This window comes from Piliocolobus tephrosceles, chromosome X (genome assembly GCF_002776525.5).
Source record: "Piliocolobus tephrosceles isolate RC106 chromosome X, ASM277652v3, whole genome shotgun sequence".
NCBI lineage: Eukaryota > Metazoa > Chordata > Mammalia > Primates > Cercopithecidae > Piliocolobus > Piliocolobus tephrosceles.
Window position 1 is genome coordinate 71,182,334 of NC_045455.1, and position 144,179 is coordinate 71,326,512.

Here is a 144,179-nt window from a genome sequence, read left to right on the forward strand (position 1 = left end):
GGGTGGCTTAAACAACAGAAATGTCTTTCTCACAGTTCTGGAGGCTGGAAGTCCAAATCAAGATGGTGGCAGGGTTGGTTTCTCCTGAGGCCTCTTCTCAGCTTGCAGATGGCTGCCTTCTCCCTGCGTCTTCACATGGCCTGTTTTCTGGTTTCTCTTCCCATTACCCCACCCTCTCACCTCATTTAACCTTCTTCACCTCTTTAAAAGCCCTGTCTAGGCCAGACACAGTGGCTCACGCCTGTAATCCCAGCACTTTGGGAGGCCAAGGCAGGCAGATCATGAGATCTGGAGTTCGAGACCAGCCTGGCCAATATGGTGAAACCCTGTCTCTACTAAAAATACAAAAATTAGCCAGGTGTGGTGGTGCACACCTGTAGTCCCAGCTACTTGGAAGGCTGAGGTAGGAGAATCTCTTGAATCCAGGAAGTGGAGGTTGCAGTGAGCCGAGACTGCAGCACCGCACTCCAGCCTCCGCGACAGAGCAAGACTCTGTCTCCAAAAAAAAAAGCCCTGTCTCCAAATGTAGTCATTTCGGGGATGAGGGCTTTAATACACGAATTTTGGGAAGACATATTTCAGTCCATAGCAGCCTCATCCAATAAACTGAAGGCCTTAAGAGCAAAAGCAGGTTTCCTAAGGAAGGAATTCTGCCTCAAGACTGAAACATGGAAACCCTGCCGGAGTTCCCAGCCTGTCTTACAAAGTTTAGACTTGCCAGCCTCCACTATCATGTGAACCTCACTCTTTTTGTTTGTTTGTTTTTTGAGATGGAGTCTTGCTCTGTCACCCAGGCTAGAGTGCAGTGGCACGATCTTGGCTCACCGATCTTGGCTCAACCTCAGCCTCTCAGGTTTAAGCAATTCCCCTGCTTCAGCCTCCCGAAGAGCTGGGATCACAGGCACCCACCACCACACCCAGCTAATTTTTGTATTTCTAGTAAAGACAGGGTTTCGCCATGTTGGCCAGGCTGGTCTCAAACTTCTGACCTTGTGATCCACCTGCCTCGGCCTCCCAAAGTGCAGGGATTACAAGCGTGAGCCACCATGCCCAGCCAGAACCTCACTCTTTAAATCAAATCTCTTTATGTCTATCATATGTATATTTTATATGTGATATATATTTTATAGGTGTATTTTAAATACATATGGTATATATCTAATAGAATACATATATCTATATCATATTGGTTGTGTACTTGAACATATATAGCTGGATTTTCTCTAGAGAACCCGGACTGATACACTTGGCAATTATCTTAGTTTCTCTTTGAAGAACCCTGTGAGGGAGGAAGGGGGAAAGTATTAACCCTTATTTTCAGTTGAGGAAACAGGTTCAGCATGTCAGAATGACTTGGTAACTCTCAGAGGTTACAGAGCCAGAGAGGGCAGCGCCATGCACACCTCTTTTCCAGCCTCTTGCCTGGGACTCTGCAGGTCGTGCTCCCCAGAGGCTGCGGGCACCACAGCTGGGGAGTCAGGGCGTGCTCTGTGAGCGGAGCCAGGTTGGAGAGAAAGTGGTGGGAATGTCAGTGAGAGTAGCTCACTGAATATACATTTTATTCAGTAGGGACTGGCCTTTTGAAAGTGAGCCCCTTTTGGTAAAATGGAAACTCATTTTATTTCACTAGATAACACATTTTCTCAGGCTTTGGTGGTCAGTGCTCCTTGCCACTTGATCTTGTCCATTGGCCTTATAAATGATCTCAACTGTGACTCCGGGCTACTAATTAAGTCTGCTGAACACTGAGGATTTTTTGCCTCTAGCAGTGCTAAAGAAATCAAGTGTTACGCTGGCAAGTGACTAATCTGTCTGAATATATTAATTATTGCATGAACTGCTAAAGCTTTTAGAACACTCTAAGACCATTTTAAGAATACCTTGGTAAAGAAACATCTTCCCCGTGACTGTTCTTTTCATGGCCAGGAGAATGTCTCACACCAAAGGAAACCTCTTTCTGTGTTAGACACATCGAAATAAGAACTCAAATAATTAGAATTAGGTTAGGTGACCATTAAATGTTTGACGAATGAATAAATGAATGTTATTTCACTGTGTTAGATATGAGTTCTAAATTTCTTTTCAAAGAATCAGTGTCAGGATGTTCAATTCTTTGCCTTCTACTTTTAAACTTAACTTCCTCGTAAAGCAACCTTTTTCGATTACCTGCTACACCCTGACTCATTTCAATCACCTGCTCCACCCTGACTCATTTCAATCACCTGCTCCACCCTGACTCATTCTGATCACCTGCCCCATCCTGACTCATTCCTATTACCTGCTACCTGCTCCACCCTGACTCATTCTCCACCCGGCAGAACCATTTCTTTCCCGCCAAACCACTCACGCCGTCACTCTCTTTAAATTAGCCCATCGGAATTAGTTTAGCCTGTGTGATCTAACCCTAGCCAGTAGGGTCCACGTGTCAGGGATAAGAACACAGCAGCAGGGCCCACGTGTCAGGGATAAGAACCCCTTTCCCTCCCTTGTCCAGGTGTGTGCTCACCATTGCTCCATCTCACCCTTCTATCGAAGTAACTTGCCTTGCTGAGAATTAAAAAGAAAATCTTATATTCGAGTGCTATTTCTTTTGCAGCAGTGAAACTTTATAACAACTGGCTTCCACTCCATCTTGGATTTTGTTTTCAATGAAGGGAAATAGTACCTTGGCTACATGTAGCCACCTTAGATCTTTCAGAGAAGTTAGATACATAAAAATAAGGACTCAAAACATTTCTCTCTTCTGATATAAGTACTTGTCATTGTCTGTTGTCCTTGTTGACAGAACATTCCATCCAATAGCTTCAGAATACACATTCTTCTCAACAGCGCACAGAACAGTCTCCAGAATAGGTAACAGGTGAGGCCACAAACCAAGTCTTAATAAATTTAAAAAACTAAAAATCGTATCAAGTATCTTTTCTGACCACACTAGAATAAAACTAGAAATCAATAACAGGAGGAACTTTGTATATGTATAAATACATGGAAATTAAGCAACCCAATGATGAATCAGAGAGTTACAAGTGTGGATGGTATATGTCCACAAACCCAACATGTGTCTCATGTGTAACCAGAGAAACTCCTTCAAAGGCATGCCAAGGAAATGAGGGAGAAGGTTCAGAGCAGCACTGTTTGTAAACCCCCAATCTGGAGCACGCTCCATGTCCATCACCCATGGAGTGACACATACATTGTGGTGCAATCATGGGAAGGAATGCTGTACCGCAGTGAAAATGAATAAACTCCAGCTGCACACATCAACAGAGATAGATCTCACAAACTACCACAAGCAGAGGAAGCAAATCTCAGAAGAACAAGTTACACAGACCTCAAAGACAGGCCAGACAAAACTCTCTTTTTCCTGATGTATACATGGGTGGTAAAATCATAAAGAAAAGCAGGGAATTATAAAAGTTAGGATGATGCCTGCCTCTGAGGGGATGGAGGCAAGGGAGGGAAGGAGAGTCCAGAGATGGCTTCTAAGGCACCAGCTCGGTTCTTGTTCTCAGTCATAGCAGTAGGAGTTCAGGTTCCTGCTTCCTTAGACTCTAAAATAGATACATCGTATATATGCTGCTGGATGTTTATTTCACAGTAAACATGAAGGTTAGGCTGGGTGCAGTGGCTCGTGCCTGTAATCCCAGCACTTTGGGAGGCTGAGGCGGGAGGATCACTTAAGGTCAAGAGTTTGAGACCAGCCTGGTCAATAAGGTGAAACCCTGTCTCTACTAAAAATACAAAAATTAACTGGGTGTGGTGGTGAACTACTGTAATCCCAGCTACTCAGGAAGCTGAGGCATGAGAATCACTTGAACCCAGGAGTGGGAGGTTGCAGGGAGCCGAGATTGCACCACTGCACTCCAGCCTGGGTGACAGAACAAGTTCTGTCTCAAAAAAAAAAAAAAAAAAAGAAGGTTAAAAAATAAACAGAAATACATAGTATGTCTTACTCTAATACACACATTCATATATCTGTGTGTATGTGGGTACACTAAAATGAAAATTTCACAAAGAAAAGTACCTTTATTATAAGAAGTACACTCATATTTTAATCCTATTCTATTTGTTCCCCTTTTAAAATGCTAGTTGTAAACTACTAAGCTGATTTCAGAATCCACTAATGGATTACAAAGTATAATTTAAGAACACTGCTTTAGACTAATGATAAATACCACTATTCCTCCTTGCTTAGCTCAGAAAGGCAATTTGAAATACTTGGTAAAGCCCAGTGTACCATGGGCAGCCCTTATTCTCAGAAGGGATTCACCTGTTTTGATCTGGCATTTGCATTTCAACAGCAGAGCTTTTCCCCTGGGAAGCTCATCCAATAAGTGGCTGCTGGTTATTGTATTGCAGATTCAGATGCCCTTATCATCTTTTTCAAACAGTTGAAGAAGAAGAAAAAAAGACCCTATACAATGGTTTAGGTGCTGTGTTTCTGGGGTGGAATGACAGTATTGCCAAGAGACAAAGTATATCATCAGGAAATAAGCAACAGAAACTATTTGCAGAGGCAGCAGGAGTGAGAACTGTAGCAGGCGCACCCAAAAGACAAGGAATGTTGAGATGAAAATGGAGCTGGGAGAGTGCATCCGGTGAAGAGCACTTTGTTCAGTGCTGTCCTGTTGTGGTTGGCAAAGTATGTCCAAGGTACGGCTTGTGGATGGAAGGGCTGCTCGCTGGCCAGATAACAGGGTGGCAATAGAAACAATCAATAGACAACGGGCGAACAATAGACAATCCTTCAGTGCCTAGATTACTCAGAACGTTCCTCTCCAGTGATTCAGCTTTAGCATTTTTTAAAAAGCGATGTCTTGCTCTGTTGCCCAGGCTGGAGGGCAGTGGCATTATCTTGGTTCACAATGGCCTCAACCTCCTGGGATCAAGAATCTTCCTGCCTCAACCTTCCAAGCAGTTGGGACTACAGGCATGTACCACCATGCTTGGCTTATTGGCTTATGTTTTTTTTTTGGCAGTGATGGGATCTCAATTTGTTGCCCAGGCTGGTCTTGAACTCTTAGCCTCAAGAGATTCTCCTGCCTCAGTCTCCCAAAGTGTTAAGATTACAGGCATGAGCCACTGAGCCTGGCCTAGCATTGTTTTTAAGGTTGAGAATGATCCAAGGTAGAACAAGCCAGCCACAACAGAAAGACCAGGTACCTGCTTGGATTGTCTCATGCCTTTCGGGATCCCTGGAGTAAAAGCCTTGCTGCTCTCTGGTTTTCCTGGACACTCCCAAGTTCAGAACTGAATATACGTCCTATTCAATAGGACAATACAAGCAAAGAGGCATTAACAGTTTTCTGCGGTGAAGGGGCAAGTTCGGCAAATGATGACTTCTACACAGCCTCCAGAACCCAGCTAGGCCAGGCGAGAGCCTGTGGGGTGCTATTTCCAGGCCCCCTGGCTCATCTAGCAAAGCCCCATATGGGCTATATCAGATGGCCTCACCCTGGGTTGGTCTCAAACCCTTCTTCAGGGTGTGGCTGGAGGAGGGGAGGCTCTGGCTGCTGCTGAGTACTTTGGGACAGACTCTATTCAAGCTTTGAGAAGGTAAGCGGATGGAGCATCCAGGTGTTACCCTCCAGGAAGGGTCAGAGTTAACTGCTACCCAGTTCCCACGCTCAACGGGAAGGAGGTAGAGTACCACGTGTCATTCTGACAAATCCCGGCTGGTGGAGAGGGTCAGAACCTTTGGTGTGAGCTGCCAGGAGGCAAGGAGATCTGCCAGAGTCCGGCCTCATTGTATGAGTGGGTTTTGGTAGGACAAGGGCAGCAATGGGAGAAAATGAGGAAGAAGAAATGACAGCACTCTCACACTCCCCTGTTTTCTCCATAGTCGCCAGAGCCATAAAATCTGGGTTCTCAAATTCCTTTCACTGCAGTATTTCTCTTCCTAAGTAGGAAGGAGCCGTTCTGCAGCATTATTGGCTCTCTACAAATCTTTTTAAAGCAAAAAAAAAAAAAAAAAAAAAAAAAATTCTTACAGGGGTAACCAAGTCAAAACTACAAATCTTTTGTCACCTTTTATGTAGAGGAGAAGACAGTCCCCAGGGGCAGTTGCCCTGAATATACTCAGAGCCTTAGTTTTGCATCAGGGTACAAGTAATGCAGAAAATTAGGAGCATTCTGTCCTCCAAAAGTGTTCACGAAGGAGGATCTGCTGAGATGACACGAGACGCATTCCCTTCACCCTGGAAAACCGTTTAATGCTTTCTTTGTGTTGTGGATAGGACTGCAATGTTGCAGGGGTGTGTGTGTGTGTGTGTGTGTGTGTGTGTGTGTGTGTGTGCGCGCGCGCGCGCGCGCGCACACGCGCATGTTTTTTCGTAAATTAGAGAAAGGACAAGTTTCAAAGAGAAAGACCAGAAACTAAAGGAAACACAAATGTTGGCATAATCAGGAACCAGATATTCCTTTTCAGGGTGGGGCTTTTAGCTCTCGGGGCCTTCTCCCCAACAGCCATGGCTGTTGGCTCTTAGCCCAGTCTCCTGAATAGTAATGCCTGTTTCTAACCTACTGGATAGAAAGGGCTGAAATATACATTTTAGGTAGCCCCCTAAAAGGAAAACCCAAGTCTGAGAAGTACACCATCAAAGCTTTATTAAACAAAGACAATGTTTCACCATAGGAGCACACATCTTGATAAACGTGGAGATGAAGCTGCTGTGGCTTTCTCCTGTCCTACCTGTAAATGTACCTGGAGGGTAATAAGCCCTGAGCACATCCAATAACTCTAATAATCGAATAATAAATAAGCATGCAATCAGGGCACACTGTGAGAGTGATGCCAACAGGCTGAGGCAGCACCTCCCTGGGGCAGAGCAAAGGCAGGTTGCGACAGATCAAAGAGGAAATATCAGGATAACCCATTATAGATTTCCTGACCTTGGCATTTGTCCAGGATGTGCAGCCACAAGAAAACTCCTAAATACAGAACTAGCACATAACCACCAGCCTCCTTGGAGCCCTGATAGAGTCTACTGAAACCATGGTGGTTGTTTTCACGTGGGCTTAAGATAGTCCCTGGCAGCTTCAGGCCAATCGCCTTGAGTACTTAGATCATGGCAAAATTAGATGGATTCTGACTTCAGCATTAATCAGCTTCTTCACCAGGAAGAAAAGAAAATGTGTGTGGTGCGTGGGGAAGAAAATTTGGTTATTGAGTTGGAAGAATTAACATAGCGGAAGGGAACTAGGAGCTACTTAAGCGTATGAATGCATTGCCATGTATAACTCATTTTTTGAAGCATTTTTTTTTCCCTTACGACTCCTGGAGGGTTTGGCCCAGTGATTTGTACAATGTGTGAGGCTGCATTTAAATCTGAAGCAGGGAGGATGGAGTTCCTTTACTGGAGAAAGAACTATGGCGCAAGGGCGAGTAGAGAGGAACGGCGGATGCATGTGAGGACTTGCAGAGCTCACATTTCTTGAAGGAATGCAAGGAGGAGGCACTATATAGTTAGAGGAGTAGTCCCTCTCCCAGGAGCCTCTACCAGGAATGCCATGGCCACTTTTAATAGAAACACTCAGAGCTGGCCTTTGGCCATGTTCCTTTGGGTCCTGGGAGAGGAAAACGGGCTTGGGGCCGGTCAATTGTGGTGCATTCTATTACTATTGTTAGCTTGACCTTCAGAGTAGCAACAAGGTACTAGAGTGTCATTTAGACATGGAAGACACAGTCTCTATTTCAGTCCACAGTGTAAAACAGTTCCAAGGTCACACATAAATTAATCTAACAGTTCTCTGTATTCATTTTATATACTTAGCATAGTACCCTGTACACAGGGCCTCTGGCAAAGGTTGTGGCTGATGATTGAAGGAGAAAGGGAGGGGGAGAAAAGGAGGGGGAGGAGGGAGGAGGAGAAGGAGAAGAAGAAAGAAAAGGAGAAAAGGATCAAGAAGAACTGAGGGAGAGAAGGAGGTAGAGGAGGAGAAGGAAGAGAAGCACAGGGAGGAGGAGAGGTTGGTGATGAGGCCTTGGAATGGTTGGTGTAGTCTTTTCTGCAGAAAGGGGTAAATTAAATGATCTATACTATTCCTTGTAGCCTATGACAAACTACTTTACTTTCATGCTGGTCCCAAATTCTGTAAATACTAGTATTTTACCTCTCGGTGTTGAGCCTATAATCATTGAATAATAAATACCTATTAACTGATTTTATCAATCTATTTAATGGAATGTGAGTGGAAAAACTAAGCCTGCTCCACCTCCAGGCAGCTTGTTAGCAGTGGTGTGCAAAGAGAAATTGATTAGGCAGGATCCCAGATGGAGAACCGGTCCTTGAATACTGAGCTTTTTCGATTCCATTGCTAAGTCTACCTTTTCTGCTGTGAGGGGAAGAGTAAGAAAGCATCAAAGCTATGATGTCGGAGGCAACGCCTTCCTTAACAAGGGAGAATCACACACTACCGCCAAACCATTAGGAGCGTGAAAAGTTAGCTTTTGTTTCTCTTAGAGAGGTCCAACTTCTTGTTCTCTCTGTTGATGGAAGTGAGTGGATTTTGAGCGCCTGCTCATTCCGCTCATAAATAAGCACTCATGAATGAATGAATGCTCATTCATTCATGCAATGATTCTCTGTGTAACTAGATATCTGCTAGGTGCTGTATATCATTCATGCCAAGCCAATTTAGAAATTGTTGGTGCCCTCAGAGAACTTTCAATCTAGTAAGAGTCTTAAAAGAATTTATACATCACTTCAGCACAAGACAGGATAAGGTCAATGCCCTGAGAGAGTTACATGGGGAAGCTAGCAGGTGCTCCACGGTGATAAGAGATGTGGCGGGAGAAGAAACCTACCATCTCCAGTGTTGTGTGAGGATGGGAGAAGGAAGGGGCCCATGAGAATGCTGACCACCAGGTCCTGAAGCTGATCTGACACTGCAGGTGTACGGCCAATGTGTTGCCCCCCACCTCAACCCCCTCCTGCCCCCACCTGAATTCACTCTTTAAGAAACAGTGACTTTTGGTCCTCTGCTTTGTGTTTCAGTTTCTAAAAGTCTGACACTACTTCAAGTACTCTTAACATTTGTGCAGTCAGGAGACTAAATCTCTGATTACAAGTTGGCAGTCCAAGAAAGGAACAGGGTAACGCGATTATATGCTGACATTTCTGCAGTGTCTGATCTGAAAAAGTGCTGGCTCTTTTCTAGCTTATCTGTTCTATGAGCACTCAAGGTGAAATGTCCTAGCATTATCAAGAAATAGCATCATTTCAAGCCCTGCCATTACATACACTAAAAATATCAGGTCTCAGGGTCTGCAAAGAGGAGGAAAAGAAATCAACTGTCCTCACTGAAACATGGACACAGGCCACGGTTTCTCAGTACTACCTTTGTTTATATTACTGACTTTTTTTTTTCTTTTGTCATTAGCCCCAGAACCTTCTTGATGAATTTAGGTTAACAAATCTCAAAGAGATGCTGTTTTTATGACAACATGGTGGCAGGGCCTCTCCTAGAATTAACTGGCTGCCTTCACTCACTATAGTATGTGATCCAGACTCTTTACAAGGAGCTGCTGGTATCCGTGAGCAATTTCTTTTTTACAAAAGACAAGGAAAACCAATCTGAGAGGTTCCCATCAACGTTTGATGCTAAAATGCCAGCGGGAGGTGAAAAATAACAGATAATGCTGAGAACAGTTTTCCTCCCTGGATGCCCTCATGGAACTCAAGGAAACCTAGCATCTGCCCTTCTAACCAGAGAAAGGAGGTCATAGGACAGCAAGCAATTAATACCTAAGAAAAGCACTTTCACTTTGGGAGGCCGAGGTAGCCGGATCGCGAGGTCAGGAGTTTGAGACCAGCCTGACCAACACGGTGAAACTCCGTCTCTACTAAAAACACAAAAATTAGCTTGGTGTGGTGGCACGCACCTGTAGTCCCAGCTACTCAGGAGACTGAGGCAGGAGAATTGCTTGAACCCGGGAAGCGGAGGTTGCAGTGAGCCGAGATCACGCCACCGTACTCTAGCCTGGGTGACAGAGTGAGACTCTGTCTCAAAAAAAAAAAAAAGAAAGAAAGAAAAAAGAAAAAAAGAAAAGAAAAGAAAAGAAAAGAAAAGAAATGCACTTTCCCCTATTTTTTAAAACATACATGTAAGAATAAATTCAATGGAGAAAAATTAAAAATACAGATAAGTAAAAAGATAAAAACAACCAGCCAAATTTCTACTAGCCAGAGAAAGTCGTTCTAAATATTTTGGTGTATATCAATCAAAACTTGTGTGTGGGTTTTAATGAAATTGTTTTTATATATAGTATTTTTAGACCTAATTTCCTCTTTAATATGTCATAAATATCTTTGCATATAAATGTTAACAGAAAAACCTTAGCCAAATTAAATTCAACAGAGTTTAATTGAGCACAGAACAGTTCATGAATTGGGCAGCCTCCTGAGCCAAAGTGAGCTCAGGGAGACTCCAGTGCAGCCCCACGGTGGAAGATTTATGGATGGAAAAAGAAAAGTGACAGAAAATTGAAGTGATGTACAGAAACAGCCAGACTGCTTACGGCTTGGTGTTTGCCTTATTTGAACATGGTTTGAATAGTTGACCCTCTTTTTTGATTGGCTAAAAGTTGGTGATTGACACAAAAGTAAGTTGCAGTCTGTTTACAACTCCATATAGGTTATAGTTCACTATGTAGAGAAAAACCTTTAGGCTGAATTTAAAATATGTAAGGAGGCAGATTTAGGCTAAACTTGATTTAATGTATATATACATACATTCATTATATTCCTGTCTGCAGGAATTCTGCCTGCAAGCAGATACACACTTGTATATCATCATTTTATCATTTTTAATGGTTACATAGTATTCTATTCTCAAGATGAATTGTCATTCATTTATTCAATCCTGCATATTGTTGGGCATTTAGGTTGCTTGAAGCTTTTCACAATTAAAAGAATACTCTGATGAGTATCCTTGTATATATATTTTGCTTTCTTGTCCATCATTTTTTTTTAGGATAGATTTCTTAGAGTAGAATTGCTAGGTACATATACATTTTTGAAGCACTTGCTATATATTTTCAAAGTGTATTCCAGGAATATTGTTCTCATTTATACTTTTAGCAACAGAATCTAAGAGAACCTCTTTCCCTAGACCCACGAGAGGCACCTTTTAAAATGCTGGGTATCATCTTTGCCCTTGGACTTCCAACCAGGACACGTGGCTTTTCTGACAGCAGGTTACAGAAAGTGCTCTGCACCTCTCATGTGCACCAAACAAAGAAAGATGGGCAAGCAGCCATAAACTGGGGGAATAACTGAGATGGGCTGTCAGGAGCTGGTGAAATTTTGCTCCAGAGAAACAAAGAGAGAAAAGAGCAAGGTGTCATCCTCAGAGATACAGGGCTCAGTTCTCTTTCCTTTTTTTCTGTTTTAAAAGGAAGCAATACCTTGAGTTTACAGAGTATCACACTTCTAAGAAAATTAAATCACCCCAGCAAGGTCTCGGCTTTCAATCCTTTTCCAGATTCAAGTACAAGAAAAACTCATGCACTTTTATGTAGATGACTGAAGCAAATCTTCCTGCTACTGTATTCAGCGTAGGTCTGATGATCTACTTCACTACGGCTGGCCTAATGGCAGAATGGAGGAGGAGACTCTGGTCCCGAGTCCAGTGGTCCCTTTAGATATTTTCCTTTTTCATTTAATTGTAAGATATTGGCATAAATATCTATGAACTCCCAAATCTGTGGAAGAAGTTGCCTTTTTGACATTATTCTCAGTATCAAACTTTTGTTGTCCTTTGTTTTATTTTCTCCTAAGGAAGCACAAATAAAGAAAATCTAAGGTCTGGTCCCAACTACTGTGTGCCATTAATGCCATCAATAGGACCCTATCCATTGTGTGAGTGACTTATTAGGGTCATGGTTACTGACTCACAGAGGGTTTATGTGAGATGAGAATTATTGATGTTTAGACAGTGCTCTGTGGGGCCCTGTGATGGTTTTTTTAAGTGTCAACCTGCCCATTACCCAGATATTTGGTCAAACACCAGTCTAGATGCTTCTGTGAAAGTATTTTTCTTTATGAGATTAACATCAGTAGACTTTGAGTAAAGCAGATTATCCTCTTTAATGTGGATGGGTCTTATCCAGTTGGTTGAAGGCCCTAGTAGAAAAAGACTAATCTCCCTTGAAGAAGAGGGAATTCGGCCTGCAGACAGCCTTCGGACTTGAACCACATAATTGGCTGTTCCCTAGGTCTCCAGCCTGCCAGTCCCATCTGCAGATTTTGCACTTGCCAGCCTCCACAATGGCATGAGCCAATTCCTTAACTCTCTCTCTCTTTCTCCCCACAAACCCCTCTCTATCCATCTATCTGCTGGTTCTGTTTCTCTGGAGATCCCTAACCCAGGCCCAGTGCCAATTTGTAACAGAGCTTCCTGGTCAGGGTTTCTACCTCACCTAAACTTACTTTTAAGTCCAGGAAGCAAGCACAGGTGAATTCCATTCCTTCCCCCACTCCAGTGAGAATGATAATCCTAGCAATGTCCCAGACACCGCACCTAAGTCACTGCCCGACACCAGGAGGACGGCCTCAGCTCCCCTGTCTGTAGAAGAGGAAAGATCCCAGAGGGTGGGCTCCCTGCCTCTAGCCTCATATGTGTGACTATGAACAGCTCTGAGCCCAGGGTTCAGATTCAGGTTCCCTTGACTTGCCCGATTCCCAAGTTCAGGTTTTGTTCTCTATGCCATCCTGCCTTGCTGTAAAGTGGTTTGGCATTTGAAAACATATTCAGTCCCAACTGGGCACCAGCAGGACTCTAAATGCTCTTACTTGTGAGTGAGTGAAAACCACCCAAAGACTCTTTCAGGTTCTGAACACACTAAAGGAGTTTCCCAGGGAGACTCAGAACAATATTCCTGGAATACACTTTGAAAATATATAGCAAGTGCTTCAAAAATGTGTATGTACCTAGCAATCCTACTCTAAGAAATTTATCTTAAAAAATTACAGACAAGAAAGCAAAATATATATACAAGGATTCTCATTAGGGTATTCTTTTAATTGTGAAAAGCTGCATGCAACCTCAATATCTGTGTTAGGACTCTGTTTCTCCAGTGTAGGAATATTTAGATGCTCAGCCTCTCCACACTGATTGTTTCCATGTCTCTCTCTTCTTGCCCAGCTCTGATCCTTCTCTAGGGCCTGTTACAGGTAGAACTGGCCACTGCCCTGCCTAGACAGCCCCTGACCCAGCTTCACAGGTTCCCAGTGGCCGTCTCAGGGCTGCCTTCTGCAGGGGATATTGTTGGCCACTCTCTCCTTTGGGTGAAATTTCTTTAGCACCGTCTCATAATCTCTCACTCCCTCCTTGCTGCTGCATTCTTCTGACTTCATCCTCTTCCTTTGCAGATAGAAAGATTTGTAGGCAAGAGCCAAGGGGAGGAGAGAAGGAGGAGGAGGAAGAGGAGGAGGAAGACCAATGCTATTTCTTTCCTCTCTTCTTCCCTCTCAAGTCCAGGCAAAGTAAAAGCATAATAAGCATCTTTCAACCATGTGAATAGATGCCGCGGCAACTGTCACAGGAAAACATCAATGTGTTTTAGCACTCAAGGGGATAACGCTGTAAGAAAGCCTGTCCACCACTGTTTGGAGACGTGGAAGGGAAAATGACAACATGACAAGAGCCCCTAGGCACCCATTGGGTTCTAGGAGGATTATAATATGAAAAACACCATTTGCCTTTCATTGTTGACACATCAAGCGCTGGGGAGTAGGCTTACCCAGAAAGTGTTTGCTGTTTTATCATATTCTTTCCCATTTCCCTAGGAAAAATTTACAGAATCATCTGCCTCTTTATTCCCACAGTTTCCCCCTCCCACCGCCTTCCTTGTTGCCAGAAGCAGCTGCTGTTGCCTTGGCAACGTTACAGAATAAACTTGTTGCTCGTGGACCATCTGTACCTAGCCGGGCTGTGTGGAGGCTGTTTGCCTCCTTTGCTTGTTATCTACCAAAAATCAGACTTCCTAGTTCAGCTGCTGACCATCCTGAACAGTTCTGTGAGAGCTAACTGAACTTCTCATTCCCATCTCAGAGCCGGAAGGTGATCCCTGATTCATTCCCTCGGATTCAGATCTTTCCCACAAGACCCCTGGTAAAATACATGCCTGTTACCAGGGAGACGGGACCCATCGACACATGACAATCCAATGGGATTAGTCAATTTTCTTGTAGAAAATGGAATCTCAATGGATGAAAGCATAGATGGGGCCATCATGTGAAAAAAAGAGTGTTTTAAAATTGTATGATTCTTACTGATTTTTAAAACCGAGTTATCTATTTCTCCCTTTTCCAAAAGGGATATAATACAGTGATTACAAAAATAATATTTGCTTCTTAAAACAGATTTTAAAAATAATTTTTTTAAATTGCCAATAATCCTGCTACCTGAAGACAGTGACTGTTACTACATTTGCATTTTTTCTTTCATACTGTACAGCATACTTCTTTTTTTAAAAAAGATGAACTTTTTTATAAATACAATTTTATATCCTAATTTTCCTAACTTAATATATGTTGGACTTTTTTGCACATTATAAAGATCATGTAAACATGATTTCTTTCTCTTTCTCTTCCCTCCCCATCTCTTTCTCTTTGCAATGTGTTCCTTATTTGTTAAAAAAGTGGGTCAGTTTTCCCGTAGGGTTCCTTACAATCTGGATTTTGCTAGTTGGATTTTCATGCTGTCATTGCTAATGTTCCTCTGTCCCCTGTACTTGCTAAAAAATGGTAGCTAAATCTAAAGGTTTGATCAGATTCACACTGGGTACTTTGGCAAGCATACTTCATAAGTGGGATGATAAGCTTCCCGGGAGAGACACAGTACCTGGTTGTCTGTCTCTGTGTGGTCGGCAGCCATTGAGGGTCACTGCCCAGAACCATTATTTCATTAGGAATCTCAAAAAGGTAATATTCTCATCTGACCATTATTTCTTCATTTATTAACTGGAATACTGCTGCAAGAAAAAACTTCTCACTGATGATTTGATTATACTAAGGTGCAGTTCATACAAGAAAGGCGGGATAAATGCTCAATTTATTCCTTTGTTTGCCAGTTATCAAAACGATGAATGAATGAAGTGCCAAACATAATCCAAAGCAAGCTAGGTTTTAAGTATCATTATGAGTGCAAGGACTTAAACATGTTTGATGTGTTTTAATCCATTGCAGCTGTCATTTTAATGCTGCTCCAAAATTGTCCCATCTTCAGCAAGTAAGAACCTCTTCATGATCACTTCTGAGTCTTTAACAAGACCCTAGTATCTTTTTCCTTGTCTTTTTAAATTGCTTCCTTACTTTCTGTGGTGATGGGATCCTCCAGGCTCATCTAATACATGTTCTGCTCCAGACACCTAGAACTAGCCACTTCTTCAAAGATAACTAGTTTGTTTGTTATTGGGAAAATTTACATGGAAACCACAATCTGTGTTCTTTTTTTTTTTTGAGACAGGGTCTCACTCTGTTAGCCAGGTATGAGTGCAGTGTGCAATGACATGGTCTCCACTCACTGCAACCTCTGCCTTCCAGGCTCAAGCGATCCTCCTACCTCAGCCTCCTGAGTACCTGGGACTACAGTCATACACCACTACGCCCATCTAATTTTCTTTATTTTTGGTAGAGATGGGGTTTTGCCGTGCTGCCCAGGCTGATCTCAAACTCCTGAGCTCAAGGATCCACCCCATCTCAGCCTCCCAGATTACAGGTGTGAGCTGGGATTACAGGTGTGAGACACCACACCTGGCCCTACCGTACTCATTTTTAAAGGTCTTTTCAGTAGACAGAACTAAGTAACATACCTTCTTCTCCCTCTCCTCCTTCCATTTTTCCTTCCCCTTTCCCTCCCTCTTTCTCTTCTCCTTCTGCTCCATCTCCTTTACCTCTGCTCCACCTCCTCCACCTCCTTAACGTAAAATACATCACTGCAATCATTGCAATTCAAATTCAAGACTACAATGTATGTATTTTTCACTTCATGCATCTTATACCTGTAACTTCTTTCTTTCAGTGACACCAACGTAATTACTCATTTGCTTCATCAACAATACACACACATCAAATTACTCCAAAACTTGATGACTTGCCACAAGGACAAACACTAATTATATTACAGCTTCCATACATCCCTAAGTCATAAGGCTGCATGACTCTGGAACAAGGTCTCTCATAAGACTGCAGATAAAATATTGGCCAGAGCTGCAGTCATCTGAAAGCTTGACTGGTGCTGGGAGATCTGCTCCCACCGGGGCATATTCACATGGCTGGTGAGTTGATGCTGAGTTGATGCTGGCATTGACAGAAGACCTTGGCTGCCCTTCAGATGGCCTCTTACACAGCTGCAAAAGCTGGCTTCCCCCAGAGTGAGTGATCCTAGGGAGCAAGATGTAAGTGGCAGTGCCTTTGATTGTCTAGCTTCAGAAATCACACATTTTTGTGTCTATCACTTTCTGTTGTTATAAGTGAATCATTATGTCTGGCTTACTTTCAAAGGGAAGGAATTCATCTCTTCCTGTTGAAAGGGGAATGTTAAAGAATTTGCAGACCTATTTCTTCCTACCCTCTGGCTGCAACTTACTTACATTTCTCCCACATGCAATATACACACACCACTTCCAAAGATCCCAAAAATCTTATTCCTTTACAGCACCAACTCACAGTCTAGGCTCTTGTTATCTAAGTCAGATCCAAACATGGCAGAGACTCCTCAACTTCCTTGAGTTCAGCTCCTTGAGTACAGTTTCTCACAATCTGAGGACCTGTGATCTAAACAGAAAAGTTATCTGCCACCTGCTCTCCATCATACACTTAATACAATGGTAGCACAATCACAGGATGACTGCTATAGACTCACCCCTTTCAAAACAGGAGAGGCCAGGAGACACAGGAGGCAGGAGAATCACTTGAACCCAGGAGGCAGAGGCTGCAGGAGTCCCTGACCCACAGCAATTCTGAAATCCATCAGGGCAAATGTTGGAAGTTCCTTGATTAGAACACAAGACCTGAGAATGAGTTTCCATAGCTCCCAGCTCCCATATCTGAGCCCTTGGTTCTACCCATTAGGTCATTCATTTTTTTCCATGAAAGGTAGCCTATGTTCTCTGCTGAATAGTTTTCTGATTTTGCTTCTTGCCGGTAGAAACTTGAGGGTTCAAAGGCCTCTTTCATTTTTATATGGATTATGCAAGCTTTCAGTCCAAGCTCCTGACATTTCTGCCAATTTACTTCTCTTAAAAACTTCATGGATCTCCTGTTATTCTTTTTTTTTTTTTTTTTTTTTGAAGTCTTTATTTTCCTTTTTAAAAATTTTTTTAATTTTACTTTAAGTTCTGGGATACACGTGTAGAACGTGCAGATTTGTTACATAGGTATACATGTGCCATGGTGGTTTGCTGCACCCATCCACCTGTCATCTAGGTTTTAAACCACACATGCATTAGGTATTTGCCCTAATGCTCTCCCTCCCCTTGCCCCCCACCCCTTGACAGGCCCCAGTGTGTAATGTTCCCCTCCCTGTGTCCATGTGTTCTCATTGCTCGACTCCCACTTATGAGTGAGAACATGTGGTGTTGGTTTTTTTGTTCCTGTGTTAGTTTGCTGAGAAGGATAGTTTCCAGCTTCATCCATCTCCCTGCAAGAACATGAACTCATTCTTTTTTATGGCTGCAGATCTCCTATGATTCTTATTGTAGCCTACTCAGATTAAACACAACCACAAACCTCTCCAGAATAAACTCCTCTCAACCTTGGGCTTCCACTAAAAGCCTTTTCAAGGTCCTTTATGTTTTCATTAATATTCCCAACTCCTACCCACTACCCAATTCCAAAGCCACTACTAAATCTTAGGTTTAGTTATGGAAACACTCTATTTCTGGTGCAAACTCTTTATTAGTTATCTATTGATGCATGACAAATTACCCTTGGAGAAAAGTTACCCTGAAACTTAGTGGTTTAAAGCAACACTAAACATTTATTCTGTCACAGTTTCTGTAGGTTAGAAATTTGAGAGCAGCTCAGCTGGGCAGCTCTCATAAAGTTGCACTAAAAGATTTGGCCAGGACTACAATTATGTAAGGCTTGACCAAGACTTTGGGGTCTGTTTCCAAGGTGTCTCATTATGTGGCTGGCAAGTTGGTACTGGCTGTTGGTAGGGAGATATTAGTTCCTTTCCAAATAGGCCTCTCCAGAGGGTTAATGGAATGTCCTCATGGCACGAGGGCTGGTCTCAGAGTAAGCCATCCTGGAGAACAAGAGGGAAACTGCAATTCCTTTGGCAATCTAGCCTCAGAAGTCAAGCATCATTTTCATACTTTTCATTAGAAGGAAGTCCCTATGTCTGCCTCAGTTTCAGGGAAAGGGGAATTTGGTTTTACCTTTTGAAGGTGAAGATGTATTTTTAAACTACCCAAACACTACTACCAACAATATAATTGCTGAAAGTAGTTAAAATTTTTGCATTTGTTTTTGTCCCTAGACAGTATCTTACTAAGGACTTCTAGTCAAATTGCTATGTCTAAATTCAGTTAAAATTGTTGTCTCTATGTGCATATGCCACCAACCTGAAAAACAGTTGATTTATTTTGCTTTTGACGAGGTTTTGTCAAGAGCAATTTTGAGGAATTTCTTGTTTTGAAATTTTGTAAAATAATTTCAAGGTTTCAAAGCAAAACTATAGAACAAGGTATATTCAGAGAAGTCTGGCTTCATTTCTGCACCCTCTGCCCTCTTCCTTTCCCTCCTGTATATTAACTTTGTTTCCAGTTTTTTCTTTATTCTTCTTTTCTAAATACATAAATAGCTATTCAAATAAACATGTATCCCTCATTCGAAGATAAACATTTGCATATTATCCACACTATTCTTCATATTTCTTTCTTTATCTACCAGTATAACCTGAATTCATTCCATAGTAGTATTTGGAGATAATTGTTTCTTCTATGGCTAATGGTCACCATTGTGGAGATGTATATAGTTATTCAACCAGTCCCCTATGGAGGGATATTCTGGAGGTTCCTAGTCTTTTATCATTACAAATAGTGTTTCAGTGAATAGTGTTATGTATATGTCTTTCTACATTTTTTACAGAAACATAGTTTTATAGCTATCATTTTTTCTGTATTGTGGATAGATACACCTTAAATACTCTAAGTCTACTTCTATTGTGGACATATAGTCTCTTTCTGTTTTTTTTTTTTTTCCCCAGTAGTATAAATGATACAACAGCAAACACCCTTGTACTTTGTTGAAATTTCTGATTATATCATAAGAACAGATTTCTAGAAATTTAGTTAGTAGGTCAAAGTTTATGAACCAGCCAGGCACAGTGACTCAAGTCTGTAATCCCAGCACTTTGGGAGACTGAGGTGGGCAGATAACTTGAGGTCAGGAATTTTAAACAAACCTGACCAACATGGTGAAATCCCATCTCTCAAAAAAAAAAATACAAAATTTAGCCAGCCATGGTGGCACACACCTATAGTCCCAGCTACTCAGGAGGCTGAGGCAGGAAAATCACTTGAACCCAGGAGGCAGAAGCTGCAGTGAGCCAAGATCATGCTGCTGCACCCCAGCCTGGGCACCAGAGTCAGACTCTGTCTCAAAAAAAAAAAAAAAAAAAAAAATTAGGAACCATTTTAGGCTGTTTGTGCATATTGTCAAATTGTTTTAAAGGAAAAGGTGCAATAAGTTTATAGTCTCAGAGGTAGTACCACTCGGTATCTGTCATCAGCAAGGTCTAGGCTCAAATCCTACGTTTACAAATTACTAATTGAGTGACCCTGGGCAAGTTACTTAATTTTCCTGAGCCATAGCTTCCTCGTCTGGAAATGAGACAAATATTACTTATGGTATTGTGTAAATAAAAAAATAAGATATTTGACTACCTATGTACTTGAATACATAGGCCAAGTATTCAGTATAGGTCTTGACATATGACAAGTATTTAAATGTTTGTTTTTATTATTCTTGCCACTAGCAGAAGAGAATGTCAGCCTCATAGCAGATTCATCAGCACTGGATATATACATGCTCCTCCAACATATACTTAATACAATGTTAGTATGATCATAGGATAACCACTATAGACCTGCCCTTGGATATATAACATAATGTATACCACATATATATTATATATAATATAATATTTTAATAATTATATCATTTTAATAATTTTAATATTAAAATATGCTTTCATATATTTAATAATAGTAAAAATATAAAGTGCTGACTTAAAAGGTAGAATGTTGTCTTGTTTTAATTTTCATTTCTTTGATTTCTTGTTCTAGTGAACTTTTTTATTTTCATATTAATTTTTATTTCTAAGACCACTTTATTGAGATATGATTGAGATACAAAAATCTGTACATATTTAATGTGTACAGCTGGATTCTGGATTAATTTTTATTTTTAAGGCCACTTTATTGAGGTATGATTGAGATACAAAAGTCTGTACATACTTAACATATACACCTGGATTCTGGAGCTCTCCTATAGCTGTTTTTATCTGTGGATGGTGGTTCGGTTGGAAGCGGATGGAGGGCGGGGACCTCCTATTTTACCATCTTGTTGACCTCATCACTCCCTACTTACTCATCTTTTTATTACTTCTTCTCTGTACTCTGTTTATTTTATTTTTTATTTATTTATTTTTTTCTTTGAGACGGAGTCTCGCTCTGTCGCCCAGGCTGGAGTGCAGTGGCCGGATCTCAGCTCACTGCAAGCTCCGCCTCCCGGGTTCATGCCAATCTCCTGCCTCAGCCTCCCCAGTAGCTGTGACTACAGGCACCCGCCACCTCGCCCGGCTAGTTTTTTTGTATTTTTTAGTAGAGACGGGGTTTCACCGGGTTAGCCAGGATGGTCTTGATCTCCTGACCTCATGATCTGCCCGTCTCGGCCTCCCAATCTCTACACTGTTTATATTTTGTCTATGCATGTACAAGAGTTCTTCACGAGAAATGTAAATCTTTTCTCATACTTGTTGCATCTATATCCTCAATATGTTACTTTTCCATTTTATTTGTTAGACATTATTTTGACATACAGAGTTTAATATTTTATGTAATCAAGTATTTCCCTTTGTGATTACTTCAATAGATTTTTTAAAACCTTTATGAAATCATTCACTATTTCAATATTCAATTATTTGCTCATTCACTGGTTATTTTAGTGTTATCGAGGCCATTGATCTTATGTACAGAAAAGTGCACTGATCATTCGTTCACAGCCTGATGAACTTCCATGAAATGGACATACTCATTGTATCCATTTGCTAAGGCTTCCATAACAAAGTGCCACAAACTGTATGGCTTGGGTAACAGAAATTTACTGTTTCACAGTCCTGGAGGCCAGAAGTCCAAGATCAAGGTGTCAGGAGGGTTAGTTTCTTCTGAGGGTTTCAAGGGTCCTTTTCATGCCTCTCTCCCACCTGCTAGTAGTTTGCTGGTCATCACTGGCCCTCTTTGGCTTGTGGATGTGTTGCCCCAGTCTGTGCCTTCATGTTCACAGGTCGTGCTCTCTTATATGCATGCCTCTGCCCACATTTTTCCTTTATATAAAGACACCAGTCATATTGGATTATGTCCCACCCTAATTACCTCATCTCAATTTGATTATCTCTGTAAAGACCCTATTTCCAAATAAAGTCACATTCCGAGGTACTGGGGGTTAGGGCTTCAGCATGAATTTTGGGGGAGAAACAATACAATCCATAACATTCATGAAACTAGGACATAGATCAAGACAGAATAGTGCCAGCTGTCTACAAGCCCCTCTCACATGCCCTTCAGCTGTCCCTCCTTGCCTAGGTTACCACTCTCCTGATTTCTCACACTATAGGTCACCTTGTCCTTGAACTTCCCATAAATGGAATCACATATACATATTCTTTTGTGTCTGACTTTCCTACCTGAAACTTATTTCTATGAGATCCATTTGTGTTGTTACATTGTTGCATGTAGCAATAGTTCATTCTTTTTCATTTCGATGTAGTATTTAACAGAGGAAAAATAATGTAATGTATTCGTGTTATTGCTGATAGACATTCAGGTTATTTCCAGTTTTTAACTCTTATGAATATGTTGCTATGAAAATCCTAGTGCATATCTTTTGGTGAGGACATGCTCACATCTCTGTTGTTTGTGTATGGAGAGTAGAATTTCTGGGTCATAGAATATATATATGTATGTTTAATGTTAGTAGATGATACCTAATGGTTTTCCAAAGTGGCTTCTAACAATATATGAGAGTTTTGGTGTTCCACAACCCCACTGGTACTTTGTGTTATTTACACAAATATGTTTTTGATAAGAAGAAGGTGATGATGATGATGATGATGATGATGATGATGATGATGATGATGATAGCTTCTCATTGCTACTTTTATCATAAAAACTAGGCATTTGGCTCATCATTTTATCTCTAGTTACTCATTTAATCTTTTAAACTACACTTTAATGAAACTAATAGCTTTATTTTACAGACAACAAAACTAAACATAAATGAGGTTAACTAATTTGCCCAAAGTAACAGTAAGTAACAATTCAGGGTTTGAATCCAGATTTGTCTGATTATTAATCCCAGACACTTTCTAGTACAGATAAAATGTAAATTTGGTTGCCATAAAAAAGAAGGGGACATTCTAGCCTTCACGGGTAGCATGAGAGGATTGGTGTGTCTCTTGCAAAGGAGCCAGCTTGGTAGTAAGAAGTGAACATAGCTCCAAATCTCCACCTCAAGGCTAGTTTGTGCCACCCTATTTTGAGACATTAATCATGAACATTTGTTATTAGGGTAAGTTCTAAACATTGCCCAATGAATGATTATTTTTAAGACTATCTCTAGGAACAGATTGATGTAGTTCATATTCTAAAATAGAGTGACAGAAGCCAGTTTTGGGGTATAGAGTTAGAGCTAGGGCTCAAGTCTGAAGCCAGGGAAAGAATTAGTAGTAGCAGGTGTGTGCTGCTAGTCTCATGACTGATATGGATCGGCACTCTGTAGCCCTTCAGGCTTCACCTTCCCAGTCCTGGTCTCTGGGTAATATCAGGAACGTTTGCCCTTAGTATGTTGTAGTTAGAAAAAGTTTATTTCTGTTATAATAGAAATAAATGTCAATTATTCCCATATCATAGTTGTGGGAATTGAGCCTTGGTGAGGTTAAGATAACTGGGTGAGGATACAGTAAAGGAAAAAGGCAGTATAATAATGGGTTTCCTCCAGGTACCCAAGGCTGGTTCAACATTTAAAAGCCAATTAATGTAATTAATTACATCAACAGGCTAAAGAAATAAAATCACATGATCATATTAATAGATGTAGAAAAAGTATTTGACCAAATGTTTTTATCATGCCCTCTGCTTGCTTGACTCTGGGTGGTAGGGTAGATATCAGTAGGGAAAGAATATTTCAGGGTACAGGAAAAAAAAAACATATTGCCAAATAATCACCCATCTGCCAAAGATACTCAGTAGAAGCAAGTATTGGGAGGCTGCTTCAAATCAGGCAGTATGCTGGTACTTCCAAATATATCATCTTAGTCTTCACAATGACCCTGAAAAAGAAAGAAATGTCTGTTATTCCTATGTCATAGTTGTGGGAATTGAGCCTTGGTGAGGTTAAGATAACTGGCTGAGGTTATAATAAAGGAAGAAAGCAATATAATAATGGGTTTGCTCCAGGTACACAAGGCTAGTTCAACATTTAAAAGTCAATTATTGTAATTCATTACATCAACAGGCTAAAGAATTAAAATCACATGATCATATTAATAGATGTAGAAAAAGCATTTGACAAAATCCAACACCCATTCATAATACAAACTCTCAGTAAACTAGGAGCAGAAGGAAACTTCTTCAACTTGATAAATAATAACTACAATAAACCTACAGCCAACATCATATTTAATGGTGAGAAAATAGAAGCTTTCCCACTAAGATCAAGAACAAGGCAAGGATGTCCTCTCTCACCATCTCTTTTCAATATTGTACTGGAAGTTCTAGCTAACGCAATCAGACAAGAAAAGGAAATAAAAGGTATACAGATTGAGAAAAAAGAAATAAAACTACCTTTCTTTACAGATGACATGATTATTTATGTAGAAAACTCAAAAGAATCAACAAAATCTTCAAACTAATAAATGATCATAACAAAGGTGTAGAATACAAGATTAATACATAAAAGTCAATTTATTTCCTATAAGTAAATAATGACCAAGTAGAATTTGAAATTAAAAACACAATACTATTTACATTAGCACCCAAGAAGACACAGTTGTAAATCTAACAATTTTTCAACAAATGGTGCTGAAACTGGACATCTGTATGCAGATTTAAAAAAGGAATCTAGACACAGATCTTACACAACTCACAAAAATTAACTTAAAACTTGAACGTAACCAAGATATCCTTCAGTAGATGAACAGATAAACAAACTGTGGTCACCCAATGGGACATTACTCAGTGTTAAAAACATATGCGCTATTCTATTCAAGTCATGAATAGACATGGATATTAAATGTATGTTACTAAGTGAAAGAAGCCAATTGAAAAAGACTACATACTATATGGTTCCAATTACATGACATTTTGAAAAAGGCAAAACCATGGCATAGACAGCATAAAGATCAGTGGTTGCCAAGAGCTGGAGGAGGTGGGTGGGAAGGGATGAATAAACAGAGCACAGAGGATATTTAGAGCAGTGAAAATACTCTCTATGATACTCTAACAATGGATATGGGTCATTTTGCATTTGTTCAAACCTTTAGAATGTACAACACCAAGAGTGAATCCTAGTATAAGCTATGAACTCTGGATGGTGGTGATGAGTCAGTGTGGGTTCATTAATTGTAACAAATGCACCCCTGTAGTGGGGGGTGTTGATAATAGGGGAGGCGTTGCAGGTGTGGGGGTGGGGGGAAATGAGGTACTTCTGTACTTTTCTCTCAATTTTGCTGTGAACCTAAAACTACTCTAAAAACATTAGGTCTTTAATTTCTTAAAACTCAAGATAAAATTAAAGGAGCATTGATTTTTATATTTTAAGCACAAGCATGAGATTATCAACACAAAGTTTTAGATCTTTGACCTATTGGATGGCATCCTCATTTTGTGTACAATTGTTTTATTTTAAAAATACCTTTTCAAGGCCTTTGACAAAATTCAACAGCCTTTCATGCTAAAAACTCTCAATAAATTAGGTATTGATAGGACGTATCTCAGAATAATAAGAGCTACTTATGACAAACGCACAGCCAGTATCATACTGAATGGGCAAAAACTGGAAGCATTCCCTTTGAAAACTGGCACAAGATAGGGATGCCCTCTCTCACCACTCCTATTCAACATAGTGTTGGAAGTTCTGGCCAGGACAATCAGGTAGGAGAAAGAAATAAAGGATATTCGATTAGGAAAAGAAGAAGTCAAACTGTCCCTGTTTGCAGATGACATGACTGTATATTTAGAAAACTCCATTGTCTCAGCCCAAAATCTCCTTAAGCTGATAAGCAACTTCAGCAAAGTCTCAGGATACAAAATCAATGTGCAAAAATCACAGGCATTCTTATACATCAATAACAGACAAACAGAGAGCCAAATCATGAGTGAACTCCCATTCACAATTGCTTCAAAGAGAATAAAATACCTAGGAATCCAACTTACAAGGGATGTGAAGGACCTCTTCAAGAAGAACTACAAACCACTGCTCAACGAAATAAAAGAGGACACAAATAAATGGAAGAACATTCCATGCTCATGGATAGGAAGAACTGATATTGTGAAAATGGCCATACTGCCCAAGGTAATTTACAGATTTAAGGCCATCCCCATCAAGCTACCAATGACTTTCTTCACAGAATTGGAAAAAACTACTTTAACGTTCGTGTGGAACCAAAAAAGAACCCACATTGCCAAGACAATCCTAAGCCAAAAGAACAAATCTGGAGGCATCATGCTACCTGACTTCAAACTATACTGCAAGGCTACAGTAACCAAAACAGCATGGTACTGGTACCAAAACAGAGATATAGACAAATGGAACAGAATAGATCCCTCAGAAATAATACCACACATCTACAACCATCTGATCTTTGACCAACCTGACAAAAACAAGAAATGGGAAAAGGATTGCCTATTTCATAAATGGTGCTGGGAAAACTGGCTAGCCGTATGTAGAAAGCTGAAACTGGATCCCTTCCTTACATCTTATACAAAAATTAATTCAAGACAGATTAAAGACTTAAATGTTAGACCTAAAACCATAAAAACCCTAGAAGAAAACCTAGGCAATACCATTCAGGACATAGGCATGGGCAAGGACTTCATATCTAAAACACCAAAAGCAATGGCAACAAAAGTGAAAATTGATAAATGGGATCTAAAAAAAAAAAAGAGCTTCGACACAAAAAAAAAAAAAAAAAAAAAAAACTACCATCAGAGTGAACAGGCAACCTACAGAATGGGAGAAAAGTTTTGCAGTCTACTCATATACAAAGGGCTAATATCCAGAATCTACAAAGAACTCAAACAAATTTACAAGAAAAAAACAACCCCATCAAAAAGTGGGCAAAGGATATGAACAGACACTTCTCAAAAGAAGACATTCATACAGCCAACAGACACATGAAAAAATGCTCATCATCACTGGCCATCAGAGAAATGCAAATCAAAACCACAATGAGATACCATCTCACACCAGTTAGAATGGCAATCATTAAAAAGTCAGGAAACAACAGGTGCTGGAGAGGACGTGGAGAAATAGGAACACTTTTTATACCTTTGGTGGGACTATAAACTGGTTCAGCCATTGTGGAAGACAGTGTGGCAACTCCTCAAGGATCTAGAACTAGAAATACCATTTGACCCAGCCATCCCATTACTGGGTATATACCCAAAAGATTATAAATCATGCTGCTATAAAGACACATGCACATGTATGTTTATTGCAGCACTATTCACAATAGCAAAGACTTGGAACCAACCCAAATGTTCATCAGTGATAGACTGGATTAAGAAAATGTGACACATATACACCATGGAATACTATGCAGCCATAAAAAAGGATGAGTTCATGTCCTTTGTAGGGACAGAGATAAAGCTGGAAATCATTCTGAGCAAACTATTGCAGGGACAGAAAACCAAACACCACATGTTCTCACTCATAGGTGGGAATTGAACAATGAGAACACTTGGACACAGGAAGGGGAACATCACACACCAGGGCCTATCATGGGGTGGGGGGAGGGGAGAGAAATAGCATTAGGAGATATACCTAATGTAAATGACGAGTTAATGGGTGCAGCACACCAACATGGCACATGTATACATATGTAACAAACCTGCACATTGTGCACATGTACCCTAGAACTTAAAGTATAATAATAATAATAAAAAGAAATAGGAAGAAGATTACATTAAAAAAATACCTTTTCAAAAAAAAAAAAAAATCAGAAATTCCCATTCTCATGGAACTTACTTCTAGCAGGATGGATGACAGAAACGATACATTTTTAAAAAGTAAAGAAAAACAAAACAAATAAATCAACACAATGGTTCCAGTACAGCCAAAGATGTAAAAATAATTTGAACGTTTCTGAATTATGAATATATCTTTAAGGAATCTATGAGAGTACCTGCACACTTTTAGTTTTTAAAACAAGTAAGCCAATGAAAGGATATTAAATATTTTCCCAGTGAACTACTGAAAGCTTATTTGCTGGACAATACAAACTTTAGAAAGCTTCTGGTTTTGTGGGTCAGCAGCCCTTATTAGGTGCCATGTAACAGGTGGCTCCAGGGACTCATGTCCTATAAAAAGATCACATTGATGAGGTTCTAATCAGTTCAAATGTTGTCATCTTCTAGTTTGGTGCCAGTGTAGTTATTTTAAAAGCGCAAAGTTTCCATTTTTAATTGGTGTTCAGTTTGTCTCTTAAAACATTGGTTTGGTTTTAAGTTAAATGCAAGTTAAAATGAACAACCTGGGCTCTGTCCTGGCATCAATAAACTTGTGCATTTTATTTTTATCCTGTATGTTATTCTGTTGTTAGTTTAATTGCCTGACCAAGTCACAGACCTAGGTGTTCCATGTGTGCATATGTTTTGCATACAATACAACCCAAGCATTGTAGCCAGAGCAGAACAAGAGCCATGCAGGAGGGGGCAATGGACTCACACTCACAGGGTGCAATTCACAGTGGGGGGCTGATCCTGCTCCAGGCAGCACTGGATCTGGCCTGACTTCTCAACAGAGAAACAGCCAGTGAAGAGGGAAAACACAATACACTCAACTCCCCTGCTTCAGCTGCAAAGACTAAACCATCAGAGCTAGTCCCGAAAAACCCAAAGTCCTTCAAGTACTGCTTAGGAATCTTTCTTCAAGAACCAGCAGCCTCCTGTCCCCCCACCAGCCCTGTTCTGGGGAGCAAGGACAGGTTTGCAGTCTGAGGACTGGAATCCCCTCTCCCTGTGCCAGCACAGAAATGTGCTGCTAGCATTTGCAGAAACAAGTAAATGATGTGGTATGTGCATCCTTAATCTCTATTTTAATGTCTCCAACAATCTAGTGGTTAATTAGCAATTTGCTGCTCACCAATATGCAAATGATGACAAGCAAAGGTTTTCTGCATCTGTAATTATTTTGTTGATTTACAAGCCTCTTTCCTCTCAGTGTAGGTTTTTCTGTGTGTGTGCATTCATGCATCAGGGATTTCATTATTTTTTGAAGCACAGTCTGTGCATTTTTATCCTTTAATACTTTCAGACTTCAGTAATCACAGTATTTTGAAAAAAAGAATATATATATATATATAGTAATACATATATATGTGCTTCCCTCCACCCCTCAACTCCAAATGCATTTGTCAGGGATTCTTTTCTTTGATAAAGAGTGGAGAGTAAGATTTATCAAGGGGCTGTAATCCAAATTGCAGAAAGTCAGAACGCAAGATTGAAAGATACACATTTTTGCCGCTGCCAAGTCCTTATCTGGAATCAGAGTCTAGTAATATTTTATTTTCTCCCAAGCAGCTCTGGTGAGTCGAGCCACGATCTGCGTTATCCATCTGCCTACTTTGGAGCGGGGTGTTGTACTATTTGGCTGCTTAAACGCTTTACGTTCTTGCCAGGGCATTAAGAAAGACTCTCATGTTAAATTAAGTCAATTAATAAATGGAGACACATTAAGCAATCAATTTTGTCAGCATATCTCCCCAGCATTAGGTATGGTTGGCTGTAATCACAAGATAAATGCAATGTGCTGATCTATGGTAATGTTCAATAATACGTTCTCCGCCAGGTTCAATTCATCAGGGAGTTTCGGTAGGGAAGGCATTTGTTATTGGCTGTCTCTGCACCTCAAGGATAACATTTCCGTCCTTTTGATTGGCCGCCTCGCTGCTGCAAGATTCTAACCGTCTTATTTTGATGATGAATATGAAGGCGCGCTAAGCCGGGCTGGAGCGGAGTGTCTCAGAGGCTGCGCTCCTTCCAGAGCCCAAGGACTCACAGCTTCCTCCGCTGCCTTCCCGGGCCAACAACCCCCCAAAAGTTGTGATGCTTTTCTTTACCCAGTGCTTTGGGGCTGTATTAGATCTCATTCATCTCCGATTTCAGCACTACAAAGCTAAACGGGTTTTCTCCGCTGCCGGGCAACTTGTCTGTGTCGTCAACCCCACTCACAACCTGAAGGTGAGTCTCTGTGTCATTTTATCTTCACTGGGCTCAGGTTCAAGTCCTTTCTCGGAGGCGGCAGCGACCCTCCGGCGAGCGCGTGCAGCCCTTTGCAAAGCCGGGTCGCGGGGGCTGGGACTGTGTCTGGAACCCGGCGTGTTTGCCTCGGCTCACTCTCGCTCTCTAGGTGGCTGGGTGCTGTTAGTGACCGAGCGTTGTTTCCCTAACTGGCAGGAAAAATTGGATTGATGGTCTGGTGTCTTTCCCCGACGCTGTCAACCTGAGAGTGGCGTGGGGGGCAGAAGTGAGGGTGGTGGAGGGAACCGGGGGGCGTCCCCATCGCTCCCCCTAATATTTGTGGGCAAGTGCTCGGGAGACAGGATTTGAAGTTAGCCAAATTGCTCTCTGTCCCATGTGTTGGGAGAGGTGGTCAAACACGAGGATTTTAGAAGCCGCTGCGGGGTTAGGAATCCTGAAACAGGGCCCGGGGGGTGGGGGGGGGGGGGGGGGGGTTCTTTCTGCAAAGTATTTGTCCTTGTCCTCGGACTCGTGTGTGTGTGTGTGTGTGTGTGGTGTCGGGAGGATTTTGGCTTATTTCCTTCCTGCTGGTTAGATGCGCTCCTTGTACTGGAGCAGGATTTGCCTGGATTGTGTAATAATGAAACCAGCTCCGAGCTGCTGCCGCGGCTGCCTGGAGCTCCCTAGGCAGCTGGGTGCTGGGTTGCTCGTGGCTGCCTAGCTGCCCCGCGGCCTCTGCATTTGTACCCTCAGGTCAGTGCCCTTTTAGAGACCAGACAAAATTTGGGGTCCGGCAGAGCCGCTAAACATCACAGCCAAGACTGACCGGGAAAGGAACCATGGGCCACTGGCTAGGGGTGGTAGGGAGGAGGGGAAGTCAGGGGAGTGGGGGCTGGGGAGACGGTGAAGCTGAACTCCCCGGATGGGAAACTCAGCACCTTGCCTCTCTCCTAACATAAAAGGTGGACTCGTTGGAAGTTCCTTTCCTGTCCTCCTGTGTAAGGCAGACAGGACTGAGTGCCGGGGGGAGGGGCCATGTCTGCAGCGCCAGTGCCCGACAGTCTCTGTGAGGGTAGATCTGTCCCTCTGACCACTGTTGGGGAGGAAGAGCATTGGCTGTTGTCCATTACTTTATAATAAACTCCCAGGGCCAGACTATCCTCAGCTGCAGCGCCGCAGGTCAGCGCTGATGGGTACCCCCACTCCTAGAAGTTCCGCGGAAAGACAGCTGCCTGGAGCTGCTGGGGCTACATGCCAAGGCCAGTCCTGGTGGAGGAGCGATGGACTGTCCTGGGACCCCTATGGTGCACCTGACCTAGGATCTGACTCGCTCTGGTACCCCAGCTGTGACGAATACCATCACATGCAACTGTTCACACCTGCTCTTGCTTGGGAGCGCTTTCCTCTCATTCCACTATTTCTTTTCTTCTTGTATAATTTAGTTTTATAAATAAGAATTCACACCAGTCACCCTTGGCAAAGCAAGTATATAGCATACACATTAAAACATAATTCTGATTTCCATTTTATGGCCACTTTTGAGACCGCATTCAAACTTCCATTATTTTGTCACTTTGCATTAGTTAGTTCCCTGGGGCAAGAAATTTTGTTTACTTCTGTTTTGTATTTTAATACCTTTAAAAATTGCTTATGAGACTTTAGCATTTCTGAAGTTTGAATTTATATGGTTCATTGACTGCAGCTGATGATGGAGAATAGCAAGGTGTTAAGGCCTCTGTGTGGAGTGAGAGGAAACCACGTGTGTGTATTTCTCAATGATGTCTGCCTGGGTATTGACAAATCATCTTGCTGCCCTGACCCAGGAGTCCAGAGTTAGGGTTGGAGGCCTTGAGTCAGCTCTGGCCAGCTGTGTGAATTTAAACGCCTCCTGCACCTCTTTGAGCCTTCCCTTCCTCACCTTTTAAATGGGCTTATGAACATCTGCCCTTTCTCCGCCTCAGCTTTTGAGACTGAAGAGAGGTATCAGAGGTGTTTCACAACTCTCCTCTAAAAATGATGTATGTTATTGTATATATAATTTGTAGAGTTCCAATAGCAAATTCAAAAGTTGTCACTGAACACATTCAGGCAATTTAGAAATCAGATAATCAGTAACATAAAAATGGATGACACGCTTTGAGAGGCCAGGGCTCACTTTTTCACTTACACGCTTATCTGGCTTTTCATTTCCCATAAAAAAACACTTAGGGATTTTTGCTCAGAGGAGCATCACCCCAGATAAAGCAAGTTGAGTGCTGCTAATGTCCCCAGGATGTGGAATGAGGCACACAGGATTTGGAGAGGGCTCCAGGTAGGGAGAGACCTGGAGGGTGCAGGTGGCCCATCAGGTAAGTTGTACCCCCTTCTCAAACCTAAGGGCTGATAGTCATTTGCAGAGCTTTAAAAGGACTAACTCTATAGGAGCATCACTGCCCCACTGCTTGTATTAAAAAGCACATGTAACCTCAAAAAAAAATCTCCTTCTCAACACTAATTTCCATAAACAGACCACGGAAATATGCCTTGGATGTAATAAGCTGTGATCTATGTAATGAGGAGGAATGTCCTTCTTTTTTTAAAGGAAAAAAAATTCTGTGGCAATATTAACCCAGAATAGCTATTGATCTGCCGTGCTTCCCCACACTTTGTATGACAGGCCAGTACATGAAATGGTGACCAAGGACAGAGAGACTACAATCTTGCTTTCAATTTTCTGGGTTGCGTGTAGCTACAAAGAGGGCTGGGAAGCTTGTGTTTTTCTTTGTGGAAGCATTTATGTGTTTTATCCTTTCCTGGGCTTTCCTGAGAATTCGAGCCAACAGCATTTTAGAACCTGAGGCAAGTGCTGAGTTATAATCAAAATTCACTTACAAAGCAAAGAAAATTGTGTATTTGCCATGCTTCTACAGGTCACCTTCATTCTCGATCTTATTATGGTGATTACTCAGTAACCTGGGATTCCTTCAAGCAAGCTGATGCCTTTCCTTCTAAATGGAAGGCAGAGCCTTCCCGGGGACGTCAGATCCTCTGGTTAAAGCCGTTACACCCCTGAAGCTCACCCTAATTAAAAGGGACATTTAGAGTAGCCAGCCTTGAACATAAGAGACCTCAGCTTTCAGTGAGTGCCAGGCAGTGGAGTGCAAACAAGACCTTTTCCCTCAGTCTCTGTCTCTGTCTCTGAGGACCACTTGCACAGATTAGGGTTCCAAATGGTGCCCCCACTTCTTTCCACCCTGTGAAAAGTGACCGTCAAGGAGCCAGCTCTCTTGGCCGGCTGCCCTCTGCTTCCTCATTCACAGTGGTTATTGAAATGTGGCGAGCAGACTTCAGGCTGGCGCTCATGAGGACGCCTGCTCCTGGTCCTGATTCAGCACTCCTCTCTCCCTCCTGTCCTTTGCTTCTTTCTAAACCAAGAAAGCCTTTCTCTCCTGGCTCCACTCCCACTGGCAGTAGCTGCTTCTACAGTGTCCTGCCCTGGGCAGCCCTGCCTTCTTTTGCACCATCTGCAGAGGTGCCCTCTGAGGGGAGGATCGGTCAGTCCCTGTGCCCAGGTTTTTCCAGAGAAGGCTCTGTAGTACTAGCCAGAGCCCTTCTGGCGTCGGTCATGAGCACTTCCCAAGCAGGCAGTAGCTAGGCTGAGGCTGGCTGAGTGGCTTCCTCCTCTTAACCACAGCCTTTGATAAACAAGTTTCTGAAAGAAGAATAGCAAAATGCTCTCTGGCAAACTTCCATGAGGCCCTCTCTGATACCTCCACCCCGTGCCTGCACCACCCCAGACCACCCCATTAACCTTGGGTTACAACAGAAACACATATGTGCACACACACACATGAACACACACACACACGAACACATGGAATGGGAGGGGCATATGGGACAATCGTGGCATTAAGTGCCTGACAGATATGAAATCTAAAGCTAGGGCACTTCAGTACCATTTGTTGATGCATCCACGTGCCTTTCATTCTAAGACCAACCTGTGCGGATAAATGTGTATTGAGTGGCAGTGGGGAGGGTGGGAGCTGTAAGGAAGAGGAGGAGGCAGGACCGGGAAAGGAGAGATGTGAGATGTGTGCCCGCCTTTGCCATTTATGGGATAATCTTTGGAAATCCCATGCTGCACCGGGCTTTGCTAACTCTGTTTCACACAGCACAGCAAGCGGCTGAATGAGAGGTAAAGACCTGAGCATTGTCTTTAGAGATTTAGAGGTGGCCTTTGGAGTGTTCTGCATGAATACCTACTTTAAGCAGTTAAAGGCTTCCTACAAGATTGTTTAATAGCTGATATGTGGGTTACTCAGTTCCTCTCCACACAGTCACCTCTGACGGTCCCATTCCCAGAGCTCTGGGCATTTCACAGTCTTCTTTCTCTGTCCAGTCTGGAGTCACTTTGCCAGAGGGGCTGGAGAAAGGGTAAGGAAGGGGACCCCAAGCTGGTGGGGGTCACTGTGCGAGCATTATTCTAAAGGCTTTGCAGCCTCTTCTGGCCCATGGGTTTCTGTGAATATTGTATGACACTCCATTCTGTGGGCTCAGAGCAGTCGTGCGGCTTTTCTGGCTAATGGTGATTGCAAATGAGGCTCCTGAGTCACATAATGGGGAGGCCCAGAGCCCGGAGCAGTAATTTGGTTAGCCGTGTGCCAGTGATTGAGTTGTAGGGGAGGCTGAAGCTGGTGGCTGTGATGAGGTGAGCCGATTACCTCTGTACTACATTGATCCAGCAGCCTCGAAGCAGATTTGGTGGAATTCTCTTCACCGTGATCCCTCAACCTGCAGGGACTGTTTGAGAAAATTAGAAAATAGATACTGAAAGCTTTCTTTGAAATCCACAGAGAGGTCTGAGTTATTTGGATGGCTTCCCTGGGGTAAGATGGATTATTTTCCTAGCAATTAACAACAAGAACAAAAATTAACTGTGGAGATATTTTACCCTTAGCAAAGTCATCTTCATCCACTAGCTCTGTTCCTCCAAAGGGAAACAGTGACCTGGTTAGACACGAAATGTCCAGTGGAAGGAATCAACCCAAAGAATGGAGGAGACCTTACTGACAAAATTGAGACTAGAAATTAGGTCTTCTAGGTTGGGTGCGGTGGCTCACACCGATAATCCCAGCACTTGGGAGGCCAAGGCAGGTGGATCACCTTAGGTCAGGAGTTTGAGACCAACCTGGCCAACGTGGTAAAACCCGGTCTCTACTAAAAATACAAAAATTAACTGGACGTGGTGGCGGGCACCTGTAGTCCCAGCTACTTGGGAGGCTGAGGCAGGAGAATCGCTTGAACCCGGGAGGTGGAGGTTGCGGTGAGCTGAGATTGTGCCACTGTACTCCAACCTGGGCAACAAGAGCAAAACTCCATCTCAAAAAAAAAAAAAAAAAAAAAAGAAGTTAGGTCATCTAACATCAGATCTATATTCCTACACTGCCTCAGGTTGCCTTCAAATTATGCTAAGTTAAAAGTCCCTTCCTCCAGATGCATGGTGTGAGAGCAAAAACTTGCAAGAGTCCCCTTCATGTACCCTATCTCCCCTCCCTGTACCCTATCTCCCCTCCCGGGGCCAGCAGCATGACACCCTGGGCTGCACCACACACCTTGCCATCTCCCCTTTACCACAGCCACATTTTCTTCACAAATTAGAGCTTCTAAGTCATCATCCTTCCTTAATCCCTCACCCCTTCTATGAGTTTGGGCCATAATTTTGAAAGACACAATCTGAATGTTGAAATTGGGAAAGATGAAAGTCCCAAAAATATAACTATGGAAAAAAATTTTTAAAATTTTAAGACCCTTATTTACATTTTTAAGAGAAACACACAAAATACAACAGTGTTTTATAGGCCACTTAACACAATAAAAGAGGCAATAGTAACATGCATATTTTTGCAAGCATAAACACTCAGATATACTAACAACTGTAGCATGGGGATAAGTTATAAACAGACAAACTATATTCATAAAAAACTAGATCAAAAGGGAAATGTATAAATGCATATTACTATGGTTGGTAATTGTGTGCACCCAGCTTTATAACTGTGGCTATCTGAAACACTGTGATGGACAACGTAAATCTATTGATGGATGGCTCAAAAACCAGCGAGTCACCATTGCATGTGCAGTCACCCAAACCACCGAGATCTCAAGAAATTGTATCTTTCACAAATGCAGATGTACAGAAAGGACAGCTCTTTATTTACTGAGGAAGTTTCAACATTTTTACACACACACACAATGCCTATACACAAGGTCAACATTGTGATAATGCACTTTCCTGGAGTCAAATTTGCAAAAAAAAAAAAAAATCCTCAAAACAAAAGAGAACTCTCTAAAAGTCTTCACACAATGTATACATCTATTATTGGAGACAATACGAAGATTAAATACATAGCATAGTATATTGGAACTGTGTGTGAAAGGGCAGAAGTAGTACATGATTAAATAATTTGGCAGGGGAGTTTTTTCGTATCTTTCACCTGCATTTTCACTTCTTCTAGAATCTTCAAAATAGTCGCCACACTTGTATTTGGAGAGTGGTTGTGGTCTACAAATTTTATAAGTGTATGCTGTCCACTTGAAAGTTTGGTTATTGCTGGGCCATTGCAATTAAGTGATTTTCTGCTATCATAGCACCGATGTAATTAGCTTTTAAACTTTTATCTTTCACCATTAAATAGCTTCATACACTTAACTTATCACAGCATTTTTGTGAGGGGTCAATTTCACAGATCTCTTCCATTGTGTTGTAAGGAATGTATAAGAATGAATGATATTCGGCTTCCCCAGTACCAAATCTGTATTAGTCAGGGTTCTCCAGAGAGCTAGAACCAATAAGATATGTGTGTATACGGATATATGAGAGGGGATTTATTAGGGAAATTGGCTCACACGATTATGACTGCTTAGTAGTCCCACGACATGCCCATCTGCAAGCTGGAGACCCTGGGATGCCAGTAGCATGGCTCACTGCAAGTCCGAAGGCCTTAGAACCAGGGAAGCCAATGGTTAACTTCATTTAAATGTGGTTGCTGGTGTAAGTCCTGGAGTCCAAAGGCTGGTGAGCTTGGGGTTCTGATGTCCAAGGCAGCAAAAGAAAAGTCTGTCCCGGCTCTCAGAGAGAGATCGATTTGTTTTCTGTATTTGTTTCTCCCAGCCATCAGCCAATGAGATGTGCCCACCAACACTGAGAGCAGCTCTTCCCCAGATAACCCACTCATACTCACACACTAACCTCCCCTGGAAACACCCTCACAGAAACACCCAGCATAATGCTTTACCAGATTTCTAGGTATTTTTAAATTCAGTCAACTTGACACCTAAAATTTAGTTCACAAGTCCACAACTTAGCACCCATATGCATCTCCTTAAATCATACTTAATTTCCGCATAAGACAATAACAAGGTAATAGTTCTGCCTAACACGATGCAACTAACATGGTGCAGTTATCCTGCATATAACCTAAATGTACCAATCCTTTCTCCAGATTTTGACTTTCAGAATTTTAACATTTGGGATTTTAATCTTTTGGGAATGAGATTTTTCAGGATTTTAGACTTTAGGGATTTTGATCTTTGGGGATTTCAACTTTCAGGATTATAATGTTTGTGATTGCATCTTTTGGGATTATGATTGGCACCAATTGTTAGCATTGTCATTATGATGAAAGCAGCTACTCAAAGCTGGCTTTGACTCCCCACACGCCTCACCTGGCTGTCTTTCTCTGCCTTCCCTTCCTCTCTGCAAACTTTGGTGCTTGCTGTTTCTTGGTATTTTGTGAGTTATCTTTGGCCTTGAAGAGAATTGTGAATAGAACAATTTTTTTGCCTCACGTGAAAGTCCGATTTGTCCTTAATGTTTAGCTTCAAAGAAAGCATGGAACCCCGTTGGGCTCTGAGCCTGGAAGACAGGCTGGGTCTCAGGAAGACACTCATGCCTGCGTGGGACAGGAGCTGAACGAGCTGGGGCCTGTCATTCACAGAGCCAGGAGCCATGCAGATAAATCCCCTTCTCTGCTCATCCTGAAAACATGCCCCTCATGACTTATGCATTCCTTCTTTTCATTAGCAGAGGCTCGAGTAAGCACGTGGGTAGGTGGCTCTGTGAGGGGTATCTGATTTGAAGGGTATATATCTGCAGGCTCAGTGACACCACTCTGAGATTCAGCAGGGTAGAGAGACAGATGGAGGCAGAAACTGCATGTCCCTGTGAGGTTGTACATTTTCTCTCTGCCCTGCAGTTCACTGCACCTTGAGGACATAGCTTCCCTCTGAGCGGGGCATGGATGACAAGGGGGATGATGCTCAGTCCAGGCTGCAGCCTCTGGAATCAAGGAAGGGCAAGACAGAACCCCTAGATCCCACTGTCATCAGAAAATTAAACATTAATGAGCTAAGCCCTAGGCCTGAGTTCTCTACACTCCAACTTGAGTTTCTACACACACACACACACACACACACACACAGAAATAATGGCAATTCTGAGATGCTCCCCTGTGTGGGCCCTGAGTGGTCTCTGAATAGAAGTGTAAGATCACAGAATGCAAAGCCCAGTGGGTGGGGAAAACTGGCCCCCAGCACAGTGGAAGAACAAATAGAGATAAACAAGACCCTTCTTCCCCAACCAGTCTGTAAGCAACCAGCCTCAGGAAAGAGGTAAGCGGAGAAAGTGGTGTTGGGAAAGAAGATAAATGTTTTAGTTGAGGACCTAAAGTATGAATTTTGGAGTTAGATCTGGGTTTGAATCCAATGTTGCATTCCTTGGATAATATCTTTGGCCTCCCAGAGTCTGCATGTCCTCCCCTATAAAATGGTTGTTGTAAAGATTAAATAATATGATGTACAGTCCGGGCACGGTGGTTCATGCCTATAATCCCAGCACTTTGGGAGACTGAGGCAGAAGGATTCTTAAGCCCAGGCGTTCGAGACCAGCCTGGGCAACATAGTGAGACCTCATGTCTCCAAAAATATAAATATTAGCAGAGCATGATGAACCCCACACCTGTAGTGTCAGCTATTCAGGGTGGAGGGACTGAGGTGGGATGATCGCTTGAGCCCAGGAGGTCCAGGCTGTGGTGAGCCACGATTGCACCACTGCACTCCAGCCTGGGTAGCAGTGTAAGATCCTGTCTCAAAAAATATACATACGATTTACATAAAGTGTTCAGCACAGCACCTGGCATATTACAATGACTCCATTAACAGTAGTTATCGTCATTAGAGATGTTACCTGATGCACGAAATGTGACCCAAGTTCCTTTGCCTAAGTTTGGGTGACCAAACTTTTACTCCAACTGTATGTTGGAGGGAAGGGGGAAGGTACAGCAGTAAAATGACATAGCTGTTGAGGACCATGCTTTTGAAGCACACAGTGTTCAAGCTGAGAGCCAGAATAATATTCTAGTTCAAGGACCCGGTCTAACAAATGTGGTTCAAGGGGATGAAGTGACTTGCCCCAGGTTCCCACTGATGAGGCTCCAACAGAGCTGGGGATGGCACTCTTTGGTTAAGGACATTGACTCTATAATATGTCCCCATGACAGTGCTGGACCTCTTCCCAGAGGGGTCTTGTTCTCAGGACCTTGTCAAGGTATAAACCAGCTGGACAACAGCGGGGCATTAAAAAGGCAAATGGTCCTCGTGTCTCTAGTGCTGGCACAAATATATAGTGAGAGACAGGGATAAGGCTCCAAGTGAAGTCACCAAACCCTTGCAGCCATCGTCCCAGACCTTCAAACAGCAGGATGGATCCAAACACTACATATTCATCTTGACTATGGCACCATCAGAAAACAGATCAGAAACAAACATAATGTTTTTACGAGAAGAACAAGGTCTTTGTGGATAATTTAGAATTGTGGTCTAACTGGAAATGTCAGTTTTACTTGCAAGATGCTATATCTTGTAATCATTTCTTGGTCCCTTTAATGTATTTTTAATCAAGAATAAATCCATGATAAGAAGGGAACTGCACATTGCAGAGCTGTTTTCAGCTGTGGCACCAGCACTCCAGCAAGGAGAGTGTAGCCTGAGAAAGGAAACGGTAGGCCCTGGCTCCCCAAGATGAAAAGGACATGATCTTCTGCGGAAGAGATGGGCCACTGCAGCGCATGCTTGGAGAGGGAGGGCAGGATTAGCTTGGCATTAGGAAGGCCCCATAGAGATGAAACCAAATGCAGATCAGTAACACAGATTTTACAAGAGACTGGTCAGCAAGACTTGCCACCTGCCAGCTTCATAACCAGACTTCATGGCCCCTTGGATCTAACTGCTACGACTCTGCCAAGATGTGCCAGGGAGTCCAGGGCAAGTGGCCACTTGGAACTTCGGGTTCCCGCTCTGTACTTTAGGGATGTATGATGACTTATACTAGGCCAAGGCGGCTACACATCCTGAAACCCTGACGATAGTTTTCTACTGTATTAGTTACGCACACAATAAAAGCAATAATGATAATAACCACAAAATGCTACATCGAGGAACTATGTTAAGTGCTATTACATTTAATCATCACTGGGAAGTAGTATATTATTATCATTCTCCGTTATACAGAATATCAAAACAGAAAAAGGTTGAAAAGCTTACTCAATGTCACCCAGGTCTTTGTGGCAGAACCTTTTTTAAAAATTAAAATTCTGTGCTTTAAAGCATGTCTTGATATGTCATCCCTCAGAGTTACTTTTCACGACAAACAACTGAGCCGACATGCTTGGCCTTAGGATTAATATTGAGTATATTTCACTTTAAAACGCTGAGCCGGGACCCTGTCTTATTCATTCTGTGTGTATAAACACACACAGAGATGCTCTGGCTCTGGGCGGGCCATCCTGGTAGCATCCTCTGTGCTTCTCTATGCTGCCTGGTGGGATCAAGTTCCTGTGGCCTGCGCAGTGACTTGTTCCCTTCCTCCTGCTTGCTGGAATAACCTCCCAAATTTACCACTGCATCCAAATCCTTATCTCGGGCTCTGTTTTTGGGGAACCCAAATTAAGACTATGTGTATATTTTTTAACTGCCTAACATTTATTGAGCACTTACTAAGTGCCAAGTACTGTACTAAGTGATTTACCTGAATTGCCTTTTAAAAAATCCTCAGGATAATTCATTAGTCTATTTCCAGTTTACACATGAGGAAGCTGAGGCACAGAGAGATGAAGTAACCTGTCCAGAACCCATTCCATGAGCAGCAGAGTTTAGCTCCTGGTCTTTGTTTGTTTGTTTGTTTGTTTTTGAGCCAGAGTTTCCCTCTGCTACCCAGGCTGGAGGGGAGTGGTGCGATCGCCACTCACTGCAACCTCCACATCCTGGGTTCAAGTGATTCTCACGCCTCAGCCTCCCAAGTAGCTGGGATTACAGGTGCACACCACCACTCCCGGCTAATTTTTGTATTTTTGGCAGAGATGGGGTTTCACCATGTTGGCAAGGCTGGTCTTGAACTCCTTACCTCAGGGGATCCACCCACCTCGGACTCCCAAAGTGCTGGGATTACAGGCGTCGGCCACAGCACCCGGCCTAGCTCTTGCTTTTAACCATGATGTTGAGCTAGCTCTCCTTCCTGATCATAGAATTGGTTGTCTGGAAGCTTCTACAAAGAGCTAAGCCCTCCAAATTCAGGCTTGGTAAAAATTATGATTTTTGTTTGTTTGTTTTTTGAGACGGAGTCTTGCTCTGTTGCCCAGACTGGAGTGCAGTGGTGCGATCTCAGCTCACTGCAACCGCCACCTCCCAGGTTAATTGATTATCCTGCCTCAGCCTCCCCAGTAGCTGGGATTACAGGTGGGTGCCACCACGCCTGGCTAATTTTTTGTATTTTTAGTAGAGACAGCGTTCCACCATGTTAGTCAGGATGGTCTCGATCTCCTGACCTCATGATCTGTATGCCTTGGGCTCCCAAAGTGCTGGGATTACAGGCGTGAGCCACCGCACCCAGCCTAAAAATTATGATTTGTATACAATATTTCTGGAAAATCTTTGTCACAACTTTATGTAAATACCCAATTCAAAATTATCCTGTAGGAAAGGAAGTTTGTGCTCTATGACCATGTTTTTTTAAGAAAGGAGTTATCTGGTTTAACAGGTGGACAAAAATGTCTGAAACTGGGACTGGTCTCCAAATCTGGGCCATATGATTGTCTTGTCATTATCTAACAGTGGAAGCTGGTTGACCACATTGGAAATGCAAATGCTCTCTAAGCATTCACATACTATGAAACAGGCTGCTTTTTCTCTAAAAAAAAAAAAAAAAAAAAAAGAAGTCTATTTATACAAAGCAAAAATGGCCTTTAAGAGAACGTGGCTTTTAGCATGTAACACCTGTTCTCTAAGAGATCCACAGGCCTTTTGAAATTTCCTTTCTCATTAGCAGTCATACTCTATAACTAAAATTTTTTTTTTCTAAAATCAAAGAGGAACGAAACTTTAATGACCATTTCCTACCTAATTTAACTCAGCTTCTACCTTGGTTTCTGGTAAATGCTTCCCCTTATGCCCTTCCAACATTTTCTTTTTCAAATACTGCTGTGAGAAGAACCGAGTGCAGGAGGCGTCAGGGTGAGAGGTGGGCTTCTGGAAGAAAAGCGGGATGATGCCTCCAAGCCGTGTGTCCAGGTCGAAAGCCAGAGAAAGGAGGCACTGTGTCCACATTGACCCTAGAAAGCGGGAGGAAAACACTCAGGCAGGAGCCAAGGAGGGAGAATCACCAAAGGAGGTCTCAGAGCCACCTCATTAAACAGCACTGATATCTGGGAAAAGTCACCAAGGGGTGCAGAAGGCTCACAGGAGAGACTGGAATGGAAGGAATGAAAAGGAAACCTGAGGAAAGGCCTCAGACGTGAGTGATGTGCCATCGTCACAATTCCCTGTCCTCCATGATGTCTGCTTGTCACAGTGTCCCCCAGGGTGGTGGCCTGGGGGCACTGGGGCAGGCGCTGGCACTGCAGGAACCTGACTGTTCTCTGCCACCCCAGTGCCCTGTGCGAGCCTCCCTGTAAGCAGGAGGGCTGATGAGCACATCAAGAAGCTGCCTCATTGAAGCCAAAGTGCTACATCTGTTTATGGTAATTAAATAAATGCCAGTTGGACCCTTCTCAGTGTGCTTACTGAAGCAAGTGCCAGAAACGCGCTGCTCTCCAAGAATCGGAGAGAAATTAGAAACAGAAAGGCGAGCTCCCAGGCACTTACCACCCACTCCTTGAAAAGACTTGGCCAAGGAGGTTTACTCAGAATCAAGAGGCTAAGCTTTCATTTGCAGTTCTGGCTTGCTTCCTTGTCTTGAGCAAGTTGCTTAACCTTGGCTACTTAATCTGTCAGATGAGAAGATGACCCTTGCCCTTTACCTCCCTCCAAGGTGACCTTGGTGTGCAAAGATGAGTCTTTACAATTGAACTGATTTACAGGCTGCCTCTTTTCTTTTTTCTTTTTTCTTTTTCTTTTTATTATACTTTAAGTTCTAGGGTACATGTGCATAATGTGCAGGTTTGTTACATATGTATACTTGTGCCATGTTGGTGTGCTGCACCCATCAACTCGTCAGCACCCATCAATTCGTCATTTATATCAGGTATAACTCCCAGTGCAATCCGTCCCCCTCCCCGCTCCCCATGATAGGCCCCGGTGTGTGATGTTCCCCTTCCCGAGTCCAAGTGATCTCATTGTTCAGTTCCCACCTATGAGTGAGAACATGCGGTGTTTGGTTTTCTCTTCTTGTGATAGTTTGCTAAGAATGATGGTTTCCAGCTGCATCCATGTCCCTACAAAGGACGCAAACTCATCCTTTTTTATGGCTGCATAATATTCCATGGTGTATATGTGCCACATTTTCTTAATCCAGTCTGTAACAGATGGACATTTGGGTTGATTCCAAGTCTTTGCTATTTTGAATAGTGCCTCAATAAACATACGTGTGCATGTGTCTTTATAGCAGCATGATTTATAATCCTTTGGGTATATACCCAGTAGTGGGATGGCTGGATCATATGGTACATCTAGATCTAGATCCTTGAGGAATCGCCATGCTGTTTTCCATAATGGTTGAACTAGTTTACAATCCCACCAACAGTGTAAAAGTGTTCCTATTTCTCCACATCCTCTCCAGCACCTGTTGTTTTCTGACTTTTTAATGATTGCCATTCTAACTGGTGTGAGATGATATCTCATTGTGGTTTTGATTTGCATTTCTCTGATGGCCAGTGATGATGAGCATTTTTTCATGTGTCTGTTGGCTGTATGAATGTCTTCTTTTGAGAAATGTCTGTTCATATCCTTTGCCCACTTTTTGATGGGGTTGTTTGTTTTTTTCTTATAAATTTGTTTGAGTTCTTTGTAGATTCTGGATATTAGCCCTTTGTCAGATGAGTAGATTGCAAAAATTTTCTCCCATTCTGTAGGTTGCCTGTTCACTCTGATGGTAGTTTCTTTTGCTGTGCAGAAGCTCTTTAGTTTAATCATATCCCATTTGTCAATTTTGGCTTTTGCTCAGGCTGCCTTTTTTCGAAAAAGTTTGAGGCAATTTACACCAAATGGTGGGGCGATGTGGTGAATACAATAGACATAAAATGGAGAATGCAAACAGGTTAATTTTATGAGTTTAACCCATTTATCGTGGGTGACAGAAATTTAATAGAAAAGAAAATCCACAGAGGTATTTTAAACACTTATCAATGTGTTGGATACATCACGGACTTTGGACTAGGATGTGGCTTCAAATTTAGTTCTAATATTCATATCTATGAGATCCTTGGCAAGTTACTTCATCACCTTGAGCTTCGTTTACCTTGCCTATAATAATACACACAATGTGAGGCTACAGAAGAATTAATATGGTAAATATAACCAAAAGCACCTAGACCAGAGCCTGGCACACAGTAGTGCTTTCATAAACATTGATTTCTTTTGGCCTGTATGCATTCCTCCCTCCCTCCCCCCCTCCCTCCCTCCCTTCCTTCCTCCTTGTCTTTCTGTTTCTTCCTTTCTCTCTTTATTTTTCTTTCTTTATTTTTCTTTCTGTCTCTTTCTCGCTCCTTCCTTTTTTTCGTTCTTTTTCAAATTTAAATAAGGAAGTCCCCAAAACACTCCTCACATTATTTGATGAGTGAGTTAGAGAAGAACCTCTGGGAATGAGAAACAGTTTGAAATTAGGAAAGGAAGTGAGCCTTGACCTGCAGAGAAGGGACAAATTTTCAAAATGAGTGATGACTCTATGAACGAATCCAAAGTCACCAGATGAGTCTCTTAAATTCTCTGAGTCTTATTTTATTACTGGAGTGTAGAATTCATAAGTTTGGTTTCCTCCTTTGCCCCCTGGATCTCCCCAAAAGATTTGGGAGTAGAAAAGGGAGAGCTGGGAAGATGTTTTCTCCACGTGAAGCTGAGAAGACGAGGGCCACTGTTATGGTGTCCCTAGGGGACACAAATCCAGGTAGACATGAAGCTTCAGTGGGAAACATGGGGCTGGCACTAGGGCGGCAGATGTCTACACATTTACCACTAACCAATTATAAAATAAAGATGACAAATGCAATTCTCTTGTAGTCTCTGAGGTCACGTGGGTATGTCCAAGCAGGCAGGATGTGGTGTGTAAAAAGTGACCACCAGCAAATATTACAGGCAACTGAGGACATCCAGGAATGTCCAGGAACAGGAAGCAGGGTCACAGCCACAAGTTTATTGACTGAGGCAGGATTTCTTTATTTCAACTTTTAAGTTTGGGGTACATGTGCAGGCTGTGAAGGTTTATTTCATAGGGAAACGTGTCCCATGTTGGTTTACTGCACAGATCATCCCGTCACCCAGGTAGTAAACTCAGCATCCATTAGCTGTTCTTCCTGATGCTCTCCCTTCCCCCATCCCCTCACAGGTGCCCTGTGTGTGTGGTTCTCCCCTGCCATGTGTCCATGTGTTCTCATCAATAATCAGCTCCCACTTACAAGTGAAAACATGCTGTATTTGGTTTTCTGTTCCTGCATTAGTTTGCTGAGGATAATGGCTTCCAACGCCATCTATGTCCCTGCAAAGGACATGATCTTGTTCCTTTTTATAGCTGCATTGTATTCCGTGGTGTATATGCGCTACATGTTCTTTACCCAGGCTATCTATCACTAATGGGCATTTAGATTGATTCCATGTCTTTGCTATTGTAAAAAGTGCTGCAGTGAACATATGCGTGTGTGTGTCTTTATAATAAAATAACCTGGCAGGACTTTTCAAGACCTAGTCTCGCCTTCTCCTCTGTGAAGCCTTTCCTGATAACCCTTGACCCTCTCGATCTGCCTCACTGGTTCTCACTGATTTTACGCACAAAGCTCAGACTCTCCACTCTAGGCATTCACTTGCATATCCGTGTCCCTATCAGATGGTGAGTTCCCCAAGGGCTCTGTATCCCCAGGCCTGGTATAAATGACTGGCTTGTATAGTGGGTGCATAGTAGATGTAGGTCTAATTAATAAATAAAGGCTAAGAACTGCAAGTACAAGGCAAGGAAGTGGGAAAACTAAGCATGTTATCAATACAGAGGCTGAAGAACAGGGAAAGAATCAGGCGTCTCCCAAGGCGTGCTCTAAGGCAGAAACGTGATGTTCAGAGAGCTGTCATGTACGAGACCAGAGCCTGAGGAGCAGTGAGACTTGGTCCCAAGCCCCACAGATCCCTCCAGCCTGTGGAGAGTGTTAAGTGTCTGAGCCAGACTGGGTCTGAGCTCACAGCTGGGGTCGAAGATATAGAAGGTTTAGCTTAATGCTAAGTGCTGGTCTCTGGAGTCACACTACCTGGGTTCAGCTACTGCCTCTACAGCTGCCAGCCATGTGACTTTGGACTTGAGTTTTAGCTTTTTGGGGACCTCAGTTTTCTCATCTGTAAAATGGCAACTGCCTGCCTCCTCTGGTTGTTCTGAGGACTAAATGAGTTAATATAATAAAGTGCTTGACACAGAATAAATGCTATACAGATGTTAGCTGCTATTATTACTATTGTTGTTGTTGTTATTATCATTACTAGATGTGAGGAGGGAACCCTTAGTTCATAGGTCCTGATGCTGATGCAGTGAAAGGAGAGAAAAGAGTCTAGTGTGTCCAGCTTCCATTTACTGGATTGTAGCTGCTCTAACTGTGACTGATTAGTAGTTGATAATCTGAAGACTAGTTCTCTACATGCTATTGAGAAATACTTTAAGTTTCATTTTTGGAGAGCCTGGGAAATAGTCACTATCACAATAATACCAAAGGTTGGCTTTTTTGAACAATGGGTTTGAGATTTGTTTGTGAGTATATTCAAGTAAATCAGGGAGCTTCGTGGTTTGGGAGGTGGTGGAGAGAATCACTCTTCCTCCTTCTGCCCTTCTAGTCTATCTTGTGGCCTCTCACACCTGCTGAAGGGAACAAAAGAACAGGAAAAGGCCCTTTAATAATTAAAGGAAAGTTTCTATTTACTTGTCTTTAAACACACACTTATAAAGCACTTACTATGTGTTAGGCACACACTGTTCTAATTACTAATATTAACTTATTTGATCCTCAAATAACCCTGTGAAATAGAGCTATGATTATATAGATGAGGGATCTGAGGTCCAGAGAGGCTTAGCAATGAGTCCAAAGCCACACAGCAGCAAGTGGTGGAGTCAGGATTGTGAACTCAGGAGTTCCTCCTGCATCACCTCCAGAAGGTGTAAGATTAGGTACCGGCACAAGATGGTCAGCACCCCTTTTCTGGCTCAGAGTAGGTCGGTTCGCGGGCCTGACTCTGGGTGGCCCAGCTTTGGAAGGGAGGTGTCATGTCCCACAGACACTGAGCTGGAAGCCCAACGGGACAGCCTCCAAGAGGACTGGGATGCTGCCCACCAGCCATGGACCCTGAGCACGCAGGGAGCACTGCCCTGGAACCTGAAGCCTCTCTGCTGCATCTTCCTGTTGGTTTTCTATTCCTTAGTCTCAGAAGGTGCTAACTTCTGAATTTCAGTGAAATTTGAGGCCCAGGGGATATTCTCCCTTTTTTCCAAGCAAGAAGAGAAAGCCCCAGGGAGCCCATCCATGTCAGTAAGCAGCTCTTTGTGATTGCTGGGCCTTCACAATTGGACAGCCTTTTCTTTCCCCTGACAGAGATAAATGTTGATAACTCAATGATGATAAAAACATTGTAAAGTGTCAAGCACAGCATGTTTAGTTACAAAAGCTAGGAATAATTGCTTCAGCTTTGCTGCTAGGAAAACCAGTTGTTGAGTCCAGGATAATTCTAGTAAGAAATTGGCATTCAGGGATTAATTATTTGGAATGTAATGACTGCTACAACCCAAACTAATGAGAACAGAAGGCAGTTTCCAATTAGAATTCCGGGAATGAGATGGGCTTTGCCAGACTGAATGGTACAGAATGGAAGAGCTTTTTTTCCCCTTTGTTGTTGTTGTTGTTGTTGTTTTTCCTTTTTGACCTCAGTATTGGTTGGGCAAAAAATAAGAAAGCATTTTGCAAGAACAGCTTCTGAGAAGACTAGCCAAAAGTCTGTGCAGACGCCTCAGGAAAACTCTTGATTGATTGTTAAAAGCCTGGCTGAGCTCTTCCTGGAGGCCCTGAGCAGGCTGGGGGCAAGCAGGCCAGGGTGAGTCATCACCATGGTAGGGAGAGGGAGCCAGCTCTGGGCATGGAATCAGACCTGTCCCTGCCACTTACCAGCACTGACCTTCCGCAGGTCACGTCCCCTTTCTGAGTCTGTCCCCCTGTTGCAAAACCGGAATGGATAGCAGCACTTACCCTGCCAACTGCAATGGTTTATCGCGAGGATCATATGAGAAAATATCTGACAAGGTGCTCTACAATCTTTAAATCACAATGTGGATAGACAGTATCATTTGGATGAACCACCCTCTTTCTGTTCCTTTTATTTGTGTGCTTAGCCCTGCCTTGTTCTGAAAAGGACTGCCGTGTGTGTGTGTGTGTGTGTGTGTGTGTATGTTTGTGTGCATGTGCGTGTGTGGGTGTACTTTCTTACACACACTACGAGCGCCATGTAGAATTACTGTCATGGCAAGCAGTTGGTCAGTACCAAAAAAGACCCAGGGTGGTTGACTGGGTCCAGCTACACAGTAGCCTGAGGGCCCTGGGAGGGAGTTGATTCGCTCTAAGAGAGTCTAAGATGTCTGACCTTCAGCAATGCCCTTGTCAGACCTGGATCATGGATGATGGAGGAGAAATGAGGAAAAGAAGCGGGGGTAGCTTTTTTATTCAAGTGTTTATTTATTGAGCACCTACTATGAGCATACATTTATTGACACCTGCTGTGGAGAGTGGTGCTGTAATGGAGAGAAGAAAAGAATCCTTAGAAGATGCCCACTCTAATGGGTACCTCATGGGAGAGGTCCCAAATTTGTCACCTGTTTCCCAGTTCCTATCCAGTTCCCCCGACCTCCGTCTCTGCTTTCTGGCTGTCGTTGGCAATAGGGATGCTGAACAGAATTTCCCTGAATTCCTTCAACCAGAAGGCGCATGCATCAAAGTCCCACCACAAAATAAAGAGTCTTCAGATTGCTAACAGGACTTGGATGATCAGAGTACGTTCTGAGAGAGGATTTAGACCTGATGCTTTTAGGATAAATCAAAGTCAACAGAAAAATAGCAAGTGTTGCTGAGGATGTGGGGGAATTGGAACCCTTGTGCATTGCTGGTAAGAATGTAAAATGGTGCAGCTGCTATAAAAAAACATAGCTCGAAAAAATTTAACGTAGAATTACCATATGACCTAGAATTATACTTCGGGGCATATACCCAAAAGAATTGAAAATAAAAAGTCAAATGGATGTTTATTGCAGCATTATTCACAATAGCCAAGAGGTGGAAACAGCCCAAGTGTCCATCAACAGAGGAATCAATAAACAAATGTGGCAGATACATAGACTGGGATATTATTCAGCCACAAAAAGGAGTGACATTCTGCTATCCCACATGAGTAAACCCTGAAAACATTATGTTCAACGAAATAAGCCAGACCCAAAAGGACAAATATTAGATGATTCCATTTACATGAAATTTCTCAAGTAGGCAAGTCCATAGAGACAGAAAGTAGATTAGAGGCTACCAGGGATGGGGGAATTGGAAACAAGGAGTTCCTGCTTCATGGTGACAGTGTCTCTCTGGGGTGAGGAAAGGTTCTGAAAATAGATAGTGGCGATGGTCACACACATTGTGAATATAATTAATGCCACTGAATTGTACACTTACACATGGCTAAAATGGAAGATTTTATTTTAGATATGTTTTACCACAATAAAAAAATATATATACTTTGCTTAAATCAAAACAAACAAAAGAAAAAGGCCAAGTCCCCAGGCAGAGTTGGGCATGGCGGGGCCCTTGCCCACCTGGGTGGCCACACCCCACACCTCTCTTCCCTCCTCCCTAGGCATTTCCCGCTGGCTCTCCCTAGCACTCATCTGGCCCTCCCACCGCTGGGTTGGAAATGCTCTCCCACCCTCCCAAAGTCCGTCTTCTCAGGCCACCCGACCAAGGTGGGGTTCCTTGGCTGTATGCTCTAAAGGACCCATGCTCCTTTGCTCCAGAATATGCAGCTTAGCAGTGGGATATCTGAATGGTGTCTGACTCCTCCATGAGACATGAATGCTGTGAAAATAGGGTTTTGGTTTCATCTCTCCACTATGGAGACACTGCATAGTAGGCCCTCAATAAATACATACATGTTGGGTGAAGAGACACATGAAGGAATGAGCTGTTCCATCTTCTCTCTCATGTCCCCTCCTTCCTCTTTATCCCACTATCCATTACCCACAGCACTCACCGCTGTCTGAAACAGTGTGATGTCTTCATTGCTTTATGTTTCTATGGTGTCCCTGCCTTCTGATTAGAGTATAAACTGCTTGAGAGGAGGGACTATTTCTTCCTTGCCCACCGTAGCTTCCCCAGTCTAGAACAGTGCCTGGCATATTGGAGGGGCTCAACAAGTATCTACTGAGTGAATGCAGAGCAGACCTTCATTAACTCCTTCCCGGATTATTTTCTACTCCATATCAGTGCCAGAGTTGTGGTCTACAAATATCGATTTGCATATGACCCCCTTCTGCTGAAAGCCTCAGTGCCTCCCCCAATTCCTGGAGGTAATAAAATCTGTGTTCCTGTTGGTGGATACACTGGCCTCTCCTGGCACCCCCTCGTCACTGATCATACCTTCTCACCGCTGGAAGGCTCAAAGCTCATTACATAGACCATTCTTTTTTTTTTTTTCTGAGGCAGAGTCTTGCTCTGTCTCCCAGGCTGTAATGCAGTGGGCCCGATCTCAGCTCACTGCAACCTCCACCTCCTGGGTTCAAATGATTCTCTTGCCTCAGCCTCCCAAGTAGCTGGAACTACAGGCATGCACCACCATGCCCAGCCAATTTTTGTATTTTTAGTAGAGACGGGGTTTCGCCATGTTGGCCAGGCTGGTCTCAAGCTCCTAGCCTCGGGTGATCCACCTGCCTCGGCCTCCCAAAGTTCTGGGATTACAGGTGTGGGCTACCATGCCCCGCCAACATAGACCATTCTTAACTCATTCTGTGCTCTCTCCCCAAAACACCCTCCTCTGCCTTTTTGATTAGTACTTTCTTACCTTCCAGGGCCACTCAGAGGTCCTCTCCTGCTGGGAGCCCTTCCTTAAACCTCCTATGTCTGTCTCTAACATGGTATAAAACTGCTACCCAGCTGCGTTCTCCCATTAGACTTAGGCCCTGAAGAGCTGGGAGCAAGTTTAGTTCATCTCCGTGCCTCAATGCCTGGTAGATGGTAAGCACCAGTGAAGAGGGCTTTAACCAACCCCAACTCTTCAGAGTGAATTTGGAAATGAAGCAAGTTGCCTCTTGATTGAGATAAATGACCTCAGTGTTGTAAAACCACCCTTAGGCCAGACAGGTGTGCACCCTAAGCTCTGCAGGACCCACCTGGCCTGCCTCGGGCTATGCCCCCACCCCACGCCTTGAGGAATGTGCAGTCCCACCTGAATGTCCCCACTTGTAGCTCACACTTCCCTTGCTAGGCCTCTCTCTGGGTACCTGGGGCTTGCTTGTCTTCTGCAGGCCTGTCCTCCTCCCAAGAGTACACAGTGCCACCAGCATGCATGCCCCTGACAGGTATCCAGGCTCACTTTTTATGGAGACTTTAGACAGAACTTAGATGTACAGGCTCAGGTGGCCACATACATCAGGTGTGGGATGGAGCCAGGGACGGGAAGAGAAGCAAGTGGCTGCCCCTGGAGCTACAGCTGACTCTGTCCAAGGGACATATTCCAGAACTCTAAGGAGTCCGAGCCCTCTAATTCAAACCCGGCTTTCTCGTGTTATGAAGATGTTCATTTATCAAGATAGGAAGAAAAATGGACTGTATTTAACAGCCTATTGGCTTAGTGTGTAACTCTGAAACATTTAGACAAATGGTTCATGCTTCTTTCTGTGACCCTTGCCCAGGATCTCGCAAATGTTAGAGGCAGGCCTGCACCCAGCCAGGCAGGAGAACTGCACCCCGGGACAGAAGGCTCCTGGGGTGTGGTTCATCATGGCCTCGAACCCAAGTGCCTCTAAAAACAAGATAATTGCTGCACTAAATAGGAGTGAGATTTATTAGAAATTAGAAGCAATGCTTGGTCTTCTTAGAGGGAAAAAAATACAGAAAGGGAAACAAGCAAGACTGTTTTGCCTCAAACTAATTGATGGAGATAGATGTCAGAACAGGGGTTATCTCTGGAGGTGGGAGCATGGGTCTGCCTGGGAAGCGGCATGAGAAAACCTTCTAGGATGTAGCAAGTGTTCTATATCTTTTGAGACAGGGTCTTGCTCTGTTGCCCAGGCTGGAGTGCAGTGGTGTGATCGTGCAGCCTTGACCTTTTGGGCTCAAGCAATCCTCCAACTGTAGCCTCCCAAGTAGCTGGGACTAAAGGTTGACACCCCCATGCCCAGATAATTTTTTTATTATTATTATTTGCAGAGACGAGGTCTTGCTATGTTGCTCAGGCTGGTCTCGAACTCCTGGGTTCAAGCAATCCTCCCACCTCAGCCTCCCAAAGTGCTGGGATTATAGGTGTGAGCCACTGCACCCAGCCATGTTCTATATCTTGATCTGGGTGGTGGTTACTGGGTCATGCATATGTTAAAATTCACCAAGCTGCACAGGTGAGATTAATGCATTTTACACACAAGCAGTTTTTGGAGTCAGTCAGCTTGCTGACTTATGCTAGCTCTGCCCTTGAGCTAAGTTACTGATCCTTTGAAACCTCAATTTACTCCATGGCAAAGTGAGTAAAATCAACACATCTACCTCACAGCGTTGTGGTGCTGACGAAAGGTCTTGGTACTCAATCAGAGATCATTCTAGATTCACTATTATTAAATTAGTTATGTAAGGTATTGCTTATTAAAATGCTTTGAAACTTTGAAAAGGGTGGATTTTTTTAAATGCAGTTTTTCTGCAAAAAAAAAAAAAAAAAAGAAAGAGTTAATTCTGTTCAAAACTCTCCTCCCTACTAACTATTCTGTCAATACCACTTGTTTTCACTGACTGATTCCTTTTAAACCACATATGGGTCTAGATGCTGACTTTTCTGCACGGTAAGCAGGTTTCCCCTTCACCATCGGGCATGACAGTGAGACCGGAATTCAATCCTAGAGGAAACCAGAGCACACTGTTGAAAATGACTTATTGAAAGAGACCTTTATTGTCATGGACTTCACCTCGGGCCCCCCAAAAGAGGCTTCATCTGGCTGCATTTGATTTTTTATGGAAATGTCCTGGCTCTAATCTAATTCCACATGGAAGCTCAGCCTGGATTGAGAGGAAATTTAGACTATCTTTCATTAGATGAGCTGGGATAGCAGTTTTTGAGTCTCACGAAATAGCGAATTATGCCTTCCTTATTATACTGTGGTTAAATTTTGCTGTTCCCAAAATGCAACTTCAAAAGAAGAAGTGGGCTACGACACAGAATCCTAGCAGCTTTCAGAGTAGCATTCGTTCATTTGTCAAACCTTTACTTGGTGCCTGCTAAGGACAGGCACCATCGGGGTGAAGATCATTGGAGTGAAGATCACCACGCCCCTCAAAGAGTTTAGCTAGTTCATCTCTAAATGAGGCATCAGGACCATGAACTTCAGCCACGGAAGGGTATGAACCAGTCAGGGTTAAATACTCAAGAGGAGAAGGGCAGGAGAAGAAACCTGTACAGAGCACTCCCATAGGCCAGTCATGGGGGGATGCTTTGCTTATGATATCTCATTTAGTCCTCCCAACAACCCAGCAAAGCAGTTATTATTATTCTCATTTTACAGATGAGGAAACTGAGGTTCAGAGGAGCTAAGACATGGCCATAAGTTGCAAAGTCCATTAGCGGACGTGGGATGGGCTACCTAATTTGTGGGGCCCAGTGAAAAGTGAAAAGTGGGCCTCCTTGCTCAAATGTAAGAATTTCACAGCAGTGACAGTAGTGCATTAAATTGGGGCACTGTGGGAACTGCACAGATTGGATGTCCGTGAAGCCAGTCTTGAGTGGAGATGCTACAAAGAATTATGGAAGCAGAGAGGAAGGAAGAACCGTGGTTGGCTGGAAAGATAAAATTAAAAGCTTTATCGGTAGAGGTGGCAGGGGCCTGGAAGGGGAATGTGGCTTTGGTATCATGTAGTCTGGACACAAGGCTACCCTGGTGACTGCTTTGACTGAATTAATCAGAGCCTGATGTAGCCAGGAGTTGAATGAAGTATCTCCTGAAGCCTATGGGACTCACAAGTCTGTCCTGGGAGCAAACCACCTACACAGAGAGAGGAAAGGAATCCAGCTCTAGGGTTCATTTGTGGCTGTTTGGAACTTTACCAACCCCCTCTGAGAACTCTGTGACCTCCTGGACTGGCTCCAGGCCTGGACTGGACTTGTCTGTAGAGTTCCATATTAGTTAGAAATAAAATCAGTTATAAATAGCAGAATGGTCAAATAACTGTGGCTTGAACAAGTAGTGGTTTGTTTTTCTTACAAATCACAGCCTGGGGGTAGACGGTGTCTAGCATGAGTCCAGGTGCTCAGAATGTCAGGATTGGCCTGTCTGCTCTTCTCTTGCCCTTTCCTTCGCATTTGCTGCCTCGTATTTGCAAGACACTGGCTGCAGCTCCAGAGTCTCGACTGCATTCAAGACAAATGGAAGGGGAAAGGGTGACACTGTTTCATTTTATTAGAGAAGCAAAAGCTTTCTCAGGATCCTGTCCTCCAAAAGACAGCTCTTAAGTTTCACAGACCAGAGCTGGGTCAGTCACACAGGCACCAGAACTGTCAAGAAGGGCCAGGGAAACAAAGAATAGTGATTGGCTCAGACATAAGAGTGACCACTTTAGCTGCCATGAATGAAACTAAAGAGCTGTTCACCATGAAGAAAAAAGGAACGGGTGGTGGGCAGGCCATTAAAACCATGGTTTACTCGAGAGACTAAACTAGCCCGCTGAGTTCATCACAGTTGATGTGTGCATCTCCCAGAGACAGTCCTAGGGGATCCCCAGGTCAGGGTTGGTCTGGGCGTCCATCTGGAGATGTTTGTCACCCCAGAATGTTGGAGGGGTGCCAGCCTCTGCAACCCACAGCCCTCAGCTCTCACATTATCTCTTTATTTTAGGGCACCCACAACTCACACGTAGAGTTTAGATCTTTCTGAACATGCCCTACCTTCCCTCCTGGACTCTAAACTCCTAGAGAGCAGATTTTCATGTTCAATTTGAAGAAATATGTTTAACATGTCTACTATGCTAGGAGCCATGATTGAGCTATTAACGTGATAAAGGCTGCAACATGACAGGAGGCAAGTGATAAGATAAAGCATAGAGTGTGATAAATAATAAAGCCCCGAGAGTGCAAGGAGCGCTTGCCGAGAAGGCTATTGATTGATCCATCCATCCATCCATCCACCCACCCACCCACCCAGCCACTCATCTATCCATCCATCCACCCACTTACCCATCCAACCATCCATCCACCCACCCACCCACCCACTCATCCGTCCATCCATCCGTCCATTTAAATGTTTATTTAGCACCTACTATATGCCAGGCATCATCCTAGACTCTGAAGATGTATTAGTGAATGACATAAACAGGTCTGATCTCACAGGGTTTACAATCTAGTCCAGAGAAGAAGAAAATAATAATAAGTAAATAAATATATCAAGTAATGTTAAATGCTTTACAGAGAATTAAAACAAGCTTCTATGGAATGAGTCATCCAGGAAAGCTTTCTTTAAAAAAAAGTCACATGAACTCACATCTGAATGAAAAGAACATGCATGGAACCAGCCATACGAGACTCAAGGGAAAATGCCTTCCAGAAAGAGGCTAAGGAGAAACCAGGAAACAAAGACACAGGGCTGGAGTGTTGAGGGCCAGGGGGAGGAAGGCAGAGATCTTTGAATGCTGAGAGACTTGGGTTTTGGTCTTCATGGTCAGGGGAGGGAGTCTTTGGAGGAAAGCTGTAACTCAGAGAAGAAGGCCTAGGAAGCGAGGGAGCTGGGGAAGGGCCATCCTACAAGACGGAGAAATGTCGCAGGCACAGAGGATGTAGCCAGAGCATGTGTGATATGAGGGCCCAGACACAGGGAGTCTTTGAGAAGGGACCCTGCCCTAGATCCTCAGAAACAAGAAAGGCATCATCAGGGTGTTAAGCTCAAGGACCACCTAAGGGAGAGGTGGCTGGAGACCTGTTAAAGGCTGTGGCAAAATCCGGAAAAGAAATCAAGAGGACTCACCACAGAAAAGGCTAGCAGGTGGGAAACACAGAGCTGATCTGGGAGATAAGTGGGAAGCAGAAGTGTGACCCAGCCTTCATCTGCAGGTACATTACCTACTGTAGGTGTGCAATGACGCTGTTGAATGAATGAACAGATGAGGAAGCTGCTCAGAGCTCAGGAAAGCAGCAACAGAAAGTATTGTCCCAAGTAACTTCTTGCTCACCAAGTTGTTTCCTAAGAGACACAGCGTTTTACATTTTTCCCTATGGTTACCTTCTGCAGAAAAGTGAGCTGGGAAAAGTGGATCCTCAGGGGGACTACTTCACAAAGGTGTGAAAAGGTCAGTTCACATGTCACTCCCTCCAAGGTGACACTGAGCACACGCCCCAGGCAGGGCTGGGGCCCGTGCTCCTGGCTTGGGGGAAATCCGTTTTCTGGGGAAGGATATGGTGTGAGGTCTTTTCTCCATCACCCACATTCCCATCTGTTAACGGAATACTCCCAGAGTGGAGATAATGATTTAAAAGCTCTAATTGTGTTACATTCTGAATCCTGTCTGCCATCAAGGCTGATTGTAATGAGATTTGGCCAGGAGCTTGGCTCTTAGCTGGGGTCAATTTATCTTTGGGAGAAAGTGCTCCCATCAAAACGCCCAGGAATTATTAGCACTTAGAGGAAAGCTGAAGAGACCTATTAATGCAAGATGCCTAGGGAGTCCTGAAGTGTGAGGTGCAATTATATTTCTTATTTATTTCCCCCAGCTTCATGTTTAAGGGTGAAGAAAAGATGGGTAAGTAAGATCTCGTGGAAATCGATAAATATGTATTAAGCACCTATGATACCGTCATGCTGCCGTACGTTTGCATACCGCTTTAGCACTCACAGCAGTGAACACATCAGCACACGCGTTGGTTCTCTGTCACTTCTCAGCACAGCCCTGCAGAGTAGAGGATGCCTTCTTTTTGGTTTTTGTTTTTTAATAAATGAGGAGTAAGACTCAGCAAATAAGTCCCCTTCTCTGATAAGCGATAGCGATTTAAACCTGGATTTTCCAATTCCGATGTGCTGCTTTAACAAATTATACCACAACACATTCTTTCTGTGCCAGGCTGTATGTGTCTGGAGGTCCAAAGACATTTAGCACTGGTCTCTTTTCCAGCAGTGGTATTCAACTCCACCTGCATGTTAGAATCATCTGGGGAGCTTTAAACCAAGGTGAAGGGCCGAAACTTGGGTCTCAACCCCAGATACTCTGCCTCCATTAGATGAGCTCAGGTCCAGAGCCTTCCAGCTTACAAAGGGAAGAAAATGGCCAGTGACAGGTGAGGGGTATGGAGGCTACCCCAGAGCACTTTGGGTATTCTGTTATCGCTTTTGTTAATAGCAGTGCTTTATCGACTGCAGCAAGGGGCAGGTCCTGTGCCTGCTGTTGCCCTGACTACATTCAATCTGACTTATAACCCTTTGAGGCAGCTAACGTTATTGACACTCTTAGGGAATTCGATATGGCATTGTGGGGCAAATAAAGGGTTTGGCATGAAAAGGAACTGACTTCAGAACCAAGTTCTGCCAGTTTTTACTTGTATAATTTTTTAACTTAAACTGAAATTCGCTTAAACCTAAGTCAGAGTTGCCTAGTATGTAAAATGGGATGTAAAAATTGCCCTAATTATAGAGTGGTGAAGATGAAACAGATGAGAATGGATATTTGACCTTTGTAAGGCCTACAATGTAGACTATTGGGTGCTATGTTCACTGTTTGGGTGATGGGTTTACTAGAAACCCAAACCTCAACGTCACTCAATACACCCATGTAATAAGCCTGCACATGTACCCTTGAATCTAAAAATAATATTTTTAAAAAATATAGTCCCAATGTTACTACAGAGGAGAGAGCTGAGGCTCAGAGCCAGTAAGTAATTTGCCCAAGGTCATACGAGGTCACAGCCCAGAGCTTTGACAGACACCGTCGGCACCACTCCATATACTGTCAGGCCTATAGGACTAAACCACCACATTAACACTTGCACAGTGCCTGCTGGCCCTGAAGGCCTTTGCATCTTTTGACCCTGTCTTAAAGAGAGGGTAGGATAGTGCTGGGTGATAAGAAGCAGGCCGGGCTTCCTGGTGTCTTTGGATAGCAGTTTTGAGACCAAAATCTTTCAAGTGCTTGGAGAATCATAGAATACACAGAGTTCTCTAGGGCTGAGAGTTTACATTCAGATAACTGGAGAGTTTTAAAGCTGAAAGGCATATCAACGGTAGCTTTCACAAAGAAAAAGAAAATTGGAAAAACTCCAGAAGTAGACTAAGATTTAAGGTTTCTAAAGTAATGCTATAAAAAGAGCTGCCTGGGAAAATAGGGCAGACTCGCCTTGCCTATAGCGGTTCTGAGGATCAGCTGAAATAGTGCACACGTGCTTTAAAAACTCGGCAGCAGCAGTTCTCAGCTCTGGCTGCGTGTCAGAATTGCCTGGGGAGCTTTTACAAAACTCCAGCTGTAGGCGCCCACCCCAGACCGATTGAGTCAGCACGCTAGGGTTGGGCCAGGCAGTGGTCTTCGGTAAATGCTCCCCAGGCAGTTCGATTGTGTCGTTACAGTTAAGAAACCACCACTCTAACGTGTCATGAGAATACGAGTTGTCATTATTTTATTATTCAAGTAGACCCAGGACTATTATGGAATAGGATGCCCCCCTTCTACTAAGGTTCAAATAAATGCTAACAGCTTTAATCTGGAGCAGAAGGGACAGGTTAGATCTAAGGAGAAGCTTTCTGTCTGGAGAGGGAGGGATTCAAAGAACTCCTCAAGTGCTTGCCTCTCTCCAGGGTGACGCAAGGACAGACCTTGGGACCACTTCCTGGCCTTTGTTCTTCGTTTCCTCATTAAGAAGGAAAATAAAAAGAGCCTCACGGGGATCACTTTTTAGGCTGGGGAGGGAGGCCCTGGGGCAGGCGGTGAAGTGCAAGAACACGGCACTTCAAAATCAGCTCCGTTTCAGGACAAGGATGAGTTTCTGTCTTCCAGGCCTGCGGCACACCCAGCTCCCAAACAGCAAACATGTGTCACCTATGCTGAGGATTTCAAGTCCTTTACAAGTAACATTTTTCTGATGATATGAAAAATAAGTGTTCATTTTCAAAATTAGGAAATCAAAAATGTAAGAAAATAAAATCACCTGTAATCCTACCGCCCAGAGGCAATCATTACTAATACCATTTTTGCCTGTTCCCTAGTCTTTTATATATAGGTATACACACACACACACACATACATATATATATATATATATATATTTGATAATGAAAATGTTAGCTCACTTTTTCACAGCATTGATCACTCAAGTTAGTAAATATGTAACTGGAGCTTAGATCAGAAAAGGCTCACATTCAAATGCAGTTTAATTATTTCAAAAGTCCTTTAAGCTTAGTCTCTTTTCGAATGGTCCAATATACTGTCTTACTGTACTTGGAAAAAATAATGAATGATTGCTAAGAAAATATGTTCACCTCTAAGAAAATTATATTGGAGCTGAAGAACAGGTTCCCAAATCACATTCCAGAAAGACAGCAATGTTCCCGTTCTCTGTTCCCGAATTGTGGCAGTGGGACACCATATAGGTCCGCATTGAGACCCCAGTGTCTTCAGAAAATCCCCCTGTCACACCAGCCAAGCGAGTCTCAGGGATGATGCTGGGGAGTTTGGACTGGGAGAGCCAAGGAGTCAGACTTCTCCGAGACACCCTGGGTCCCTGTGTCACTTGCAGCAGGAGACACATGTCACAAGAGCAAAGGTGTGTAGTCCTGCTGGGGACACACAGGTGTGAAGCATTCCCTACAACAGCCACTGATAACCCTCATAAATCACTCCTGGCTGGTACTCAGGCCGCTACCCCTGCTCTGTGGAGGGTGGTGCTGAAAGGCAAGAAGCAGAAATCAACTGGGCACGTGAAAAAGAGCCTCCAGATATTTCACAGTGAACATTCGTTCTTGTTCTCTCTTCCTACCCAACTTACTGAGCAACAAACTGTCTCTTGACTGCCTTTTGGCCCCACTGTCATTGATTTTCAACCCAAGAATTGAGCACAGTTATTTCCTAGGGGCCATATCTAGGTAATGATATAATTAAGAGGGTCACAGAGTCATTTGCATAGCACTTGCTCATAATTAGCATCTTTGTTATAGTTAATTAGGACAATGGTTAAAATTCTCTATGGTGATTTTCCACCTTGAGGTCTAATTATTTTTATGACAGCAAATTTTTTGATGGCCTACTATGTGTCAGGCACTCTATTGGGCCATGGGGCAATAGATTCAGGCCCTTAAGAACTGATGGCTTTGCTGGGGAGACAAGAAATCAAATTCATGTGACAGTGTGATTGGGTTACTAGTGTCTGTATTTGAATCCTAGAGCTGCCACAACAAAGTACCATGAATTAGGTGGCTTGAATAACAGGAATTGGTTGTCTCACAGTCCAGGTGTCGGCAGGGCTGGTTCCTTCTAGGCTGCGAGGGAGAATTTGTCCCAGGCCTTTCTCCTGCCTTCTGGCAGCCTTGGGCATTCCGTGGCTTGTAGATGGCATTCTCCTTGTGTCCTCACATCATCTTTCCTATGTGTTGGTGTCTGTCTCTGCCTCCAAATTCCACTTTTTACAAAGACACCAGTCGTATTAGATTAGGACCCACCCTAATGACCTCATCTTAATTTGATCATCTGTAAAGACCCTGTCTTCAAATAAGGTCACATTCACAGGTTCACAGGTACTGGGGTTGAGAGCCTGAACATCTTTTTGGGAGACTATTCAACCCATAATGGGACTCATATATATGCAGAAAGGACAGAGGGGAACACAGAGAAGGAAACAACAGACCTTGGTAGGACAGAGTCTGTGGAGGAGGGAGGTGGGGAAATTCCTGGCAGAGAGAATATTACGTGCGGACGGCCAGAGGGCAGGCGTCAGCCTCCCGGAAACTGGAAAGACAGTTTCCTCACGGAAACTGGAAAGACTTCCTTGCAGGAAGCAAGCCCCAGGAGCTGCCTGGTTCCCTGGTAAGGCCAGTGAGTTCTAAGGGCCCCAGAACCTGGGGGAGGAGGGGAAAGAGAAGCCTCAGGTAACCCAGAAACTTGCAGAAGCATCCAGGCAGAGTCCGTTTGCTCTGGGAGGGGATTTGGGAGACTGGTGGAAAAGGAGGGCTGGGGTGGTGGGAGACGGGCTGGAGGGAATGCTGCTGCTCAATAGTCTTCTGAAATTGCCTGGCTCTTCCACCCACACCATACCATATGTCTGCACACTTCAGAAGTAGAAATCAAGTGAACAAACTCTTAAACAAAATATGTTCTCCCCTTCTACCTTTACAAACATAGGCCTTAAACAATCGGGAAGACCAGGTTCCAATCACAATCCCTAGATTCCGAGGAGCTCCTCACCAGAATGTAGTGATGTGAGGAGACGCAGCCCCTGGCCTGCAGCCCAGTCCCTTCTCGTCCCATCTCTGGCTCCATTCCCACCACAGGAGGTTCACCTGCATGGTTCCCTGGCCCACTCATCAAAGCTTCATGTATCTCCTGGCCAACAGAGCGTCTTGACCACCTGTTGGCTTAGGGGTTCGCTTGTGGTGCTGTGAATCATCTGGGGAGGTGCTGTGGTTTGAATGTGTCCCCTCCTAAATTCAGGGGTTGACACTTAGTGGCCAATGTGATGATATTAAGAGGTGGGGCCTTTAAGAGACACATAGGTCATGCGGATTCCTCCCTCCTGAGTGGGATTAAGGCCCTCATAAAGGAGGCTTCACACAGCATTCGGCTCTCTTGCCCTTCTTCCTCCTGCTATGTGAGGACACGGGGTTCCTTTCCTCGGAGGGTGCAGCAGTGAGGCACCATCTCGGAAGCAGACTGCAGCCCTCACCACACTATTGAACCTGCCGACTTCCCAGCTTCCAGAACTGTGAGGAACCCCTTTCTGTTCTTTATAAATGACCCAGCCTCTGGCATTCTGTTATAGAAGCACAAATAGACCCAGACAGGAGGGCAGAAGCCCTGCAGGCCCTGGAAGTGGGTTTAGGGCTCTGAGGAAAGAGACCAGGTCCCCGGAGTGATGTCCATCTAAGTCACAGCCCTGGAGACCCTGCCCCTGAGGTGGGCACAGCCAAGGCAGCCAGAGCCAGCCCTCCAACATGCAGGGCTCATTTTACCTATAAGCACAGAGCAACCTGAAGCTATTTCTAAAGCCACATTGTGTGGCCACCCAATAATTATACTCCTCCTGAATACCGATTTCCACCACAACCTCCTTTTTCTAATTTTCCAAAGTCTGATTTCCTCTTTGCTATTTTTTTCTTAATTTGTAGTTATTGGTTTCTTGTAGAGGCCATGATGATCTGACTCTTCCTCAGCGACCACCACTCCTTCCCATCCATCCACCTAGCCATGCCCAACACTGTGCAGCCCAAGGCCATGGCTGCCTCCTGGCTCTGTGAATGGATGCACACTGTTCTTCCTTTTTTCCTTAAGCGCTCTTCCCATCCTGTGTCTGTTAGAAGTAAAGTCTAGCAGCAAATAACAACCCAACAAAACAATCAAAAACAATGACTCACGTAAAATTCATTGTGTTGCTATATTAAAGCAATCTGGAGGCAAGTGGTCCCTAATGGTTTGGTGACAGCACAGGGCCATCTGGGATCAGGCTCTTTTGACTTTCTACACTGGCCTCTCTTCCTTTCTCTGCGTTGTGCATGGTCAGAAGCTGGTCCTGGTGCTCTGAGCCATCACACGCACACTACAGCCAGAGCCCTCTTCATGGCTCTGGGTCAGCATTTAGCCAGCACCCTGTAAAGGTGGGTTTCCTTGTCCATCTCGCCATTAGAATATGAGCACCTAAGGGACAAGGACTGCCTTTTATTCATCTCCATACCCCTAACACCCTAGCACATGAAAAGGATTAAGAGTGAAATTGTTTTGCGTGAATGACTATCTAATCATGGTAAACTCTTGATGGCCCCCACCGCTGTCCACCTCCTAATCCCAGCAACTTGTGAATGTGACTTTGTGTGGCAAAATGTTTGTAGATATGACTAAGTTAACCATCTAGATATAGTGAGAATATCTTGGATGATCTGGGTGGGCCCTAAATGCCATCACAACCACTCTTACAAGAGGGAGATCTGACACAGGCACACAGAAGAGAAGGTGATGTGAAGACAGAACAGAGAAAGATTTGAAGATGCTGGCCTTGAAATTGCAGTGATGCAACCACAAGCCAAGGAATGCCAGCTGCCACCAGAAGCTGGAAAAGGAATGATTCTCCCCTAGAGCCTCTGGAGGGAACACAGTTCTGCTGATGCCTTGATTTTGGCCCAGTGATAATGATTTCAGACTTCCGGCCTTCAAAACTCTGAGAGCATACATTTCTGTTGTTTTACGCCACCAAGTTTGCAGTAATTTACTACAGCAGCCATAGGGAGAAACAATGATCTCTTTAGAAGACCTCTTTACTAGATGCATGAAAATAGCAAATATACATATCTATGTGTAGGTGTCTTGGCTTGAGTTCTTCCAGGAAGAGACCCTGAAACAAGGACATGAACACAAGTCGTTTATTTGGAAGGTGACCTGAAGAAACACCAGTAGGGAGTGAGAACATGAGCTACAGATAGAAAGGAAGTCATGCAAGGTGCATGCTCAAGCAGGTTACCACTGCGGGCAGGTGGGCTGCAGTCTCCCTGGGGACCCTGGGAGGTGATGTAGGATACCTCAGAGTTGTCCTGCTCAAGAGGAAGCATCTGGGTATTTTCCTCCAATTTCTCCTCATCATTTGTCAATAGCTGCCTCTAGGGCACAGAGTTGCAGGAACTTGCAGTAGGAAGGCATCACTGAATACGAAAGGGATGCAGGCTGGGCCCCTACTGTACCTTCTGCAGTGTGGATAACAGGCAGGTGGTCTCTCCTCACACATAGAATAGACAGCAAAAGGGCACAGCGAGTAAGAGGATAGGTTCGGGGCTCTGACAGACCTCAGATCAGATTTTCATCTCTAAAATGGGAATAGCAATGTTGCCTGCCTCATGAGATTGCTGGGAAGAGTAAAATACATGTATATATATTCTCTCTATGTATAAGCTCTAAGAGAGATTCATCCTTTTTGTCTTCCAGCTTTGGGTGGCTGCTGGCATTCCTTGCCTTGTGGTTGCATCACTCCAGTCTTTGAGGCCAGCAAACTCACATCTTTCTCTGCTCTGTCTTCACATTGCTTTCTCTTCTGTAGGTCCTTCTTGAAACGTCCCTCTGCCTCCCTCATATAAGGACACTTGTGATGGCATGTAGGGGCCACCCGGATAGAATCCAGGATATCTCCACATCTCAAAATCCTTAATTTAATCACATCTGCAGAGACTTTGCCCATCTAAAATTGTGTGTTGTTTACAGAAATACGTTCAGAGAAATGCATCAGTAGGCAATTTTGTCATTGTGTGAACGTCACAGATTGCACTCACACAGACCTAGATGGTCTAGCCTACTCCACACCTAGGCTGTATGGTATAGCCTATTCCTCCTGGGTTACGAACCTGCATGGCATGTGCCTATATTGAATACTGAAGGCAATTGTAACAATGGTATTTGTGTATCTGAAAATATCTAAACATAGAAAAGATACAGTAAAAATGCAGTATTATAATCTTATGGAACCACCATTGTTTATGGCCTAAACGCTGTTATGCAGTGCGTGACTCTGTGTGTCTGTGTGTATGTTTACAGTTATCCAGGCACTAGTTTAAGTGCTTTTAACAAATTAACTCATTTAATCCTCACAGTAATACTAAAAGGCCAGTGATATTATTATTCCTATTTTACCCAGGTGGAAATTAAGGCATTAGCTAGTAAGGAGAGGAAACAGGATACAGGATGCATCCCATTGCCTAGTGCAAATTTCTGATCAGTATCTAGTACGGCCTTTTGTCAATGAAATAATAGTACCTGGTTCAGTGAAATAATAACCTGGTTGGCAATAATCACTCCGTATATTATTGTCATTACTACTGTTCATTGCTACCACCTGTAGGCACGTGTAGTTACCGTGGGCCCTCTCTCCCCACGGCCATCATACTCTGAGCTGTCACACTGGATTGGCTGTCTTGGAGCAGGTGAGGGGCAGTTAAATGCTGCCCAGAGTGAAGGGAAGAGACCCTTGCTGAATGTGGGTGATGTCAGAGGGCAGCCTGAGCGCAGCAGCAAGGTGGCCAAGGTGCACAGCGCAGTGAGCCTCTATCTGGGGGAAGTGTGGTTGCGGGGCACGCCCAAGGGGCTGAAGTTGGGAGCGCTATGTTGACATTTACATTGGAATGAATGCCATTCATCAGGGTTCATAACTCAGCTGTTGTAATTTATAACAAGGTTTTTAAAAATAGATGCATGTTGCTTTCCAGTCCATATGTTAGTGGAAATAAGTGGCTATAAACACCCTGTCTTCTTTGGCTGGGATATTGCTGTGTTTTTCTGGATAGACCTCACTTCATGTCTTTGTTCCAGTTCAGTCATCAGGATCCTAAGATGAAAAGGCCAGCAGAAACAGGGCCTCGAGAGTACCATTCTCTGCAGGGCACCATTCTTTGCAGTCCTTGTGAATAGAGGCAAGGGCTTCTGGAGTTGCACAACACAGTGGCACAAAACAGACACATCAGCAAGGATGCAGCTTTGATGTCAGCTCCTTCAGGTCTCAATCAGGTCTCACAGAGCAGTGAAGCAGAGGGGCCCAGGCCAGCTGCCTGGGGCTCCAGTCATACCTCCATCTGCCCGTGTGCGCCTGAGCATGGCAGCTACATTTCTCTGTGCCTCGGTTTCCTCCCCTGTAGAATGGGTGATGATGTTCTGTAACTCGTGGCTTCGCTATAAGCATTAAATGAGATAGACACAGCACGTGCTTCATGTGGGCCTTGGCTCCTGAAATACATTATAATACAGTTTGCTGTGATTTTTGTTGTGAGGATGCTCCATACTACCATGTCACCTTACCAGCGTCTGTCGGCTGTGTGGCAGATAAAGAAACTGAATTCTAGGAAGTTAATCCACTTATCTAGACTTGGGTCTTATTTCAGGCTGGGGGAGGAATGAAATTTTGTTTCGTGTTTTCCTACCCAGCCCTCTCACATCATGGAGCGAACAACTGTATCATCAGGAAGATCAGGGAAGCATGGTCTTTCCTAGTGGACGAGATGTAATGCTTTCAGATGAGTCCAGCAACCTAAAGGGACCTGGGTTTATGCATTGTATTTGTCATGGTTCTCCAGAGACCAGAATGAATCGGATGTCTATATACACACATACATACCTATGCACACACACATAGAGAGACAGATTTATTTTAAGAAATTGGCTCATGTGAGGCTGGTAAGTTCAAAGTCCACAGGACAGGCAGGCAGACTGGACACCCAGGAGGGAGCTGATGCTACAGCCGGAGCCTGAAGGCAGTCTGTAGGCAGAATTCCTCTTTCCTTGGGAGACCTCAGTCTGTTTTCTCTTCAGCCTCCAACTGCTTGGATGAGGCCGACCCACTTTATGGAGGGCCATCTGCCTCACTCAGAGTCTTACTGACTTAAATGTTCACCTCATCTAAAAAGCACTGTCACAGCAACATTTAGCTTAGCACTTGACCAGTTATCTGGGTACCATGGCCCAGCCAAGTTGACACAGAAAATTTACCTTCACTTCCAGAAAGATGAAATACCCCTCTTTAGCAAGAGCTAGAATTGTTTGAAATGGTTGATTAAAAAAAAAAAAAAAAAAAAAAAGGAAGGTCTGTTAGGTTGGTTCAAAAGTAATTGCAGTTTCTGTCATCTAAAAGTAATGGCAGGCCGGGTGTGGTGGCTCACACCTGTAATCCCAGCACTTTGGGAGGCCAAGGCAGGCAGATCACTTGAGGTCAGGAGTTTGAGACCAGCCTGGTCAATGTGGTGAAACCTCATCTCTACGAAAAATTAAAAAATTAGCTGGGCATGGTGGCACACACCTATAATCCCAGCTACTCTGGAGGCTGAGGCTGGAGAATTGCTTGAACCTGAAAGTGCGAGATCGCGCCTCTGCACTCCAGCCCGGGCAACAGAGCGAGACTCTGTCTCAAAAAAAAAAAAAAAGTAATGGCAAAACCCACAATTACTTTTGCACTAACCTAATACTAGAACTCTAGGAGCAAATAAACTCATGACTTCCCCAGCAGCCCAGAAAGACCTGAGCAGTGTGGGGTTGTGGGGAGGGGCTGAGAAGCTAGACTGGTGAGAGAGAATGAAGCTTACTTAGGGCAGCAGCACCTCACATGTGCTGTCTCTTTGGCTGCAAGCCTGCTCCCCTTGTTCCTCTTTGCCTGCCCAGCTCTTGCTCATCCTCCCAGAGGTCACTTCTAAGAAGCCTTCCATGATTCCCCGAGATGGCGTTGGTTTTCCCGCTAAATATCTCCTGATACCCAGTGCCTACACCACGCCGTGGCACTTTTCCTGAGTAATGTAATTATCAACTTGCTTGTCAGTTTCTCCCATCAAACTGTCAGTTCCCTGGGGACTATACTCCAAAAACACTTCTTGAATAGATGCATGAGTGTTATGGACTGTATTTTTGTATCACCCCAAGATTCATATATTGAAATCCTAACCCTCAGTGGAATGTTTTTAAGAAGTGGGGCTTTGGGAGGTAGTTGGGTTTAGATGAGGTCATGAGGGTAGAACCCTTTTGATGATATTAGTGTCCTTATAAGAAGAGAAAGAACCTGGATTTTTCTCTTCCTCCCTCTCTCTGCTATGTGAGGATACAACAAAATGGCAGCTGTCTGCAAACTCGGAAACAGGCCCTCACCAGGCACCAGATCTCCCGGAGCCTTGATGATGGACTTCCTCGCCGCTAGAACTGTGAAATATTAGGTTGGTGCAAAAGTAATTGAGTATTTTAACATACTTTTAGATGGCAGAAACTGCAATTACTTTTGCAACAACCTAATGAGTGTCTGTTGTTTAAGCCCCTGAGCCTATATTCTGTTACAGTAGCTCAAACTGACTAAGATGGATGATAAATGAAAGAATGAATGACTCTGTAATGCTGGGCAAAAGGGCTTGTGGTCACCAAGCTGGCCAAGGGGGCAGAGCCCTAGGGACAACACTCTCCAGGCTCCCTGGCACCAAGCCTTGGGATTTTCCTTTTGCTATCTTTGCTCTGGGGAGGCCAAACAGCCTCTTTCCCATCCTCTCTCTCTCCTTATTTCCACTGCATGACAGCATCACAGACTGAAAGAGCTGAGTGCAGCTGGTGCCAGGACTCAGTACTGACATAGGCTCGCCATGCTCCCACCGGGTCCGGGACTCAGTACTGACACAGGCTCGCCATGTTGCCACCGGGTCCATGAGTCAGTACTGACATAGGCTCGCCATGTTCCCACCGGGTCTAGGACTCAGTACTGACATAGGCTCGCCATGTTCCCGCTGGGTCCAGGCAATCGCCTTCTAAGTGTGAACAGTGCAGACAGCCAGGACAGGACACCCCCTCACTTCCCTACCATCCAGATGGGAGCCCAGAAGGCCTGGATGGGCTTCAATACACTGGCTTCCTTCTCCTGGGAAGACACGGCCTCACATTTCCAGCCCAGGAGGAGACTAGCACCTTTTTTTCCTTGCTGCATTTGAGCATGTGAAGATATGCAAAACTTTCTCCAATTGTCTTAACTTCCCTAGTGTGTATTATCTGCAAAGCCTTTTATGTCACTAGTGCAACAAAAAATCCTAAGAAATTCCTGTTTAGTTATGCTGGGATCTCAGGTTTCATTCTCAACACTTAGCGAAAGCTTCCTTACCTGGTTGCTATTTGGAGTGTGAGAGAGTGTGTGTGTATGTTGCATGTTTATGCACCCATATGTATCACAGGAAAACATGGCATTAAGGAAGCTGTACCCCGAGGTCCTAGTCATTCTGTGTCATGATAGCAATCATTATAATCATTATAATCTTAGCCACCTGCTGCTCCTGAATGACTGTGAGGATTAATGGGATGCTATTAATAATGTTCCTTGAGTCCATAGGGAAAGCTCGTTATCAGGCACTATTTTTTAACTTCTTTCGAATGAAAAGAAAAAAAGGATGAACTGGCAATTGGACCACATCTCAGCCTCTGCTGGCTGTGTCCTAGCCTGGGACCTTGGACCAGTCACGTGACCCTTCTGATTCTGTCTCCTTGTCTATAAAATGGGCTCGCAGGGCTTGTCTGTCTCCTTTTCTGGGGTTTGGGTGAGGATGAAACCAGATAGCATCAGTGAATGTCCTTGAAAACTGGAAAGCGTGGGACATAGGAGCACACTTGGACCTACATCATCAGCCCTCAGGCCGTGTCTGCATCAGGCAGCGTGGGCATCCTCTGGAAGTTCTTCTGCAGAATTCCCCGGGTCCACTCCAAACATGACTCACTTGTTTCTGCTCCATCTCCACCGGTGCTGGGAGGCATCCTTTTGGTGACTGGCATTGGACTAACAGGTGTGCATCGGGGAGAGTGTGACTGGAGTCTCTGAAAGTTCAGAGGGAGCCTTCCCATGGGGTTCCAGTAGCAGGGCATGCCCAGACCATAACTGAACCAGGCTGAAAGTTGTCTGGTTCTTCAGAGACAGAATTGCCTTCCCTTTGGTAGACTCTTTCTCTAAAATGACCTCCAGTCCCTAGGTCAGTAGAGGTGAATGCACCCAAGAGGCAAAAAGAAAGAAGCCTGGCTGAGGCATACTTGGAAAGAGAAAGTGAGTGACCATGAACATGACTATCTCCTGCCCTGAACTCTGACTTCAGAACACTAGGATCCTGAAGTGGTTTCCTGAGATGTAAAGAAAATATCATCCATGAGTTTCATTAGAAGTGCTTTGCCAAATACAAAAATTAGCTGGGTGTGGTGGCATGCCCCTGTAGTCCCAGCTACTTGGGAGGCTGAGGATGGAGGATTGCTTTAGCCCAGGAGGTCAAGGATGCAGTGAGCCTTGATCATACCACTGCATTTCAGCCTGGGCAACAGAGCAAGACCATGTCTCAAAAAAAAGTACTCTTTCAGGCAACAGAACAAGACCGTGTCTCAAAAAAAGTACCCTTTCAAAATGTTCTATTACATATCAACAAAGATAAATTACAGAGTTCTCAAAGTCTAGTTAGCCTAAAAACGTTCATTTCTGTTAGGAAATGTTCATTGCCCTCACCATGGCCAGAGTACCAACATCACCACCTCTCACCCTCTCCAACTAGTACTGCCTCACCAATCTCAAAGGAGAAGAATCATCACCATCATTAGCATCACCACCACCAACACTGGTTACCAACTACTATGTCCCAGGCAATGTGCCAAAGTTTTAAATGAAATTCTTTTTAATTCTTGAAATCACCCTATTATTGTTCTGATTTTACAAACGACACTCTGAGAGGTTAAGTAACTTTGCCCAGGTTGCACAGCAAATGAACAGCTGAACCAGGACTCAGCCTTAGGGTTCCAAAGTTCATTCTCTTAATCTCTTTCCTATTTTGCCTCTCTCAGTCATACCAGAACAATCCTTCAACCATATGTCCATGGAAGCCAACCAACAGATATGGGTATGCAAGCAGTACATTCTCTTTCCTTCTCACTCTGTTCCTGCTTTCTGCAAAGTTCACCCCAGGCATTTCCAGGCCGCATGCATGCAGACACTCCTTCTCACTAAAAGATCCATAGAAACAATGAACCAGAAAAGCAGGAGATGTTTGCCTCTTCCTATCTCTAGAGTCATCCGTACCTGACCAGTAGCGACAATGCAGAGCCAAATTTTAGCAGTAGAATTTGTTCAGACGAAACATTCTTAAGAGTATGAATTCTAGACCACCATCAGTCACACTCATACTGCAGTACGTTGTTTCTCAATGTCTTTGTCTCTGACTCTAAGCTCAGGAGAGGAGAAATCAACCAGCCCCAGGCAAATGCACTGGAACAAAATTCCAGTCTACATGAGTCCCTGTCACCGCATTTTTCTATTTCCAGAGGGTGATTTGCTCCAATTCCAGAACACATCAATACCCCCAAATATAAGCCACCAAACACCAGCTGCTGGTAGCAGAGTTTGAAAAATACCTCCTGGATTTTAAGTATCCAGAGTGGTTTGCAGCAGCACGATAGCAGCCTGACAGCCACACACACAAGAGTCAAGATATATGTGAGCTTCTGGTGCAGACCATTCCTCACCCAGGCATTGGTGCTGAACGGGACTTCATCCATCTATTCAGCTGACTAGCCATGATGGAGTGTCCCAGTGCATGACGGATAGGACTGGGCCACTCGTCTTTGATCTCCTTCGGGTAGTCAAGGTGGGATTGAGCATCCTGAGGAGGCTGGTGTCTCCTGCAGGAGGATGGAGAGTTCAGGGTCCAGAATGTTGGCTGCGGGCCCTGTTGTCTAAGCCATCTTTGTTGGACTGTGCCTTCAGGTCGCTGCCCCAGGACTCTGGGCTGCTTTAGGAACTTTGAGAGCTGGGACTCAGGACTAGCTCGACCAGGGAGCCCATGGCAACCTGACAATCTTCTGCCTGGGCTGCTGAAAGTAGTTCTAAACAGAAGCGGATTTTTTGGTTTGGTGTTGCTTTTGGTTTGCTCGTTTTGTTTTATGTCTCCCCCTTGACTACATTATTCTTAAAATAACATTTAGTTTTTAAGTTATAAAAGTAGTATTTATTCTGTACAGGCATTTGTAAAATATGGAAAACCACTAAGAAAAAAACTGCCTATAATTCCACCCAGAGACAACCACCATTATCTGGCACTTTTGCTTTCAGTAATTTTTTAAGTGCAATACATTTGATTGTATGTTTTATAAGAGCATTAAATCATATTATGCGTGTAAGTTTTACTTTGCTTTTTAAAAAAGCTATATATTGTAAACATTTTACAGTGTCAGAATGAAGGTAGGGATTTCTTGGGTAAGCAGTTTGGGGACTTTCCAGCCCAGTAATTTCTGATTGCAGTCTCAGCCAGGCTAGAGAAAGAGAGCCCAAATTATTAATATTCTCAACGGAAACTTTCCTTATGGTAGCAAAGCAGACCATTCTGCCCTGGCAATTCCTCCATGAGGCCCGGCCTCTCAGTCTCTGATCGACATACGCGATTTATCTGGGGCGTCTGTTATAATGTCCAGAGATTCTGATTCTGCAGATTTGTGGACACAAAAAACATGTCTAGCACGTGTAATGATTTCCAAACCACAGTCTATAAATTTCTGGTGTAGACCTAAGGGTGGAAAAAAATTATAGCGTCCATTTAAAGATTTCAGTTCTGCGAAGCCCCCAACACACGCATTCTCCCCACCTTAAGTCCTAGAGGCTCAGCCAATTACCCTAAGGCAGCAGCCACTGCAAGTTCAGAGGTTATGCAGGGCAGCCTCAGGATTTATGTCCACTTCAGGAGTCATTGACCCACATCAACTTCTTTTATGAGTCAGGACCAGGCGGAGATCATCAATATTGTTACAATAGGGTTGGAAGCCCACTCATTCCCTGTGTGGGACGCACTGCCGGAGGTGAAAACGGAGGCCTCAGAGCCTCCTTGTTTAGCTTTTAGGTTTACTGTTAGGTTTGCTTTGCCTTATCAGATGCGAAATGGGTACAAGTCTTAAACATATTCATAATTTGAGATGTGCAATAAATATAACATTCTTTTCTCTATAACTGAATTTAATATATATTCTGGGTTCTCATTCCATCAAGAATGGAATCCTAATTTTAACCAGGATGGAGATTCCCTACTCTGCCCAGAGTTGAGTCCAAGTTTTGAGGGGCCTATGAAGTAATGTTCTGGTAGATAAGAAAACTATGCATGTACATAAGGACTTAAGTTGATTATAAATTTTACTGATATAAAGTATGTGTGATACAATTTATAAATAACAAAACACACAATATTGTTTATTTTAAGTTTCATATAACCACACAGTATGTATTTATTGGTTTTGCTGAACTCTTGTATCTGTAGCCAACCTACAGTTACAATTCAGCCATCATTCGCCAAAATTAGACTGTGTTGGCTATCCAGTTCATGGAAAAAGTCACCATGTCATTGATGAATGTGTGTGACTTAAATATGAATGTTGGTTGATGTTTTCTTTTATGTTAACAAGATCAAAGTGAAACAACAAAGATAAATGTCAGATTATCACTAACTGCTCAGTGACATGAACTATTTCTTTGCTGAGTTGGATAGTAGTTTTAGGATACTCAAAGACTATTTCCATAATTTTTTGTGCTATTTAACACAAAGTAACACCAATATACCAGGACACTTTTAGGTTTAGTTTGCCCTTATTAACATTTTCTTAATCACTTTCTTCAGTCTACCCTAGAAAATCAACAAAATAGAAAATCAAGCCCTGATTTATAGCATTTGCCAATTTCCATGGTGTAAATATTCCCACCATGACTAATTTTAAGCTACCAACACAACATCACTGTACATGAAGTTGGAAAGAGGTTTTTAGTATTTCCACCATATAGATACAATACAGATTTGCAGATATGTAAGCAACCTCAAGAACGTATTTCATAGCAAAATATAATAAGATATTTAGGAAGTAATGAGCTTTGGGTATTTACTACCTGGGTTGTTAATATAAGTTATTTAATTCTGTTTGTTTAATTTTAACAATGGCTGTGTTTAACAATCAGCTCACAAAATTTCTGAAACTTCAACAATTAGCTCTTGTGAGCTAATACACTACTGGGCATATGTAATGTCAATGATTGGATTTGGAGGGCATTCTTTCTAGCTGTTGTCATCTAGCCGTACTGACACCCACTGAGAGTCCTTGCTGCCATCTGGTGTCCGGTCATGGGTCACGGCAAATTGCTGCTGTGTCCTGACTTTTTCACACACTGAGTCTTCTCTAGGTCCCTAAGTTCTCTCTTGCTTCTATGTCCCTCTAGACGAATGGGGATGCAGATTTTAAAACACAGTAGGAGGGTGGGGGGATTTTTTTTCTCTAATAATATACAGTGCTAAACATCCTGCTCTACTAAATCTAATATATAGAACTATATGTATTTGGGTCTCTGTGCTGTTCTATCAATCTGCTTTGTTTCCTCATGCACTCGAATCACCATGTTTTAATACTGTAGCTTTATTCTATGTTTTACAACTTTATCGAATAGTCTCCTTCATAACTATTTATTTTTCAGCAATCTGACTATAATTGCACATTTATTTTTTCATATCAACTTTTTAAATTACTTGAGTTTTTTTAGTATTCTGGTGTATTTATGACAATCTTGTTAATTTTAGGGAATGTCAACATATTTGTAACAGTGAACCATCCTATTGAATAGATGATACTTTTATTTATTCAATTCTTTCTTAGTGTTCTTCACTAGCATTTTACGTTTTTTCCTTATAGCCTATGACTGTTTCCTGTACAGTTTATTCCAAAGTATTATTTTTAATATGAACAGCTACTTCTTATTTGAATGTATGATAATTATGGATTTGTATTTACTAAATTTGTGCTTTACTGAATTCTTCAAATTTTATGATTTTTTTCCAGTTGGTTCTCTCATTTCCAAATTTTTACACCTTTTATTTCTTTTTTCCCATCAAATTGCACTGGCTACTTCCTGTGGAATGTTAAATAACAGTAATATAGTGAACATTCATGGTTTGTTTCTGATTTCAGTGACGCTTCCAGAGTGTACCCTTTAAAAATGTCAGTCTACTTGTTAAGGAAGTTTCTGTCTTTTACTATTCTTCTAACAGTTTTATTGAAATAAAATTCACATACCTTTACATTTTTATTTATTTTCTTCAACTTTTAAGTTTAGGGGGTAAATGTTCAGGTTCGTTACATGGGTAAATTGCATGTCACTAAGGTTTGGTATATGAATAATTCTGTCATCCAGGTAGTGAGCATAGTACCCAATAGATACTTTTTCAACCCTTGTCCGCCTTCCACCCTCCCCACTCTCATAGTCCCCAGTGTCTATTGGTCCCATCTTTATATCCATGTGTACTCAATGTTTAGCTCCCAGTTTTAAGTGATAACATGTGGTATTTGGTTTTCTGTTCCTGCATTAGTTTGCTTAGTATCATGGCCTCCAGCTCCATCCATGCTGCTGCAAAGGATATAATTTCATTCTTTTTTATGGCTGTGTAGTGTTCCATGGTGTATATGTACCACATTTTCTTTATCCAGTCCACCACTGGTGGGCACCTGCGTTGATTCCATGCCTTCGCTATTGGGAGGAGTGCTGTGATGAAAATATGAGTGTGTGTATCTTTTTGGTAGAACAGTGTCTTTTCCTTTGCATATATGCTCCGTAATGGAACTGCTGGGTTGAATGGTAGTTCTGTTTTAAATTCTTTGGGAAATCTCCAAACTGCTTTCCACAGTGACTGAACTAATTTACATTTCCACCCACAGTATATAAGTGTTCCTTTTCTTCACAACCTCATCAACATATTATTTTTTGTCTTTTTAATAGCCATTCTGATGGGGGCGAAATGGCATCTCATTGTGGTTTTGATTTGCATTTCTCTGATGATTAATGATGTTGATGATTTTTTCATATATTTGTATATCACATGTATGTCTTCTTTTGAGAAGTGTCTGTCATGTCCTTTGCCCGTTTTTTAATAGGGTTATTTGGTTTGTTTGTTGAATTAGGTTTCCTATAGATTCTGGACATTAGACCGTTGTCAGATGCATAGTTTGCAAATACTTTCTCCCATTCTACAAACTGTCTGTTTAGCCTGTTGATAGTTTCTTTTGCTGTGCAGAAGCTCTTTAGTTTAATTAGGTCCTACTTGTCAATTTCTGTTTTTGTTGCAATTGCTTTTAGGGACTTAGTCATAAATTCTTTGCCAAGGCCAATGTCCAGAATGGTATGTCCTAGTTTTCTTCTAAGATTTTTATAGTTTGAGGTCTTACATTTCAGTTTTTAATTATCTTGAGTTAATTTTTATATATGCTGAAAAGTAGAGGTCCATTTTCATTCTTCTGCATGTAGCTGACTAATTATCCCAGCACAATTTATTGAATAGGGAGTCCTTTTCCCATTGCTTGTTACTGTCAACTTTTTCAAAGATCAGATGATTGTAATTGTGCAGCTTTATTTTTGGGTTCTCTATCCTGTTGCATTGGTCTATGGTCTGTTTTTATACCACTATCATGCTGTTTTGGGTACTGTAGCCTTGTAGTGTAGTTTGAAGTTAGGTAGTGTGATGCCTCCAACTTTCTTCTTTTTGCTTAATATTGCTTCTGCTATTTGCACTCTTTTTTGGTTCCATATAAATTTTAGAATAGTTTTTTCTAATTCTGTGAAAGATAATGTTGATAGTTTGATAGAAATAGCATTGAATCTGTAAATGGCTTTGGGCAGTATGGCCATTTTAACAATATTGGGCATAGGAAGCTTTTCTATTTCTATTTGTATCATCTATGATTTCTTTCAACAGTGTTTTGTAGTTCTCCTTATAGAGATCTTTCACTACTTGGTTAGATGTATTCCAAAGCATTGTGTGTGTGTGTGTGTGTGCGCGCGCGCATGTGTTTGTGTATTATAAATGGGATTGAGTTCTTGATTTGACCCAGCTTGAACATTATTGGTGTGTAAAATGCTACCAATTTTTGTACATTGATTTTGTATCCTAAAACTGTACTGAAGTCATTTATCATCTCTAGGATCCTTGTGGTGGAGCCTTTAGGGTTTTCTAGGTATAGAATTATGTCATCAATGAAGGGAGATAATTGGACTAATTGTTTTCCTGTTTGGATACCTTTTATTTCCTTCTCTTGCCTGGTTTCTCTGGCTTGGACTTCCAATACTATGTCAAATAGGAATAGTGAGAGTGGCCATCCTTGTCGTGTTTCAGTTCTTAAGGAGAATGCTTCCAGCTTTTGCCCCTTCAGTATAATGTTGGGTTTGTCATAGATGGCTTTTAATATTTTAAGGTATCACATACCTTTTAAAGGATATAATTCAATTGATTTTAGTATATTCCTGGAGTTGCACTACCATTACCACTATCTAATTTTAGAATATTTTCATCACCCCAAAAGAAATCCCATATTTGTTAGCAACCACTCCCACTCTCCCCTCCCTCCAACCCTTGGCAACCCATCTTCTTTCTGTATCTATGGATTTGCGTATTCTGTGCATTTCATATAAATAGAATTAGAAAATCTGTGATCTTTCGCCACTGGCTCCTTTGACTTAACATAATGTTCTCAAGGTTTATCTATGTTGTAGCATGTAGTAATAACAATATGTTAATATTAAATATATTGACAGAATTAACAGTAACACCAAACTTGCCTAAATAATTTATAGCTTTTATTTTTAAAAATATAATATGTAAAATAATTATTTTTGTAAAACTTCCAATCACAGTTTACATTTTAGGAATCAATGTGCTTTCAGTGTACAATTGTATGTATCTCTACAAATTGATTGTAGGTAATTGGATAAAAATATGGATTTTGTAACTGCTACTATCCTTATATCGTTTTTTACATCTTACCCCACCTACCTGGAATTTTTTATTAGGAGTTTTCTTATGTCATCCTTGTCCATATCCCCCTTAGAATCCTTGAGTGGCTCACCGAAGCCTTGATGACAAGACTCAAACTCCTTAGCAGTCTTGATAACAGGACTCAAACTCCTTATACACAGCTCAGGGGCCTCTTCTGTGTAATTTCTCATCATTCCCACCTACCTAGACCTCAACTACCTTGACCTTCCAGAATTACTGAACTATTTGTAGCTTTCAGGCCTGCTGAATTGTACGTGTCCTTGCTTTTTGTCTACCTGAATGTTCTTTCCTTCTCCCTATAAATGGTCCTTTCCCAAGATAATTGCCATTCATCCTTCAAAACCCAGCTCACTTACCACCTCCTCCGTGAGACCTTCCTTGGCCAGAGTTTTCTCATTGTCTTTCCTCTGTGGTCCCACAGCTCCCTGGGCTTATTTCTATCATAGCATTTATCACACATTTCTTGTAGTTGTCTATTTGCCAGCCAACCCCCATTAGACTGTACATTCTTTTGGGGACAGACACTGGGTATTATTTATCATTTTGTCACCAGGATCTGGCACATGAAAGAGGGCCGATAAAGTTTGATGAATGAATGAATGAATGAATGAATGAATGAATGAATGAATAAAACTAAATCCATATACTCCAGCTTTAGGCATTTGAATAGGGACTACCTGATCACTTGCTGTGCATGCACCTGTGACCTAAGACAGAGCTATACAAAATGCAGGACTCCCTTTCAAACTGCTGAAAAGATTAAGGCACTCCTGCCCACACCCTGCCAAGCAGGCTTTCAAGTCTGCAGTTGCTTTTTTTTTTTTTTGAGACAGAGTTTTGCTCTTGTCACCCAAGCTGGAGTGCAATGGCGTGATCTCGGCTCACCGCAACCTCCTTCTCCCAGGTTCAAGCGATTCTCCTGCCTCAACCTCCTGACTAGCTGGGATTATAGGCCCCCGCAACCACACCCAGCTAATTTTTGTATTTTTAGTAGAGATGGGGTTTCACCATGGTGGCCAGGCTGGTCTCAAACTCCTGACCTCAAGTGATCCGCTGCCTTGGCCTCCCAAAGTGCTGGGATTTTACAGGAGTGAGCCACCATGCCCAGCCCCAAACTTTCTTACTCTGTAACAGTCTTCCAGTTGATTCTCTTGTGTAATATCACAGTTTCCAGAAAGGGCATTTTCCCTTCCTGCTACCCATGTCCTCCAGTGAATAAGCATGAACAGGCAGGATTTCCATCAAAACCCAGCCCTGCTGCCCCTTGATCACTTCATCTCCTTGCCTAGACCAATGCCTGGAGCATGCAGAATATCAGTCAGCAGATGTTATTGCCCAGGTAACCAAAGCTCTTGACCTTACCTATATTCAAATTTACATGAGGTACTAGGTATGAAAACACTTTGTAAAATGCTGAAATGATGGTTCAAGGTAATAGTTCTTGACCAGAGAGATGGCATAAGAATAATGCAACATGTTATTAAATATATGTTGACACCCAGCTGTGTGAAAGGCTATATACACACACATTTTCATTGTAATTTTTAGCCCCTAATATTGTAAAACATATCATACTCAATACAGCCTGCAAGTCATGGTCACATATCCAGGACATGGAACCAATCAAGTGTTGTGAAACACCTTCTGTCCTTCTTACTCTTATCTTGCTTTCAAAGCTCTCTGTGATCTGATTGCACCTTCCTTACTTAGCCTCATTTCTCCTTTTTCTGTCAAGGCCTCATCAGTCCATGGAAAGCACAGGTCTTCCCTGCATTTGGGGATGTCCTCCTTCTTCCAGGAGTGCTCACCTCTCATCCCTCCACTATCCAGAGTTCCTCTGTTGTTTCTGACCCGTTTCAAGTGTCACCCCCAACACAAACCTTTCCCTGCAACTCAAACCATTTGGTACAGAGGGAAAACGTGCCCTGCATCACTCCATGCATGCGTATATTGCAAAAGCATATGGCTTCACAGATGTCAGGCACTGGCGAGCCCCCGGAGGCCAAAATAGCAACATCTATAGCCATGCGCCCCCCATCACTTCACACAGTGTCCAGTATATTCTAGTTGCTTCACAGACATATGCTGATGGATAAGGATCCTGGTAGAACATGACCCTGAGCCTAAAATCAAAGGTGGACACAGGCAGAGTCTACCCTTCTCATGGGATCATTGTGGAAGTGAGGTTTCATCCCTGTCTCTCTTGTGAACATGGCGCTAGGAGAGGTTGCCCACAAAGACGATGTTCTATCTCATTACCAATTCAGTTCCCATGGAAGCCCTTGCCAGGGCCCTTAATTTCTTGTGTTAAAACAACAAACGAGGTGGCCCAAGCACAATCTCTAATAGGTAGCATGGGTCAACAATTATTCATTTGTACTAGTGCTTTTCGCATGATGGGCTGGGATGAAAATTTGTCCTCTTCCTAGCAAGAGCTATAAATTAGTTTTATGCCACTGTTAAACCCAGAGGCAAAAAAGGAAGGGATTGAAAGTGGGGGAGGGTCAGCAAATAAGGCCTGGCTGCTTCCAACAACAAAGCAAGCTGCTTTTTGGGCCATGCCAACAAGGAAGGTTGGGGGCAGGCAGCAGAGGTCAAGAGATTGGGCCCAAAAGAAATTGATGTAGTGACTCTGAGAAAAGACAGCAAATTCTTTGAGGCTCTGAAGTACATTTTATTATTTTTTTTCATCTGCAATATCTGGCAGGTTTGCTGAATCAATGAACAAATAAATAATTGGATGCATGAAGCAATTGTGTCTCTCTTAGCTAGGTTTGAATAAAACCAATTATGCTACATTCATGTGAGTTCTTCAAGGCCAATGGAGCCACTAAAAATAATGGTGTTCAGCTACATCTCTTGATGCGTATTGTTCCACAAGATATCAAGTAGAAAAAAAAAAAACAGTTTACAAGACTACAAGTACAATATTTAGGCATTTATGTTGAAAATAGCATTGAAAAAAGAACATGCCAAAATGTTAACAGTGGTACTATCAGGATGGTACTATTCTGAGAGTTTTCTATTCTCTTCTTTATACTATGCAGAATATTCTAAATATTTTGTGAGAATACATGATCGCCTAATCAGAAAAAATTAAGTTTAAAAACAATATGTCATCAACCCATAGTTATCTGTGCTAGAAAGAGAAAAAGAGAACAGTGATGTGGATCATCTAGAAGATGGAAAAAATCACCCATGCTTGACTTTGGAATATGTTACATACATTTTCCCCCTAGAAGATTTATCTTCCTAATTATGCTTTGCTCTTTACTTAATATTAGGATTAGTTCTAACTCCCTGAGCTCCCCTGCCAACTAAATGAGCTGAGCTGGTTGGCAGGGAAAAGTCAGCTTGGAATGAAATGAAATATGAGCTGCAGATAATCCACATGAGGATAATTGAGTGCTGGCTGCTTGCAGGGAGGGGAGCGGGAAGTCTGGGGCACAGCGCCCACACTCTGCAGCCAGAATCTGGAGAATCAAAGCCCACCTCCCCTACCACCAACCCCCAGGCCTTGGGAAACACCTTCCTCCATCCTGCACTCCAGTGTCCCTGGGTACAAACTGCTGGTGGTAATGATGCCCACCTCCTGGAGGTCACGTGAGGATTAAGTGAGATGAGGCATGTGATGTGCTTAGAACAGACACTCAGCAGGTGTCTGTCAGAACCATTCCGTATTTCAAGCATGCCCTTCCGTGATTTGCATCCATATGATACTTTCTTCCAAATGGATCTCACCATTTAAAACACTTTTTAACGCATTCCTCCTATTATTCCAGGAGGGAGGCAGATATCATCATTCTTATTCTATCAACATGGAAATTAAGGTCTGATAAAAGTGAAAGGAACTATCCTTGGTCGTGTAAGGAGTGGAAGACCTGGACCCATATCTCCATTTGTCATGCACCTTCGTGCCACGTGCCCCTGCCCCAACCCCATCCGTCTCTTTATGCCTCAATTCCCTATCTTAGTCAATGCAGGGAAATTGAAGTTTCATCCTGTGGCCTGTCTATAAAGACTTGTGAAGATTACCCAGGGAATTACTGTTAAGTGCTTGGCCAGGATCTAGTGCTGTGGAAACTTAGAGTTCTGGCAGTGGGGAGGAACAGAAGAGGCCCTGGTTCATTCTGACTACTTGTCGTGAGGCTGGTACACTAGTAGATCTGGGATGGAGGACTTGTCATTTCCGTGTTTATAGAGGAAGGCTTTTGTGCCATGACCAATTTGTCTTCCAGAAGAATTAGTCACTAATATTAGAATCACGGAAGAAGATAGGACAATTTGCACTTGGACCAGTTAAAAGATAAACTTTGGTGCATCATAATTTTTCAAAATGTATTTGTGCACACAGCAATTCCTGAATCAGAAAGCTCCAAACCAGAAGTGGTTCAGGGCTTTGCTGGAGGTGACTTCTATAGGGAAGCTGAGCAAAGCCATGATTAGACTGGTTACAGTTAGAGCATTGCCTCATCTGGACAGTTCCAGTGGGAAGTTCAAGACCATTTAACTAAATACCAGTTGGCTCCATGTGATTGGTAGTCTAAATTACCTCACATTTGATTACATTAAAAGACCACTCCAAGATACCAGACAGGATACCATCCTGAACGTTCCCCTACAAAGCCTGTCCTGACTCCCGGAAGCAATTCCTCCCCCTACTAGAAAAGGAAGCTCTCTGAGGATAGGGACGCAACAAATCACACAACGAATACAAATTCATCACTCACTATGTGCTCTGTTCACCATTTTATACCCATCATCTCCCATTGCACATAGTGAGTGATGAATTTGTATTTGTTGTGTGATTGATTGAATGAATGGATTTACTGTGTAACAGCAGAATGGGATGGAACTCAATGGGCCCTGCTGAAAAGCGTGATATTTATTTATTTATGTATTACTATTTAACACTAAAGAGAGGAAGCTGCTTCTAAATTCTGAACGTGAAAACTCAATTAAACTAAATAGTAGGGAATTACGAGTAGCCATAAAACTGGAGAATTTATTAATTAAAGTGAAGCTCTCTCTTAACAAATGAATTTAAATACTGTTAAAAGAAAGAAGATAAACTTCCCATTTTCTGCTTAAGAATTTCCTCACAGCTCTGCTTCCCCTCTGCCCCCAGTGAAGTCCTGTGTTACCAAGCTGTCTGCAAGGGGACACTGCATGACTAACAAATCAAGGCGTTCCCTCCCCGGAATAGGGCAGCCCTATTACCGCCATCATGAAAGTAACTATGGACCCTGCAGGGACTTGTTGTTAAGGAATCAGTGTTAGAAAGAGATGTCTGAGGTTATTAAGAATATGCTATTGGATTCCTAAAGGGATGTTAGGGCTTTTGTGAAGGAAGAAGGATGCCCGGCATAATGGCAGTGGGCAAGGACGAGTGGGTCTAGCTGCTTGCCCTTCACAGTGAGGTCTGTGACCCAGCAGCTCTGACATCCTTGAGAGCTGGTTAGAAATGCAGAATCTCAACCCCATGCCAGACCTGCTGCATCAGAATGTGCATTTTAACAGGATGTCCAGGTGATTTGCGTGCACCCTGCACAGCGTTTGAGAATTGTTGGTCTAACCCTCTCCGCAGACTCATGAATGGAGAGTTTCGCGGCCTGTGTAGCTGCAAGGGAAGTTATGAGAGATTTCTCCAAGTGCAGGACAGAAAATCAAGTGCTTTGGATCCACTGAAGCTGTGCATGTACCTTCCCTTCTACAACATCCCCTTAGAGGATGGGGAAATGCAGACAGAGAGGAAGAAAGTCTAGCCTTCAGGGTGATCCTAGAGGTCACCCAAGCTGCAGGCATTATGCAGGCTGGAGCAAACCTGGTCTGGGAGAAGGCTGAGCTAGAGCCTGGGGACTTAATCTCCTTCCCCTTCGGCTAATTGGAGAGCATGGCACTCTTGTAGCAACTGAATACCTCCAGTGGGGGAAATATGAACAAAATAGAACCAACGTTGAAATGTAGTCATGGTGAATTGTGTTAAAAAAAAAAAAAAAAAAAACCCTACATGGAGACTATTAGAATTGCCTTGAAGTAGATTAGGCTAATTATCTTAGCAGACACTAATAAACTTGTTCCTTAGAGATACTCAGTGACTATAATAACCCAAAGATGAATATTGGATGAATGAATTATTAGGGACTGGCCAGCCTGCCAGCCTCCCAAGCCCTGGGGGCAGGAATTCTCCCTTCTGCCTTCCCATCCCTGCCCCCCAAGCCTAAGATTTTTATTAAATATGTACTCAGCTACTGGCAAAGATTGAGAGTCAGTAAAACACCTGCCCCCACCTCGCTTAAGGGAATTTACTTGGAGCTGTCAGCAGCTTTTTGTGGCTGCTCTGTCCCTCAGTTTGGGGAGAGGAGAGCCACATTGCAGAGAGGAGGAGCCATTCATTCAGCGAGGCACTTACACAAAGTCGGCGTGCACCTCCTGTGACACTACAACCAGGCCATGGCACTAGTGTCGGTCCATAGCCCCCGAGTCTAATCTCAGAGAGGAGCTTTCTGCCTCTGGGACCAAAGGGCAAGGCCTGTGCCACTCCAGGCATGGCACGAACACCTTCAGCACCTTATGTTCTGGTTTCCAGGTCCTGCGTCTCCCTGGGAGTGTCAGCCATGACCCTGCCTTTCTAAGCCAGGGGGCTCATGCTCCCTGAGCCTGTCCCTGATCTGACTCTCATCCCCATCCTCCAATCCCCCTAGCTACTGGTATCGCTGGCAACCTGATGCAACCAGACCTACAGCCAGGCCAAGTGAACAAGTGAAATACAGACAGGCCAAATGAACAAGCGAAATAACGAAACAAAAGACCCCCTAGGGTTCTTGAGCCCCGTGAAATATGTCCATTTAACACTGACCTGAAGACAACGGCCACATACATCCGTTCCCTGTCTTTCTTTCATTCTATTTTGGTTTTCGATGTATAGCATGCAGTGAAGTACACAGATGTTAAGTGTATTCCTCAATGGATTTTTACACATATATATATAAATATATATATATACATATCCACAGAGCCACCACCCACCCAGACCACAAGTTATAATATATGCAGCCCTCAGGGGCTCCCTCAGGTCCCACCAAGTCAATATGTCCACGCACAAAGATAACCAGTGTCCAAGCTCTGTCACTATAGATCAGTTTTACATTTTTGAACTTCGAACAACATTCCTAAACACGTACTCTTCTGTGTCTAGCTTCTTAAAAATTTCAACATGTTTTTGAGATCCATGTTGTTGGGTATAGCAGTAGCTCATTCTTTCTTTATAGTAGTATCATATTCCATTGTGTAGATATATCACAATTTACCCATTAGAAGAACATTTAGCTGATTGTTAGATTTTGGTTGTTATGAATTAGTGCTGCCGTAAACATTCGTGTGCATGTTTTCTGATCACATAATGCTCATATCTGTCGGGTATTGATTACAACTGTGAAGGGGCTCAGATCTTACCCCCCTACTTGCAAGCTCACAAGGTGACCTGCCACAGTTTCATGGATGCTGGTAGAAGACATGAGACTCCTGCGTCAGAGATGAAGGGGTGCAAAGTGTCAGCTTGTGCCAAGCAGCTAGCTCTGACAGGCTAGGAACTCAAGGCACAAATGTACAAGCAGTATACTCTTTACGTAACCATGCCAAGCTGTCAGGGGAGTTTATCTTAATAAGCAGGCCCCAGTCTATAGAGGCATTTGTTATCTCAACCTCTGTTGCCTGCTGAGTGCTGGGAAACTCTCATACTAGTATCACCTACTTGGTGTCACACATTAGCAGGTCTGTGACTGGAGGCATCCCACATGGTGCCATGAGGAATGTGGGTGCCTGAGATGCTGTTCACATAAACATCATCTTTAAATGCTTGTGGCAACAAGGGTCTCTGGGTTTCTTTGTGTATCTCTGGGAGTGAGCTTCTTGGATCATGGGGCTCACATCTTCTGTACCCACTCTGGGAATGCCATAGTGTTTTCAACGGGAAAATTACCTCTGGGTCTCTCCATGAAAGGCTTATTGGTTTGAGTCATGTTTGGAATAAATAAATTAGCTATATTCAAAAGGAAGATTTTTTAAGATGAGCTCTCATTCTAAACAACTACTGGTTATCTATGGAAAGATCAAAATGACACTTTTTTAAAAAGGAGAGACACAGTGAAACATAATGACTAATCTTAGAAACTTGCTTAGCAAGATTTTAAAAACAACAACAACAACAAAAAAACATGGTCCTGGTGAGAATTGCTAGAAGGCCTGAAGGGAGACATGGAAGGACATTAGTGTTTTTATGATTTAATCTTATTCATACATGATCCTAGAAATTATGGAGAGTGCATTTCCTTAGCTTACACCTCAATCAGCTAGATGTGTATATTAGTTCATTCTCTCGCTGCTAATAAAGACACACCTGACACTGGGTAATTTATAAAGAAAAAGAGGTTTAATGGACTCAGTTTCACATGACTGGGGAGGCCTCACAATCAAGGCAGAAGGTGAAGGAGGAGCAAAAGCACGTCTTACATGGTGGCAGGCAAGAGAGTGTGTGGAGGGGAACTGCCCTTATGAAACCATCAGATCTCATGAGACTTATTTGCTATCACAAGAATAGCATGGTAAAAACCCATTCCCATGATTCAATTACCTCCCACCAGGTCCCTCTCACAACATGCGGGGATTATGGGAGCTACAATTCAAGATGAGATTTGGCAGCAGGGGTGGGGGTGGGGACACAGTCAAACCACATCACTGTGCAATAATGATGACAATGACAGTGATAATAACATCTACCGCTTACGCCTTCCTGCTGTGGACTAAGCACTATACAATGTCCTTTGTATCTCTGGTATTAGCACATGGGTATAGAGTTGATAATCATCCCGGGAAGGACCTATAGGCTACATCCATTTGTGTGTAGACTCAGTGTTTCCTGATAGCAAGGCCATTCCCAGTCTACAGTGCCTGTAGTCCCAACTACTCGGGAGGCTAAGGCAGGAGAATCACTTGAATCCAGGAGGCGGAGGATACAGTGAGCCGAGGTCACACCACTGCACTCCAGCCTGGGCGACAGAGTAGACTGTATCTCAGAAAAAAAAAAAGCGTCAGGAGGGCCACACAGCTTCCGAAGGTGCTAGGGAAGAATTCCTCCTTGCTTCCTCCAGTTCCAGTGGGTCCATCACTCCAATCTCTACCTCCGTCTTCACATGGCCTTCTCCTCTTCGTCTGTGTCTTCTCCTCTTCTGTCTTTTCTGAGAACACTGTCCTTGGATTTAGGGCCCAGCTGAACAATTCAGAATGATCTCATCTCAAGGTCTTTAACTTAGTTACATCTACAAAGACAATTTTTGCAAATAAGGTCACATTCACAGGTTCTGGGGATTAGGATGTGAACACATCTTTTGAGGGCAGTCTTCTAACCTGTCATAACTAGTTAGAAGGCTATTGTGTAGCCCAGAGAAGCAATGAGGGTGAGTGCTGTCAGATGGTGAGAAGTGGTTGAATTGTGTTAGGGTAACAGGTCAACGGGGAGGAGTCATTTATTCATGCTCTCCCCACATACTTACTGGGTACCTACCATGTTCCAATCACTGTGCTGATACTTCAGATACAGTGGGGAAGAAATACAGTACTCACCCACCTGGAGCCCTTGTTGTGGTCCAGCAGGAAGACTAGATGTTGAACAAGTTTCTTGCATGTTTCAAGGGAGCATGCAACATACAGACCTGTCCTAGTCAGAATAAGGAACCCCTGAAGGATGAACACAACTTAATCTGGGGATAGGGAACACAGGGGGCAGAGAGTTCGGGCAGAGAGTTCTGGCGGAGAGAGCTGAAACTGTGGAGTTCCTGGTCGTGACATTTTTGAAGAACTCAGAGAAACAAGGATGGCATGTGGCCTGGAGGCATCAGATGGTTTCGGGCCACCCAGGACACACCTCTGCCCACTTGTAACCTGCTAACACATCTGCTTCTGCAGTTTGTATTTGCATGTGTAACCATTTGCAGCAACCTGCCTCCTCTCAAAGGTTACAGCACTGACTCCAGCTACAACAGTGTGAGCAACACTCTTGCCCACAATCTGAGGTTATCCAGATTGGCGGGACAATCTCTGGACATGGTGTCCAGCCACCACTGTGGTTCTAAAGTCATCCTAAAGAAAGGCTCATAGTTAACGTGGCTGTGGGTAATAGAAAGGTTAACCTTTAAACTGCTCACGCAGGCCCCAGATTTCACTTGCCAATTACGGATATGAAAGTCTAACTACACAAAAAGTTGCCTTGACGAAAAAGTCTTTCATCTACAAGATTGATTAGATTCATTAGCATACTCAAAACCCCACAGATGAAAAGCAGAGCCAAAGAATAGAGACAGGGCAACATTCCTCTATGTGGTTTGACTGCAAGCCTGCCCCCAAGATTTGCAAGACAGGAGGCAAAAGTACACATGGTGGTCCACTTACTGTCTATATAAATACTCAAAAAGAAAAAAACAAGGTGTGAGATTCTCAAAATACATTCTGTCCTCCTACCGTAATAATTATACCTTCATGGCCAGGCATGGTGGCTCATGTCTATAATCATAGCGCTTTGGGAGGCCTAGGCAGGAGGATCACTTGAGGCCAGTAGTTCAAGACCAGCCTGGCCAACATGGTGAAATCCCGTCTCTACTAAAAACACAGAACTTAGCCGAGCATGGTGGCACCTGTCTGTTATCCCAGCTACTTGGGAGGCTGAGGCAGGAGAATTGCATGAACCCAGGAGGCGAAGGTTGCAAGGAGCCAAGATTATGCCATTGCACTCCAGCCTGGGGGACAAGAGCGAAACTCCATCTCAAAAAAAAAAAAAAAAAAAAATTTATACCTTCATAATGAGTCGCATGGCGGCAGCTCCCAGGTAGCAACCTGTCTCACTTTCTTCCTAACCCAGCTTCATCCTGGGTTTTGATCAGTCTCTTACAAAGGCAAGCAAACACCTCAGCCCACACATTCAAGCTCTGCTCATACTCCCACCCCCGAAATCGTCACCCATTGGCCATCTCTCTCACATCTAACGGTCTGCCTTCCAGAAGATGGATCCCAGAAAGAGCCCGGGCTGCAGGAAGCTGACTTAGAGACACTGGGTAGGGAATTCCAGCATCCCACTTACGCGGAGCGTGGTCTAGAGGGTGGGCTCTGGGGTTCTGTGTGGGTACCACCCATTAGCTCCTCATCTCATGGGTAGGGACAGCTGGAGGAGCTACGGTAATCTTTGGTTGGGTTAAAGTTACTTCCTGGTGATTATTAACAGAAAATGGATAAGGAAGTGAGAAGGCAGCCAGCTTTTTTAGCTCAGGGGTCCTGCCAAGGTGCAGGAGGGGAACATGGGCCTAGAGCAATCTGGTAGGTGGCCAGATTGATTTGCTGAGTTAACCCAGCAAACTGTCCTTCCTAAATTGGGAGAAGCAATTCAGTACTGAAAAAGAGAATGCCTGAAGCATCAAGTAATCTCAGTAAAAAGTAAAAGCAAAGCAAGTACCTCTCTGGCAGGAGAAATTTCTTCTTCAAAGTTTTTATCATACTTCTCACACTGGCAGCTGGGCACGTGTCAGTACCCTCCTCTTGGTCAGGGTCAAATGCAGCTTCTGTGTCCCATCACTGTTGGATTGTGGGTGAGGAGCTGCCAGGTCACCTTCCTGAGGAGCTCACAGTCATGGACACTTGGCCGCACGGACACACACACACACACCGTATTTCTATAGCACCTGAAATGGAAGGGTAGGGGACAGAGCCTCTGACTGAAGACAAACAGCCTTTCCACTGATGTGGTCCAAAACAGGGATCTGTTTATGAATCATTCATTCATTCATTCAAGCAGCATGTATTAAAAGTAATGGCAAAGACCGCAATTACTTTTGCACTAACCTAACATTTATTGAGAGTCTACTACGTGTCAGAAAATGCAAGTCCATCACTGCACTAAACACTGGGCAGACTTAATATAACCTCTGCCCTCAATGACTTCCAACCTAGTTGAGGAGAAAAGGGTACCAATTAGTGATTTTCTTTTTTTTCTTTTTTTTTTTTTTTTTTTGAGACAGGGTCTCACTCCATGCTCAGGCTGGAGTGCAGTGGCATGATCTCAGCTCACTGCAGCCTCAACCTTCTGGGCTAACCTGATCCTCCCACCTCAGTCTCTGAGTAGCTGGGACCACAGCTCCCTGGCTAATTTTTGTATTTTTTGTAGAGACGAGGTCTTGTTGCTCAGGCTGATCTCAAATTCCTGGGCTCAAGTGATCCGCCCATCTCAGCCTCCCAAAGTGCTGGGACTACAGACATAAGCCTCTGCGCCTGGCCACAACTAGTGATTTTCAATGCAAGTTGAAATAAGTAGTGAGTTGTGTGGACAGATCTTAACTGCTGCTTAACTACTTCACAAGTCAGGTAGGGAGGCAGCATTTCTGTCTTACGACACCTGATTGTCTCAGACAATGCCAGGTGGGACAGTGGCTGGCACACCTGAATGATATAAAGGACAGAACCAGTGTGATCTTCATATTGGAAGCTGTTGCTAATGCATTGATCTGTGCTATGAATATGTGGCAAGCATACATTGCATGTCGGGCACTGTACTAGCAGTAAGGACACACGAACAATTAGTCCCTGTCCTGAAGGCACTCAGCAAGCAGGAAAATATTCATGGATAAATCAGCTAACACTTGTCAGCCAAGGATAAGGATCTGGAAACTAAAGGGCCCTGGGATCTCAGAGATGTATTTTTTTCTTCAGTGTCATCCACTTATTCCTTCCCATGTGACTGGCAAATGTGTTTATAAGAAGACCAGCTTGGTCAGGAGGCTTTTGAGATCACAGGACCGGTGTCTACGAAGGCATCTGTATGGACCCTTTTCATCTGCATGGACCCATAGGTCTTGGTTTTAAATAATTTTGTTCACAAAGTTGTCATCTTTTCAAAGCCACAGCCTATTAGCCTCTTTTCTAGCTAAACAATGGCATAGATAGGTCAAGACTCAAGGCTTCTGTGTGTATTAAGCAATGTCTCCACACTCAAGTTACATAATTTTGATCACCAGTAAAGAAAATTTGTGTGCAGTGGTATTTCAGAGGCAAGATTCCAACACAGTTAAGAAGTGGCATCAGAGCACCAGAAGTCCTGACTTAGCAGCTGGACACAGGATATTTAGGGAACCAGCTTTCAAGACCCATTCATAAAGTGAGAAATCTCTCTGCACTATTTTAACTAATCTTTACAGCTCCAAAACCACTAATTTCAACTAGAGCCCATTTCTAGCATCTATTATGCTGATTAACAAACTACTAATTTCACCAACCAAAACATCTGTGGAAGTGTTAACTAGCAGCATCTGATGTGAATCTGAAATACGGATACTAATTGAGGCCATTGTAGTCATTTTCTCAGATATGGACTTTTCCAATACAATGTTAGGTGATTACCTTGATGTTTGAATTCCCGATTCAGGAATTGACAGGCCCTAGAGTATAGCTTAAAAATGCATACGTTTAGGCCGGGTGTGGTGGCTTATGCCTGTAATCTCAACACTTTGTGAAGCTGAGACAGGCAGATCACTTGAAGTCAAGATTTTGAGAGCAGCCTGGCCAACATAGTGAAACCCCGTCTCTACTAAAAATACAAAAATTAGCCAGGTATGGTGGCGGGCACCTGTAATCCCAGCTACTCAGGAAACTGAGGCAGGAGAATCATTTGAACCTAGGAGGTGGAGGTTACAGTGAGCCGAGATCACGTCGCTGCATTCCAACCTGGGTGACAGAGTGAGACTCTGTCTCAAAATATAGATAGATAGATAGATAGATAGATAGATAGATAGATAGATAGATAGATAGATAAGATAGATAGATAGATAATCACATTCTCTATACTAAAGTATTTTAAAGGAAATTGCAGAGATGCTCATACTGTCCACATGAAGATCTCCTCCATCTACATAGCAAGAGCTGAATCTGGTATGGAGGAGAAGGAGTATAAGATACATTTTCTAACTAAGATGTTCCTGTCCCATGTGATAAAAGTCTTACTGTTGTTTTCTCTCTTGGCTTAACTTATTTCTTACCTGTTTGGAAGCATCTAGAGTCCTTCTGAGTTTTGTGTGCAGGGCACAGTCCTGGAGCAGTCAGTTCTTCTCCCTTCCTAGCAGACCTGACTCCCAGCTTGGCTCAGACGTGGACTTTACCTAAGTACCCTGATGCCTGCCCAGAAACGTTACCCTACCCTCCACCCCAACCTGCTCATTCTCCCTTTGTGTGAAATGCTTCGATAGCATTGCTGCCTTCCCCACTTCACCCAGGACTAAAAACTTCAGTTAATTAATATTCACGAATAAGGGCATGAGCGAACTTGAAGCAAGTGCCTGCCATGTAGAATTGGGGGCAAAAGTCTCTTTCAGCTAAAATGCATGGCAATGTTCCTGGAAGCAAGTGGAAAGGAAAAGCAATCCTCTAAGTGAGTTTGCTGACCCCAGGGAGCAGAGGCCAGAGAAAGGGTCATGGGGTATTTCCAGAGGCAGTTTTTGCCTTCAGAAGCCAGGATTTGGAGGGCCATTACCAACCATGGGAGTGTGGCTGATCAAATTAAGGAATGTGTTTTTAAATTCAATTACACCCTCAGTGGAAATGGCCTCACTAATGCATAGAGAAAGTCTTATCCCCAGCCTATAAAGCCTAACATTGCTAAACCCAATTTTGCGCATTATTCTAAAGGTTAGTTCAAGATCTCTCTTCCAAATGGGAAGCTAAACACAGCCAATGGAAGAAAGGCATCCACTGACTGACTGAGGGGTTTATCAGTCTGTAAGAGTTCATTAGTTTTAATTAGTGTAATCACTAATGTTGCATTAACAGTTTAGTGAAGGAAAGTAATTACTCACACATCCACTGTATTAGATGGGAAGATTGGAATTCATTTTCTGAAACAATTAGCATTTTGCCAATTAAAAGAATCCCTTCTCCCTGCCAGCAGCCCTGTGACCTCACTCACCCAAGGATCGTTTAAATGAAACATTTTGCATCAGAAGATGGAGTAGGAAGAAATAAAAAATTAAGGCTGCATTTATTCTGAGCACCTTCCCAGGGCACAGCAAGTACACAGGTCTCAATAAGTGTATCACGTTCCACTCTATTTGCATAGTTACTCACTTCAGGCTCTTTGGATTATACCCTTGGCTGCTTTGTAACGTGGCAGCAATTAAAAAACAAAAAGCTAGTGGAAGATGAAGCCACAAGGAAGCATCGGGAGAGTCCAGGGGAATGACTGTTGCTGGGGTCTGCTGGTTAGACAAGGGTTGGGTCTTGCTGCTGGCCCCATTCTGAGCAGCAGCTTAGAGCAGGCTCTGCTGCTAGGCATAGGGGGCATCGTGCTACCCACAGGAGCTCCCTAACGCATATAGCTGGGTCTCTTGGATATTCCTGCTAATATCCACCGTGCACTGGGTGCCATCTCAGAGCCTCAGCTTGGCTTACAAGGCCTGGGCATGGTGACCCAACATCTCCTCTCCATCTCCACCGGATTCCCTATCAGCCACTTGGGACTTCTTGTCACTTCTTGAACATCCATGTTCTTTCATACCCAGCTCCTTCACACCTGCTGTTTTCCCTGTCGGCAAGCCCTTTGCCTATTCTGCTAGAGAATTCACCCTTCACGCTTCCATTAGTTTAAATGTCACCTCACACTGGCTAGAACAGCTGCCCCCCCCCCCCACTTGGTGTTCTCAGAGCCCCTGGTGTACCCTGCATTTTTGCATTGCTTTCACACAATCACAGTGAGCTAGTGAGGCAGGAACAAGGAGCTTATTCTGTTCAGTATTCTCAGCCCCTCGCACGTGATGGGTGGTGTGTACGTGGATGCTGGATGGCTTAATGAATTACGGACATCTCTGTCTCTCCCCCTGCCATAAGCCCCATCAGAACTCAGCCCAGGAGCCCCAGCCTGTTCAAACCAGCAGCATCACAGAAGATGCTGCAAGATATTGCAAGTGCAAATATCTCCATTCACCCATCTTCACCCATCTGCCTGACCCAGTACCACTTTCAAAGGGAGCCGACCTTTGCTGAGTGCACCTGCTGGACTCCCTTTGATGGTAGGTCTCTGCTTGGGTTTCACCAGTGGAAGGCACTGGCAGGGGGAGAGAGGAAGATCCAGGTATTTCTTCCCACTCCCTCCCTACTACTTTGACCTCCCATCTCTGACATTAGCTGACCAGGTCAGGACAGAGAAGATGGAAAATAGATCTGAGGAAGAATATGGAGAAATGGGAAAGAATAGGGGAAAGCCCAGAGGTTATTTGTAAATGGGGATTTCCGGACATTCTGTCTGTCCTCACAGGTCAGCGCTGGGACTGGTGGTCGCGGGCCAAGTGTGAGACTGGGTTCTCCAGGTTTTATGGTGGCCTGTGCTCAGCCCAGATTGCTGCTCGTGTGTGCAAGTGAGTTGATCAGAATGGAGACAGGCAGGCACAGACTGCAGCGGAAGGCTGTCAAGTCTCCACCCAAAACCACATCTAACTGGAAATGCCCTCTCAAGTTTGTAGCGCCGTTTTACAGGGATGCTCTCATTTGATCTTCTAACATGCCCTTGAGATAAATATTTTGCCAATAAGAGAACTGCCTGAAGGCTGCTGGCCACGTAAACAGTGAAACAGATTAGTCTTTTGGCCTCCAGCCTGTGATCTTCCCAGTCTACGATCTGTCACCATTAACGGATCTCGGCCCCGTTCCCAGTTGCAGCCCTTATGAGCCGTGTGACTTGGGCCAGTGACTCAGTCTCTCTGTGTCTCTGTTTGTTCATCTATAAGACAAACACAAAATGTTTCTCTCTCGATCGTTGTAAAGACTGGGAGAGAGGGGCCTTCTCGGAGACTGGAAGAGGGACACCATTTGGGTTTTTCATGAGAGCCCAAGACCAGGTCCTCTTGAGTACAGGAGAAGTTGCCTGCCGACCGGGCCTGCAGACAGTGGGAAGGTCCATGGGAGGGTCCTGATCCTGGCTGATGGAAGGCGTGGGCCCCGGACTTCCTGCATGATCCCAGGAGAGGGGAGAAATCCACCCCCCCGCCCCGACCCAGTCACTAAATGGTCCATGCCACCAGCAGGCAGGTGGGGACAAAGCCAGATTTTTAATTTTTAATAAGGAAATTGATCTTTTCTATGAAAAATTCAATGAAATAATTATTTTTAAAATATCTCCTTTCCATAGCAGCTGACAGAGATGCTGCACACTAGTTAGTTTCCTTCCCCATACGTAACACTGAGGGGTAAGTCAGACTCATCACTAGCAGGATTTTGGAACACAGCTTGTTCCTTCATAGCTGAAGACACACTGTTCCCCTTGGGTAAGGGGAACCAGGTGGAGTTGCAGGATGGAGGACAGCAGACTGCCCAGCAGCTCCCATCCAGGGCACGACAGGCGCTACTGGAAGGGCCCCTGTAGAACACACTTCGGGGGGAAAAATGCGGAAACCAGCAGATGGAACTAACAACTGGAGAGGACAGTTGATCTTGCCCCCGCCTCCTCCAGGTCACCTCCATCACTAGGGTGACAATCCCGGTGCACCGTGTGGTGTGTGTGTGTGCACATATGTCCTGAGCATGTGTGTGTGTGCATGCATGTGTATTTCATGCATGACTGTGCATGTATGTACGTGTATGTGTGTCCTGAATGCCCTAAAGAAAGGAAGCTAGCTGGCTCACTATTAGCCACAGGGAGTCAGCGGAGACAGAAACTCTGGCGGCAGCAGTGGCTGGGGACCTTCACCCCGTCCTCTGTTCTTCGGGAATGAAGTGAAGCAGGGTGAGGAGGCAAATGCCCAAAGGCATCTGGAGTCCAGAAAGCATTTGGAGAGCTAGGGCAGAAGGGACACTCCCTACCTGAGGACAGCCTAGGAAACGGCTGCAAGGTGAGCGACTCGTGCCTGGAGCGCACTGCAGAGCTGCCACCTCCCCTGTGTGACCTAGATCACGCAGGTTAATTACAGAAAAGAAGGACTCAGGAAACGGAGGAGGCAGCTGCAGGCAGGCCTCACTGGATGGGGGTGTGTTCCTGTGTTCAGAGTCAGGCGGCGTGAAAATGAATCCCAGTCTTTCACTTACCAGTTTTGCAGGCTCTGTCACCGCGTTACTGAAGCCGGTTTCTTCAACTGAAAAATCTGAATCACGGTCTTCATGTCACGTGGAGGACCTCTGTCAAAACCGTAATTAATTCTAAGTGTAAGAATGTCCGTGCCAGCCACACCAAGAGACACAGCATCTATTGTGCGCACAGCTGTATCCCTGCAAGGGCCTGGCCACAGCAGATGCTCAATAAATGTTCACAGACACCTGATCAGAAGGTGTCCTCACAGCTCTTGGTGTTTTGGGGGGCACTTGTGGGCCACCACCATGAGGAACAGAAGGTGGGGGGATTCTCCAGGTGGAGGCTGCCTGGTGATGAGGCACTGAGAAGATGGGCAGAGAGCTGGAAATAGGGTAGACGTGTGCCTGGTGCGGCAGTCTCAGGAGTCACAGCGGGGACTCTCTCCTTAGGGACTGTAGTCCCATTGCACACAGTCAGCTCTGCATCCCACCAGATGCCTTAGGACGCAGGAGAAGGGCGCCCAAGACAGATCAATCCCTGGCTACACTAGAAGGACAAATGGGCATTATATAAATTTGGTTCTAAAATTAATAACTATGACAAAATAGAAAAAAATATATTGACCTCCATTGCCTGCCCAAAAATATCAACAGTATCAAAAAAGAAAAAAAAAAAAAAGCCGTTTTGGTTCTTTATGATTGATGACCATCCTACTGCATGTTACTTGAGGAGGAAATTGCCCATTTGCTTGTGTTTCTTATTAAAGAACCAGAAAGGCATAAATACCGCATTTTCTTGGACTGAGTTTTCAGAATCTCCACACCCCCCAACCCCAAGGTGCCCACTCCGCCTTTGTTTTTTTTGTTTGTTTGTTTGTTTAAGAAATGAACCTTTCTCAGCCTGCACTGGAGGATCTGCTTTTAACACTTTGAACATCAGGGGCGTGGTGGCCAGGGAGAAATGGGCCTCATCCCCACACTGACGTTCTTTTCTTTCCTTACAGTATGTGTCCAGTCGGCGCGCCGTCACTCAGAACGCTCCAGAGCAAAGCAGCTTCCACCCTCACCATCTCTCCCACCACCACTGCCACCACCGCCACCACCACCACCTCCGCCACCACGCCCACCCCCGCCACCACCAGGAGGTGGGGCTGCACGCCGCCCCGGTGACGCCCTGCCTGTGCATGTGTCCCTTGTTCTCCTGCCAGTGGGAAGGCCACCTGGAGGTGGTGGTGCCCCACCTGCGGCAGATCCATAGTGTCGACATCCTCCAGGGAGCTGAGATCGTCTTCCTGGCCACGGACATGCACCTCCCCGCGCCGGCTGATTGGATAATCATGCACTCCTGCCTCGGCCACCACTTTCTGTTAGTGCTGAGGAAACAGGAGAGGCATGAAGGGCACCCCCAGTTCTTTGCCACCATGATGCTGATTGGAACCCCCACCCAGGCCGACTGCTTCACCTATCGCCTGGAGCTCAACAGAAACCATCGGCGCCTCAAGTGGGAGGCCACCCCCCGGTCAGTCCTTGAGTGCGTGGACTCAGTGATTACGGAGGGGGACTGCCTCGTCCTCAACACCTCGCTGGCACAGCTCTTCTCTGACAATGGCAGCCTTGCCATTGGGATTGCCATCACCGCGACAGAGGTCCGACCCTCAGAAGCTGAAATGTGAGGCCAGGAGCCACGGATGCGCCCCACACAGCCTCCCTAGGAAACACCTCGGGCCTCCCAATGCCAGGACTCCAGACTCCTTTTTATTCTTCTCCTTCCTTTCTTTTCTCTTTTATTTATTTTATTTTGTCTCAGGTACTTTGTGGGATTTAGTTTTTGTCTGCCATGGGCATTATCTTATGTAAACATCCTGTAATTTAAGATCTTGGTGTGACGTTTGTCCTGTCTTGTTGGTGTTGTTTTATAGAACGTTTGTAAGATTTAATCAGAATAGTTTTTTCCTGTCACCTCCAATTCCTTTCTCCGCTGCATTCGAAAGGATCAAAACACCATCAAGCAGACTGTTGGGGCTGAAAGGAGGCTTAGTGTGAGAAGCATTTCTTGTTTCTCTTTTCAGTCTAGTCTATTTCAGAGCAAGCTAAATCTGGACCTGTGCGTTCAGCAGGTTGGGGAAGGGGCCCAGCTCAGAGATGGGTCACATGTCAGACCAACCAGACATGACTCTGACACCTTCCCAGGAACCTCAAGGTCAAAGCTGAGCTACCCGGGCATGAGGAGATCGTGTCTCCACCGCAGGGCTGGAGACTGGGTTAGAAGTGTCATTGTGTGCTGAGTGCTCAGGTTGATGCTGGGGTTCAGGAGAGTGGTCAGAGGCCCACCTTCCTGTGACGGGCTCTTGTCACCTTGTTCCTAGACTGTGCCATCTTCTCCTGCTCTGGAAGCAAAGTCCTCAGGTTTTTGGTGCTTTCTTAAAAACCCCTTTGCCCTCTGTTGAGCAAGTAGTAGAAAAGAATAGGCAAGAGGGGGTGGGGATGAAAAGTAACAGGAAAAAGAGAATATAAAATTAATCTCCCATCTCTGAGAGGGCACTCCCTCCTCAGAGGGTTTTATTATCACGTTATAAAATCCATCAGTTCCTCCCTAGGGTGCAGTTCTTTCATATCATGCAAAAAGCAGAACCAGGACTCAGCCTCAAATGCAAAGAACTCAGAGGGCGGCACCCAGGATCTCTGACCTGGCAGGCTGGCCATCACTTACAAACCTGAGAGGCTCTCTTCCCTTTCCTCACTTTCTAAAATGCTCCTACCGTCCCATTCAGCACATAGATGTGACCACGGCTCAAGTCTGTATTCAGCACCTGCTGCAGTGTGAATGACACAGTGTCAGAAATCCATACTGCCTCTGCGCAGGCTGCTTTCTCTTATCTGGTTGTCAGAACAATTCATCAACATCCTCTTGTAGAAATCTCTCGTGTATTTGAAGAAAGTCAGCATATTGAGTCAACTCTGTCTTTTCTAAGTTGGACACCTTTAAGCCTTCCCAGTAGGACCTCTTCTAGCTCCTTTTTATCGCATCTGTCCCTCCCTCTGGCTGCTCTGCAGACACTGCAGAAGCCAGGCACCCATCCCCAGCACATCCTCGTGACAGCCCAGTGGAGCTCTGGCTAACCAGACATTACTCTCCAGCCCTGTTCCTGCACCTCACCCTCTCAGCTGGGTCCTGGCGGGCCTCCAAGTGACTACTTAAGTTTCAGGCAGATTGCCCTGGCAGGCCATCTACAATCTTTTCTCCACCAAAAATAATTGATCTTGAAACAGAACACCCTTCCCCCAACAACTGGGTTAATGGCAGTCACTTTTGCTGCCAACTTACACCCCACGCACCAGAAGGGAGGTGCCAGTCAATAGGAGATTTAATAACAGAGGCTGCTCTGGTCACACAGTCATCGCTGGGCCCCTGGGGCCGAGACTGCATTCCATCAGAGCCCTGAGAGGGGCAAAAAACATCGCCACAGATGGAGGCACATATCAGATGCTGCAGTCGCAAGGAAAGGATTGGGGCCTGCTCATTCTTTGAGCTCTCAGATGCCCTGCCAGGGCACCAGCCACTCCCCTCCAATCACACAGATGCTCAAGAACACCTGCGGCTGGTCCGTCTGCGTGTGGAGAGACTGGCTGTCTTCCTTCTCACTGCATCCCCAATCCTCTTGCCAGAACCTAAGACCCCCTTGGCTGTAAGTCTGATGCCTTTAGAAGCCACAGGTCCTCTCCTGGTTTTTGAGACTCAACCACTTTGAAAGCATTTGTGTAGCATCACAGGTGCTCCAGATCAACAAACAAAACCTCACTAAGCATATAACTAACATTCACAGGGCCTTAGGGCTCCTGCAGACATCACCTTTGCCTTCTGGTTGTGCCAAGTTACCTGAGCCACACTGGGAATGACTTCAGGTTATTTTCACTGCACACAAGACTGTATTATGAATAAGTGATCCCAGATGAGAACTTTTATGTTGGTTCCTAGAAACCTTTAGGACAAAGCATAGGAAATGTATTATTCTCTTCCAGCTATGGTGCTCCCCCAAAGGCCTTTCCATGTCCATATGTGAAGAACTGGAGAAGAAGGAGCAAACTAGCAACTAAGAATCGGGAATAGAAAATGGTAACAGCAGTTTGTATTTGAGCTTCATAGTTCCTGAAGGGCTCTTTCATTTGAGTCTCAGGTTAATCCTCATTAGCGTCCTCAATATACTAACAGAATAGCGGTTCTAAGACATGAAGTGATCTTTTCAAGGTCACACATCAAGTGGTTAGACCACAACCAAAACCCAGATCAACTGACTGCAAACTTGGTGTTCTTAAAGCTTACTTCAAGACTGACCCGAAATATTCAGCAGTCTTGCCAGCTCACCAGTGGACTGAGGACCTGAGAATCAACTGAGTCTTGGTCCTGGAATGGTTGAGGGAGCAGGGAGAGAAAGACTGGAGTGGATTTGCTTTTAGAAGCATCTCTGCTTTAAGAACTAGGCCAGGCATGGTGGCTCACATCCATAATCCCAGCACTTTGGGAGGCCAAGGCAGGAGGATTGTTTGAGCTCAGGAGTTTGAGAACAGCCTGGGCAATATAGCGTGTCTTCATTTCTACAAAAGATAAAAAAATCAGCTGGGCATGGTGACACAAGCCTGTAGTCCTAACTGCTCCGGAGGCCAAGGCAGGGGGATGGCTTGAGCCCAGGAGGTTGAGGACACAGTGAGCTGTGATTGGACCACTTGTAACTCCAGCTTGGGCAATAGAGTGAGACCCTATCTCTTTAGAAAAAAAAAAAAAAGCACTAGTCCACCTGGAAACAGGGGGCCCAGGAAGTGGGTGGGCTGCATATAGAGGCTTCAGTGCGCCAGGCCCTTTCTGAATCCCTTTGCCCACACCCAGGTTTCTCATCTTAGAGTCCCAGGAGTCCCTGCACAGAACTCTGGGATCTGGTTGCCTCATTCACACCAAGGTGCTAGAGTTAATGACTCACTCTCTAAGGAGTAATTACCTTTTAAAAGAAGGCCTAGAGAGACAGCAGCACTTAACAGTTACCAGTATCTGAACTTCAGGCATCTGCCAGAGGTTTTTTGAGGAGGTGTGGAGAGAGGAGCATTCCTCCCCTTGAGGCTAAGCCTACATACATGGTTGATGCCGAAATGGAGGTCAGGCCACATGAAGATTGTCTTTAACAATCAGTATCTGCATGAATCTGTACCTGGTATACCCCATCACTAGCTGTGGCTACTCTGGACATTTTAGGAATAGATCAGCATAGTAATCATAATAGTACTCATGGCTACCACTTATTGAGGCTTTTCTATATGATCCAGTAGGCTACGTACTTGGAATATAGTAGCTCATGTAATCCCCATAACAACCTTAGCAAGCAGGTGCTCTTTATGTACTCATGTTACGGGTGGGAAACGTAAGCTAAGAGAATTTAGCCAACTTGCTTAAGGTCACCCAGCTAGCAAATGGCAGAGCTGGGCCTGGGACTGGGCACGTATGGCTTCTGACCAATAGCAACCATGTCATTTCTATAAACGTACGGACCCAAGGCTCAGAAGGACCGAGTCATAAAGTGTGAATGGCATAGAGGCCTTTTAGTGCTTTCATACTCGATATGGCCTTTCAGCTCTCCTTTTTCTCCCTCTTTTTTCAGCCCAAGACCTAGTGGAGTACTAGAGTTGGCTTGTATTCTGGTTGTTAATCTTTCAGGAATTTTGTAAGCTGATTGTTATTTAAGTACAGCCAGTATTAAAAATGATATACATTTACAATTAAATAAATTATATTTAAAGCAAAGGTCGAAAGTACTTAAAACTGATCACTTCCTAATTATTTCACTACTCTTTTTATCCTCTATGCTCCGGGAGTTATTTCCATCTATCACATCTGTATGATGAACATATGATATAATAATATGCTGCACTGCATCTTCCAGCTCCACATTCAGTGACGTCATGGTGATTGCTTGAAATTAGCCATCGTGGAAGTATTCACACGATGGAAATTAGCAAATGCAACTAGATAGGGATTTTTCTCCCTAGAAAGCCAGTTGTTAAGCACTTAACAGTACAATCATCCCTCAGTATCCTTGGGGGATTGGTTCCAGGAATCTCGTGGACACCAAAATCTGAAGATGCTCAAGTCCCTTATATAAAACAGCATAGTATTTGCATATAACCTGCGCAATCCTCCCATACACTTTAAATCACGTCTAGAGTACTTACAATACCTAATACAATGTAAACGCTATGTCAATAGTTTTTATAGTGCGTTATTTCTTATTGTTGTGTTATTTCTTTTTATTTTCCTGAATATTTTTGATTCACAGTTGGTGGAATCCGCAGGTGTGGAACCTGTGGATACAGAGGGTTGCCTTAATACCACTGCCTAGACATTACTGAGGAGCACAGCAGGGTGGGAGAGGGGACTTTGGAAGGAGAAGCAAGGCCCTGGAAGGCCATACTGACAAGGGCATAAATGACAGTCAAGCCAGCGGAACAGCAAATTGTTGGGAAAACACGAACTCTTCTGGAGAAGAGACTCTGAGGCTTAAGCAGCTTCAAGAGCATTTTCTGCCAAAGAGCACCCTCTGCTCTCCCGCCGGACACTTCCCTATTGCTGTTAGTGTGGAAAGTTCTATTTGGTGGCTTTCATGGAAAAATTGGGCTCTGCAAACTCAGCCTATTGGCTATCCCAATCCAAAAAGCAAAACCAGCTCTATAAAGCTCAAATTTCTTGTTACTTGTTCTTACAGGTCACCCTCCCTACCTCTTTCTTACGTGCTGGCCAAAACCTAATCTAAAGAAATGTTTTACTCTGAAATTAGAAATTGGAAATATCCACCATTCAAGAGACACAGCAAGCAGTGGTGTCAAACACCACATAAGATGCATTACCACAAAAGTGGGACCCCCATAAAGCATGACGCTGAGGGACAGAAAACATAACGAGCCAAGAAACGTCACATGAAGAACAGGGCTCAGGGTCTTACTTTCCTACTTGGCTACTTCACTTTATTGCAACCCAGTAAGGACCCTGTTCACAATCCATAGCCTACCCAGACCAACACTCTTTCTAAATCTAGGGCACAGTTTCCACCAGGACAAGAGTCACTGGAAACTCCCAGCTAAGTCCCTTGAAGCAGGCGGAATCTTCAAGGTCAATAGTGCATCAGTTACTCTGATCCCAGTGGTTTCAGTGGAAGGGATGGAGAAGTGAGGGCTGCTAAGTTCCTACTTGGATGCATTTCTAAGGGAAAGGGGAAGGGATCATGGGTGGGACCCCAAAGAGTTAGACTTTGATTGAGTTCAGCTGCAAATAGCATCATTAGTGGCGTCTCCTAGTCAGATTGTTAAATTTCAGAATTTTTTTTTTGTTCATAAGATTTTCTTCAAGAGTTGGTGAGTTCCCCATTGTGTTCACCTGGAAAATAGTCAGCTGAAGAAAACCTTCATTGAAAGGAGATCCAAGAGATCGAGTGTAGGCAAACATTAATTTTCCCCCAAATCAGGTCATCACATGAACTACCCACCTGGGTTAGAATTAGTCTTTTCCAATATTTTCTGAAAGCATTTCACCTTGGCCGCTATACTATAAATACTCCTCAACCTTTTTCAATCTTTTCTTTTAGGGTATTGAGATAAGAAAGAGAAAGGAAATTGAGAAGCATTTTACTTGTCCTGAATTAGTGTAGATATAATTTTCTAGGCTTTCTTATAATGTTAAAGACAATAATTTGAACAAACTCGAACTGCTACTTCATCTCTGCCCTGTCTCTCATAGAAAATGTCATTAAATTGCATTTGATATTGTTTCCTTTGACCCTTTGGAGTTGTTTCTGTGGTGGGTTTCTTTTCCTTCCACAGGCTACTGTGCAGCATGAAGGAATAGAAATGAAATGCTACGAGGGAAAGTGCAATTATCAGGAAGTTGCCAGCCGCCACATTTGACTTATGCTTCATTATCTTCCTCCCCTGTTCTTTTCTGCCTCCATTTTAAAGTCATAATTGAATGTAATGAAGAAAGTGCTACCAGAGGTGAATTGAAGCCCTGGCACCTAACTTGCCCCCGGAACTATTCCAGCATATGGCACTGCCCTGAGTGGAGACACCAAAGCCTCTTGCTGGATTGTAAAGAAAGAGACAGGGCTTCCCTCCCACTCCAAGCACCCCAGGGCCCCTTATCTTTGCTCTTCCCTGCCTCTGCCTGACAATGCTGCCCCTGAAATTTACTTCTGGGCCTATCAGATCAGTTGTCAAGGCAGCCTTCATGGTTTAATTCTTTAATTTCAGGCCACTGTTAGTTACTGGCAAGATCAGGATTGAGCAGAGTTCTAATCCTATTGCCTGTCAATTCACTTTAACCTCAATCTTCTTCCCTGCCTCCTTACTCCCAAGACCTGTTTCCTGCTCTCACAAAGGCTTATAGCAAATGCCTTGAATTGATCTGAGTGATCAAAACTGACCGCATGGCCAGCATGAATATTCATGAGGCAGCATACTATTCAGGCCAAGTCCTTTCTTGGGGCCATTTTGTGCCCCTATAATGTCTTAGATATTCACCTCTTCCCTCAAAATACCCTCAAAGACCTGCACCATGGTTGCTGAGTGCTGGAGGGAGAGATTTCCCTGAAAGAAGGGAGAAAGTGGCCCTCCTGAAACTAAGCAGGGGAAGAGAAACCCAGCCCAACCCCAACCCTGGGATCCAGGGTTTTGGTTCTCAAATGTCAGTGTGCTTGAGAATTACTTGGAGAACTCGACTTCTAAGCCCAAGACCTAGAGATTCTGATTCAGGAGGTCCAAGTGGAGGCCAGCATTCTGATTTTTAATAGCCTCCCTTGAGAGATTCTGCTGGGGGTATTTGGATGAACGTTAGGTTCTTAAATTTAGAGCCAGGCGTCTGGTGAGACAAGTGTCCACAAGGATCAAAGAAGTAGGTAAAGTCACCTGAAGAAGAGAGCTGGTGCTTCTGCAAGAGAGAGGAAGGCAGGAAAGTGACTGGAAATGGCCACAGTTGCATTCTGATGGAGAAGCAAGTAAATCTTAAATAGAGTCCAGAGAAGATAGCAGAGTAGTATTAGGTAGGAGGTCCCTGTCACCCGGTGCTAGAGGGAACACTAGACTTCTGTCATTTGGACATAGGAGGGGAAGGCAGAAGGGACAGAGGAGCAAGGGGAGGTCGTTCTGGCAGATCCAGACACAGGACCTCACCAGCGTGACAGATGGACTGGAGCTGGCTGTGAGGCCAATGGGGTGCAGTCCCACTGCTGAGTGTCACACAGTCACAGTCCCCACAGCTTGGTGCTGATGAGGTGGCTGTGTAAATCTTCCTGTGAGCACAAAAGGGGCTCATTCTATAAATCCCTGCCTGGTTGGGATGGTAATTCATATTTAAATCTCTGCCCCCAGCCTTGACAGGGAGTTACCTAGCAAATCCCGGGGGAGGCATTTATTCATCCTGCAAATCTGCCCTGGCCGCCTGAGCAGGGCGCCGCCATTTCAGGGCCCTCCGAGGGGAGTGTGCATTTTCAGACCTCTTTCTCTGGCAGCTCAGAGCTAAGCCCCACGTAAGCCTTGCCAACCAGGTGAGGGGGAAGGAAATCCCTGAACTAGTTGCTTATTAGCCTAGAGGTAGACAAGATAGCCTCCATGCACGCTCTGCAAGGGGGCCAATGGGAAAAGCATATATTAAGTATCAAAGTTGGGGGCTTTGATTACCACCCATTTAGGAAGTAATTGAATCTTCCATTCTCTCTGTCTCTTCCTTGATTCCAAATCAACTTCCACTAGTACACAGGAGGTAGACATTTCTTGATTTTTAGATCTGACTTTGCAAACAACTCTGGGAATTACAGATTTAAAAAATGAAACACAAACAGAAAAGCCATCACTCCAAAACACTGAAATGCTTCCAGGCCATTCCAAGGTGAGCTCACCATCCACCTCACAGTCCTACAAACAGTGACAAAATCTAGGCCAATCAGCAAAACTCAAGGAAGCTCTCCTGAAAGGCTGTGTGTATTTTCTAAACATCCAGCTCTGCACCTTCACCAACCAGGAAAGGTGCTCAATTGAAAAAAAAGAATAAAAAACCCATGACCATGGCCAGGCACGGTGGCTCACACCTGTAATCTCAGCCCTTTGGGAAGCCGAAGCAGGTAGATAATCTGAGGTCAGGAGTTCAAGACCAGCCTGGCCAATATGGTGAAACCCCGTCTCTACTAAAACTACAAAAATTAGCTGGGCGTGGAGGCTAAGGCAGGAGAATCGCTTGACCCTTGGAGGCAGACGTTGCTGTGAGCCGATATCGCGCCACTGCACTCCAGCCTCGGTGACAGGGCGAGACTCCATCTCAAAACAAGCAAACAAAAAACCCATGATCACAGGAGAGAGTTTAGAGAAGTGGCCAGATCTCAGGATGAGGCACAGTTGAGAAATGGGCTCTAGAGGAAAGAGGGTAGAGAATAAGCTTCCATGGTAAAATAAAGGACACCTAGTTAAATTTAAATTTTAGATAAAAAATTATAACAAAACTTAGTATAAATATAGCCCATTAAATATTTGGGACATATTTATACTAAAAAAGCATTCAATATGTATCTGAAATTCAAATTTAACTGGACGTCCTCTATTTTTATTTGTGGAATCTGGCCAACCTAGGAGAACAATGTCCACAAAATGCATTGGTTTCATTGTGGGCACAAGTGGCTATCTGAAGCAAGCAAGCAGAAGGGAGAGTTCCCCCTGCTTGCCAACTCTGCCCCTAACCTGGGGAGCTAAGTGTGTGGCCAATCACCTCTAGCCACAAGACTGAAATGCTATAAGCCTGTTTTCTGTGTGATCACTGGTGAGGTGGAACTTGACTCTGAATCTTAACAAGGCCAGGATAGCTTTAGACCCCAGAGTTTCAGATAACACGGACACTTGCGCAGAGGGAAGCCATGGCAATTTAGAAAGTAGTTCCAAGTCTTTGTGCACCATTAAGAAGAGAATTTCAGGACAGGATGTATCCTTGAGCAACAAAACATTATTGAACGCTTACTGGATGTTGGGCTTGCTGGAGGATCCAAGGAAAAGAGAAGATTGGTCCCTTCCCTAAAGGAGCTTCTCAGTGCACTTGAGGAGACAAAACAAATGCATTTATACCTGCATCAAGCAACTATCAAGTGGTCCATCAGTTCCCGAGCAGCAGCCAAGTAGCAGTGGTTGGGCTGGTTTGCACACTTCCATAGATTAGGCCAGTAAGCAGAAAATGAGCACAAATGTATTTAAACAGCTTATTGATTTAGCAACAGAAACATTTTGGTGCAGGTTCCCAGAGCTCCAGTTCCAACAAGACAACACAACAAGCATGGTTGCTGCCTGCACATGCAGTGGATGGGCATTACAGACAGCACAAAAATCCTGAGACTACGAAAGAAACCCTGATCTTATATGGGGCTGCAAGCAAGCCTGCATCTTATCCTGTGGAGAAAGAAAGTATTTTTATTACCCTGGAATATAAGCAAATCTCTCTGAGGAGGGAATACTTCTATCTTTACTATTCTCAGATAAATAAATTTGCTCCTCAGTAAATCACTGTTTCCGTGCTTATACAAACCTTCCTGAAAAGATAGCTCTGGAGCAATTGATTGCTCATGTCTAGACATGTAGAAACATGAGATTCATGGACAATTGTCTCCCAACAGCAACACACAGCCTTATATAATGACGAGTTAATGAAATGATTAAGATTTTAACTGATGTGGTTTGAGAAGGAGCTTGATGGCAGCTATTACAGTTAAAGAATGCTTTATCAAGGAAGAACTTGAGGTTGTCCCTGAAGACCTTGTAAATAATGTCCAATATTACCAGCCTATTTTATCCACTAAAACAGGGGTCAGCAACTGTTTTCTGTAAAGGGCCAGATAATAAATATTTTAGGTTTTGCAGACTATATAGCCTCAATCACAACTATTCAATTCCGCTATTATACTGTAAAAGCAGCCATAGACAATATGTAAATGAATGAAGGTGGCTATGTTCCAATCAAACTTTATTTACAAAAGCGGGCATAGTCTGGATTTGTCCCATGGGCTATGGTTTGTCAACTCTGCATTAGAACTTACAGCAATTAATGTTCAAACAGATGCAACAGGATAATCAATTGTAGGAAATGGTAGAAGGAATTTATTCAAGGGGAAGGTTGGATAGAAAGGCCCTGAATAACAAAAAAAAGTAATAGAGAAAATACCTTCATGAGGTTATTCCTAGGGTTCTTTTTCACTCTGAAATTCCTTAAAGGTTTAAGGATTGGGTGGAGTAACTACAAACTATAAAGGCATTCTGGGTTTTTTCCCAGATATAAGAATAAAGTCAGAGTACTGTGGAAACTTAATCTATGTATTTGTATTCAAGATTCTACAAGAGCAGAGCAGGCTACAGAATCTTACTCATATGGTAGCCCGCAGGTTCCCTGAAATCAATGATAAAAGAGGCTTTGAGTCTGATGGCTCAGGACCTGTCCCTAACATCCAGATGAAGTCTTCATCATAGCAACGAGGAGGAAGGCATTGCTGGGGAATCCTGCAAGCAAATTTCCTGAGACAGAAGACAGTCAAAATGTCAGGGCTCTGTCTTGGGAAATCTAATTCATGATAAGAGATAAACACTTTGGAATAAGGTACTATATGGTGAGATGACAGGTATGGAGACATCCTCTTTTAAAAGAAAAGTTCATGACTTACAGTTTCCAAGAGGAAGGGGCATATCATACCATGTGGGGTCACACAGGGAAGAACGAGGCCTATCAGGAAGCAGAAGGATGAGAAAAAAGCATGGGCAAAACCTTTACTGTTGTTTTCACAGAAGGCATGGGTGAAACAGAGTTAGCAGCCAAGCAGGCTGAGGATTGGATAGTTTTAATAACTTTGGCAGGCTCTAAGCTATGGGGTGAGCTCTATTTTTCTGGTTCCTGGCCCTGAGGCGATTTAGGGCAGGGGGACAGCCTGCAGGAGCAGATAAAATAAAGATGGTGAGGGTGTGAACTCAGGATTGGTTGGTTTGCATACTAAATACATGCTCTCAGGTAAACTGTTTGCTCACTCTAGCAATCAGCTAACCCTGGGATGGGCAGTATGTCCCCTAGGTCTGCAAGGCCCCAAGATGTCAAAGCCTCATAAAATATGGAAAATAAAATAAATGATTAATATACCCAACCCCTCAAAAATTTTGTTCTAAGAATGTGGACAAAAGAAGCAATATCCCAAAAGAGCTTAATCTCTTGGAGGTCTTGTGGGCTGAAAGAATTGTGATCTTTGTAGAAATCTCTCCCTTCACACTCAGGTGGAAATAGAGGCCCAAACTAAGGCAGTAGGAGCAAAAAAAGAACTTAAAGAAAGAAAACAGCCTTTCAAGAAGACAGCAGTTCATAAGGCAATGTTAGTAAGTGTGTGCGAATGGTGCCTCTGGATTGTACAATGCACTATCTGCACACCTGTATACAGTAGTCCTGAGTTTGAGTGCCCAGGACACACAAGAAAGGGAGGTTATATCAGTCAAGGATTTTAGTTACAAACAACAAAATCTACTTTAGCTAGTTCAATCAGAAAATATTAGGTCATTTATAGCATTGGGGCTCAGAAAACAGTACCCCAATATATGGTGCTCTGACATGCCAAGCACTCTGAATTAAAGAAAATTGGAAGGTCTTAGAAGCTGCTTCAGAATTAGTCTGTCTTATCTTGTTTTTCCTCCAAGGGTAGGGAAGGGATCTCTCTCTCTCTGTCTTTCTCTGAAGTTTTGTTATTTGACTGAGGGAAGTTTTTCCAAAATAAATACAATTGTCTTTAATCCCTGTCTGAAATCTTATTAACCAGGGAGTATTAATCACCAAAGATGAAAACAAAGGTCATCACCACACCCCTGCCCAGACAGACTTTTAACCTATTCTTGTGAGGGATAGTACCTGAGAGATTTTATCTTCATTGTAAGACAACCTTTGTTCCCAGTGCAGTTCTGCCCCTCACCTTCCCACAACTTGTCACCACCTCCCCACTAGCCCAGAAGAACTTTGTCCCAGGCTATTATTTGTTTTTCAGGCCTATCTTATCCCCTGGAGACTATTCACTCTTCCTCTAAAATTGCCTACACTTCCCACTTCCCTCTCCCCTAGGAAGCAGGCATGTAAGCTTTAATCTGGCCCTTCTTTGAGTTTCATATTTTGTGTGACTTTGTGTGACTCCCATGTGTTTGCATATTAATAAATTTGTATGCCTTTTCTCCTGTTAATCTGCCTATTGTCAGTTTATGTCAACAGACTCAATTATCCAACCTTCAGAGGGTGGAGAGAAAGTTCCCTTTGCTGTGACCACAGAAAGGCTAGAGAGTGACAGCCAGGGGCAAAGCAGCCAGAGGAAACACCCAGCTATAGCACAGAGCTATTCTAGCAGAAATGCCACTGCTGCTGCTTTCTGCTGCTTGGCACCTTGATGCGAGAGACTGAACTCTAGAGGCAGAAACCCTACCTCAGCTGCCCCAGAAGAACCAGCTATGCCTGCCAGAAGATTAAGTCTCTAAATCATATGAGGATCCCTAAATGCCAGGGAAACTGGGGAATATGGATGTCAGCCTTTAGGCCCTCTAGCTCAGGCAGGCAAATTAAAAGGGCAATGGAACCTAGGTTAAGTGAGCCAATTTATGCTATCTGCCACAGTAAAATATTAGAAACTTGGAGTTTCAGGAATAAAACTGGGGATTAGAGGCAACTACCACTGGGAGTTTTACCTGAGTACTTGACTGTCCTCATGCCAGCATGAGCTGGGGAACCAAGGCTGAAGCACTTGAAGTAAGAAGCACCTGAACTCTTTAAGTAGACAGCCTTTTGCCCATAGACACATTCCCGAAACAATGAACTAAATCACATGCTAAGTGCCACATATAATATTTATCACTTTAAGAATCCCATTGTGAATTCTTTTGCAAAGTGAATAACCATTCTCCTATATTTCTTTCCTGTGAAACTGGATTTAATATATTGAACTTTCTTAAATCAAGGTATACTGTCCCACTGGAGCCTTTTAGAAGAACAGAACATCACAAATCTCATGAAAGGAGGCTATAAAAAGTCACAGTTTTGACATAACAGGCATCACGTAACTGCACATGGAAACTGACATGTCGATGCCATTGTTCAATTTCCAGCCTTACAAATTAAGAGCTGGAACTCATCTGTTTGGACATAGAAGGAGCGAGCTGCGTGATCCTCATACCTGGCCGTGTCTGCAGAGTAGCTAAAGCACTCAAAGGATCAACTCACATTGTGTACTATAAATACTCACCATGGTGCCACTGGTTGGGAGGAATGGGTAATCAATGCACTTATAAAAAGCAGCAGGCAGATGGTAATTAACACCTCACACCTTCCTTCCCCAACATGCAAAGCAGAATTGTTACAGTGGCAGCAGCACAGAGAGGGGTGTTGGGCTTCATGTCCAAGCTTTTGCTCTTATTTATTACCTTACTTTTTTTTTTTTTTTGCCCAGAGAGCTGGAGGCCAAAGCAGCACATTATGAAAGATTTCTCTGCCTGCTCACTCAAACCTCAGCTCATAATGGAAGTTGGTTCTCGTTAATAGATTCATGTACTCCTTCCCCAGTGCCTTGTCAAATAATAGCACAGTCCAAGCAATAGCAGAGTGCAATAGCACTCGCACATCTCACAAGCCCAACAGGAGGAGCGGGCTTGTTTATTGCACTGTCTGGAGCAGAATCAAATTATATATGGACCATTTAGATGCAAATGTATCACTCATTTAGCAAACATGCTGCATATGCAGACAATTTAGCCAAACAATGGATCTAGAAGGACATCCCCTCTAATCTCCGAGTATCAACTGTGCCTTTTCAAAGGGGATTTGGATTTTCTGTGAAGTGATCAAACTTGACAAGTAATTTCTACCTAACGTTTAGGCCAGCCTCTTCTCTCTTCACCATCTGTAGGTGAAAAATCCTATTTTCTGCTAGTGACGAGGTAATGCAAAAGGCTACAGATGCAGGTTAAGGAAAAGAAAAAGATTTTGTGCCCACAACTATGTTGCCACAGAAAATAAAACCATTCTGAAGGATCTATTCTGTTTGGTTGCTTTGAAATTACAAAACATTTTCATTCAACACACACCCCATCCCCCAACCCATTTATGTTTCCTGAGCTATTGCAGGAGAGGAAGCTGTGAATAAATCTAAGCCATCTTTGTACAAAGACAGTGATCTTGCACACCCACTCAGAAGAATGTCTGAGTCTCTGCCTGGGAATTATAAAAAAGCCTCGACTGCTCCAGCAACTCTCGGGATCAATGAAAACCGTATTAGGGAAAGAGACACCAAATTTGAAAACTCCACTAGTCCTGGAGTTTATTATCAAAATGTCAGCCTGATTCAGTTGTGCTAAACAATTTGGTGAATAGGAGAAAGGTAACATAATAAGCACAGCAAGTCAGGGAGGTAAAATGGAATTAGGTTTTTCTGCTGCGGGCTGGGAAAGAAGGGCAGAGGGGCTGTGCTGCCTGAGTGAGGTCTGGGGATCAGGCTCTAAATATTTTAATTTCACAACTAAAACCTACATACATTGCTGCCTGGTGCCAATGAGTAATCTTTTTAAAAAATCACATTGTCCTTTTCTCATGTCTAAATGGAGAAATGGTAACCTGTGATTTGTCCCTCACCTCCTCAAGGAGATTTAGCCCAACAGAAAACTCCAACTGTTACCAGGGAGTCCTTGCTCCCAGAGCTCCCAAGATGGTGGCTGCCGCTTCCAAGATGGTGGCAAGCCTCGTATTCTCTGACTTGGGGTTCTTGGCCTCACAGATTCCAAGGAATGGAATCTTGGGCCATGCAGTCAGTGTTATAGCTCTATTAGAAGCCATGGGTCACGGAAAAGAACCGTGGAACCCAGTGACCAGTGTTCAGCTCGATTAGGACGAATCCAGGCACTTAGCCGTTCATGAACAATGGCAAGCCTTTACCCCCATCGGGAGCCACAATGGGCACCTCACTGGATCAGGAGCATAGCGGACACCCTGCCAGATCTGGAGGGATGGAAGTCAGAGGCAGGTCTGCGACTGCCGCAAACAGCAGTGGTGGACGGCAAGTGAAAGCTCAGTTTCAGCCGTTACAAGCATGGACCAGAAGAGTACAGTTGCAAGATTTAATAGAGTGAAATGGAGTGAAAACAGAGCTCCCATACAAAGGGAGGGGACCCAAAGGGGTTGCTGGCACTTTGGGTTTATATCCTGATCAAATGCCTGGGTTTAAATCCCGATCATTGTCCGTCCTGCTGTGCTCTCAGGCAATAGATGATTGGCTATTTCTTTATCTCTTGTTTTTCACTAATTAGCATTTTAGTGAGCTCTCTTTACTATCTGATTGGCGGGTATGAGCTAAGTTGCAAACTCTGTGTTTAACGGTGGAAGTGGTCACTTTCCCAGCTAGGCTTAGGAGTCGGCTAAGGAAATCCAGCCGACTTAGGAGGCTTAGTCGGCTAGGAAATCCAGCTAGTCCCGTCTCTTGCAATGACCACAGGTGATCCTTTGGCCTGGGCATTGGAAAACAATAATTACATTTCCAACACGTTCTCTAAGTAAGTTACCTCTTGTTTTACTGAAAGGCCAACCCAACGCCTGGATTCAACTGACAAGTGACAAAGTGCCTGTGGCGTGATCCAGGAGCACTGGGCTAGGTGCCTCTTAAATTTCCTAAGGAAACAACAACAAAACCTTGATGTAGTTTTCTATTAATTCAACAGATTTTGTAACTAGAACTCATGTCAAATGAATTATAATTCATCCTCATCTACCCTACTCTATATCCCCATTAGTCTCCCTCCCCCTGCCCCCACCACATGCACACAGTACCCACACTCATTTTCTACTCTCCAGTCCTTATAACTGCTAAGGAAATCCAGAGCCTGACGGTAGTTAAAGCGGTGAAAATAGATTTTACTGAAGAACAATTACAGTAGAAGAAAAAAGACCTCAGTATAGAACTGGTCTCAATTCTGAATACAGCCATGGCACCGTGGGAATTTACAGCCAAGGAGCAGAGTGGGGAGGGGGGTGGTAGATAGAAAATTACTAAGAGGAGACAGCAAGGTAGGGGAATTCTTGCTAAACTGGCCTAACAGGGGCCAGGCGCAGTGGCTCGTTCCTGTAATCCCAGCACTTTTGGGAGGTCAAGGCAGGTGGATCATTTGGGACCAGGAATTTGAGACCAGCCTGGGCAACATGGCAAAACCATGTCTCTACAAAAATTCACAACTTAGCCAATTGTGGTGGTGTGTGCCTGTAGTCCTAGCTGCTTGGGAGGCTGATGTGAGAGGAAGGATCATTTGAACCTGGGAGGTGGAGGCTGCAGTGAGCAGTGATTGGACCACTGTACTCCAGCCTGGGTGACAGAGCAAGATCTTGTCTCAAAAGATAAATAAACTGACCTAACAGGATTCTTGCTCAAGGCAGGCCAGGTGGATCAGGTGCATCCCTAGGGGATGAGAAATTTGACCAGATATTGAGGGTGATCAGATATCAAGGGTGAAGAGTTCTTCCTAAACTGACTTAGGAAGGTTCTTGCTAAAACTGGGTGATGCAGGCCCCACAAGGACAGTCACTGAAGCCTGCAGTTGAAGCCTTGTTGAGACAAGGCCTTGGAGAGCCTAACACAGGTTAGGTCAAGGAGAAAGTCTGTTACCACAATCCTGGCTGTAAAAACCTGCTGCTTGTACTTCATTAATGTAAGGTTTTCTTTTTGTGTGTTCTAGCTTCATTCCTCACAACTCCACTTTCTCAGCTTTTTCAAAGTCCTGAGCTACCATATTTCTTTGTTGTTAAATGTCAGTGGCCTCATCTCAGTCTTCATTTTCCTCAAGCTCTCTGCCACATTGGATGCTGTGGGAGCTCATGGGTTTCCAGGAAGTTCCGGAGCGCTACATGGAGAGACCCACTGAGCAGCTTGAACCCAATAACCCGAACCAGCGTTTACCTGCATGCTCTCACTGGCATGAGGGCCTCCCCACCTAACCCTCCACTCTCGAGCTCCCTGCTCTGGGGAGGCCACGCTTTCCTCTCTGCATTTTAAACCCCTCCTGCTTTCTCACCTCGCCTTCAGGGCACCTGGCGTCCCCTTCATTCTCTCCATCTTTGCTTCTCCACATTTCAGACTTGTCAACATTTCAGAAAAACCACATCGTACATGGTGATGTCTCTCAAGGTATTCGAAATGCCACATAAAATATCCTACATTATATCACGTTGTATTTGCAGTTGTCACCCTTATGATGATTTTAGTGTGGGTGAAATTATCTGACTACTTCACATTGAAATGCATACTTTGTTACTGTAAATAGCTTTCCTTCTGCTTCTTCTGTATATTACACTTATAATTTCTGAATATTACACTTACAATTTCTGAAATTATAAGAGTAGGTTCATTACACTATTTGTAAAATTTATTTCAGATGGGTTGATAATACTGCTCTCTTTTATACCTTGTGCTAATCTTTCTTTTCCAGACCCACTCCTCCTTTCTAAAGTCTTGCCTAGATTCCAAAATTGTTATTTGCCAGCCCCCACCCTAATCATTACATTTCCAAATTCTTGCCTCTGCAATTCTCCCTTTGCACTGCCGGAAAGATTATCATTATGTAGCACGTATCAGACCATGTCACTCTCCTCCTACGAAGTCCACCATGGATCCCTAGTGCCTCCTGAGGGGATTTTAACTCTCGAGCCTGGCATGTAAAGCCATTGCCATGGGGCCTCTGCTACTTCTCAAGCTGCATCCCCCAGGTGTCCACTCCACATCCTGTGCTTCTATGGGAGACTGGAATATGCCATCCCAAAATATGAAGGATTGTTGAGCTGAAGGCAATTAAGAAGAAAATGTAGGAAAGCTCTCTACCCTTCCTCTATTTGCCTAAAAGCAGAACATAGATTTTCGAAGACAAAAGCTAACTCCCCTCCAGCCCCACCAGGGAGAATAAACATTAACCACTAAAGACAACTTTGGACCCTGAGTAGAAAAAACAAGCTCTGTTTCTCCCACTATATTTTCACTAGAAGAGTGACTTCTGACACTAGATAAGTGGGGATTTCTACTCACACACCAAGTAAACAATCAATTCTGCACCAGGCTGCAGCTGGGTACCCTCTAATTCACTTCAACTCTGACACTATCTACCTAGAGATAGCATCACATCACACTAGTTGAGGACTCGGTCCCACAAGACATCTGCCCACTTCCAGTGCTGACTGCAAGCACCAGGTTGTTTTGACCATACGTTTGAGCAACCAGCTATAAACTGGGGATCCTAAGACCCCCACCTTGGGTATGATGAATTTGCTAGAACAGCTCACAGAAATCAAGGAAAGAGTTACATTTACTGGTTGATCATAGAAAAAGGACTCAGATGAAGAGATGAATGTGTAAGATGAGGTATGGGGGAAGCTCCAGGCATGTCACCATTCGGGAACCTCTGGAAGTTCACTGAACCCAGTCTTTTTGGGTTGACAGGAGCTTCATTATGTAGGCATGATTGATTGATTGCATCATTGGCCACTGGTAGTCAGCTTAACCTTCAGCCCTTGTTCCCTCCTTAGAGGTTGAGAGTGGGGCTGAAGGTTCCAACCCTCTCATCCTCCCTTTGTCTTTCCAGTGACCAGCCAACAGTCAGCTCATTAGCATACTTTGGAGATTCCAAGGATTTTAGAAGTTGTATGACAGGGCAAGACCAAATATATATTTCACAGTATCACAGACACTTATCAGCCCAGAGATGGTACCAGAGAAATTTATATTCACAAGCTTTCCCAACTAGTTTTTCCCACATTTATTTGCCTTCCCACAATTTACTGCCCCTAGAGACTCAAATTTCTTTTCCTTCGTCTTGTCACTTCTCTAAAAATGTACTGTTCTTGGTTGAAGATGCTCTATAAGCTGGGATTCTCACCTTTTTGAGAATTGCTCATCTCTGGATTTCTCCCATATATATATGGGATATGTATGTTAATAAGCTCCTTTTTTTCTCTTACTGATCTGTCTGTTGTTACAGTTTCCATTCCAACTAATAACTTGAGATAGTTGAAGAAAAAATTATTTTCCATCCCCCACGCTTCAGTAACTGGGGTTTACTCCTCTAGACCCTTGTGTAAACTGTTCCCTCTGCTGGAACTCTCTTTCCCTCCTATCATGAGAACATGAGCCCACAGATCTCAGTACAAGGGTCACCCCTCAGTGAAACCTTTCCTGCTCCAGTTTCCATTTCCCCCATTTATCCTGGGCACTTTATTTGAACTCCATGAGAGAGAGCGCCCACTTATTCCTCCCAGTATCAGATTTGTTATTTCCATACCTCTCCCTAACTAAGGTGCCAGTCTCTTGAGCCAAAACGGTCTCATTCTTCTTTGTAACCCCCTCAGTATCTAGCACTTTGACATAGTGGGGCCTCAAGAAATGCTTACTGAGTTGAGTTAAAATAGCATATCCTGCTAGAGTTAGTGAAAGTTGTCAGAATCAAAATGGAGTCACTAATGTTAAGAAAACCTTGACGTATAAAGTCCAGGAAGGTTGTGAAGAGCAGGTTCTCATGCTTATATGCCTGATAACAAAAGAGACTACAAGAACCACAACCTTGCATGAAGGCCATCTCAACCGTACACATACAAAAAAATATTTCTGCAAGGACATCTGTCCAGCAACTGCCTGACCAACCTTGAGCTGGCATCATCCTTGTTAATGATCTTTGTAGCCAAAGATAATTATTTCAAAACAGTTATGGAATCCTCCTTATTTTTTCCTTTAAAAACCCTTGTTTTCCTTTACCTCCCTGAATATGCATATAGTTAACTGTGCATGCATATTCCCATTGCAATGCTCTATTCCAAAATAAATATCATTTTCTTTTAGAAAGCCTCTCTATGTTTGTTATTTAAGTTGACAAGCTCAAAGTATTTCTGGAGAAATATGGGTCTGGTGAGACTGAGGAAAGGAAGACAGAGTTGCTGTCTCCATTGCATTCACTCATTCAGCAGTGGGCCTGGGGCCTGGACGCCCATGGGGGTCATCATCCCTGCAGGTACTGGTCATGCACAAAGGACTGCAGTACCCAGCACTCAGCATTGCCCTTCACCTCTTTGCAGCCTCCATAGTCATCTGACCCTGTCTGGACTCTGCCCAGTTCATGCCCCCAGCCTACTTTCCCTTCTGTCTCTGCCAGCTTTACCCATGTGACCCACTTTGACTCTACTTTCTACATCATTCTCATTTCACCCACCTTCTCTCACTCTCTGTTCTCCTGCAACTCTGACCATCTCTCATGTCTTGGAATTTACTCCATGCCCTCTTTCTTCAGTGTCTGCATGTTGTCTCCTCTGCTTGCAATGCTCTTCCTCCTGCCAATCCCACCTCCGTTTTTCTGGATAACTTCTACTCCTCCTTCATGCCTCAAGGAGACCTTTCCTGACACCTTGAAGTCTAAAGTGTGCACTGGATAAAATCCTTCTAGTTTGAGCTTCCTGAATCCTATCACCCTGTAACACTCATCACTCTTATAGAAGCTTGTGTTTTGTTTGTTTATTTGTTTGTTTGAACCTACCATAACTTAATTGGGGATTGACTCGGCTACAATTATTACAAAACAAACAGACTACAGGCAATTGTGATCCACTAGGTAGAGGTAACACATTTCCACAGCATGTGTCACTCATATGAATGAGTGACATTATGCTCCTGAAAAAAATAGCTGTACCATGTGATGGTAAACATTTCATTGTCAGGCAAATTGTATGGGTTGGTTTTACTTGATTGTAGTCATTTTTCTTCACTCTATAGCAGAAAGGCCAGAAATTTTACTTTCTGTTTACTTTACTTTACTTTCTGTTTACCTTTGCATTTTTGCTAGTTTTACGTTTGCTTTCTCATATCTGTATCTGTTCACCAGGTCCCCATGGTCCAACACAGGGTCTGGCACACAAAAGAAAATCAATAACTATTTGCTGAATTGAAATGAGTTGCCTGACTGGGTTGGTCTGCATATTTCATGTGAATGTCAGACCACATGCCAGACGTTGTTCCCCAAGTGTTAGGGGAACAGCCCTGAACAAAGCAGGCAGAATTCCTGCTGTCAAGGGTCTTCTGTTCCAATGGGAGGAGACAGATTTTAAAAAGACATAAAGAGATGACAAAAGAATATAATTACGTCCAGTAGTGATATGTTTTGAAAAAAGTTAAAATCCTCCCTTTCTACATTGACCTGTTAAGCTTGCCAAAATTACATAAGCTCCAACTCCCTTGAAGCCCATGATAACCCAATACCTGGACAAAATTAGAACGATGTTAATGAGAAAGAAGCAAGACCCATGGCTTTTGGGTTGACAACCGGGGCATCTGCCACCCTCCCTCATTCTGGATCCATCAGTCCCACCACCTCTTTGTCTACTCCACAGCTCCAGTTCAGGCCCTCTTCAGTTTCAGTTATTGGCAAATGTCTCCCTCTCCGTTTGTGAACAAGGAGGCAGGGACCATCACTTCTTCAACCTGCACACAGCCCAGCATGCAGTAGGAGCTCAAAAAACATTCGCTACTTTCAATAAAGTTGAACTTTAACTTATGTACAGAGAAATAGAGCAAACAGCAACTTGAGTTTTGCAAACTCTGAAATAATCATTCTACATGATTCACCTCTTGGTCTTTCTGATAGTATCCACTGGGTCCCTGTTGACAGATTTGGGGATTGGCTGATGTGACATGGGTCAAAGGCCCTGTTCTGTTTGTCACTTAGCTATCCCAGCAGTTTGGTTCACTGAGCTTCCTCTCTATGCCTAGCCCCAGACCACCCATCACCTATGTCAATAACAGCTTCCTCTGGGGCTCACCAGGAACAGGCCCCTACTCATGTGGAAGTTGGCAAATACAGTTCCACAAAAGTTGTCACTGTCCCCGTCCAAGTCAGAGCCAAGTCCAATGGACTGGGGACATCCAGAATGTGAGGCAAGGCAGGAGTGTCTGGAGAGCCCGGATTGGAGGGTGAGTAACTTTTCAAAAGAGTGGCATTGAATTGCCCCATTCCTCTGTCCCATGGGGGTGTCAGAGGGAGAATGAGAGGAAAAAGAGTGCCAGCTGGTGGCACCAAGGGAAGGAGCAGCGCAACGAGAGAGGCGAGATGGTGGCACCGAAGGGAAGACACGGCGCAACGAGACAGGCGAGATGGTGGCACCAAGGGAAGGGGCGGCGCAACGAGAGAGGCAAGGGAGGTATTGAACTTGGGAGGGGAGACAAGGAGAGAATCAGGCCAGATCAGTGCTTCTTATGCTATAAGGGTGCCCCAAACCACCTGGAGATCCTGTTTCTGTTTTATTTTATTGATTTATTTTTAGAGATGGGATCTCCCGCTGTCATCCAGGCTGGAGTACAGTGGCACAATCATAACTCACTGTGGCTTGAACTGCAAGTCTCAAGCGAACCTCTCGCCTCAGCCTCCCAACTAGGTAGGGCTACTGGTATGCAACACCAGGCCCAGCTAATTTTATATATATATATATGTGTGTATATATATATATATGTATATATATGTGTATATATATGTGTGTATATATATGTATGTGTGTATATATATGTATGTGTATATATGTATGTATGTATATATGTGTATATATATACATGTATATATGTATATATATGTATATACACACACACACACACACACACACATATATATACACATATATATATACGCATACACAGAGAGAGAGAGAGAGAGGATCTATGTTGCCCAGGCTGGTCTTGAACTCCTGGCCTCAAGTGATCCTCCTGCTCCGACTCCCAAAGTGCTGAAATTACAGGCATGAGCCACCGCGACCAGCTGGAATCTTGTTAAAATGCAGATTCTGATTCTGTAGGGCTGGGTAGAGTCTCAAATTCTGCATTTCTGACAAGCTCCCAGGTAATGTTCGTGCTGTTGGGCCTCAGATCACACACTGTATAATAAAGAACGAAATGATTTTTAAGGCCCTTTCTGTTCTGGGGTTGAGTCTGATTCTCTGAAGGGTTAAAACTAGGGTGACCACACTGACTCATGGGTGCTGGGGAAAAGAGTCTTTATTTCACACAGCCATATGCCCATATTAAGTGGGATAAAATAGTACTATATAAGAAAGAAAGAAGAGATTTTGGAGGCTACCTCCTCTGACACAGTAACATTGAATCACCACTTATCTTGTGCTAAGCACTGTGTTGGTACTTTACCTGCAAAGCACTATCTTTAAGGTGTGTACTCTCATTCCCATTTTACAGATAATGAAACTGAGGCTTAAGGCTGGCCATGGTGGCTCATGCCTATAATCCCAGTACTTTGGAAGGCAAAGGATCGCTTGAGCCCAGGAATTCAAGACCAGCCTGGGCAATAGGACAAAACTCTGTCTCTATGAGAAACACAGAAAATTTAGCAGGGCATGGTGGTGAGCACTGATAGTCCTAGCTAATCAGGAGACTGAGGTGGGAGGATCTCCTGAGCCCAGGAAGTCAAGGCTGCTGTGAGTCATGATCACAACGCTGCACTGCAACATGGGTAATAGAGTGAGACCCTATGATGGTTAATGAGTGTCAATTTGATTGGATGGAAGGATATAAAGTATTGATCCTGGGTGTGTCCATGAGGGTGTTGCCAAAGGAGATTAACATTTGAGTCAGTGGGCTGGGAAAGGCAGACCCACCCTTAATCTGGGTGGGCACAATCTAATCAGCTGCCAGCATGGCTAGAATATAAGCAGGCAGAAAAAAGAAAAAAAGAGAGAGACTGGCCTAGCCTCTGAGCCTACATTTTTCTCCCGTGCTGGATGCTTCTTGCCCTCGAACATCGGACTCCAAGTTCTTCAGTTTTGGAACTCAGGCTGGCCCTTCTTGCTCTTCATCCTGCAGGCAGCATACTGTGGGACCTTGTGATCGTGTGAGTTAATACTTAATAAATTCCCATATATATTCCATTAGTTTTGTCCCTCTAGACAACCCTGACTAATACAGATGTTGGTAACAGGAGTGGTACTAGAGAAACAGAATATTAAGGATAGAGTTCTTTCACTGACTTTGGGGTTTCTGAAGTTGGCTGCTTAACATGATTAGACCCCAAAATGCTAAGGACCCTATTTCTAATAGTACAGAGAACACTGATAGTCCTTGGCCTGAACTGTTTAGAGAATTATGTAAAATAAATGCATTTGACACTCCTGATTCATCGCTTGTGAGAGGCAAGGAGTTTAGTGACTCTATACATAATACATTTGACCCTATGTGGAGAACCACAGAGCATAATGAAGCTGGTTGGTTGCTCCTAAGTTCAGTGGACAAAGTGATGAAAGAAAATGATGAACTCAGGGATTCTATTTCCTGGCTTCAGAAGCAGACATGGAGCCTCAAATCTGCTAAGATTGCCCTGAGTGACAGTCTTATCTCCTGTAGAGAAACAGCTGAAATTGTGGAAATACAGACACAAGCTCTTATCTTGCAACTGACTGACCTGCAATGATAGGTAGTGCATGCACAGCCTCACCAGGTGTCTACTGTTAAAGTGAGGACATTGATTGGAAAAGAATGGGATCCTGCAACTTGGAATGGGGACATGTGAGAGGACCCTGATGAAGCTGGGGAAGCTGAGTTTATAAACTCTGATTAACCTTTTTTGCCAGAAGGAATAGCTTCCCCATCCCCAGTAGGGGCAACATAACTTCCCTGACCTATGCTGCCATCAGCCTTTCCACCTTTGTTTGAGAAGACAAACCCTGTTCTGCCTGAGGTAACGGTGATGGCCTCCCCTGAGGCAATTGCCAGGCAAGATAATCTCAATTCTCCTCAGGAGCTGCCCCAAGACCCCTGTTTGCTTCTAGATCTATAACTAGACTAAAGTCCTAGTGGGCCTCTAGAGGTGAGGTTGAAAGTGTGACCCATGAGGAAGTGCGCTACACTCAAAAAAGAACTGTGTGAGTTTTCTAATTTATATAAACAGAAATCTGGAGAACAGGCATGGGAATGGATATTAAGGCTGTGGGATAATGGTGGAAAGAACATAGAGTTGGATCAGGCTGAATTTATTGATTTGGGCCTACTAAGTAAAGACTGCATTCAGTGTTGCAGCTCAGGGAGTTAAAAAAGATTCTAATAGTTTATTTGCTTGGTTAGCTGAAATATGGATTAAAAGATGGCCCAGTGTGAGAGAGCTGGAAATGCCTGATCTCCCTTGGTTTAATGTAAATGAAGGGATCCAAAGGCCTAAAGAGATTGGGATGGTGGAATGGGTTAGTCACTTTAGACCTACTCATCCCAGCTGGGAGGGTCCAGAAGATATACCCTTGTCCAGTGCTTTGCAAAATAGATTTGTGAGGGCAGCACCTGCATCTTTGAAGAGCCCTGTAATTATTCTCTGTATGTCACATCTAAGAGTGGGAACCACAGTCACTCAACTATAAAATTTAAATACAACGGGAATACTTGGATCCTAAGGTGGCAGGGGCCAAGTCGTGGCATTCAACTGTCAAAGGCAAAGTGGGCATAGCTACTGTAATAGAAAGAAGAGGCAAAGTGGCAATCAGAAGAGCCTGACTTGTATAGAGCTCTGGCATTGACTAAATAATCATGGTGTTCCTAGAAGTGAAATATGATAGGAAGCCTACTGCATTTCTACTTAATTTGTACAAGCAGAAAACTTCCAGGTCAAATGGACAAATGTCTAATCTGAATTATAAAAACAGAGATTCATAATCCCTCAATCAATTTCCAGACTTGAGCCAGTTTACAGACCCAGAAACCCTTGAATGAAAGGGAGGTCAGGTCTCCTTGAGAAAGGACCCCACTATGTTACTGACAATTTATGGCATAAATCTTTCTCCCATCCTTCCCCAAGGAGACCTCTGGCCTTTTACCGGGGTAACTGTACATTAGGGAAAAGGAAATGATCAGACATTTCAGGAACTACTGGACACTGGCTCTGAGCTGATTTTGATTCTAGGGGACCCAAAATGTCATTGTGGTCCTCTAGTTAAAGTAGAGGCTTACAGATGTCGGGTAATTAATGAAGTTTTAGCTCAGGTCCGACTTATAGTGGGTCCAGTGGGTCCCCGGAATCATCCTGTGGTCATTTCCCCAGTGCCAGAATGCATAACACATACTTAGCAGCTGGCAGAACCCCCAAATTGGCTTCCTGAATGGTAGGGTGAGGGCTACTATGGTGGGAAAGGCCAAATGGAAGCCATTAGAGCTGCCTCTACCTAGAAAAATAGTAAATAAAAAACAATATTACATCTCTGGAGGGATTTCAGACATTAGTGTCACCATAAAGGACTTGAAAGATTCAGGAGTGGTGATTCCCACCACATCCCTGTTCAACTCTCCCATTCGGCCTGTGCAGAAGACAGATGGATCTTGGAGAATGACAGTGGATTGTCGTAAGCTTAACCAAGTGGCGATTCCAATTGCAGCTGCTGTACCAGGTGTGGTTTCATTGCTTGGGCACATTAACACATCTCCTGGTACCTGGTATGTAGCCACTGACTTGGCAAAATGCCTTTTTCTCCATTCCTGTCCATAAGGCCCACCAGAAGCAATTTGCCTTCAGCTGGCAAGGCCAGCAATATACCTTTACTGTCCTACCTCAGGGGTATACCAACTTTCTGGCTTTGTGTCATAATTTTATTTGGAGAGATCTTGATCACTTTTTGCTTCCACAGGATATCACACTGGTCCATTACATTGATGACAGTATGCTGATTGGATCCAATGAGCAAGAAATAGCGAACACACTGGACTTATTGGTGAGATATCTGTATGCCAGAGGATGGGAAATAAATCCAAATAAAACTCGGGGGGCTTCTACCTCAGTAAAATTCTAGGGGTCCAGTGGTGTGGGGCCTGTCAAGATATTCCTTCTAAGGGGAAGGATAAGTTGCTGCATTTGGCCCTCCTACAACCAAGAGGCACAACCTAATGGGCTTATTTGGATTTTAGAGGCAACACATTCCTCATTTGGGTGTGTTACTCTGCCCCATTTATCAAGTGACCTGAAAGGCTACCAGTTTTAAGTGGGTTCCAGAACAGGAGAAGGCTCTACAAGTCCAGGCTGCTGTGCAAGCTGCTTTGCCACTTAGGGCATATGACCCAGCAGATCCAATGGTGCTTGAGAGTCGGTGGCAGATAGAGATGCTGTTTGGAGCCTTTGGAAGGCTGTGATTCACCTCATAGGTGAATCACGCAGAAGCCTCTAGGATTTTGGAGCAAGGCCCTGCCATCTTCTGTAGATAACTACTCTCCTTTTGAGAGATAGCTCTTGTCCTGTTACTGGGCTTTGGTGGAAACTGAATGTTTGACAATGGATCATCAAGTCACCAGGCGACCTGAACTGCCCGTCATGAACTGAGTGCTTTCTGATCCATCTAGCCATAAAGTGGGTTGTGCACAGCAGCATTCCATCATCAAATGGAAGTGGTATATATGTGATCAGGCTTGAGCAAGTCCTGAAGGCACAAGTAAGTTACATGAGGAAGTGGCTCAAATGTCCATGGTCTTCACTCCTGCCACCCTGCCTTCTCTCCCCCAGCCTGCACCTATGGCCTCATGGGGGAGTTCCCTATGATCAGTTGACAGAGGAAGAGAAGACTAGGGCCTAGTTCACAGACGTTTCTGCACATTATGCAGGCACCACCCAAAAGTGGACAGCTGTAGCACTATAGTCCCTTTCTAGGACATTTCTAAAGGACAACGGTGATGTGAAATCTTCCCAGTGGGCAGTGCACCTGGTTGTGCACTTTGCATGGAATGAGAAATGGCCAGATATGTGATTATATACTGATTCATGAGCTGTAGCCAATGGTTTGGCTGGATGGTCAGGGACTTGGAAGAAGCATGATTGGAAAATCAGTGACAAAGGAATCTGGGGAAGAGGTATGTGGATGGATCTCCCTGAGTAGTCAAAAACTGTAAAGATATTTGCATCCCATGTGAGTGCCCACCAACAGGTGACCTCAGCAGAGGAGGATTTTAATAATCAAGTGGATAGGATGACCCATTCTGTGGACACCACTCAGCCTCTTTCCCCAGCCACCCCTGTCATTGCCCAATGGGCCTGTGAACAAAGTGGTCATGGTGGCAGGGATGGAGGTTATGCATGGGCTCAGCAACATGGACTTCCACTTATCAAGGCTGACCTGGCTAGAGCCAGTGCTGAGTGCCCAGTTTGCCAGCAGCAGAGACTAACACTGAGCCCTCGATATGGCACCATTCCTTGGGGTGATCAGCTAGCTACCTGGTGGTAGGTTGATTATATTGGACCTCTTCCATCATTGAAAGGGCAGAGTTTGCCCTCACTGGAATAGATGCTTACTCTGGTTATGTGTTTGCCTATGCTGCATATAATGCTTCTGCCAAGACTACCACCTGCAGACTCACGGAATGCTTTATCCACTGTCATGGTATTCCACACAGCATTGCCTCTGACCAAAGCACTTACTTCACAGTTAAAGAAGTGCAGCAGTGGGCTCGTGCTTATGGAATTCACTGGTCTTACCATGTTCCCCATCATCCTGAAGCAGCTGGATTGTTAGAACAGTGGAATGGCCTATTGAAGTCACAATTACAATGTCAACTAGGTGACAATACTTGGCAGGGCTGGGGCAAAGTCCTCCAGAAGGCCGTGTATGCTCTGAATCAGTGTCCAATATATGGTACTGTTTCTCCCATAGCCAGGATTCATGGTTCTAGGAATCAAGGAGTAGAAGTAAAGATGGCACCACTCACTATCACTCCTAGAGATCCACTAGCAAAATTTTTGCTTCCTGTTCCCACAACATTTCATTCTACTGGCCTAGAGCTCTTAGTTCCAGAGGCAGGAACACTGCCACCAGGAGACACACAGGACAACAATTCCATTAAACTGGAAGTTAAGATTGCCACATGGACACTTTGGGCTCCTCCTACCTTTAAGTCAACAGGCTAAGAAGGGAGTTACAGTGTTGACTGGGGTGATTGACCCAGACTATCAAGGTGAAATCAGTCTACCACTCCACAGCAGAGGTAAGGAACAGTACGCTTGGAATACAGGAGATCCATTAGGGCATCTCTTAATATTACCATGCCCTGTGATTAAGGTCAATGGGAAACTACAACAGCCCAATCCAGGCAGGACTACAAATGACCCAGACCCTTCAGGAATGAAGGTTTGGGTCACTCCACCTGGGAAAAAACTATGACCTGCTGAGGTGCTTGCTGAAGGCAAAGGGAATACAGAATGGGTAGTAGAAGAAGGTAGTCATCAATAGCAGCTACGACCACACAACCAGCTGCAGAAATGAGAACTGTAATTGTCATATGAGTATTTCCTCCTTCTTTTGTTAAAAACATGTTTGTACATGTATACACTTGTACTAAGAAAATGGCTTCATTTTATTTCCTTTCTCCTTTATCAAGTGACATAGATTTATTGACTTCACATCAGCATTTAAGTATTGTTAACATTATGTAATAGGATTTGGTTTGGGGATTGGTGTGTTTCTGGTTGTACAAAGGATAGTTTTATTATGTTAGGTGTAATTATGACCTTATTATTGTCTTTATTTGAAGATTATGTATGATCTCAGAAGATGTGTATGGGTTCAAGTTGACAAGGGGTGGACTTGTGATGGTTAATACAGAGTGTCAACTTGATTGAATTGAAGGATACAAAGTATCCAAAGGGGTGGGTTTGTGAGGGTGTTGCCAAAGGAGATTAACATTTGAGTCAGTGGGCTGGGAAAGGCAGACCCACCCTTTATCTGGGTGGGCACAATCTAATCAGCTGCCAGCATGGCTAGAATATAAACAGGCAGAAAAATGAAAAAAGAGAGAAGCCGGCCTAGCCTCCCAGCCTACATCTTTCTCCTGTGCTAGATGCTTCCTGCCCTTGAACATCGGACTCCAAGTTCTTCAGTTTTCGAACTCAGGCTGGCTCTTCTTACTCCTCAACGTGCAGACGGCCTATTATGGGACCTTGTGATAATGTGAGTTAATACTTAATAAACTCAAATATAGCTATATAGATATCCCATTAGTTCTGTCCCTTTAGAAAACCCTTACTAAAATAGACCCTGTCTAGAAAGAAAGAGAGAGAGAGAGAGAAGAGAAGAGGAGGGGAGGGGGGGGGGGGGGGAGGGGGGAGAGAGAGGGTTAGGCTTTGTGTCCCCACCCAAATCTCATCTTGAATTGTAATCCCCATAATCCTTATATTCTCCTCATGTTAAAGGAGAGACCAGATGGAGATAATTGAATCATGGGAGTGGTTTTCCCCATGCTGTTCTTGTGATAGTGAGTTTCCACAACATCTGGTGGTTTTATAAGGGGCTGTTCCCCCTTTGATTGGCACTTACTCCTTCCTGCCATCTTGTGAAGAAGGTGCCTTGCTTCCTTTTTGCCTTCTTCCATGATTGTAAGTTTCCTGAGGACTCCCCAGCCATGCAAAACTGGGTCAATTAAACCTCTTTCCTGTATAAACTACTCAAGTTTCAGACAGTTCTTTATAGCAGTATGAAATCGGAGTAATACAGGAAGTGAGACTTAGGGAGGCTTAAGCTATTTCCCCAAAGTCACCTAGTTTGAAACTGGCCAAATTAGATTTTGAATGCAGTTTGAATGCAGTAGGCTGAACTGAGGGTCAGGGTTTGTAATCATTTTGCCATGGCCAGGTGTCTTGAGCTTAAATGAAGATTTCATCCCTTCCTGGCTGTGTTCTTTTGAGCATATGTTAAGTGCTTAGTAACAGTGGTGATTATTGTTAAATGAAATAATAATGAAATGAAAGATTCAAAGTTATTGAGACCATGAGGGAGGTTGCCTATGGGATTTAGAAAGGAGGAGGAGGAAGAGCCAGGTGTGGTGGCTAACGCCTGTAATCCCAGCACTTTGGGAGGCCAAGGTGGGGGGATCACGAGGTCAGGAGATCGAGACCATCCTGGCTAACACGGTGAAACCCTACTAAAAATACAAAAATTAGCCGGACGTGGTGGCAGGCGCCTATAGTTCCAGCTACTCGGGAGGCTGAGGCAGGAGAATGGTGAGAACCCGGGAGGCGGAGCTTGCAGTGAGCAGAGACCGTACCACCGCACTCCAGGCTGGGCGACAGAGCGAGACTCCATCTCAAAAATAAAATTAAATTAAATTAAAAAAAGAAAGGAGGAGGAGGAAGAAGAGAGGGTTGCTGGGATGCTACTGAATCTCCAGTTCAAATTTAACCTTGTTCATACAAAGCCCTAAACCAAGAAGTGTTGTCCCAACTATTTGCCCTAAATCAGTCATTCCCCTCCCAGAGGCATCAGACACTCAGTAGGGGAGTGACATGTGGGGTAAAAGTTGAGCTCAACCTCAGAGTCATCATTTTCATGACATGCATCTATGAGGGCTGGGACACATTTACTGAAAGAGGACCAGAGACACATGACCAACTGCTCAGTGGCCTCCAGAAAAAGACCAGAGACACATGGCCAACTGCTCAGTGGTCTCAGTGGCCAACTGCTCAGCTCATGCAGGACAAAACAGGCAAAATAATGGATTGCAGGTGGCAGTGAACTAGAGAAGGCCTTGCAAGCTGGCATAGGGCCAGGAATACTATGAGAAAAGTGAGTCACTTGCTTCAGGCACAAAATTTAAGGGGATGTCAAAGACTTGTCATCAAGATAAATTGAGATAAATAATATTTCAATGGAATATGCAATGGATGAATGTTTATATTCCCCATTCCCAAACGTGTGTGTTGAAATCCTAACCCCCAAGGATCAGAGGAAATGGAGAGGTGGTTAGGAGGCAGAGCCCCTCATGAATGGGATTAGTGTCCTTATAAAAGAGACCAAAAGAGTTCCTTTGCCCACTCTGCTATGTGAGGATACAGTGACAAAACAGTGACCTGTGAGGAAGCAGGCCCTCACCACATACCGAATCCACAAGCAGCTTGCTCTTGAACTTCTCAGCCTCCAGAACTCTAACAAATGCACCTTTATTGTCTACAAGTCACCAGTCTAAGATATTTTGTTATCAGAGCCTGACTGGATGAAGACACAATATTTTTTAAAAAATCAAAATTGATCCCTAAAAAATCCATGATGAAATGGTATAGAAATTGTAAACAAGAATAAACCTGATCCTGTACTTTGCATAACCCTGACAGTGAGTTTCTCATTCACTTCTTGTCCCAACCTTGATTAGCTGCACATGGACAGGAGACTTAGTCCCTGATACGCAGTGTAGGGACAAAAAGAAGGCATGTGGGTCTCGCCCTTCAGGAACTCACAAGTTTACCAAGGTGAAGCTAGGGAGGAACCGTAAGAATACAATTGTTTGCCAGGCCTAAGGAGGTTGGAGCAATATTTAAGGAGGTTAAAATGGTAGTATTGGTCAAAACCTCTCAGAATATTGTCAGAGCTCTGAATATAATATCCCAAACTATGACACCTTGGCATACTAAGTATTTTAAGCTGAAGGAAATGGAGGCGAGTATAGAAAAAGAAGTCCACTCTCTGACTTTCTTTCACCTTTCTCCCCTGAAACATGGCCCTAGAGGAATTGTCTGATTTTCCTCCCCTGAAAGTAGGTGCTAAGACCCTCATATAACATTGTCCTGCTCTACACCTGAGAGCCAAGAAGAACCTGAACAAGCAGGCCTTGCTGACTTCCCCCTAGTTTAATACCATTAGATCATACCCCTTTTTGTCCAATCATTTATCTCCACAATTCTCTACTTCTTTCATCAGACTTAAAATAAAAATACACAGCTTATCCTGGGTCTTTGGGTTTTCATTTCTGAAGACTTCCTGCATCACATAAAACTTTGGTTAAATAAACATGTTATGCTTTTCTCTTGTTAATCTGCCTTTTCTTACAGGGATGTGTTAGGGCTCAGAAAATGATCCCCCAATATATGGGGACTTGACAGCTAAAGTAGCGAAGTAGCTTCAAGGTCTCTCAGACTCTCCCACCCCTGCCTCGTGTCTCTCAATCTTCTATCTCTCCCCAAGCACAGGGTGGAGCTCTCAGACTCTCCCACCCCTGCCTCGTGTCTCTCAATCTTCTATCTCTCCCCAAGCACAGGGTGGAGCTGTTCTCTGAAGTGCCCTTATCTACCTAGAAACCAGACCCCCTAGTTTAATACCATTAGACTTCCTTTAATTCTTTCCATTAGTTTTACTAACCAGAAGAGATTAAAACTCAAACCACAGAGAAAGCGACTACAAATGAAACACCACACCTACAACTCAGATGAACTTTGCACTTTGTCCCAAACAATTGTTTGTTCTTGGGTCCCTTCTATTTCCAAAGAGAATCATTCACAAACGAATGTCTGCCTCCTGAATCCGTTTTTCCCTCCTAAAATTATTTATTCCTACACCCCCAACTGCCGTTCCCCTCTGAAGAAGGTTACGTAAGCATCAGGACCCTACTGGATAATCACTCTCCTGTGATTCCTCTGGGCCATGCACATAAATACATTTCATATACCTTTTTCTCTTGTTAGTCTGCCTATTGTAAGTTTATTTTCAGTGAACCTTCAGAGGGTGGAGGGGAAGCTTTTCCCTTTTAGCCCTATAGGTATTAGCCATGAATCTTGCAATGAGTAAGGAAAAGATAGTACTTTTTCTCCCCTATAACACAAATGGTTTTTAGACCACTTGACCGTCCTGACACTACACAAACGCTTTTTAACTCAGCAATTCCACTTCCAGAATGTAACTTAAAGAAATAATAACAGATATGTAAAAAGATTGCACAGTTTATATGAGAGAGATATTAAAAATCCCCTAAACGGCCAATAATAAAGAATAGTTTTAAAAAGAATAACAAGATATCCATATAATAAAATATTATTCTGCCACTTAAAATTATGCTGTAGAAAAATTGTTAATGATGTGAGAAAAAGCTCATGGCACACTGCCAAGTGAGGAAAGTAACTTAATATGTATCTATGAAAACTGTCACTAAAGGGCTAAAAATGATTACCTAGTAGTATATATTATATTTTGTATTAATATTTTCTAAAATGAATTGCTCTTCTGATCAAATCTTAACATACAATTTTTTTTAAAAAAGCAAGTTCCTATTTATAGACTGCTCATGCTCTAGAGTCCTAAAGAGGAAGGAGGTTAGTGTAGGATGCTGTCCTTGAAGTGGAAGAGCTGGCCAAGTGTGGTAGCTGAAGAGGGAGGTAAGGAGAGCTTTCCAGAGAAGGTGATGAGCACAGGCAGAGTGGGGGAGGGGGGGCCAAGGGGACGCAGGGGTGCAGGAGTGGAAGAAAGTTTCATTGGGCTCAAAGCAGGAAACAGCCAACCACACAACTGCCAATTCCAGAAAGCCCTGATAATCTCTAATCCTATGAGAAGGATCCAGTGACCTGTTCCATCAGAGGATGGAAGGAGCCACGGGTACAATTCAAAGGCCATGATGAAAGTTCCAGCAGCTCCTCTGATTAAAAACCACAAGTCCGCATCTCTCCACTTAATCCCTTGGTGAAAAGGGGAGATTAGCACAAGTCGCAGCCCTGATAACTCCTATCTCTTTAAGTTGCGTGTAAATTTTCAGGCATCTCCCTGGAGATCCCAAGCTGGCCTATCGCCATTGCTCTCCCACTAATTGGAAAATTGTAATAAGAAAGCAAACATTGCCAATTCTGTAATAACCTGGATAAAGAGCAGCCTGCCTTGTGCTCCCTGATTACTAAATATACTTGCATAGCTTGAAAGGATGAATGATGGGGGCTATTGTAAGCTGCTGATGTCACTGCATTTGTCATTCTATTAAAACAATAACATCTGAATTGAAGGAGATCATTTGGTCCAGAAAACCTTTAGACTCCCACGGGTTGGGATAGAGGCTTTGCAAATTTGAATGACTCCCTTCAGGGACATAAAGCCATCCAGCTTTCTTTGCCCACAACTGAATTACTAAACCACAGCAGGAGGAGGTAGCATGAACACGGGTGCCTTGGTGAGACTGTCACTTCTTCCTCCCTTTTGTTCCAAACCATTTTACATCTGGAGTCTGCAATGTCTTAGGAGGCTATGTCTGTGTGGGGCAGAGGAGGCCGAGTACCTGGGGGTGGGAGAGGCTGGAGCGCTTCCGCAGAATAGATGATGTGGAGCCCGACTCTACTACCACCCAGGCACTGCCTCCCTGACCCCCTGGTCACAAGGTCCAGAGAGCTCTGTAGCCTTAGCCTGCCTACTGCACCTGGGGAAGACCCAGCCACCACCCACCGCAAGCCACTGAGGAAATTGCCATTCAGGCAATTCTTGCAGGAAAGGAAAGAGATGCCGTACAGTCCCAGTTCTGGGTGGTCCTTCTCAGTAGAATGACAGCACGGGAACCCAGGGACCCCTAATGCAGGATCCACTGATTTCCTGATGTTTTCCCAGAATTTGCTCTAAGGCTCTCTTGCTTGTAGTACTGGTTTCTAGAGAATTAGTGAGGTGTGGGAATGGGACAGGGTATGCAAAACACTGCATCAGAATGTTTACTTTAGTTCAACCATTCTACATTGCCTTTTCTCGCATTAATTGCAAAAAGATATTAAAACATTCTGAAGCTATTAAAACAAAGGACAACATGAAAGGAAGCTTAATAGAGTGATATGCTTTGTAAAGTATCAAATTTAAAACACTCAGAGAAGACATTAATGAAATTTTAATGAGAAGTCAGCTTGCTGTAGTTTTACAAGTTATGATTATCTTAATTCCAAAAACCGCCTGATTAACTGTCACCACAGTGATGCACATATGTAGTTAACAAAAGTATGTACTACTAAGAAAACCAGTCCACAAATAGACCACAATGGTTATTTCTGCTTAAGAGTAGCAGAAGTGTTAACTGGTGAATCTGTCTAAGGCTTTACACAAAGGAATGCATTTTTTAAATGGGTTCCTAGTTTGGGATAAAATTGCAGGTGGATTTTACAGGTGTTAACAAAGGAGAATGGGCCAGGGCACAGTGGCTTATGCCTGTAATCCCAGCACTTTGGGAGGCTGAGGCTAGTGGATCACTTGAGGTCAGGAGTTCGAGACCAGCCTGGCCAACATGGTGAAACCCTGTCTCTACTAAAAATACAAAAAAAAAGAAAAAAAGAAAGAAAGACGGGCATGGTGGTGGGCACCTATAATTCCAGTTACATGGGAGGCTGAGGCAGGAGAATTATTTGAACCTGGGAGGCGGAGGTTGCAGTGAGCCAAGATCGTACCACTGCACTCCAGCCTGGATGACGAAGCGAGACTCCATCTCCAAAACAAAAACAAAAACACAAAAAACAAAAACAAAGGAGGATGCCTCTGACACATGCAAAGCAACTTTCCAGAATACTGCAGATAATACCATTTCCCTTTACCTGGACTAAGCACTGGGCGATGAACAACACTTAACTGCAGAGAGCATTCAGGCCCAGGAATAAACTAGGAGCCATGTGGTAACATGTGGGTGTTTGCCTGCAAGTCACAAGAGAGGAAATGCTAAAGGATGGAGTATAATGCAAAGGGAAGAGAAGAGGATGTTGCTGGACAAGTGTACAGCGGTGTGGCCCTCAGCATTGTCCTTCACTTGGCCTAACTCCTAAGTCCATGACATTTAAAAAACCCTGCATGTTGGGACTGCACCAATTTTTTAGGAACATGTTTTCCAAATGTATGACAATGCTCTTCCACATCGTCATACTAGTTAAGGCTTACTAGAAAAGCAGGCTTTCTCCAGTTTTAATAGGCATATGAATCATCTGAAGATCTTATTAAAATGCTGATTCTGTTTTGGTCACTCTGGGTTGGAGCCTGAGATTCCTACATTTCTCACTAGTTAGTGGGTGTTGTAGATGCTCCTGGTCCATGAACGAGGAGAAGCAGTGTTACATAGCATTACCATGAGCCAGGCACTGTTATGAGTGCTTTTTGTATAGTGTTTACTCATCACAACACACTTCTTAGGTAAGTACCATTATTTTTCTCCCCTTTTGTGGATGGAAAAAGATAGACATGGAGAGGTTACGTAAGTCACCTAAGGTCACATAGCCAGTAAGGAACAGAACCAGGATTTGACCCCAGGCAGTGAGTGCCAAAGTCTGGGTCTCTTTGATAGCTGACTTTTAAAACATCAGATTTAATTCTTACAGATACAATTTCTCATACTCCCCTATCCCACTGTGAAGTCATACATGCAGGCTCAGCTTTCTACTTGTAGGCATTTCTTCACACATTTCTTTGACAACATTGATCATGCGACTAATTCGAACCGGCCCTGGGCTAAGCTCTAAGTTTATAAAGAGCAGACCTGTGCCAAATGGAGTTCACAGGTCAGGGGAAACAGGCAGGGTGGAGGGAGAAGTAAACCAACAGCTCTAATGCAGGCTGACCCACATGGGAGTCACGAAATGTATCAGATATACTTGCATTTCCAATGTGGACATAATTAGGCTATTGTTTTATTCTTTCTTAAGTGGAAGGAAAGAGAAGAAAAGTAAAGTTAAGATTTTTTTAAAACTCTTACATAATAGGCTTTGGATATATTACCTCATTTAACCCTCACATCAACCTGAAATACAGGTTATATTATCCCCTTTATAAAGCTGTATCAGACACTCTCCAAGATCACAGAGATAGCCAAGCGGGAGCTGGCATTTGAATTGATGTCTAACTGACTCCAAAGCTGGTATTTTCCAAATACATCACTGTTCTAATAATCTATTACTGCAAAACTATCCCAAAACTAAGTGGCCCATAACATCTATTTCATTATACGCAAAGATTCTGTAGATCAGGTATTCAGAAAGGCCACAGCTGGGAAGGTTTTCTGCTCCAAGATATCTGGGGCCTCACCTATATGACTCAAAGGTGGGCAGAAGGTAGACAGAGACAGGTGAGGCTGGAGAATCCACTTCCGAGGAGGCTTGCTTACTCACCGTCTGGTACCTGGGTTGGGAAGGCTTAGGGATATGTGTATTCACCTGGAATTGTCACTTGGAGAGCTTCCATGTGGCCTCTGCAGCAAAGCAGTCCCAGGAAAGTCAGGCTCTTCACATGGTGGCTCAGGGCTCCTAGAGTGAGTTTTCCAATAAAGAAGATGGAAGATGCATTCCACCCTTGGAAGTCATGTAACATTACTGTGCTTTTCTCTACGGTCTCTTCATTGGTCACAGAGCATACCAGGTGCAAGGGCAGAATGCAGCCCCCATCTCTTGATAAGAGATGTGCCAAGGAACTTGTGACCACATTTTAAAACCACCACATCACTTTCACAAGAACCAACCTAATATGTAGTTCTTGCCTCTTAGAACCACATGGAAGCCTTTCAATAATTCAGCCCTTTTAATAACAGTCAGAGGACATCCACAGTCCAACATGGGTCTACTTGGACCCCATCCAAGAGACTGAGTTACTGAGTGACTGAAAGATATCAACAGAGTGAGCTCCCCTGTAACCCACCCTTGGGGAGTGCTCCAAGAACTGTGTTTACAGCGAATCACGGAACCAGCACTGACCCAGGTTCTCCCCCATTAACACCCAGCCCTGCTGCCAATGCTAATGAGAAGATATTGCTGACGAGCAGAAATAGCTTCTGACCTATCTACATCTTTCTTGGATCCATCTCCAGGCCACGGGATCAGGAAGAATGAAAGGAAAGCTTCCACATCAGGCTCACACAAGCCAGTACCTCCAGGAAGGCCTGCTTTCTAGGGGACGCCTTCAGTAAGGACAGTTAGTCTCCAATAAAAAGGCTCTCTCAACCTGTATTTAGGTTAGAATTTCCTTCTGCCTCACCCCGGAACTTCATGTCACATACCCCATAGCTCTGAGAGCCTGAACAGAGCTGGAGGAAGCCATCCCCCATTCAATATGGCTGACAAGTGAGAACACAGATAATAACTGATGGAGAGCTGATTAGGCAGGAAGCCATTTAATCAATCTGTGCAGGTGCTGGAGACCACTCATATAGATTTCAATCAGAAACAATCAGTGTGTGAGAAATGCTTCCTGTACCAGTTCTCAAAAATTTGGTTCTCTTTCCTCTACTCAGCATGAATTAATGTTAATTTCAGTTTAACAATCTCTATTCCAATATTTAGGACTTCCTAAAAATGGAGTCCCTTCCCTCCTTCTTTCTTTCCTCCCTGCCTTCCTTTCCAACATTGACTTCATAGTTTAGGCACTACAGAAATAGTAAACAAAACAGACAAAGAAATTACCAACCCCACTTTCATTCCAGTGGTGAAAAAACAAGACCAATAAGCGTAATAAACAAGAAATGTACACAATATGCTAAAACGTGGTAAAAAAACTGAGGGAAAATGAGGACTGAGTAAGAAGATTACAAGCACTGGTGAAACGGTGAAGTTTTAAGCTTCGTGGTGAGGGATGCAATTGCTATGAAGATGGCATTTGAGCAAAGATGAGAAGGAATCAAGGGAGTTATTCACTGGACTCTTTAAGAAAAATGCAGAGAACAGACATCCTGGGAAGGGAGTGCCTGCTATGACCATTGCATAGTCAGGAGGCACATGTCTCTGGGGCAGACTAAGCAAGAGGAATAGTGGATGAGGTCACAGAGATACGGAAGGGTCTGATTATGGATTTCAGCTTTTATTCTGGGAGAAATTGAGGGATAGAGGGGTGGAGGATTCTAGCATGTTTAGCAACAGAGTGACGTGATCTAACTTGATTCAAAGGATTCCCTGGGCTGCTGTATCGAGAATAGACTAGAGTGAGGCGAGGGTGAAGTCAAGGAGACCTCTTACAAGGCCATTTCAGAACTGCAGAAGTGGAATAATGGTGGCCAAGACCAAGGTGGTATCAGCGCAGGGGTTGACATGCAGTCAGATTCTGAATCTATATTTAAGATGGATTGAGCAGAATTTGCTGCAGATTGGATATGGGGTGCAAGAGGAAGAGTAGCATAATAGGCTGCTCCAAACTTTTGAACCTAAGCACCTGGAAGCCTGGAGGTGTCACTTCCCAAGATGGAGAAGGTGGTGGGCAGATCAGAAAGGAGGGGGAGGATGAGGAGTTTTGCTCAGGGCATGTTGAGTTAGAGACTTCCACTAGACATCTGGGAGGCAGTTAGGCAGTGGGCATTACCTATTGCAGAAGCCATCTGAGATGCAGCCATACTGGAGTCATGTCCGGTAACTGCCAGCAGGAGCAGCTTTCCCTAAGGATATAAGGACATTCATCAAAATGAGATAGGGAGTCAAAAGTCAGCAATCAATGAGCATGTGTTTTCTCGGCACCTGCATGTGGCATCACAGTTCCAAGCACGTGAGGGATGAAGCAGGAGACTCAGGCAGGCACATCTCCTTCAAGATATCTTTAAGTCCCCAGCTGAACTGACTCTTGAGCTGCACCCATATCAACACATTCATAGATATCCTTATAGCACAACCTATGCGCTGGGCAATAGAGGAAATGCAAAGAAGTGCCAAGACAGCCAGGAGTCATCAATAGTTAGAGGGGAAAGACAGAGACTTATAAAAATGTAAGGAGAAATCCATGAAAAATCACTAGAAAGGCAAAGAACTAAGGTAATATAAAAGTGAGAAAATCCCAGGCAAATGACTTGTTGAGGATGCTTATCGGGGATGTGAGTATAAAATCTCAGAAATGGGTAACTCTTTGGATTTTAGGATGCTCTCTGTCCATGGTCCAGCTCCAGAACCATCCATCTCTGGTTTTTGTAAGCCTTCCAAGATGTAATGCTCAGGCCAGGCGCAGTGGCTCGCACCTGTGATCCCAGCACTTTGGGAGACTGAGGCAGGAGGATCACCTGACGTCAGGAGTTTGAAACCAGACTGGCCAACATGGTGAAACCCCATCTCTACCAAAAGTACTAAAATTAACCCGGCATGGTGGTGTGCACCTGCAGTTCCAGCTACTCGGGAGACTGAGGCAGGAGAATTGCTTGAACTTGAACCCAGGAGGTGGAGGTTGTAGTGAGCCCCACTGCACTGCAGCCTGGATGACAAAGCAAGACTCTGTCTCAAAAAAAAAAAAAAAAAAAAAAAAAAAAAGGATGTGATGCTCCTCTTTGCTGATAATGGATTTTAGGAATCATTTCATACATGGACAGTAAGTCACTGGTTTTCAAACATCAGTATTTTAGACCTCGTAAAAATTCAGGCTCTTAAACCACATCTCCAGGAATCTTCTTAATTCATTAAGTGAGTTTTGAGAAACCTTTCTCTAGGCATTATGGGCAGCATTGCTATGGTGGTTAATAAAAAAGCCTGATAGACTAGAATCCAGTCTCCGTTGAGAGTAAACACCCTCCAGGGAGGTGTTACCCCAATAATAAGTCACTGCAGCCACAAATGGGAATAAGCAGAAGGCTGCCAGGTCCCTGAGGATTAGATTTAGGGAGATGGCAGTCAACAGAATTTAAGAGGCCTTTGCTTTGGTAGCAATCTTATTCTTGGTGTTGATTTTCTCAGAACTCATGGACCTCTATTTCAACCACATATCATTATCATGCTTTCACTCGAATGAAATAGAAAACAAGAAATACGGCTTACATCCGTTTTCTGGAAAACGCAATGGAGTGTACTCACCCAGCACTGAGGCGTGTTTCTGTTCAATAATGAAGAAATAAATGTACCCACCTGGGTCGGACTCCCTTCCCTTCCTGCTTTTGATGCCGTTGGATGTTGTCATTTTAAAAATCGGGCCGCTTACTACACATAAGATGACAATGTCTGTCTCCATCACGGACTATTTTGACATCCTTTTCCTTGGTGATCTCCATGTATTTATTGGCCCCCTAGATATGAACCAAACGTAGAAATATATTAATTACGGTTCTCTGAAGACTGAGATGACAAATCTATGTATGCATGTGAACTCCATGATTGAACCTAAGCAGAGCCCTGAGTTCATTGCCACCGAAACCTTTCTACCATCTCTGGCACGTCAGAATCAAAGACTACTGCTTTCCTTATTTGATGTCTGTTTAAAGAGACCAACCTCTTGATCACTTGTTGACAGTGAGTTTACAAAGGATGAAGAAAAGGATCTACCCAAGATCACGGGCTAATAAGTGGTGCCTCTAGAATTTGAACCCAGGTCTGTGTGACTCCAGAATCAACTCCCTTTCCTCTTTTTCCTTGAAGAGAGCAGCCCACAATCAACCATGTTTTCAATTCAGCCTTTTCCCCACAATCAGTCAGACCAAGAAGTATTGACAGGTCTCTTGCTTCCTCTTCCCTAGGTCATCCAGAATCTAATTTGATGGGAAGTCCCTGTTTGGTGAAGAACTGCATCTTGTACACACCAAAAGTAGTACAGACAAAACTAAGTGATTCTATTGCATAACAGGGAGGAAAGGAGTCCCACAGAGCCCCCTTCTGTAAAAGCATAGTCAGGAGATGGTACATAAAATGTTTACAAATATATTCTTGTTCTTCACCCTTTGCAATCATGGCTTCATTCAACCATTTAAATTACTACAAATAAAAATTGCCTCATGCCAACATAACAGCATTACAATCCCAGGACCTGACAAGTGGATGGGGGGTAAGGGAAGGAGGGAAGCAGAGAGAAATGGACAGAGCAGTCACTGAAATCAGGAAAACAACCAGCTAAATTGAGGATTTTCTAATCTAATGCATTTAAGTCAGACTCAGTAAAGCTTGACACTGATCCCTATTCACTGTGCTACCAGGATCTCAGCAGATTCAGATTAGTAGAGTGCTTTCTTGCTTTTCTTTTTTTTTTTGTTTTTGTTTTTGTTTTTGAGATAGAGTCTCTCTCTGTTATCCAGGCTGGAGTGCACTGGCATGATCTCCACTCACTGCAACCTCCACCTCCCAGGTTCAAGCGATTCTCCTGCCTTAGCCTCTCAAGTAGCTGGGATTACAGGTGCCTGCCACTATGCCCGGATAATTTTTGTATTTTTAGTAGAGACAGGGTTTCACCATGTCGGCCAGGCTGGTCTCAAACTCCTGATCCATCTGCCTTGGCCTCCCAAAGTGCTGGGATTACAGGCATGAAAGCCATTGCATTGGCGTTGGGTGCTGTCTGAAATCCTCTTTCTCACAGTTGTTCAGACTGAGCAAGGTAAAGATTGATGCTTATGGTTTACCAGCGATTGCTTGCTTTTGCTCTCTTTGGGCACATGTTAGAATCATACTTCCTGTTCTCCTGTGGTTGAGTAGGCAAAAACTGGGTCTCCAGTTTGGACCTATGGATTTTGTGCTACTTTAGGGTGTACCTTTAATTGCAGATGCAAGAATTTCCAGAGCACTTTTCCTCTGGCATGGCAGCTGCCCACTTCAAGATGATAGCTTGAAGGCTGCTCTGTCATCCTGGGCCTTTGAATGACTGCTATAAGTTGAGACCCCTTGGCAACTTGGAATAGGCATGTAATATGTCGCTGTCTGTCTACACACCCATGAGCTGTGGGCATGTAACATACATGATAAATAAACCTTTGTTGTTTTAAGCCGCTAAGATTTGGCAGTTTGTGTTACTGCAACATACTCCAGCCTATCCCAACTGATTCTGCAAATAAGCTTTTGAGCCTGTAAGGAAAGTGGGAAATTTGAGATGGCAAGGAGCCTTTGCCAACCATCACCATTAAGGGATTACGGATACCCTAAGACTCTGGGTGTTTCCTGAGGACCACTATTTCTGGAGAACTGCAATATGAAGATCCTAAAGCCCCACTAAAGCCTTTTTGACTTTAAGGGTCATCTCACAGTTCTGAAGGGTATGACTTTCGGGACCTGATAAATGTCACGACTCCCTGCAGAGATACTCAATAGACATCAATGCAGACTGAAAAGCAAACTGGGGCAGAGATAACGCTGCCCTTCCAATTGTGCTCCCTCCTTTAACATGGTTTGGGATTACGAACATACATTCTGGAGCTAGACTGATTAGGTTCAAATCCCAGCTCCATTATTTACTAGCTGCACGCTCTACGGGCAAATTGCTTAGTCTCCGTTGCTTCCATCAGTGAAGAGGAAATAGTACTACTACCTACCTCATTGGATTGTTGTAAGGATTAAACAAGTTGTTAAATAAAGAGCTTGGACCAATGTCTGGCACATAGAAAGTACCATGGAAGTATCAGCTATCATTACTTTTTGGTAATATTATCATTAGTTCACTTTTCCTTCATCAGTGAGTATCTTTTTTTAAATTAGATTGGTAAACCTGAGTATGCATATAAATTTTTTTTTCTAAACCATAAAAAACATTTTCAAGTGAAAATGTGGATTTTGGATATATTTTTTCCAGTCCAAAGAAATTTGGTAGCCATTCTGTTGCCAACATTCAGATGACTATCCCTTGGCAGACCTCTCTGTAGAGCACCATGCTGCTACCCATGGCACATGTGCATTGAGCCTTGGTGCTCTGTGATTCAGGAAGCAATAAAATGGCCATTGTTCTTGGCTCTAGATGCCGTCATTTTAAGAGGTCTCCCTGCTGCACAATACCCACAGACCCCCAGGTCTATAGGATGTATTGAGATATGCAGACCTTTTGAGACAGATACTTGATTTTTTACTCTTTGTTGAACTCTGCTCCATTTTGTTGAATGAGCCATAAGTTTAAGAGTTGTAGGGAAGCTCAGGGGGCAACCAAATGGTGCGTCAACATTTTTTACATAACCCTGGGTCCCACTTGACTTTCCAAGTGCCTGTTGCTAAAGTATGTAATACACTTTGGAGGGACTCCTGGAGTTCAGTGAATTCACAGATACCAGACACCAGCATGCATCAAGAACATCAAGCGTCTCTTGCTGGCCCTCCAGCTGCTCTCCAATGTGCTAGAGACCTGTCGCATAGCACTTAAAACATGGAGCATTGACGGTCTGAGCTGTGCTAGGAAGCTTTGGCAGTCAGTCATCCCTGTATCCCTGACCCCACTCGGCTCTCCCCAGCTTTGGTCTCTCACCCAAGTGTGAGTCTGCTCCAGGGAAAAGGGAAGAGAACAAATTAACCTTTATTTCACCCTTGGAAAGTTTGGGACAGCTCTGTTACTTATTTTTAAGTTCAATTTATTGAGCTGAAATTTCGAGAGTGCAATATCCGTTTTAGGCAAACTAAGCTTTCACAAAGTACACAGTTATTATGGCTGTGTTTTTTTTTAATCCAAAGATTCAGAAACTTCTTCTCATGGGGTCCATGTAGGGACACCAGGGAATCTGCTTAGGACTATAAATGTAGCTCAGACCTCTGACTTCTAGACTTGCCTTCTCACTATTTAATACCGCAATGACAAGTGACAAAAACCACTTTGAACGCTTACCAGTAAAAGGCACATAAGCCCCAGTTTTCTAGGCCCTAAGAGACTGAAATGGCACCTTTCAACTCAGTGGAGTCATTTATATATGGATTAATCATGCCTTTTAATTTACTGTCTTTCTGACGCTTTGACATCTGGGGCCTTGCTGACCCTGCAGAGACAGCTATAGAGATAGCAATTTCTAGAGATTACGAAGAACAGCTGCAAGTGTACCTTTCATATGTAAACTAACCAATCCAAAGCCCACATCTTCACCCCCTCCTCTGTTGGGCTTTAACAGGACTTTCACACTCCGAGCCACTATCTCTCTGCCCTAATGACCCCAGGGCCAGGTACCAGATAATACCTTATACCACAGAGCCTGCTATGAAATTATTCAAACTAGCCAATCCTAAGCCTACTTATCCTGCCTCGCCTGTTCTTCCTCACAGAAACCACAATGAAAGCTCATGGCATGCTTTCTTCCCACTTCTCTGCCTCCTGTTGGACCCTGGTGCCTCCCAAGGTGGCCTGATGTGGTATGACATGCCCCCTCCTCTTGGGAACTGTGAGCAACAAACTGTCTCCTCAATGGCAGTCACCTCCTGATCTGTTGGCTTCACCATACTTGAATAATAATAAAATCTACATTCTAGAACCATGTACATTCACATATTATGCACATTTTACAATGTACAAGTCCAACCAGCTACTTGGAGGGCTCTCATCAAGAGGCCCATCAATAACTATCCTCATTTTCTTCAATAGCAGCAGACGCATGGGCCAATTCTGACTCTCAGTCACAGCACCACTAAAAATATAAACAACTTAGGAATAGTTTTGTGAAAGTTAATGTGAATTCATTCCTTTAGATGGCTACTGAGCCATCTACAATGTACTGGGTAGTACCT

The 144,179-nt window shown here is 43.7% G+C and overlaps 1 protein-coding gene across 1 annotated transcript; it reads left to right on the forward strand.

Moving 5' to 3' along the window:
- The first annotated feature begins 29,433 nt into the window (after positions 1-29,433).
- SIAH3 (siah E3 ubiquitin protein ligase family member 3) lies at positions 29,434-101,810 on the forward strand. Its single transcript, XM_023187414.2, has 2 exons — positions 29,434-29,692; positions 97,016-101,810. Exons 1-2 carry the CDS (start codon positions 29,558-29,560, stop codon positions 97,682-97,684), a joined length of 804 nt encoding a protein of 267 aa, XP_023043182.1. The 5' UTR covers positions 29,434-29,557; the 3' UTR covers positions 97,685-101,810.
- Positions 101,811-144,179: the final 42,369 nt, after the last annotated feature.

Coding starts and splice junctions, on each gene's coding strand:
- SIAH3 (XM_023187414.2), top strand. CDS start 29,558: ATGCTTTTCTTTACCCAGTGCTTTGGGGCTGTATTAGATCTCATTCAT. Junction 29,693..97,015: donor ACCCCACTCACAACCTGAAG/GTGAGTCTCTGT, acceptor CTTTCCTTACAG/TATGTGTCCAGTCGGCGCGC.